The 142,404-nt window shown below is 38.2% G+C and overlaps 10 protein-coding genes and 4 pseudogenes across 16 annotated transcripts; 12 read left to right on the top strand and 2 right to left on the bottom strand.

Moving 5' to 3' along the window:
- Positions 1 to 3,940: 3,940 nt before the first annotated feature.
- LOC131331270 (protein MRG1-like) lies at positions 3,941 to 20,610 on the top strand. 6 transcript variants are annotated; one of them, XM_058365151.1, is made up of 10 exons: positions 3,944 to 4,291; positions 8,132 to 8,185; positions 8,384 to 8,397; positions 8,983 to 9,095; positions 10,050 to 10,132; positions 11,382 to 11,486; positions 14,431 to 14,510; positions 15,542 to 15,711; positions 19,254 to 19,338; positions 20,258 to 20,610. In XM_058365151.1, the coding sequence occupies exons 1-10, from the start codon at positions 4,097 to 4,099 to the stop codon at positions 20,346 to 20,348; spliced, it is 990 nt and encodes a 329-aa protein (XP_058221134.1). In that variant the 5' UTR covers positions 3,944 to 4,096; the 3' UTR covers positions 20,349 to 20,610. The 6 variants fall into 6 exon arrangements, with proteins under 6 accessions (XP_058221137.1, XP_058221136.1, XP_058221134.1 ...); XM_058365152.1 differs by having other exon boundaries at positions 3,947 to 4,291; positions 10,092 to 10,132; XM_058365156.1 differs by having other exon boundaries at positions 4,150 to 4,291; positions 8,384 to 8,432.
- A 13,287-nt stretch (positions 20,611 to 33,897) lies between these two features.
- LOC131331264 (putative receptor protein kinase ZmPK1) lies at positions 33,898 to 40,206 on the top strand (annotated as a pseudogene).
- Positions 40,207 to 51,293: 11,087 nt separating this feature from the next.
- LOC131331265 (putative receptor protein kinase ZmPK1) lies at positions 51,294 to 55,872 on the top strand. Its single transcript, XM_058365146.1, has 2 exons — positions 51,294 to 52,308; positions 54,161 to 55,872. Exons 1-2 carry the CDS (start codon positions 51,362 to 51,364, stop codon positions 55,623 to 55,625), a joined length of 2,412 nt encoding a protein of 803 aa, XP_058221129.1. The 5' UTR covers positions 51,294 to 51,361; the 3' UTR covers positions 55,626 to 55,872.
- A 7,361-nt stretch (positions 55,873 to 63,233) lies between these two features.
- Positions 63,234 to 64,181, top strand: LOC131328331 (putative receptor protein kinase ZmPK1). The gene is made up of 2 exons (XM_058361284.1): positions 63,234 to 63,725; positions 64,002 to 64,181. Exons 1-2 carry the CDS (start codon positions 63,234 to 63,236, stop codon positions 64,179 to 64,181), a joined length of 672 nt encoding a protein of 223 aa, XP_058217267.1.
- Positions 64,182 to 68,521: 4,340 nt separating this feature from the next.
- Positions 68,522 to 73,003, top strand: LOC131331269 (putative receptor protein kinase ZmPK1). The gene is made up of 2 exons (XM_058365150.1): positions 68,522 to 68,980; positions 71,354 to 73,003. The coding sequence occupies exons 1-2, from the start codon at positions 68,802 to 68,804 to the stop codon at positions 72,807 to 72,809; spliced, it is 1,635 nt and encodes a 544-aa protein (XP_058221133.1). The 5' UTR covers positions 68,522 to 68,801; the 3' UTR covers positions 72,810 to 73,003.
- Positions 73,004 to 73,879: 876 nt separating this feature from the next.
- On the top strand, positions 73,880 to 76,670 carry LOC131328330 (uncharacterized). The gene is made up of 2 exons (XM_058361282.1): positions 73,880 to 73,961; positions 76,348 to 76,670. The coding sequence occupies exons 1-2, from the start codon at positions 73,880 to 73,882 to the stop codon at positions 76,668 to 76,670; spliced, it is 405 nt and encodes a 134-aa protein (XP_058217265.1).
- A 1,446-nt stretch (positions 76,671 to 78,116) lies between these two features.
- LOC131331274 (uncharacterized) lies at positions 78,117 to 80,357 on the bottom strand. Its single transcript, XM_058365159.1, has 2 exons — positions 78,451 to 80,357; positions 78,117 to 78,369 (listed from the first exon to the last, which is right to left on the bottom strand). Exons 1-2 carry the CDS (start codon positions 78,716 to 78,718, stop codon positions 78,233 to 78,235), a joined length of 405 nt encoding a protein of 134 aa, XP_058221142.1. The 5' UTR covers positions 78,719 to 80,357; the 3' UTR covers positions 78,117 to 78,232.
- Positions 78,976 to 80,635, bottom strand: LOC131328329 (uncharacterized). The gene is made up of 5 exons (XM_058361281.1): positions 80,576 to 80,635; positions 80,406 to 80,496; positions 80,044 to 80,362; positions 79,496 to 79,948; positions 78,976 to 79,426 (listed from the first exon to the last, which is right to left on the bottom strand). Exons 1-5 carry the CDS (start codon positions 80,633 to 80,635, stop codon positions 78,976 to 78,978), a joined length of 1,374 nt encoding a protein of 457 aa, XP_058217264.1.
- A 3,360-nt stretch (positions 80,636 to 83,995) lies between these two features.
- Positions 83,996 to 85,192, top strand: LOC131328328 (protein FAR1-RELATED SEQUENCE 9-like). The gene has a single exon (XM_058361280.1). It carries the CDS (start codon positions 83,996 to 83,998, stop codon positions 85,190 to 85,192), a length of 1,197 nt encoding a protein of 398 aa, XP_058217263.1.
- A 2,409-nt stretch (positions 85,193 to 87,601) lies between these two features.
- LOC131331271 (putative receptor protein kinase ZmPK1) lies at positions 87,602 to 90,054 on the top strand (annotated as a pseudogene).
- Positions 90,055 to 90,395: 341 nt separating this feature from the next.
- Positions 90,396 to 92,010, top strand: LOC131328326 (putative receptor protein kinase ZmPK1; annotated as a pseudogene).
- Positions 92,011 to 92,142: 132 nt separating this feature from the next.
- On the top strand, positions 92,143 to 112,910 carry LOC131331266 (putative receptor protein kinase ZmPK1). 2 transcript variants are annotated; one of them, XR_009201342.1, is made up of 3 exons: positions 92,143 to 93,424; positions 95,168 to 96,677; positions 112,682 to 112,910. XR_009201342.1 is itself a non-coding variant. In XM_058365147.1 (2 exons), exons 1-2 carry the CDS (start codon positions 92,472 to 92,474, stop codon positions 96,621 to 96,623), a joined length of 2,409 nt encoding a protein of 802 aa, XP_058221130.1. In that variant the 5' UTR covers positions 92,143 to 92,471; the 3' UTR covers positions 96,624 to 96,893. The 2 variants fall into 2 exon arrangements, 1 of the variants encoding a protein (XP_058221130.1); XM_058365147.1 differs by lacking the exon at positions 112,682 to 112,910 and having other exon boundaries at positions 95,168 to 96,893.
- Positions 108,326 to 116,904, top strand: LOC131331268 (putative receptor protein kinase ZmPK1). Its single transcript, XM_058365149.1, has 3 exons — positions 108,326 to 109,338; positions 111,190 to 112,618; positions 116,561 to 116,904. Exons 1-3 carry the CDS (start codon positions 108,410 to 108,412, stop codon positions 116,585 to 116,587), a joined length of 2,385 nt encoding a protein of 794 aa, XP_058221132.1. The 5' UTR covers positions 108,326 to 108,409; the 3' UTR covers positions 116,588 to 116,904.
- Positions 116,905 to 129,127: 12,223 nt separating this feature from the next.
- On the top strand, positions 129,128 to 137,831 carry LOC131328325 (putative receptor protein kinase ZmPK1; annotated as a pseudogene).
- The last annotated feature ends 4,573 nt before the right edge of the window (positions 137,832 to 142,404 follow it).

Raw genomic sequence — 142,404 nt, 5'->3', positions numbered from 1 at the left:
GTCGTGCCTTCAGGCATGGGCAATTCCTAATATATGATATATCAGAAGGCTAATAGGATGAATTTGGCTTGTCTAGCAGTCTTGTTTTGGACTGTAGAGGTGGGGTTCAAGCAATCGCAACCGTCGGACGGTGTTTTTAATGGTTTCGATTTGTTTTCAATTTTTTACTGGTAATAAAAGACTTTTACCGGAAATAGATTCAATAAATTTGAACCATATATTGATTTTCAAAATAAACTGTTCAGATTGAACCGCACAACCTTCTCTGCAGTCAACTGCAGAGAAGCCGGGTTCTAAAAGGATCTCAGACAGAAAAGAATGGATATAGTCCATCAGTTTTCCTACGTAAAATAGAATTTCATTCTCTTTAATTTCGTCATCTATGTGAAAGCCAAATAGAATGATGAATGTTTGTTGTGGAAAATGATCACTTTGGCAATGGCATAAGAACTAATGCTCATGGAAAATTATTTTCACTCCAAGCTAGCCTGCAGTCTGCAGGGCCCCGTACACCAACAATATATGTGAATGTTTTGGTTTATATCTGAAAATAGTTTGACAATTATTAGAAACTTTTGATCCAAGGGTGTTATAGTGCACGCTTGTGTAGTGTGTGTAGGGTGGCATACAACCATCGATCTCATTAATCAACGGTCCAGATTAAAAATAATCTTTTACCGGTAAAAGATATTTATTACCGATCAAAGTTAAAAAATACATCACAACTGTTAATTGATGAGATCGACGATCTGTGTGCCGCATTACACGCACACTACACCAGGTGCACTACTGCACCTCCGGTTCCTGGAGGGAGCATTGACGTGATTATGTGGTGTTACTGCCCGAGTGTTGAGGTCCAAAAGTCTGTCCCAAAATTGCAAAATAATAATAATAATAATAATAATAACCCTAATATGTATATAAAACTCTATGAAAAAAGCACATATTTACATTTGGATGGGATTTTATTGGACCTAGTTGTTTTGTTTACTTAAGTTATAGTACCTACTTACTCACAAACCTAAGTGATTTTTCACTTACTTCGACTATGTATGAATGATTCGGGCTCCGTTCTGGAACAAAAAAAAATCTTTATTTTTTAAGAAGATAATTTCAAGCTCAAATATTATGGATTTATTGAAATCTAAAAATATGCAATATGGATCTTTTTTGGAAGACCTCGATGAGATCTTTTATACGATGCAAAAAAAATTGAAAAAATATTTTTCATTTACTTTATTTTTGAGTTTGAAAATGTGAAATAAACTGTTTATTTTTTAAGAAGATTTCTGGAACGGAACCTCAGTGCCGACAATATCAAGAACAAATACAATTATATAAAAAAAATACGAAATTTTTAGTACATTTTTTGAATCCATGTACAGCCGCCCCTATCCGTACATGTACATACATGGCTGGCAATGAAGGGAAAAATCCTTCCAAGGTAACAAGTACAAGAGTATCCGAACATTATCAGACCATAAGATTATGTCAGTACTGTTAGAAGAGACATGTAACTAAATTGATTGATTTGTGTTTGTTCTTTCAATGTTTGTATTTTCTGGCTACGACAAGTTTGAATAAAATGCGATATTAAACATAATTTATTGCTAAGAAATCAAATTTATCAAGTTGATTGTCTTATTTTTTTTCTCAATGGTGATCTGGGTTCAAGTTTCACGGAGGGTAGGTTTAGGGTTCATGGCTATGAATAGCCTCTGAACCACCTGTTGACTGACATTCTAACACCTCACTAACTCCCCGTAACCCCCGCTGATATATACCGTATGACCAAAAAAAAAAAAACAAACATAATTTATTGCTGATAAAATTAGAAACGAAAGCATAATTTATTGTTCGGTTGAGGGTTTTGAATTTTGGATTCTAATCATTATACTATTTCTCTCAAATTATTACTCTCATTTTTCTTTTTATCTCTTTCTAATCACTATCCTTATTTTCAATCATTACTATACTTTTCTCTACACTCACTACCTACAAATTCAAATCCAAAATCCCAAAATGAACGGGGTTAAGTGATTACTGATTACCATAGGATTTATTGAGAAAAAAGAAAGTGATCTTAGGCCCGTTTCAGGCTCTCAACTAGACTACAAGTTGTAGACCAATTTTTTTTTTGTTTGTTTTGTCCTTATTTTATTTTTTTTGTGTTTGTTAATTTTGCGTCAAACTTTTATATACTATTAGTTCATCTTGACGGGAGGAATCGGAAAAGTAAGAAATTATGACTTTTTCACCCAATTTTTTTTACTTTTGTCTTTATTCTTTTTTTTTTTCCCTTGTTTGATAGTCTTGTTTCAAACTTTTGTGAATTATCGGTTTGTCTAGATAGAAAAGTAAAAATTTATTACTTTTAACCAAGTATTTTTGGTCGTTTTTTGGGGCTTTATCTTGGATATTTTCAAAATATTTGGATAAAAGTAAAAAAAAATTACTTTTTCCATTCTTCTCGTCGAGACAAATTATTATTTCACAATAGTTTGGCTTAAAAATAATAAACGCGAAAACAACACCTAAAATAGTACTAGTAAGGCGATGTTCTTGTAAACTTATAACTCTAAAACTTACTGTATTTTGTATTTTGTACTTTTCATGACTTTTTTTTTGGTTTTTTCCGTAATTTTTAGGGTTAATCATAGTCTCGACGAGAAGAACTAGAAAAATATAAAAAAATAGATCGATGTTAAAAAATTCAAATTAGACGACGATACTTTAGACAAAAAAGACAATTATTTGATACATTTTTCATTTTTAGTGAACTATTTTTTTGCTTTCGGCCATAATTTTGTGCTTTTTAAACTCCTTTCATCAAGACAAATGACTAATTCAAAAAATATCACTCAAACCTAAAAAAAAATCAAAAAGACGAATAAAATACACAAAATGACCGAAGAAAACTAAGGCTCTGTTTGGAACCTAGGGAAATGAAAGGAAAAGAAAAGAAAATAAAAGAGAAGGAAAATAGGACAAAAAATTTACTACTCAATGCACTTGAAAATTTTATTTTCTTCACTATTTCTTTTCAAACCAAACAATGAAAAGTTCATTTTCTTTCCATAGGTTCCAAATAGAGCCTAAGTTAATAAAAAGAGATGCTAATAGATGTGACACCTTTGCAGAGGTGCGCAACACCCACCCCGAGTTCTTGTTGGCTAATGTGTACTTGGAAGCAAAGTTGTGAAATCTGTTCCGTACCGGCCGGTACGTACCGTACCGGTGCTGAAACGGAACACAAATATTTAAGATTCGTTCCGGTTGAAATACTGGCCTATTCCAGCCAATACCGGATGTACCGGACTATACCGATCTGTTTCGGACATTTTCCGGTGTTTCAGACGGTACAAAATTACCTTCTCTTTTTTGTTTTTGTTTTTTTTATGACACAAGTTAAAAAGCTGGCTGAACCAAAAAAGAAAAAGAAAAAAAGGATTCTCAATCAATACAAATATTTTCTAATCGTCCCCATGATATCACCCCTCACGTTTTTCTCTTCCAAAAATTTTAAAATATAAAGGAAAAAAACAACATTCTCAAATTAAAAGAAACTTATGGGCTTATATATGTTTTTCTTCGATTAAGATTACGATGGAATCCTGATCTGTTTTACAATTTTGTTTTGAGTCTTTTTGGATAATTTTTTGCTGCCATTTGTTTCACAAAAATGGTTTTGCAACCTGGTAGATATATATTAAATATATATAAAATATTAATTGCGGTAAATCCGGAACGGTACCGAGATGTCGTCCGGTACCGTTATGTACCATTCCAGTAGTGAAAACGGTACGCTGGCTCGTACGGGATCGACAACTTTGCTTGGAAGGCTTGAGCGATGGAGCAGTGAGCAGTGAATAATTTTCCCCAGACGCGACTCCAAATATTTGTCGTCACACTGACACGTGGCGAATTCGGGCAGATAATTAAATACTCCGTAAAACGACGCGCTGATTTGGATTTCGCCCCAGCCACCACCATCGCTGCTGCTTCCACCAAAGAAAACGCCGTTGGCCCACCGCAATTCTCTCTCTTCCCTATCAGAATCGCGAACCATACAGCGGCGGAGTAACGTAGCCGAGCAATGGGGAGCTCAACCGCGGGGGTTACGGTTACGGACGACTCTGCCGCCGCCATCTCCGACGAGGACGGCGCCACCACCGACACCGACGTCGACGTCAAAGGTGCCGTCGACTCTTCTCTTCCCTCCGATCCCAGCCCCTTCTCCCAAGGCGAGAAGGTCCTCGCCTTCTTTCAGAATCACGTTTACCCTGCCAAGGTACTCTCTCTCTCTCTCTCATTTTCGATGGAATTGAGTTGTTACGGAGGAAAATGTGAATTTTCCGAAGTTTAGGTTTTCGGTTTCCCGCTTACTATTTTGGTTTGAGGGCCGACTTAATAGACATGCATATATATTTGTCCAAACGTTTACTTACTGTATTTTAGAGATTTTGCTTTTTCAATACAATATATTTGTACAGTGAAATTAATCTAGCCTAATGGAGTAGAAGTACGTGAATTGTTTTGTTCTATTTCTGTAGGCTACTATAATGCTCACATGTTTATTTTTTATTTACGAAAGAAATTGAAAAATGAGAATGTAAAGTAACATGCTTTTTGTCAAATCAATACAAAATTATAAAGATAATAGAAAGTAATTACACTAACAATATCAATAATACTCAATATTAGATATCGTATTAGTCGAATTTTTTAAAATATGTATAGAGAAAGATTTCGGGCGGTGCAGGAGGGTGGCAACACTGCGTGTGTGCATTAGTTTATTTAATTTGCCGGTTTGTTATTTGAATTTGTAGAGTTTCTCATCTCACAGTTATTGTACGTTCACAATGTTGAATTTCAAGGTTTTTCTTAGTAAATATGGTCCAATAAAACTAGAAGCATTGGGATTTTAATTTATTGGCCAAAGATCAAAGCATCTATTCTGGTAATAGGTAACTGATTAAGTTGTATGTGGGGTTGATGGGCGGCTGCGTCTTGTGGGAAGACTGAAGAGTTTGTGGACAGGCATTTGGCTTGTGGGGAAGGTTCGTCAGTTCTGGTTGATAGAGGCCTATGAAGCACGGATACTCTATTTTGGCCTCCGTATCACGTATCGTATCCGTATCAGATACCTATACCCTCGGATGCTCTCCGGATACGTATCCGATACACTTTTTAAAGTATCCTGATTTTAGAATTATTTTTGGGTATCCCGATACGTTTCAGATACACGTGGATACTCTCGGATACACTCCGGATACGTATCCGATACGTTTTGGATACACGCGGATACGTGTTGGATATGTTTCGGATACGCGCGAGGGTAAATATGTTATTACTTAAAATATATGAGTTAAAATTGCAAGTAGGACTATATTTTTCTTTTTCCCCCACCAATCGACTCCAGAAACACACCGACAATATCCTCTCTCAACAACCTTGTAAGTCTCTCATCTCTCTCTCTCTCTCTCTCTCTCTCTCTCGTTGTGTGTATGTAAATATATATAACTATATAGATACAATTATATATATAACTATATGTGAATATATCTCTCGGCATGTGAAATGGTGAACTTGTGTAATGAAAAACCTTAATCATTAATGAAATTTTAGGAATTAAAAATTATATATAATATATTTTTAATTTACTTTCATATTCAACGTATCCCCTAACGTATCGTATCCTTCTTTTTGGAAAAATCACGTATTCGCGTATCCGTATCGTATCGTATCCATATCCCGTATTCGTATCCGAGCTTCTTAGAATTAGAGGCAAGTTGGGCAACCAGGTGAGGTTTCTTAAGTATTGGCAGTGTGATGATATCTTTCGTGAATCAGCCTTCCTGCTCATCTTTCAAATTTGTCTGGATCAGGAGCATAGGCTGATTATTTGATATTGTAGGATATTTTTGACACCAAACTTTGGGGGCCTTTGCAAGACTGGGAGTTAGAGCTGATTTTGGGTTGCTATTTTGCTTTACAGAATTCATCATTTAAGGAGTTTGTAGAGGTTAATTTGTCTTAAAGGGTGAGTAGGGGTGTCTTCTTTGATGTTTCTTCCTTCTTTAAAGCTCTGAATGGCTTTGCAGGAGGGTGGTTTACGCAGCGGGGAATTTGGAAAGTTGGGGCTGGGGTGCCATCTAAGGTGGCTTTTTTGTGTGAATTGTGGCTCATGGAACAATATTGACCGTTGACAACCTTAGTATGAGCGGAAGTTGTCTTGTGAATCTTTCTTTTATTTGCAAAATGGATGGAGAGTCAGTGTCTCATCACTCTCATATCCTTATTGTCCATTTGCTAGGGAGTTATGGATACTGGCTTTAGTTTGTTTGGGATTGATTGGGTGCTTGATGGTGATGTGCCAGGCATGGTAGGGAACAGGAGAGGCGCGAGAGTTGGAAAATTGAGGAGGAGAGGTTGGTTACTAACTCTTCTTTGGCTCATGTAGATGATTTGTCGGGAGGGTCAAGGAGTGGCAGAGTCAGTTCCTAGAGTTGAGGATTGCTTAGTCTCTATTTTGTGTTGTTGGGATTATTTGTCAGTGTTCAGGATAGTTTATTGTCTATTTTGTGTTGTTCTCTTTTTGGGTTATAGGGCCCGAGTCTTGACCCTTATGTTGATTTTATAGACTCCCTCTATCTCATGCAGAGTGAGCCTTTTTGTCTTCGGTTCCTTTTGATTTCGGGGGTTGTCTCCTCTTCAGAATGGGGCGGCATCCCCTTGATACCAGCTCTAGACAGGCTCACATTAGCTATCGTTACCAGTCGGGAATCTGGAGTCTGTTTTCTCAACCAACTGCTTCAGTAAGGACGAAAAAATCAGTTCTAATCATAGGTTCTTGTTCTTTGTTGCTTCTTCCTATAGGCTATCACCTTCCCTCAACTTGAAAAATAACTGAACCTATGGATTTTTATCTAACTGTGTTTGATGTGATTAATTTGAAGAGAGAGGAATAGATGATATTTCGACAGGGATGTGTTATTCAAAATTAAGAGTTTTTTCCTCTCTGCTTTGTTTAGCTGGGAGTCGAGGGAGTAAACCCTACACTCGATCAATTCCTTTGTATGATATGCATTGTTGGAGTTTAGTGTGGTGTATAGGTCTTTTTATTGATTGGCCTTTTTTTTTTGTCACTTGCTTTCTTTTGTACATGGGTGTCATCCCTTCATGCCTTTTCAGTGAATTTTACTACCCATAATAAATAGAAAAGAACTGAATGGACTTTTTCCTAGATTAGGACATTGCACGAGTTATATTTAAAGTATTAATTAAAGAATTACCAAAATTTAACATGATTAAATTGTTTAAATGGTATTATGAACTCATTCAATCTCCAAATATTATGTCAAACAAAACAAAGTATCAAAAACCGCAGTGAAAGACAACCGACACAATAACTAGAGTTGTTCTTGTTATGGATTGGAAAGGTTACAAGTCTACAAGATAAGCCTATATGCGGGAATAAACAAATTATGCACATGCAAACCCCATTAAGGAGATCAATCTGAGAATTTTGGGCTTCCTGGTTCACAAATTAAAGCACTGTTGGTGTGAGTCTCTAGCAACTAGAACATGGACTGCGGACTGCAGACATGTAAAGAAGCCAAGGTGTGATGGGATTGTAGAGAAGCCAACTACAGGGGTAATAGAACTGTGGAGGCAATTTCCTTTACTATGGGGAGCATGGCTCTTAACTGTGAAGACGGAGCAGTTATGGCACTTGGAGAGAATTGTGGAAGTATGTTTCCTGCATGTTTATCTGTGGAGTAATTCACAGATAGTGCCATTTAGAATATTAAACTGATCTCATTTGAGAAAGTTTGGAACTAAAGAAACAACTTCGTAATAAGGTAGACACCACAATGGTGCTCACCATTTCTATAGTGAGTGTAGATTTTCAGTGAGGAAGTTATGTTACTATCAATTTCTGCAATTTTTTACCTTATTTGTTCGAGTGACTTGTTAAGAAGATTTTTTTTGCTACTATGTTAGTTCTTCTGTACAAAACGAGTCTGCTTTCTGTTTTACTGGTGAAAGATGTTTTTAACATGCTTGTTTCTGTTATGTTTTGCCTCAAAGCATAAATCCAACATGGTACATGATTTTTTGTTGCAAGGTGCAAAAAGTTGATGTCCGACTGAAGGAATGGAGATTCTACGTTCATTATCTCGTAAGAATTTTTTCCCCAGATCATCTATTGGAAGTAGTGATATCCTGTCAGTCTTTTGGTGTTTGGGATATTTATGGCTTCTACCTTGTTTATGTCTTTTCAATTTGCATTACCAAAAAAAGTTTCTCATCTGGGTTTTTCTGGAAAATGCGAATTCCCTTTTTAGTACTTCAATAAAGTCCTCCCTTTGTTTTGCAGGGGTGGAAAAAAAGGTGAGTGCATCCTCTACGTTGTCACTCATGTCAAAGTAATTTTCTGACTGAAGAAGACGAGGAGTTGTATGACTTTTAAGGGTTTGTTGTATTTTTCACTTGCGATTTGTTTTTTTCTTGTCAATGCATCTTCAGATATGTGGTGGCAAAGAACATTAAAGATTCTCCAATCTTACTTAAGTACACTTTGTGGCAGCCTGTTGGTTGATTTATATAGTATATATACTCCAGCTGACCAAAGTCCTATTCCACTGCAATTTACAGCTTTTTATTGAGGCTGCTGTATATTATATAATGGTTTCACTCGTTAAGTTAAGTGTAAATACACAGATATAGATGCACGGGAGATTGTCTAGTAATGGTATTGCTTATTGTACTGTAGCGGTAATTGTGCATGAGTTGATTTTGTCGGTTTGAACTCTTATTTATTTTCCTTGAACATTGAAATACATCTGAATCATTAGAAGAGGGAGGGATGAGGTTTGCATTTTGACTTTCATTTCATCCAAGAAGGGTACTTTCCAATTTTAGGGTGCCAAGTGACCAAGTTGTTGAAGGTTGAAATCTTGATAATTTCTTCTACAGTTGGGATGAATGGGTCAGCATGGATCGTCTAATGAAATTTACTGAAGAGAATGTGCAGAAACAGGTGGTGTTTAACAAGAAAAAGAGTACAGAGAAGATCACAAAGACCGGAGGTTTGTCACATGCTAAGCCTACAGATTCTGGATTTGATTATTTCTAGTAAGGCAACCATGAAAAGTGGCTACGCGGCTTTCTCTGGTAGCCACGCAATGGGAAATAAGTTGCAGATTTTCTTCTGTTCTCCAATTTGCCTTCATTTAATTTTCTCTTTCCAACGCCTTATCAAGATGCACTTGTTTCTTGTTACAATCAATCGTGCAAGTGACTATGACACCGATTTATACTTCTTTGCATGACTGAGCAGACAAACAATAAGCTCTGTCCAGTAGAGTTAAACTGTGTCAAGTCGTTCTTTTATTTCGTCAATAATAATTCTGAAGACACTGTGTGAAAAGATAGTCTTCCGCTAGTTTTTAATCACTAGATTAACACTTTTGAGTCTTTTGACTGATCAATCAGTTATTTTGATTTGTATATGGCTTAATGCTTTATGCATAAGTTCAATGTTCAAGTAATCTCATGTTTTTACAAGAATCTGTTTCTCCCTATGTCCGTTTTTAGTATTTGAGGCATGAAAAAAAATTGTCCATATTTTCTCATTTATTATATTTAGATGATTTCAAAAACTTGGTCTGAAAGAACTAATTCAAATGCTGTAAGTATTAGGGTCAAGGATTTTTTTAACGAATATATGCTATCTGGCCTGATTAAAGGGAACACGACTTCAGAAAAGGGAAAATCATATAGGAACAGAATGTTAACTTGAATCTACTATGTAATCGAACTATAACTTCTGGGAAGCTCTATTGCTAGGCTACCCAACCTTCTTTCCAGGTCAAGTCAAAATGAAAAATTTACTCGAACTGCAGCCAAGGTAGCCCTCGTGATAGTGGCCCATGGCTCCCCATCTCCATCATATTGGGGTTACCTCCAAAAATTAAAAATTTGTTACGTTTTGTGCTAAGGCAATGTGTGTTTAACTGAACATATCTGGAAATTATTCTCAGAAGTGGTCTTTCTTGTAAGCTGTGATTTGAATACTTTTGCAGTGGCAAGAGGGAAGAAGCGGAAGATTGACTCTGTTGAAAAGGTATATTCTGGTTTACCTGTTGTTCCTGAATAGCTCAGTCTTAGAGCTTTCCACTGTTAGTTAATTGATTGTAGTTCGAATCCCAAAGTGCTACCAAAACATTCGTTTTTGGTATGTTTGTTATTCCTATGTGTTAATATCTCCATTTAAGTTCGCATCTTAGGAATGAAATAAAAATATCAATTCATGCCTTCCGGAGAGTTTAGTGGGATGATTGATGTTGATACATTTATTGATTGTCCTTCCTTGATATATTGCTTTCTAGCATACAAAGTTGTCCTCATTTGCTGTCATCTAGAATTTGGTGTATTTTTTTAGCTGCAGTGAGGCATTCTGAAGAGGTTAGGTTTGCTTTTTGAATATCAGTGTTCAGGTAGATCAGATTAGCTTTATACTATATATTCTAATTGCGAAAGTAGCAAAATAATAGGTTTTCAATTTTTAATGTGCTTACTAATGAAGGATGGCTTCCTGGGCAAGGATGTGGTCTCTTTAGATCTAATTATCCATGACAATTCTCTTAAATCCTCAGTTTAGATATGTTAATCTTGGAAGGGTTCAGTGGTTCTACACTTTTTTTAGTTGTTATTTTTGTCATAATGGCATTTTTAATGACATAGTTCTGAGTAGATCATGGACTCATAATGTAGATCATGATGTGAACCTGTCATAGTGTTTATTTGTTGCTGAATGTCTTTTTGGTTCACTCCAACAGCGTTTGAATTGTGACAGTTAATAGGTTATTTTTTCTGCTTCCTTTTTTTTGGGTGGAGTTTGATAAACTTGTTCACTAGTATGATCAATTAATGCAACTAGATTGTACCATACTTGAGCTATGAGTTTGTGATAATTTGTTAGTCTAACAGACAAAGTGTTAGTTTCTTCAACTAAATAAATCCTTAATCAAGTATTTGTCCATCTACGAACAATGATTTTTGGAGTTATCAAAACCAGTTTGATTAAACCCAACAAGTCATGCCAAGAGGCCTTTGGCCCAATGGCATCAAGGGGTGCACTTAGGTGTCGAGGGAAAGGAGGTCAGGAGTTCAACTCCTACTCCAAGGAGCTAATCTAGCTATTCTAACAATACTAACATTTGCTGAGCTAGGGGAAAAAACCCCAACAAGTCATAACCTCGCTAGAAAATTGAAATTAGCTTATCATTTCAGTTTACCTATTCAAGTTTTTCTAGAGGATTGCGTGGATATTTTGGGCCCTTTTGGACTAAGTTAAAGGTTTGTCATGCCAGGAGAAGGACAATTTGACACCAGAAAAGCTACTCAACATCCTTCTTCCATCCACATTGAAGAAGCAATTAGTTGACGACTGTGAGTTTATTACTCATTTGGGCAAGGTATTAACATCTTGATCTAAATGGCTTTGACCATGTTTGTTTTGGGATTTTGGGTAATGAGTGGAGAGAGAGAGAGAGAGAGAGAGAGAGAGAGAGAGAGAGAGAGAGAGAGAGAGAGAGAGAGAGAGAGAGAGAGAGAGAAGAAAATTTATTGGAGACCTTACGCAGAGAGAGAATCCCAAATTCAAAATCCCAAAACAAACACGGTCTTTATTGTCTCTATTAGGGAACCATATCTTTGAGTGATATATAGTACATTTGGTTTTTTGCTCTTAATAATCTTGAGAGAGAGAGAGAGAGAGAGAGAGAGAGAGAGAGAGAGAGAGAGAGAGAGAGAATATTACTATTGTTGCCTAATTATTCTTTGAGAATTAATTTTATACACCGGCGGTCTAAACATTTGTTTCCTCCAAATCAATTACATTGCGCCATGTCGTCAAAACAGTGGTTCCAATTAATAGAACATGGTGACGTGGTACAATGTAATTGATTTGGAGGAAACAAATGTTTACACCGACGGTATAAATAATTTAATCTCTTATATATTCTTTCTATTATCTGTATTCCTAATGCATTACACAAAGAGAAAAGCAAACTAAAAGAAAAAAGAAGAGGGTTTTTTAACACCTTGAAAGAAATGAAAGGAGAAGGTATTTTTTATACATCAGACAAGATGAAGAAGAAACAAAGAGATGCATGAGAGAGAGATCCAAGAGCTCTGAAGTTTAATGCACCATAGTGACCGAAGACAAAAGTGACAAGATGAAGAGTTGGAAGAAGAGAATAGAACATAAACAGAAGAAAAGAAAAGAAAAATCAAAAGAAATACAACAACAATAACATCATCCATGTAATCCCAATCGATGGGGGTATGGGCTGGTGAGAACCGGAGACAGCCCTAACCTTTGGCAATATATGCATAAAGTGCCAGCTCTTAAAGTTTTACCACTGGAATAGTGGCCCCCATAGACCTCAATTGAGGAACTTAGGGACGCCGTGGAAACATGCCTCCAAATCAAAGCTAGAAGGGATAAGAGAGAGTAGGCTTAGAGAGCCAATTATATTTTTGTGCTCATTACCTTGTTTCCTTTATTCAAAATCCAAAAAAATGGCGCAGCACCAATAAGCCATCCCAATGCCAAAAATAGTCACGATGTTCATTAGCTTCTCCAAATTGCTGTAACATTTAATGCTTGTATTTTTATTTGTTTTTCCTATTTATTAATACTGACCAGATGTAAATGCTTCTTTAGGTTGCACATATAACAATGACAAAAGCTCGCCCAAACTAATCTAGGGCTTAAGGATTGGATTGGGTAGGATTGGGCTCCTAACCATGATTCCACGATCCCACAAGATGTAGCTAATGAGTTGCAAAACTAGAAGGGTTGGATCAGATTGATTTTATGCAGATGAATTGTGAGAGATAGGGGATTCTTAACAATTGTGCAAAGGAAAACTTTTATTGGAATCCTTTTATAAGATGTAGGGATGGAATACTAGGCTGGTATATAAACAACTTTTTACCAGTATTTTCTTTACATGGATGAGGATATCTTAAGTCTAGGAGTTGATTGCCCAGTGTGAGGGAAATTGCCATACGGGTTTAATTTAACTCGCTCTCTGTGCATGGACTGCTATCTAAGGAGCAACACAAACACACTGACATGCCGATTCTTCAAAAAGGACCTGACATAAAACTCCATAATTTCATTAGGCATATAAGTTTTATATTTTTGACAGATATAGGATCAGTTAATTGATAAATAATACTCCGGCACAAATTTGTGCTTCGTGGCAGCTATCTGGCATTGGGATCTAGAAATATTTTGTGATGAACGTACAGGAAAGCCTTCTTTGGATTGGCCCAAGATCTTAGACACTGTCACTGTAAGGACATCTATTTCATAATTTCAATGTCATTCGTGTGACCTTTTTTCCCCTGTTGACAAGGAACCCCTTGTTGGAAAGCAATAAACCAGGCAAAGCCAAGACCCATGAGTTGATGAGAATCATGTGTTTCTTGTGTAGGTGGCCCAAAGGGTTGAGAGGAGTTTAAACACAAGACCTCCCCTTAGGTGTGTGTCCCTTACCAATAATTCCACCCCTTGTGTTGGTTCATATAACACATGTATCCCTTCACAACTAGTACAATAGACCACACAGTAAAAAGAATTTTATATCCATCCAGATTCCAGGTCATTCTAGATGGCATACATCGGCTTACACTACAGTCCAAAATCAGTAAGTCCATTCGGCGATGGATCAACAAGTATACATTTTTCTTAATCATTGGATTCCGAGTTGCATTTTTAACCTTTTAACGTGTTTTGTTGATGTGTTAAGTAATTTAGATGTATGTCCGCCATCGGTTGAACTGATAGATTGTAGATCAAAAAAGATGTTGTATTGTATTACAACCGATAATAATATTACAAAGATAAGAAGGTTTATATAGGCTAACCCATATATGTAAATTTCCGTTGCACCAAAAAAAAAATTTAAATATATATGCTAACCCTATTAACCTTAAGTAAACCCTAGTGCGATAAAAAGACTACTCTACCCTTATGATGAATAAGGTCTATCCATGAAAATTTACGTGTCCACATGCAAGACGGGGTTGCACGTGAGGGAGGATGTTGAATATATTGATATACATTGTTGGACACATTTCCTAACCGCTTAAGCTTTTAGTAACTTGACATGAACAACTGCCGACACATATGCGGGAGTGTCCATTTCATGTCAGTGCCATCTTTTTTGGAATCCATGCTTCTTAGGTGATGTTTATGATTTCTGGTAATGACCCAAAATTGTTTGCATGTTGTATATATTAGGTATTGTATTCTTGCGGCCATTTGTGGTGTTGAAGATGGTCCTCTTTTTGCTATCTCTAGCTTATTTTTAGGATTTAGTTGATGTGGGGATTCATTAACTGCAGCTTGTAAGACTTCCACGTAATCCAAATGTTGATGATATATTGAAGAAGTATCTTGATCACAGGTTGAAGAAGGATGGCGCGTAAGTTCACGTTCTATTGATTCTGCAATTTCTGACCTTTTGTTCTGCTGCTTCTCTCTTTTTCCCCTCTCTTTCTGGGGCAGTTGGATATGTTATTTCTTAGTAGTCTTCACTTCTCAGATTTCTGCTTCTAAGAAGATATCTCAACCATGGAACTTGTTTAACCCTGTAACTGCCCCTTTTAAGAATGTATTGAAAAGGGCAAATTATCTAATTCCCTGCCGGAGCTTGTGGGTACAAATTGCTAAATCTATCCATTCAAACGTGCAATGACCATGAGACCTTATTCTCCGAATTCCCTCATTAAATGGCATCATGATGTTAACATTAAGACACCTGAGTTAAGTCAACTGAACAATAATATTTTCCCACCCATAGAGGGGTTTAAATGCCCACTATTGGATTGAATAGGTCCTTTGGTTGATGGTTTCCAAACGTTTGATTGACCAAGAAAGAGAAGACAAACTTTTTCGTTGTTCCGAATACATGGAGCAAAAACATTGGGTTGACCTTATTTGAAGAATGTCAGATTTCAAGTTTATTGGTTGTTGATGGCCATATCCTGTTTTTTACTTGCACGTCTAGCTTTGCCTGTAAATTCAAATTCCAAAAGCAAATGGCTTTTAATCTCCTCCACAAAAAGTTGGGACACAACAGAGAGTGTGATTGGTGGAGTACAGGACTTCAACATGCACACAATACACAATTATTTTGAGTGTTGGAGGAAGTGAATCTGGCGTGGTCACTTTTGTTGGGTAATCAATCTGGCCTACTTGAGGTCTTGGCTTCTTGCTTTTTTATGTTATTAAACGTATGTGCTTTATGAGCGGCTGACTATCCTCGAGCTAGTCGTTATACATGAGTAATGAGTGTTGCACTCTTCCATCAGCAAAACTTTTGACTATACGTGTGTCGGTGTGTGCAATGTTTCAGCACCACATCGACGAAAGTAGAAAACAAAAACAATATTTACATTGTTATAATGCATATCGGTAGTACCTTAATCTTTCACTGTTTATTGGTGGATGTAGGATAGCTGATTCAATTGAAGAAATTCTAAATGGTTTACGTTGTTACTTCGACAAAGCATTGCCAGCTATGCTTCTCTACAAAAGTGAGCGCCAGCAATACCAAGACGCAACTGCAGATCATGTCTCTCCTTCAACTGTGTATGGTGCTGAACATCTATTACGACTCTTTGGTATGCTACTCTTTGACGTTCAGAAAGCTACTTTGAGTTGAAAAAGGTGTATTGCTTTCTCTGTTCACACTACAAAATACTGCTGTGTGTTTTGGACAATAGGATGTTGCCTTGTGTACTGTGTGTGTGTTTATAGTAGTTCTTATTCTAGTTGCCTCTGTATTTAACTTTGTACAAGGTTTTCTGAGTCTGGTACCCGTCTTGTGTGAAGTTATTGTTCTCAATATCATGCTAGAATCAAGGGCGGACCTAGGATTTAGTTGCAGTGGGGTCAAATATCTACAACACATGTAATTTATTTTTCGTATGTAAAAATCGGATAAGGAATTGAATTATATGAAAGCAAAAAACAAAGAGTAGAAACTATTCATATTACTCCCCCTGTCCCGATTTGTTTGTCCCCTTTTGACTTTTACATGTCCCAAATTGACTGTCCAATTTCAAAATCAATGGATCAGATTATTTAAATTTCCAAATCAATGGATTAGATTTGGTTTTCTTAATAAGTTGGAAATTGGGACGGAAGGAGTAGTATATTAGTTCATAACTCATTTACCGTTGCCAAGGAAAATTGTTACTTGTAGAAATTGATGATTCTTATGACAATTTTTTTTTTCAAATCTCTTTACAACTGTTGAAAAGAAAAAAAATGAAATGTTACACATTTCAATATTAAGATCTAAGTTTATCCTAATTACCACATCCGTCCTCTTTTGTTTGTTCTTTTCAATATCTGTGCATATTTTCAATCGCTTAGATCTTCTATTCTAATATGATTCTATGAATCTCTAAAAGTTATGCAAAATATTATAAATTGAAAGATATAAGCAATTAAAAATAGCACAAAATTCAAAAATGCACAAACAAAATAAGACAGAAGGAGTAACAAATTGGGCAACACTAAAAGATTACTTATCACAGTTCCAAATGCACCGATAGAGTTTTTAATTTTAACTTGGAGAAACTATAATTGTCTGACCTAGCTTTCATCAAGATAGACTGCTTGCTTTTGCCTATGTTTGCTTTTGTTTGTGTAGAAGCCTATACTTGCTTTTGTCTTTAGAGAGAGAGAGAGAGACTGCTTGCTTTTGCCTATGTTTGCTTTTGTTTGTGTAGAAGCCTATACTTGCTTTTGTCTTTAGAGAGAGAGAGAGAGAGAGAGAGAGAGAGAGAGAGAGTCATAGACTTTGTGGAGAGAGAAACAATATTGAGTTCTTTGCATAACGTCACAATTAAAGAAGGGTAAATTCCATGGGATCTTCAGGGCAAGAATATTATCTTTTGGGGCAAAATTACAAAATATTCCTCAAAACTATACCTACTTTAGAGGTGTTTTGGAACTTAGTGGGGTCAAGTGACCCCGCTTGCCCTATATTGGGTCCACCCATGGCTAGAATCCTAAGGCCACCAGCTGTTAACCTTAGTGAGTGGTGACAGGCCATGATTCAAAGTTCTGCAGGGGTGTCTGCTTCTTTTTGAAGTTAAGGAAAAGGCAGTTAGGTGTGAGATTTGGTAGATATCTGTTATGCTGCACTTTTAGATCCTGCAAAGCATTTGTTTTTGAATCCGTTTGTACTTTCTCCATTGGTAGAGGAAAATTCTTGTCGGACTTGTTGGCTTCATAAAAAAAAAATCCTTCCTGAATGTCTTGCAAAAATGAACTGTAATATTTTTACAGGACAATGGATTTGGCTTCAAATTCTTTCTAGTTGAACATAAATATTGTTGAATTGTTGGCTGCAGAACTCATCTAAAAAAGAGAGGGATAAATTCAGTATTCCTAACCTCATCACTTTCCCTCTCGTGTGTCTAGGCTCTCCTCCAGAACATGTTTTTGTATTTAATTCTCATTTAGGCGGTGTGGTTCCAGCACATAACCTGTTTTCTGCTTTGCCTAAGGGCATATGTGTATTTCTGTGATAGCATGTTAAAGCATCAAACTCAAAACCATTTGGCAAATGAGTTGGGTGCTTTCCCGTGTTTCAGAAGTTGACCCTTCTCTGTTTAACCCTCCACAAATTTCTTCTCTGAAAATGGGCTGCTCCTTTGCTGGCTGCCTCCCATTGAATACATATTACCACTAATCAAGGTTCACTTCTTAGGCTTCCAGTGGCTGAAGGTAGGGGTGGGCACGGGTCGGACGGGTTGGGTTCGGCCCCGAACCCGAACCCGACTAGTCGGTCAACATTTTTTGGGGACCCGAACCCGAACCGAAGGAGGGGGGGGATACCCGTCCGTGTGACCGATTTTTCTGGTCGGGTCGGGTCGGGTTTTGGTCGGGTCCGGCCAAAACCGAAAATAAACTATATGAATTCGTTGCCTTTTTTGTCGGTTTGGTCGGGTCGGGTCGGGTTTGAAAAAACAGCACCCCGAGACCCGAATCGAAAACTGATTTTTTTGGAAAATCGTACCCGACCGAACCACATGTTCGGCCCCGCCCGAAACCCTTCGGGTCGGGTCGGGTCGGGTCTCGGTTTTTTTGCACACCCCTAGCTGAAGGTCACCACTCACCCGAACCGCTCCTCGTTGCCAATAGTTGGTGGATGTTCAACCAATCTAGAATAGATGAATTGGTGGTGAACAATCTATCCTAAATATTTGTGTGTGTACTCTTTCCTAAAACTTGTCTTTGTTAATAACTTTTGACCTTTGCCAGCAAGAATTGGTAAGAGGTTTAGAACTATAATGAATGAGAGGATTACGTATTGAAAGAAATTTTAACCCAAGTGAGGGAAATCTATGCTATGAAAATTTTAGGTGTATCCTAGGGGCGGCTCCAGGATTTTAAATTTTTTGTATACAAAGCTCTATGTAAAATAAACATATTAGTTTTGGTTGAAAATTTATTTGGGCCTAGTTTATTTTGTTTTGTTGAGCTACTTAAAAAATAAGTACTTAAAAAATACAAGTTTTTGTAGGGTTTGATACCACATTCCAAAATAAGTACTTAAAAAATAAGGACTTATTTTCAAGCTTAAAAATAGTGGGTTTACGAAAATAATTTTTCAATTTTTTTTGTAGGGTTTGATAGATCTTATCATCTATCAAACAAGATTCATATTGCATATTTTTTTGATTTTAGTAAGCCTATTATTTTTTGGCTTGAAAATTACAAATAAGTACTTATTTTGTAAGGGGATAAACTAGAACACTACCTTACTCGGAATATTTTTTTTTATTCACTTTGGTGATGTATGGATTATTTAGTGACAACAATATTATAGAAAAATCAAATTACATGTAAAAAGAATACAAAAGTTTGGTACATTTTTTGAAACCCCCTGACGATAGGGTGGAGCCACCCCCAGTGTATCCCAATTGTTGGCTACGTACGTAAGTAATTCTGGACATCTACTATACATCATCATGTGTAGAGACTTTGTGCGCATATTGATCTAGTAGCTGGAAATCTATATGTTAGTAAATTGTGCTTGGCCATTCAAAGGGCTTTCTCATCGGGAACTTTAACCATTGTATTAAGTCGTCCCTGAATGCCTTGCTTCTTCTGACGCTTGAGTTTTAAAATTGGGTACTATTTGCAGTTAAGTTGCCGGAGATGCTATACTATGCCAACATTGAAGAGGAGACACTTAAGGAGTTACAACAGAAGCTACTGGACTTTCTCAAGTATAATTTCTTTCATTCCTCTGATTACAGTCTTTAACACTTGAAATCACTTTTATCATTATTTGCTATATTCCTTGCGCTAGAACTCCATGTCTGAGGAAGGAACAAGAAAACTCAAAGTTGGAAATTGAACAGATTTTTAAGGTTGTTTGAAGATCGCTGAATAATGAAGTTCACATTGGACCTTATTTTCTAATTGCCTTCTAGTTTAGATGGCAGGAGTCGGTTTCATGTATCTCTATGATGCCTATTTATGTGTTGCATTTGTTAAAGTGCGCAAACGACAAGTGAAAGTTAGCGCTCCAAGAACTGAGGTTAAATGTGGCTGTTGAACTGGAAAGTCCGTAAACCGATCATGGACAATTTTGATCCAAACATGACGCAATACATTGTGGGCGTGCTAGCCAGATCTCTCTCTCTCTCTCTCTCTCTCTCTCTCTCTCTCTCTCTCACGCGCGCGCGCGTGTACGTTGTTTGTAGATGATATTGACTTATAGATGAAATTTTAATGGATGTAAATGCTAAATTAGAAACTTGGAGAGAAGCATTGGAGTCAAAAGAATTTAAGATCGATAGGAATAGGAGTATAAAGGAGTACATGGAGTGTGCGCCTTACATGAACTCAGGTACCATTAGTAGCTCTAGTGAATTGTGTTTCTCCAAATTTAGTTGCTCTAGTGTCTCATATCTCTCCATCGTATCTTGTGCAAAATAAGTACTATTGGTAGCTGTAGTGAATGATATTTGTCCATCCTATGTTCATACAATGTGTTGCTTATGCGTAGTGGGTTGGCAAAGTTGCCTTCATTTGGTATGGCTTGTTTGTGAGTAATGAATAGAACAATTGTGGTCAGACTTTTTTTTTTGAAACGAATTGTGGTCATACTTGGGCTGAGAGATTACTTCGATTGCCATGCAGATTCCTGCAGAAAAATCAAAGTTCGTTCTTCTTATCTACTTACCAGACCCTGGAAAGTTCTGATGCATGCACTAAGAAACAAGATGATTGAGCGAGGACGGATTCTGGTAACCTGTATATAAAACCATCAAACTACTGCTTGATTTATAGGGTAGCTGTCCTTTGACCATTGCCTCTTTTTTCCCCTTGGCTTCTAACTTAGTGAAATTGTTCCATGTTTAAGGAAACCCTGTAATGTGCTAGCTTGTTTACTTGTGAGAGTAGATTAAAGGTTGTGGTATGCTTACCGTGAACACATTCTTCCCCATTTTCTTATGAACAGAAAGAGAATCCCCTAAAATAGTTTTCCTTCAGGAAGAGTACATGGTTTCCCGTATTAGTTTCTTGTGGCTGGATTTGTGCCTAAATTTCTTCCATGTCACAACACCTCGACATTAGAATGGTTATCTAGGAGGGGTAGATTAGGGCTAGATTGAATTTTTAACAAGAAAATGGACAAGATGATAGTCATGAGACTTGAGCCAATGACCTAGAGGTTAAAAACAGGGGCACTAAGGTCATTTGGTATTCTCTGTTAATGAAGTTAGGGTTGCAAGAGGAGTCAAATAGATGCTATCATATGTAAATTTATGGAATCGAAACTCCTTTCATGTTACCCTCATGTGATAAAGAAATAAAATTTACCATGGCCTCACTTGGTGATCTAGATCATTTATTTTGTAAGTCTAGATATGCATATAATTGATGTAAAAATCAGATTGATCGAAGATCAATAAATGCTTGTTTCGATTATATTGTATAAGAGAAATGAGCAGTCTTATACTTCGTTTAGATAGATACTAATGTTTGATAAATTTGATTTTTGCATGGATGATGAAACACATCGACACGAATAAAATGAGTCAATTGGGGGATGGTGTTGTGCAGTGGTGTGCTGCGCACCGTGCTGCGCACCTTCAAGCCGTTGGATCGTGCATCCGACGGCTCGGATCTTATCTCAGCAATGAACGACTCTCGATCGTTGGTTGACGAGATGAGATCCGAACCGTCGGAGGTGCGTAGCATGGCACCAACTTGAAGTCCAAAATGAGCACTCGTATTGCCTATTGAAAATAAGATAAATCATATTTGCGTCGTATGAAGATGACATTTAAATGAAACATTACATCAGGGAAATGGTTCCTCTCTAGTCCATGTTTGGACTAAAGGAGACAATTCTGATTGGTACCGTTCATTTGTTGCAATCAACGATATAGATGTATTTTTAAACTCTTACCAGTAAGAGGTAAGAGTTAATTCTTACAGGTAAGAATTGATGACAAATCCAAACCATTGATGATACCAATAGACGTTCCCGATCTTAACTATATCGTCCAATCCAAATCATTGGACTAGAGAGGATCTGGGCCCTTACATCAGAGTTGTCAAGACTCTAGTCGTCTCCGACATATGCTTTCAAGTCAACAACAACTCCAATTCTTCAATTAAAAACATCCTTTTCAATCCAGAGACCCAAACCGTCCAATTGCATCTTGTTTGGATCATATTTTGTTCACGCTATTGATAACTTATGCAGCATAATTTTTTGGTTTTGTTCTTATTCAAAAAAATTTTGCGTTTGTTAATTTTACGTGATATGGGTACGTCTCGACGAATGAAATCAGAAATGTAAAAAATTATAACTTTTACAAAAGTATTTTAGGAAATATCCAAAGAAAAGCTCTAAAAGTCAATTTTTGGGTTTTTTCCAAAATATTTGTGTAAAAGTTATAATTTTTTACTTTTTCAAAAAAAATTTGAATAAGTACAAAACTAAAAAATTATGATACATAGGTTAATCACTAGTGTGAACAGGGACCCTCCAATTTTCCTCTTTCCTTCATGCGTTTTTGGTGGGTTTTGATTGTATTTCTGTTTTATACCAAAGCTCTTGTAGTTCTTCATGAGATCTCAATGTTTCCTGTAAAAAAATAACTAAACCTTGAACAAATGTATCATCTTGTTTCATTTTTTACAATTACTCGCAGCAACTGTTTTAAAATTAGTACTTATTTTTTAAGGAGGTAATTTCAAGCTTAAAAATTATATGTTTACGCAAATAATTTTTTTAGCAATATAGATATTGTTTGATAGATCTCATTGAGATCTTTTAAATAATTCTAAAAAAATTGAAAATTTATTTTTCATTTATATTATCTTTTAATTTGAAAATATAAAATCAACTGTTTAGCTTTTAAGAAGATTTCTGAAAGGGGCTTAAGAAGAAGTTTACTCAAAGTCTCAAAGACGGCCAGACGGGATATTATTTAAGGGTTGACCCGAACAGGACATTAGAATGGTCATCACTCGTTTTGGTTCATTAGTCGCCCACGTGTCTTCTTCTTTTTTTTTTTTTTTTTGTTTCAGAAAGTCTAGGAAGCGATACTGACCCACGACCTAAAAATAGGACAGGCAAGAAAATGATCAGATGTGGTAGGAACAATTACGTGTAAGACAGTAAGATAATTACAGTGCAGACCAATATTTTCAAGGATTTTTAAATTAATTACAGTACCTTATATAGATTTTACTAGAACTTCTAGATATTCACAGTTAGAACCCCTTTGAATTCCTTTGAGATTCTGCTTTTTATTATTCATATTTCCGTCTTTTATTTACACAGTACCCCAGGTAAAAATTGGTATCAAAGCCTACAGTACTATTTGTTAATTCAAGTAGCCAGATTATAGATCCTTGTTATCTTTAGTTTGTTAATTATTATTATTGTTTAGTTACTGTTATGGTTTAGCTTTTATTTGTTTATTTGTTTAGTTGGTTATGATTAATGAATTAATTAAAGCAATTAGTCCTAGTTTAAGTGAGATTAGATCCCAACAGTCAAAACAAAATATTCAGATTAAAACAGGTTTCCAGTTAATAGAGCTACTTAGCAATAACCTAGATAAAAAATTTAGCTTAGAAGTTAAAGGTAATATAGTAACCAGAAATCAGTTTGAAGAATTTTCAACAAAATCTCTTGAGCAAATCACCCAGATATTGGAAAGAATTAGCAGATCCAGATCTTGTAAGCAGTTAGAAAATCTAGATTACTTTAAAGATTTACATTCAGAAATATTAAGGAGAATCAGTAAGTTAGAAGAAAAACAGCTCATAATATCAGAGAAATTGTCCTGCAAACAAGATATAATAGATCTGATCAGTAAGTTAGATGTTACTAAACCCAAGGATATAGAAACAGAAACCAAAAAATTAGTGGAAAGTCTTAGATTTGAGGTTGACAGAATAAAACAGAACTCAGTTCAAGTTAAAGCAGAAGTGGATAGTAAACTCCAGAAAATAAAGATTCTTTTAGAAGAAGTTAAGAAATTAGCCAATGGAGAATGAATAGTTGCGATAGTCTATTTTATAAAGTAGCATTAGAAAATTCGGGAAAAGTTCAACCAGATCCTATCGGATTATCCAATTTCAAGCTAACAGGTAAAACAGACGAGACTATTATTAAGCAAAATAATACAATTATTGAATTTTTGATCAGCCTTAGCCATAGATTGGTAGAGACATCAGAAAAGTTAGACCAGTTGTCTATTAGAGTAGATAAACTCCAGGAAGGAAAAGCTTTAGAAGCTTTAACCTCCAAAATAAACCAGATTAGTATTTTAGCCTCAATCGGACATCTAGAACCTAAAAGATCCAATAGATCTTTGCAGAACCATACCTTTTATTACAATATATTTGGCACTCCAGATCCAAACAAAGGAAAGAGACCAGAAATTCCTTAATCTTCAGGAACCCAGTAATGGCATCCAACAGTAAAACTAAAGTTAGTGGGATTCCTTTGCTAAATAGAGTATTTGGAAAACAGCCAGTTGAAGAAAATAGAATAGAAGGAATCATAGATCCAGAAGTTCAGTTAGACAGATTCAGAAATCATAGTTTAGAATTATTAGACCCAACGGTATTATATAGATCACAGAATTTCTTCAACAGAGGAGTCAGAACTTATAATAGTTACCATGAAAAACCAGTCAGTGTTATAACTGCAGACCAGCTAGAAATTTTAGAAATGATCACTCCGAAGAGCTTCAATGAGCTTAAACAGTTAATGTTAGGACTTATACACCTAGGTTAATTTACTATAGGAATAAAAGGTTTAGCTAGACAAGACTTAGGAACCAAAGTATTGGTTATGATTTTTGATAATAGGTTTACAAATCAAGAACAAGCTTTGATAGGAAGCATGGAATTAGACATGAACAGTAATTGCCAGATTGTTTATTGCATACCAGATTTTCAGATGAGACTTGATGAATTTTACCAGCATATAAAAATAGGAATTAAGGCAAGGGGATATCACATGATCCCTGATGTCCATAACCTTTTAGTATGTGTAAATTTTATAGGAAACTGAGTAATCACAGTAGCACTAGATACAAGCTTAGAATAGATCAAGCTTTAAAAGCTTTAGGTACCAGAGGGATCCAGATCATAGAAGCCAAAAAACGAGATTCAGAGATGTTATCGAAACTTGAATGGAAAGTCACGAATTTAGTGCCTAAACAACAACTCAGACCTAGTAATAACAGTTTTTATACCAACAATCTAGGAGAAGTTAATCTTAGATTCAGCAATTATATCTCAGCGGGTAGACATTCAGATGTAAGTAGTTCTATTCATACAGAGTTTGCCAGAAATTCAGATGTAGAAACAGAACATATTTATATGGCATACGAACAGCCTCAGTTCACTCTAGATCAATTAGTTAAATTCAGTGAATCTGACATAGTCAGATTAAAAGAACTTTTAGAACCAGTCTATAAGCCAGACTTAGATTATTATGATTACCAAATTTTAGAAGGATACTATACCCAAAAGCTTGAGTACAAGCATCCAGAATTAGATGATAGTTCGAAGGTCCAAAGACAATATTTATTACAAAATAATATATTTGTCTTAGAAGAAAATTTTCTAAAATATGATTCCAGTAGAAAGAACAATCTTTCAGTAGAAGATATGTTTTGTCACTCAGACCGTAGATCCAAATATTATCAACCACCAGTTAAGAATATTGAAAGCCATATAGTAAAAGTCAAAATGGAAACATATGATAATACTCCACCAGTACTCCCAAATCAAGTATATGAGATGGGAAATATTCCAATCAGTAGGTCTAGACTTGAGCCATCAGCCCAAGAACTAGAATACAGAACCTATGGGAAAAAGTTACCAGTAGATAGAGATATAACTCTTATGGCACAAGCAGGAACATGATTAATGCTAGACATTGCGGCATTTGATCCTTAGTTTCACAAAGCAGTAATAGATAGATGGGAACAAGCTTTAGTTAGAAAACTTTTAGAAATGACCAATTGGCACTCTTCAGCAGAGATGTGGTCATATTGCAAATCATTTTTAGGAGACACAGCAAAAGAAATTGTAGAAGCCTACAAGAGAGACTTTGAAACCCAGTATGCGGCTTTAATAGCCCAAGGACCAAATGTTTATAATTTCACCAATTTAGTCAAAACCTTGATCATAGAAGCAGATCCTAATAGAGGAAACACGACATATTAGAATGTAGCTATAAGACAGTTAGAACAGCTTAAGTTACATAAATGGAAATATATAGTCAGTTTTTGTAACGATTTTATAGCCCTTGCATCTCAGATAGGAAGAGCACTCGATCCAGAAATTAGTAATAAATTCTTTAGGAAACTTCCAGGACCTTTAGGAGAAGAAATATGGGAAAAATGGAAGGTTACTAATGGAGATGAAAACCAGCATTTAGGAATAGGCCCTAGAATTCAGTTTGTTTTTGCAGTCCTAAGAGACAAGTGCACTACACTTGAAATCCAGAAAGGCATAAAGAAAAACAAGTTAAACTTTTGTAGCCAAGTCATATATACTCCACAACAGTATGAATACCGCAAAGAAAAGAAAAAGAAAAAGAAAAACAAATTCTATAAATATCAGAAGAAAGCCAGTAAATACCATAAGAAGATAGCACAGACAGGAACGTATAATTATGGATATCAAAAACATGGCTATTATCCTAGGAAAAAATATAGGAAAAGTCAATCTTACAAGCAAGCACCCAGCAAACAACAGTTTAGACCAAGACCTAAGAAACATTTTAGGAAAAGAGTTCAACCAACTCAGAACCGTAAATGTAAGTGCTTTATATGTGATTCAGAAGATCATCTAGCAAACAGATACCCTAATAAAGGGAAAAATTAGAAAAACACAGAGAAAGCAAATTTTATAGCAGAATTAGAAGATTTTGATAATATTGAGTTTATAGAAATAAAATTAGAGGAAAGTGATACTGAATCAATATACAGTTTGATCAGTACAGAACCAAAAGAAATACATTTCTTAAAAGCTAATGATAGCAGTAGCAGTAGTAGTTCAGAGGATGAACTTCCCAGCTACCTACCAGAATATACTTTTATGATTAAAAGTTCTAGTATAGAATGTATACACCAATGGCAACATAATATAGGCCAAGATAGTGAACCTTGCTCAGAATGCAATGGTTATCCTTTTAGGTTATTTAGAAGTATATGTGAACATTGTAAGAAAAATGTTTGCAAATTTTGTCTCAAAAAGAACCATCAGATAGATAGGGATTTGATAGATTTAAGTGGTAGTATACAGCAACCAGTATTGAACCAGAATTCAAAATTAGCACTCCAAGAAGCCAAGTTAGAAGCAGCCACAGTTAGGTTAGATTTGGATATAACCAAATTTCAGTTTGAAAAACAAGTAAGTGAGTTAGAAAAGAAAATAGAAATTTTATCCATAGAAATAGAGACATATAGAATAGAAAATAGTAGATTAAGAAGCCAGTTACATGAGAAAAACCAGCCTTTAAAACCAGTTGAAATGTTTGAAACTATAGAAGATCACTGCAATATTGTTGAGTCGGTCAATAGAATAGGGGAAAACAGTCTTATAGAAATAAATTGCGAAATTTTATTACCAGCTAGAGGAAAGAATCCAGGAAAGATCATAGAAACCAAAGCTATGGTAGACACAGGAGCCAACAAAAGTCACATTAGTCGTGATCTTATACCAATTGAATATTTTACGAAACCAGGTTACATAGCCAGAGCAGATCTCATGAACAATACCAGTATTATTTATGATACATGTCTCATGAATAGTAGCATCAGATTTACCAACAGAATCCAACAGAAGCATACCTACCCGTTACCTATGGTATGGATAGGAGAAATCAATCACAGCTATAAGTTTATCTTAGGATTAAACTTTATCGACAGTATGAATGGCAGTATTACATTCAGTAGACATTTTGTCACTTTTCACAAGCGTAGTTTACAGGTTGAAACCTTACATGCCCAGCATTTAGAATCAGAGTTGTCAGCTAAGCGTGGTGGATCTGACGACGAAAACAGAGAACTAGTAGAAGAAAATAGGATAGTAAAAGATAAAATACATGAAATGTTAAAAGATATTCCAGAAAAACATTTAGATTCATATGAAGAAACATCAGATGATAATATTGAAACAGAATGGTTAATGGAAGAAGAAGAACAGTTAATCCAGATGGATTATGATCCAGTAGATTTTGATCAAATAGAATATTCTTTGTCAGTTTTTGATCGCAAAAAGAGGAAGACAGATAAAGAACGTTTAGAAGAATTAATTAAGTTGGCAGAAGAAACCCAGATTCTAGGAGAAAATCCAATCAAACATTGGAATAAAAACAAGACCTTAGCACATTTAGAAATTATTAATCCAGATTTTAAGATTAGTACCCAGAAAATTATATACAGCCCATTAGATGTAGAAGAATTTAAGAAACAAATCCAAGAATTACTAGATCTTAGAGTTATAAAAGAAAGTACCAGCCCACACAGAAGTGCAGCATTTATGGTAAGGAATCATGCAGAAATCAAAAGAGGAAAAGCGCGAATGGTCATAAACTATAATCGTCTCAATGATAATATTCAGTTAGATAGTTATGACATACCCAGTAAAGAACAGCTTATTAATAGTATTCAGGATACAATAATTTTTAGTAAATTTGATTGCAAATCAGGATTTTGGCAGATCATGTTAGACCAGTCCAGTAGACCATGGACATCATTCACATGTCCACAAGGATGTTATGAATGGATTGTCATGCCATTTGGTTTAAAAACAGCACCCAGTATTTTCCAGAAAAAATGGATAATATATTCAAAGAATACCATTCATTTATTCTTGTTTATATTGATGATATTCTTGTATTTAGTAGAACACAGGAAGAACATTACAGACATCTCAGGATAACATTTCAGTTATTTATAGATAATGGTTTAATTATTAGTAAAAAGAAGATGGAATTATGCAAAGAATATATAGAATATTTAGGAGCAAGAATAGGAAAGGGAAAAATCCAGTTACAGCCACACATTGCACAGAAGATATTAAAGTTTTCCGACAAAATAGAAGATAAAAAGAAACTTCAGTCATTTTTAGGAACTTTGAATTATGCTAGACCATATATAAAAGATCTTAGTAAAATCATAGGACCTTTGCATGGAAAAATGACCCCAACAGGTCAAAAATATTTCAACCAACAAGATATAGATCTTGTCAGAAAAATCAAGAAAATTTGTAGAAATTTACCAGAACTAGAATTACCATTAGAACCTGATTACATAGTAATATAAGTAGATGCCAGTGAAAAAGGATGGGGAGCAATACTCCTTAGCAAACCTACAAAGTACTCAGCAAAATCCACAGAAAAGATTTGTAGATATTCTAGTGAAAATATAGAGAAAAAGAAAATTTAGCCAGCATAGATTGTAAAAAACTCGGAGTTATTAACGCCATTAATAGCTTCAAGTTATGGTTGTTTAAACCCTTTACAGTTAGAACAGATTGCGAATCAATTGTTAAGTTTCATAAGCTTCTTAATAAGAAAAAGATCAGTAATCGTAGATGGCTTAATTTTATAGATACAATAACAGGAAATGGTTATACAGTAGAATTTGAACATATTAAAGGAAAAGAAAACACTTTAGCAGATTATTTATCTAGAGAAATAAATACTAACATTTTAAATTTTTCAGATGGCATCTTCCAGCAATATAACCAGTTCAACCAGAACAGATCAGAAGTTTTTAACCTTTGGAAGTGTAACTCTCAGAGTTTTTTTTGAACAATCCAGATCCAAATTCAGGTACCTCATCCACAATATCAATGAGGAACAGAAATGTCTTTTAGATAATTTTTGGGATTCTCATAAAGATGTTCCTAGATTCTTAGCTTGTTTAAATGCTTTAAATATTTTCTTTAATCAACAAAATGGGTCAAACCCAACAAATTTTTTTTCATTTTATTGCGTAGCCATAGGTCGTGTCCCAAGGATTTATTCCTATTGGCCAGAAGTTTTAAAACAGGTAGATGGAATCCCTTCCTCAACATGGAAATGTTTTCATACCTTTGCAGAAGCAAATCAATGGGCAAATCGCGCCATTGGAAACAATTTTTATATTTCTGAGTCTTCTAGAAGATTAAATACTCAGGCAGCCCTTGAGATTGCAGGTTTTGAAAATAACCAGGTTTTCAACCAACCATCTTCTAACCAGCCATTTTCTCAGCAAATAAGATTTTGTGGTCATTGCGAAACAATGACTAGAAATTTCAGACTTTTAAATAGAAGAAACCAAGATTTTGAACAGACAAACCAACAACTGATCAATAATCAACAAAAGCTTGAAGAAGAAATAACAACTCTCAAAAAGAAGTTGTTAGAATCAAAGAAAGAGCTCAAAAAAATTAGAAGCCCTTTTACCCCACTGGTAAAAGTGAGAAAGCAGTCTTCCCCACTGGAAGATGAAGAAAAGAATGAGTGGAGTAAGGAATATGATCCAATAGAGCTTTTGCAACCAAAAGCAACCACTTTTCTTTCAAAATTCCCCCTAGATGTTGTCAATCATATTCAGCACTTAGCTAGACAAGATAGAGTTCATTTCCAAGAATTTTTATTCTCAGAACTGATCAAAATCAATCAGAATGAAGGCTGTATTCCAGGACTCACTATTTCCTGGAAAACCCTTTATTTACAAGAAAAAGATGTTGTTCCATGTCCAAAGATTAAACCAACTTGTATCCAAACGCCTTTGGAGCGGATGGCTTGTACATGTCAACTTGTATACAGCATCCCTATGGCCAACATAGACATGAAGCACTTCAAACCCTTTTTTCTTAATTTCAAAGATAAAGAGGTGGAAATTACAGAAGCAACTCTTTTGGACTTTGGATATATTCAACAAATTATATTCCATGACCCAGAAGACACTAACAGATTTGGAAGAAAAATTGCAGCATGTGTTCTCAACTCCATGGCAGATCAAGGTACAACAGTTGAAGTTGTGGTGGAATCAAAACTTTCAGAATGGACGTCTACGGGACAACTCATCCCTGCCTACCACAATATTCACATCAACACCAATCCAGCAAATACAATCCTCAGAAGAATTTATTACTGTGATAATGATGATCCATGGATTTGCGATGCAAATTCTATAAGAAAACAGATCAGGCATGCCATTGCCTTCACCATAGCTGAAGGTTTTCATTATGATAGTCTATATGATTATGGGAAAGCACCATTAGTGTGTGAAGACCTATTTCAAAAAATTAGGTCCAATGATCACATTCCAGAATTAAAATTTCATTTTGAAACATGATATGATAATTTAGTCAGGTATTATTTGGAGCAAAAAGACCAGCAAAGAGCCATGCTAACAAGAGAAGATTTATCCAATCCATATGATCACGAAGAAGATGAAGATTATGATTTCGATGATGAAGCCATCCATAATCTCAACAATGCCATGGAGGGATAAAAGGAAATGTCAAAGTATCCCACCATGATGGACAACAACTCTGTCATCACATGGGTCGATACTTTAGGAGATTTGGAAGCATTCACCAAAAGCAGAGAAATAATCAACCACTTTTACTGTTTCAACCACTCTTTACTAGCAAATCAACTACTTTTACTGTTTCAACCACTCTTCACCAGTCAGAGAAATAATGAGTTCAGCTACTTTGGGACATCTTTCTTTGCAACAATAATAGAAGGTCTTCTTTTTCAAAAGAAAAGTTGAAAGATGTGACGATGCGGGCCAGTGATCACGCGGCATCCACTATTCTCTTTGAAAAACCAGATCTCTTTTCCTAATAGGTTGCCAGTCATTTTAATTTTGAGTCAGTCTATAAATAGAATAAAGTCTTTCAGTTGTACTTACGACTCTCCTAGCATTTGAACACTTGCTATCTGTAAGCAGTTGTTGCAATTGTATTTGGTCGAATCAATCTTTAGCAGTGGAGCCTTTGATCTTTGTAATTAGCAGTTTGCAGTAATAATATTGTAAGTTTCTCTTCAGTTCTCTATTGTTCTTTAGGGACTCCCGAAAGGGAAAACCCCCATGATCATAAATAAGTTGAATATTGTATAAATTATATGTCTGTATTACCCAAAGATTTTAATCCAGTTTTGATTATCATCAGTATTTAAAATCTAAAATTTTAAAAAAAGGTAATGACTTCAGGCCTTTAAACCATAAAGCCTTCTTGAGTCTTAAACCCGTTTTGCCAGAGAATGGCATTGAGAGAACATAGTATTCGGAGGTAGGTTAAGAAGGAAAATAAGGAATTCCTTTGAAAAGATTTTGGCACATAAAGTAAAGTGATAATAAAAAGAAAAGATTAATTAATGGGTAATCAGATATATCATTCCATTTACAATATCCAGTTTATTTTAAACAGTTTGTCTGGATCATGTGGTGGTAAGTACCGAGTAGGATTTACAAATAATTGACTACAAGCTCATATCTTTGCATGCATGAACAAAGAAGAACATATCTTGATTTACATTCGTAGATTAGAAGAAGAAATATTTACTCAGAACTTTTTAATAAATAGACTTCTAAATACAGCTTTATATACAAACAGACCGAGATCTAGTACCACTCTTACTAGATTCATAGGGAAAGAACAGGATAAGCTCAGAAATTTAGAGCAACAGTTAGCCGAAGCACAAAGTCAGTATCATAGAGTAAAACCATTCCAGAATTAGGATTAAACTGTAATTATAAGAAGTAGCAGGGAAAAAGGGTAATTAGTACATACAGATGCACCACGTGTAACTAAGTTACACCATACAGGATAATAACTTGAACCAATCATAATGATCATGGGCAGGAGCATGGGCTGATGTCCTGGTCTGTAGCATCACTCCTTTTTCTTTTTGGAAATTTAGCCGCCCAGAAGTCAAGAAGTCAATTTTCCTACAGAAGTAGTACTGGGGAAAGGTTATAATCCATTATAGTGGAATACCTTTTTCTTTTTTTCTCAGGAAGGAAAGAAGATAATTCTTGGCAAGTAATTTTGTTAATTTTCGAAGTGCGAAAATCAATACTCCATATTAGATAGTCAAATTTTGGAGAGTGTGAAAATCAATAGTACTAGACGATTAACTTGACTACCTCACAAAATGATCAGTTATGATCAAAATCAAACCACACGTGGGTCCCACCAATCCCTTTTCCGGGCCTAAGAGCATGTCCAATCCATCTCCAAACCTTCAAAATTGATAATGAATGTGATATACTGAAGGAAGGTTTGGTAATTTATTTTCTTTTTCTTCACCTTTTGTTTTTTTTGGAAAAATGTTGGTTGGACCCATTGTCCTTTAAAATGAAAGTGTGGTTTCCAAATATTGAGACCCAAAAAGTAAAAACATCCACATCACACTAGCTCATTTCCCCCTAAAGCTATAGCAACGAGCAAATGCAATGAATTGGCCTCACGTCAGCCTCTTCATTGGTGGGGACCACTTGCCAAAATCTAAATTTTCCAACACTCCCCTCTCCATCTTAGACGAGTCACTATTCATCCGATATCGAATTAAACTAATTTTCTTAAGAACCTATAAAAATGTATTTCAAGAATGACTAGCGATTTAAATCATCTTTGTATGATACATAATGGGATCCACAAAAAATATCAATTTCTTGTCCATTTATTGTGCCCCAAACAGGACTCTTGACAGAAAATATTCAATTGATAAGAGAGTGAGAGTAAACAATATTTTTAATGGATAGTTTTAATATAGAGAGCCTCATGCAGTAGACATTTTAAAAATGGATAGTTAAAGTAATAAAATGAGTTTTTAAGGTGTAATTTGGTCCAAAATTTAAAGAGTCTAATGCGGATGCTCTAACTGGTTGACGTTCACACTTCATAGATCTTCTTACACTCGTGTGTAGTGCTTTTTTTGGGTGCCAAGTGGGCATCATGTGGTGCCTGAGCAATGCATCTGAGTCATCTATTTCGGTTTTTGACGGCTCGGATTTGGAGGGAGAAAAAAATAGAGAAAGATGAGAGAGAGTAGTGGAGTGAGAGGAGACTCAAGAGAGAAAGAGTTTCAATCTGAACTGTCCAACATATTTTTGGATGGTTTGAATAGACTGCTCGTGCACCACGTGGGCACAGTCATGAACCACGTCGTACCCACCCGGCACCAAAAAATTTCTCCTAGCGCTTGATCTCTATATTTGTATTAATGTATTCACAACCCCAAATCTCCCCCTATATAAACTACAAACCAACATACGACAGTCCGACCACAAATGATAAATTACACTTAGCAATGGATACCCCAATTCTAATCCTTCTCATTTTTCTACTCTTATCGTCTCTACCACCTCTGTTTTCAATCTCATCACCACATGATACGTTACCCACATCTTCATCTCTCTTTGTTTCCGACGTCCTAATTTCAGCAAACGGAATCTTCTCTGCTGACTTCCACAACGTTGGCGAAAATGCCTATTGCTTTTCCATATGGTTCACTGAACCCACATCCGATGGCAATCTCATCGTCGTTTGGATGGCCAATCGCGACCAACCCGTCAACGGAAAGCGCTCGAAACTCTCTCTCTTCAAATCCGGCAACCTCATTCTAACTGACGCAGCCCAATTCACAGTCTGGTTCACAAACACCAAATCACTGTCCCCACTTCATTTACAGCTTCTAAGTACCGGTAACCTCGTTCTTCGAAATCAAAATGGTTCAGTTTGGGAAAGCTTTGATTCACCGACGGATACCCTTCTTCCAAACCAATCCATGACCCAAAATTCAAAACTCGTTTCCTCTAGAAGCCGTAACAATTTCTCATCTGGGTTCTACTCCCTGTTTTTCCAGGATGATAACGTCATCCGTTTAAAATTTCACGGGCCGTATATTTCCGCCGTTTACTGGCCCGATCCATGGTTGAACAGCTGGCAGGTGGGTCGGACCCTTTACAATGATAGTCAAATTGCGGCGTTTGATTCATCTGGGTATTTCAGATCCAGTGATGGTTTGGAGTTTAAAGCTTCGGATTTCGGGATTGGGGTCTGGAGAATATTGAAAATGGATGCGGATGGGAATGTGAGATTGTATAGTTTGGATGAGGGGAGGAGGATATGGAGAGTTTCTTGGCAAGCCATAAGTCAGCCGTGCAAGATCCATGGAGTTTGCGGGCCCAATGCGATGTGTAATTATGATTATCCCGGGGAGAATGCTGGTCGGAGATGCTCTTGTTTACCCGGGTAATGTTTCCAGAGTTTTGAAATTTTAAATTAGGGGCCGGCGAAAAATCCAATCAACCAAAAATCATGAGCGCGCGGATTGTGTTATGTATGTGAGAAAATACAAAATTTAAGCAGGTTGGTTTGGCTGCCGGCAAAATTTCTCTAACCGCCTTTAACCCAACCAAATTCACTATACCTACAAATTTTAAGCAAGATGATTTGGTTGCCGATAAAATTTCCCTAACCGCCTTTAACCCGACCAAATTCACTACACCTACATGCGTAAGTAGATATTAGCAGAGTCGGCCTTGGGCTAATTCCCGAGGTGCAGCAGCTTTAGGCCTTCGAAAGTTAACCCAAAGAGAAAATCTTATTTTCGGCTGTGCTGTAAACAATTATTTACAGCACTTAATCGTGACCATTCAAAAGTGATTTGGACGGTCAAGATGTTAATGAAACCTTTTCGAAGAAGAGTTAATTGTGACCGGTCATAATTAAAATGAATCTCAGTCATTAATTGCCTGAATAAACGACTGCGATTGATTGGTGCTGTATACACGCTCTTTACAGCACAACTGAAAATAAGACACTCTCTAACCCAAAACTAGGCCTCATTTTCCAGACGAGAACTTTTTTTATATATATAAGTTGTTCGTGTTCTTGCAATTGAGGAGTCGTAGCACTTACGGTCAGATATTGGTTATTAAAGCTGCACTTCCTCGGTTTGACTCTCAGGACTCAGGAGGGTCTTCTTTTGGCAAACTAATTCTTTCTTATTTTCTCTTAGGGATGGCAATTTGAACCGAACCGATGGGTACCCGAACCGATAACTGAAATTATTCCCGAACCATAACCGAAATTTTTCCCGTGGGTACGGGTATGGTTGGCACACAAGATAACCGAACGGGTTTCGGTTCGGTTATGGTTTAGCCGATACCCGAACTGAACCGAACTAGTAAATTACAAAATTACCCCTGCCTATATATATACACACATACGTGAGTTAAGGTTTTCCAGTCCTATTTCATTTTCTCACTTCTCACTTCCAGGCGGCGATTTTAGATCTAAGGTCTCTCTCTCTCTCTCTCCCTCTCTCTGCAAAAAAATCTCTCTCTCTCTCTCTCTTTCTCCACGAAGCACCTCCACTCCCTTCTCCCCCAAACTCTCTCACTTCATTCATCGCTGGCCGCGGAGCCCGCTCATCCTCCTCCGTCATCGTACATCTTTAGTAGGCCCCAATTGCCATCGTTGTTGATTTTTTTCTTCCGGCCATTATGGGTTTCTGCAACTCCCACCTAAGGTAGAGAACCTCCTCAAATGGAGAAATTGATCCCACAACAAATTCAAAGGTCTGGAAGTTAATCAAAATTCCAAATTCCTCAAATCAAATCATTTCTCCAGTCTCCTCCAAGTCTGCTGCTTTAAAAAATATATATATGTAAAGGCCGAGAACAAAAATTAGATCTTCTGCTTCTCTCTCCCTACAGATCTCTGTAACTGTTGGTAGCTATTTTGTACTCTTTTTATGGTTTCAAAATCCACAGGTGCCTATATGAGTTGCTGATTTTGTGGTTTTTTTTTTGGTTTCTGATTTTGTACCAAATTCGGGTACCCAATCAGTTTCGGGGACCCGTTTGGTTCGGTTATGGTTCTTCCTTTCTCTCCCCGTTCGGGTATCTGGACGAATATGGGTAGGCTTTCGGTTTCGGGGATCGGGTACGGAAATCCCCATATCCACCCCGATTGCCATCCCTTCTCTAGTTAGATCTAGGTAGATAATGACAATTCTCGCATCATTTGTATTCTACTCCTATATTAGTTATGCTCAAGTGAGTGATTGTAGATATTACTCAAAGCACATGAAAAATGTTTTGATAAGTTTTTTTTTGCCTTCATTTATTTCAATTTTATTTCCAACTTCTAATATCAAATTCACAAATAAAATACTTTTGACTATAAATAAATCAAAATAATTAATTTTCACTCAACAAACTCTGATAAAAAAAAGATTTAAAGTAAACAATTCTCTCATTGCTAAAAATAGCATTCTTATGGTTAAAGTTAATTACATGATTAGTTAAAAAAAATGCAGTATATGAGTGGTATTTCGTTATGTTTGATTTTTTTTCTAATGGTATAAAATATTTTAAAATTTTATTTTAGTTAAGTTACGAAACTAAAATACCATATTCAATATTCATACCTTATATTAACCACCTATATTGATATTTTTTTTTAATAGAAAACCTAAGGCCTCAATTTTAAAAATCGCTTTAATCCTCCAAAATTTCAGGACTGGCCCTGGATACTAACATACCAATGCTAAAGTGTACCTTAATATACTTGTTTATGAGGGAAAAATAAAGAAAAATCCAAACTTACCCTCGTTAACTTACGTTCCCCACCTCATTTTATTTTGGATGAGCTAATATTAAAAAAGTTGTAAGAAACATATTATAGATCCTTAAAAGACTCAAAGAGTGAAGTTTTCTCCAACCTGCCTAAATTGTTGAGTTAACTCGCCAAAAAAGTCAACCAAATCGTTAGTTTTAAAGGTCGTTAGATTGGCGGTGACAGTGAGTTAGAAAATTGTCAACCTGCCAAGTACGAGTTGGTAGAAAAATATACCTTCAACCTACCCAAATCGACTTATGCTCGCCCTAATTAAGTCATATTGTTGTCATGTATTTTAATTAGCTTTAGAATGACAATGACACTCTGTAAAATTTGTTATTTGTGTTTTAACACGACAATAATTTAATCTTTAGAATCTGCACAAATAAAAATGAGTACTGTTGGGGTTTCGAACATCCAAACTCACAATCGAACATACACAATCGAAGAACAAATCAAGAACAGAAAACAAGTACAAGTAAGAAAAGAACAAGCTGACACAGAGATTTACGTTGTTCTGATTTAAGCTGATTGCTCAATCGTACTCCATGGGAAGCCAGGGTATTTCACTATAATGAAACTATGAAAGTGTTATAATGGAGGCAGCCCTAGGTGTACCTTTAATAGTTGCAAGGAACCCTAGTAGATACAAAAAAAAAAAAAAAAAGCCCTAAAACTGCTCAAAACGAGCAACTTCGCTTGCCCAACCACCCGGGCGGGATTGAAGGCCGCGCGGGCGGGATTTTCAGTGACCTTGGTTCCTATTTATTCTTCACTGGCCGTCCGACCCGTCCGGACGAATTTGTGCAACTGCATACGAATCACAATCAGACTTCACACTCAACAAGTACCACTTTCAGAAAACGACTTGTTGACTTCTCTCTCTCAATCTTACCCGCTAACTTTCTTTTCTTTATTTTACTTGAGGAAAACTTTTTCACGAAACTTTCCATAAATAGTTATTTACGAAGGTGAATTTCGAGCGTTCAAAATATTTTGGACGGTCCGAATTCTACCTACGAAAAAGTTTCATTTAAATTCGGACCATCCAAAGTCAAAATGGACGGCTGAGATTGCGTGACTCCATAAACAGTCTGTTTACAACGGTTCCGTGAATAAATCTCTTTATTATTAGTGTATTGGTAGGACTTCCATCTTGATATATGCAGTTCCATTAGTGCTCTTTGAATCATTGATTCACATGAAATTTTGTGTTGCAATTATGTTTTACAAACTTGTTTTGCTATTGTTGGCCAACTCTCCATCAGGTACAAGGCAAAAAACCCTACAGATTGGTCGCTCGGGTGTGAACCGGAGTTCAACCTCTCTTGCAACGCTGCCGAATCCGGTTTCATCAAACTTCCTAACGTAGAATTCTACGGCTACGATATCAGTTCCAACGATAATTACACATTGGAAAGATGTAAGGAAGTATGCTTAAAAAACTGTAATTGCTCCGGCTTCATTTTCCCGTATCGCCACGAATCTGGTTTTTACAGTTGTTATCCGAAGTCACGGTTGCTTAACGGATCTAGATCCCCGGCATTTGGGGCTCCTTTCTATGTAAGACTGCCCAAAGCCTCTCTCACTTCATATGTAAATCAAAAACAAGAAATCGGGTTACATTGCCCGTGGATTGCACAAAACTTGCTACTTGATAGAGCATACAAGAAACCCAAAGAAAACGGGACGTTGCAGTTTATGGTTTGCTTCGCCTTTGCATTTGGCGGAGTTGAAGTCATTTGTATATGTTTCGCATGGTGGTGGTTGTACAAAACCCAACAAAGTTCAAGTGAAAACGCACAAGGTTGCCTTCAAGTTGTGAGCACGTTTAGGAAATTCACCTATGACGAGTTGAAGAAAGCGACTGGAAAATTTAGGGAAGAAATCGGAAGAGGAGGTGGTGGGGTTGTGTACAAAGGCATATTATCCGATCGTAGAGTTGCAGCAATCAAGAGACTCAACGAGTCTAATCAAGGGGAAGCAGAACTCTTAGCGGAGGTGAGCACCATTGGAATGGTTAACCACATGAACTTGATAGAGATTTGGGGATACTGCGTTGAAGGAAATCACAGGCTATGGTTTACGAGTATATAGAGCGCGGATCGTTAGCAGAGAATCTTTTTTCTGGCACCCTTGATTGGGAGAAGAGGTTTGACATTGCTGTTGGCTCTGCGAAAGGCCTTGCTTACCTACACGAAGAGTGTTTGGAGTGGGTTCTCCATTGCGATGTGAAGCCTCAAAACATTCTTTTGGACTCTAATTTCCAACCCAAGGTTGCGGATTTCGGTCTCTCCAAGCTAGTAAACAGAGGGGGTGGTGGAAAGAGTTCGAGCTTTTCCAGAGTGAGGGGGACGAGAGGTTACATGGCGCCCGAGTGGATTTTCAACCTCCCGATCACATCCAAAGTTGATGTTTATAGCTACGGAGTGGTGGTGCTGGAAATGGTCACGGGAAAGAGCCCGATGACAACGGGTGGTCAGGGGTCTGGAAATACAGGGGAGATGGAACAGAGAGGGCTGGTTAAGTGGGTGAGGGAGAAGATGAATGGGAATGGAGAGAATGAACTGTGGCTTGAAGAGATCATCGATCCACTAATGAAGGGGAAATGTGATTTAAGGAAGATGGGAATACTGGTTCAAGTGGCATTGGAATGTGTAGAAGAAGATAAAAATGCAAGACCCACCATGAGTCAGGTTACAGAGAGACTTCTACTCCATGAAAAGGATGACTATGAAGAGGCAAAGATGGATATATGATTGACTTGAAATCAAGGGATCTCAGCGTATGGTTTCAGACTTTCACTTTATGCCTGCTTGCTTTCAATATAGTCTAGCCTTTAGAATATTTATTCATCATTCTATATGCTCTAGCTATTAGATAATGAGTGTCTGAACATTTTGTTTTCATGTCATGGTATATTGTCGATAGAATGCCGAATTGTGTTTTTTTTTTTTGGCTATGCAATGCAGAATTGTGTTTCTGAACATTTTGGTCTTGTTCATTTTGGAGTCTGAAAGCTCCTAAGCATGGTCTTCAATAAAATTTTTCTATCACTCTTCGCTCATTACTCACAATTTTTTTCAAGAAGCCTTCTTGAAATGGAACTTCAATTTTCTGTAACTACTGATGAACATAGTGTTGCCAATTCAAGGGGATTGTCAAACGCCCAAAATAAAATTTTGGAAAAGTTATTGACGCAATATTCGAAACAGTAATCTGCACAGCTTGTTGTAGATGAGGCACTGCCTAATTGGTTGTTGTCAAATAGCTTCTTTTTCAATTGTCAATTACATTGTCACATTAGCATGATGTATATATTGTTGCACAAAATGTTCCAATAATAGCATTACTCTAAAATCAAATCTCATCCCCTAGACAAAATGACCAATCGTCAACGTCTTCAAAAAAATACTGTTTACTGAAAAACTGATGTACAACAAAATGCTTGTAGATGTCAAAAATATAAAACATATCTCATTTATATAGCATCGCTATATGTGCTTTTGGCACATAAGTTGACGAATCACTTGCAACTCTTCGACCGTCCGCAGCCTAGCCCAAAGGCACCTTAAATATGTGATAACAATACAAAATCACCAGGGGGGAAAAATAATAAGTTACTGAGCATCAACTTGCGTAAAACTTCTAAATATTTAGCATTTTCCTTCTCACAATCTATCTACACTTTTGTACTACTTTATAAATTCACATGGCACTCAAAAATATAAATTGGCAACATATGGATTATTCAGTGCCGACAACACTAAAAAAATAAAAAAACAAATCTTATGTAAAAAGAATTTGGTACGTTTTTTGAAAAAACCCGCCACCCCCAGTTTTTCCCAAATTTTGGCTACATGCATACGTAAGCATCAGGTAGATTGTGTTAACTTCAATTGGATTTCACGTACTTGGACATCTACTATCCTATATCGTGCGTTGAGAATTTGTGCCCATATAGACGTAGTTGCTTGATATCTAACATGTTCTTTGCCGTAAGCCTGTAAATATTTACCATTTACACAGTAAATCGTGCTTGGCCATTTCTATTCGGAATTGTATCCATTTGTATCAAGTCCTCCCTGAATGCGTTGCAGAATATGTGAAATAATATTTGGGAGATTTAGTGATAGGTCCACTATAGACATTTCATAAATTCATAAGTCCACCATAAGTCCACCTAGTATCTTATGAAATTGCTTAAAACCTTATACCCTATGAAAGTGCCTAAATCACTAAAACTCTATAATAGAAAAGTGGACCCTAAAATCCTATAAAAGTGCCTAAACTCTAAGGTACCCCATCCTATAATAAAAAAGTGCATCCTAAAATCTTATGAAAGTTCTTAAACTCTATGGTACCCTACCCTACTCTAGGGTACTCTAAAATGGACTTGTGACCTTATAAAATTAATAGATGGACTTGTGAGCTTATGAAGTTCACATAATGAACCTAACACTAATTTTCTAATAATATATATATATATATATATATATCTCTCTCTCTCTCTCTCTCTCTCTCTCTCTCTCTCTCTCTCTCTCTCTCTCTCTCTCTCTCTTCCTAAACCCTAGCCGCCGCTTCACTACTCTCCCCCTCCCCTCCCTCCCTCTAAATCGCGGGGGGGGGGGGGGGGGGGGGTGACTTCCCCTCTCTCTCTCTACTTCAGATCTATCCTCTTGATTTCTGTGAGTTCTAATGTCGACAGAGCCGGTCCTGGCCAGAGCAGTCTGCCTGTGTGCTCTTTTGTTCGATCTTCCTCACCGTGTGCTTCTTTTCGATCGTCCTGTAGTTCCATTGACGTTATCAGGCCGGCCCCGTTCTTGTCATTATGGGCATCGCATAGGCTTCGAGCCTTGACAGGGGCGTAGTTTCTTGAGACGGAGATAGCAGTTGGTGGTGCTGTACGGTGGGGTGTAGCTTCTATGGTGATTGTGGTACCGTTCTGTCGGCGTTTATGGGCACTGGATTTAGGTGTGATGATTTGCTGTAGGTTTTTTGTTTTGTTGATGTTTTTTTGGTTCTTTTTGTTTTCTCCCCCGTTGAGGGAGCTTTCCTAACCCCTATGTGGGTTTTTTGTTGGTTGCTTGGCTATTGTTGCGCTTATCAGAGATGTTCATCATCTGTTTTGCACATTAGGTTGTGTGAAGTCCTGAATGTTTTACGTAGTGTTTAGGCCTGCATTGTCATTGCTATATTTCCTCTTTTGGGATGACTGCCTTTTCGTTATTATTCCTTTGTTATCAATGAATATCATCGTATCGATTCACAATGCTATATTATGCCAACATTGAAGAGGAGACACCTAAGGAGTTATACAACATAAGCTACTGGACTTTCTCAAGCATATACAATTTCTTTCATTCCTCTGATTACAGTTTTTAGCACTTGGAAATCACACTTTTATCATTATGGCTCCGTTTATTTCGGTGTAAAATGTTTTACAATGTAAAATAATTTTCATGTAAAACGTTTTTTCAGAAAACAAACTTTTACATATTTTCCATGTAAAATGTGTTTTTAGAAAACAAACTTTAAATTTTTATTTTTCGGTGTTTGGTTAGCTCTTAAAAATATTTTCAAAAATCAACAAAATAATGTAGAGAGAAAGAAGGAGGCTTAAACAGTGGAGAGATCTAAGAATATTGGAATTGAACGTAGCCCAGGATTGACGATCGAGGAAACTGAGCAGTGAGAATTGTAGTAGAAGACAACGAGTTCATTTCGGAAAAAAACTTACGGAAGATTTAAGAATAAGTCATTTTCATCTAACTAATGGAAAATGTTTTACATGTAAAATGTTTTTCTCATTTTTTACACAACCAAACACCGAAAAATAGGTAAAACATTTTATGCCCAAACAAACGGAGCCATATATGTGCAATATTCTCTTCCCACCAGCCAAGGGTACATGGAGTTAACATGGTTTAGTCTTGGCTTTCAATCCAAAATGTCCTCTTCAATCCAGAGACCCAAACTATCTCGTTGCACCTTGTTTGGATCAGATTTTAGCGGTTTGAATTTTCTTCCATCTGCAAGGACACTTTCCTATACTAAACCTACGTAGTATGTACCCTTGACTGGTGGGGCGGAAAAATATGATTTCCCTGGTGAGCCGGATGGAATTTAATATCTATCTATGTGCAATATTCTCTTCCCACCAGCCAAGGGTGCATGGAGTTAACATGGTTTAGTCCTGGCCTTCAATCCAAAACGTCCTCTCTTCAATCCAGAGACCCAAACTGTCCCGTTGCACCTTGTTTGGATAAGATTTTTGCGGTCTGAATTTTCTTCCATTTGCAAGGACACTTTCCTATACTAAACCTACGTAGTATGTACCCTTGACTGGTGGGGCGGAAAAATATGATTTCCCTGGTGAGCCGGATGGAATTTAATATTTATCTATGTGCAATATTCTCTTCCCACCAGCCAAGGGTGCATGGAGTTAACATGGTTTAGTCCTGGCCTTCAATCCAAAACGTCCTCTTCAATCCAGAGACCCAAACTGTCTCGTTGCATCTTGTTTGGATCAGATTTTTGCTGTCTGAATTTTCTTCTCTTCTACAAGGACATTTTCCTATACAAAACCTACGTACCCTCCAATTTTCCTCTTCCTTTATGGGCTTTTAGCGGGTTTTGATTGGATTTCTTTTTTGTCCATACCAAAGCTCTTGTAGTTCTTCATGAGATCCATATATGTTTCCTGTAAAACAACAAATGTATTACTACTAGTATCTTAGTTTCCATTTTCTACAATTACACGCACCGACTGTTTATCCAAACAATGGTAGAAGCTAAATATTAGAACAACTTACTCGAAGACGGGATATTTAAGGGTTGATCCAAACAGGGTATTAGAATAGTCATTAGATATATATTCTTCCAGAAGTACCAAGAACTTTTCCTCCATATTTTAAGCCATGGCTCAAAACCTCACTTGAATAGACAGACTCAACGTACAAGAAACTCAAGCAGAAAAACCCATACTATCAACAGCCGCATATCATCACACGCTTGTATTGCAATATATTTCATAGTTATACTAGATGGTCAAAATTTTCTGGACCAAAAACTTCGACCATACTATTGGCGATGTCCGATCAATTTAGATGATTAACTTGATGACCTCACAAAATGATCGATTACGATTACGATCAAAATCAAACCACGCGTGGGTCCCCCCAATCCCCTTTCCTGGGCCTAACTGGTTGATGTAAAAAATGATAGGATACATGAAACCTGGTCTATGAAAGTGTCCATGAAAGGATATGAATGGTCCAGATTAATTCACAAGCAACGGGTCTCTTGAGAAGGTTATGGAACTACACGGTGCAGGTGACCCATTTTGGAGCCCATAATGAGTGTAATTTGATGATCGAAATTCTTCATTTTGTAGAACTTGTTGAGAACATCTGCGCCAAAAATCATGTTGTTATAGGCTTTATCCAAATTTGAATGGTTTTATACTGCCAACTTTGGAAAATTACGGTTTTCAATAAGTTTTTTCTTCAATTGTTGCTCTCTCTATCTAGCTATCTGTCTCCACTAACTACCCTTTTTTTTTTTTTTTTTTGTAGGAACCTAAGTTTCAGTTCATATACCCTAGTTTTTCCTAGTGACAAAACTAATATGTGATAAAAAGTTGGAAGAGCTAAGTTTTGTTCACTATTTACTTAAGAGGGTGTATATTACCATCTTTCCTATTGGTTGAAATGATGTGGATCCCACCACAAAGTGATGTCAAAATGAAAAACATAACATCACTTTGTGGTGGAATCCACACTATTTCATCAATTAATAGGAAGGATGGTAACATTCACCCTCCGGATGGTGAACAAAATTACACTCTGGAAGAGCACGCACTGTGAATCTGGACCATTCAATTCTTTTATTTACATTTATAGACTGGGTTACATGTATTGTACCAATCCTCGATTGATGTTCACTCTACTTCTTAAACTCATGTGTAGTGCTTGATCTCTATTAGGGGTGTGGAAAAAACCCGCGGACCCGCGGACCCGACCCGACCCGAAGGGTCTCGGGCGGGGTCGAATATGTGGTTCGAATGGGTGCGGGTTTACTTTCTGTTAAAAATCAAATTTCTATTCGGGGTTCGGGTTGGTGCATTCCTTACCCGTCGTATCGAACCCCACCTGACCAATCCATAAAGCCCAATTCAGTTTTTGGTGCAACCCGACCCGAAGTAAAAAATCGGGCTCACAGACGGTTCTTACCACCTGTGTAGTTCGGTTGTGGGCCTAAATATTATTACCCGACATGGTCAATTCGGGTTCGGGTCAAAACCGCCCCGCCCTGTGCACATCCCAAATCTCTATATATTCACAAACCCCTCAATCTCACTATAAACTAGTGGAGTACAAACCAACATACTACACTCCTTTAAATCCTACAAATGATAAATTACACTTAACAGTTAATGGATACTCTCCCTACTCCTCCAATCATCTATACCACCTCTGTTTTCAATCTCATCACCACATGATACGTTACCCGCATCCTCATCTCACTTTGTTTCCAACTTTCTAATTTCAGCAAACTGAATCTTCTCCACCGACTTCCACTCTATCGGCGAAAATGCCTATTGCTTTTTGTAGCAGCCAGCGGCTCGCACCTCATCAAGCGATGTGCCAAACCATGCTAGGGCGGTTTATCTGAGTCCGAGCCTTTACTTGGTTCCAGCTCGGCAAACCGTCATGTTCTCAGAAGAAGTTTCGTCGGAATTAACTAAAGCAGTCAGCTCGACACACTGACCCTTTGACGGTTGGGCTCTACGTTCGGCCTTGAGCGAATGTGGGGGCAATGCTGCAAGCTCACCCACGTAGGAACAACAACCATAGCCACGATGACGACCATGAAATTAGTCGAACGGTTACAAGCTTGGGTAAGGACGAGGGCATGTGAAGCTGTCAGCTCATCCTATAAACGGTTACGAAACCCTAGCGTGACGGAAGGGTGACGTCAACCGACGCGTGACAAGCACATGTGCAATTTTGGAGGCCAAGATAAGGAGTTCCCTATAAAAACCCCATTATTCCAACCCTAGAGAGGTTCAAGCTCTCGCACTGAAAAACCCTAGTTCTTGGCTTTCATCTATGAGCAACTGTACTTATCCTTGCACTAGAGGGCCATTCCGGAGATCCTCCTATGTGGTCTTTTAGTCGTGTTTCCTTGTGCTGACTAGGTGAAAGTCAGGTGCCATCCTCGAACCATGGTCAAGAAAGAGAGAACTAGATTCATCAGAGCCCCACAATTTGGTGAACCGTGAATCCTTATTTTTAGATCCACGGTGGCTCCTCCATTGTTCTTTGAATCATTTGTTTTTACAACTTCCCTCTCTCAGAACTCCACCTGACAAAATGGGCAGACCACCACCTCCCTTTCAACCCCTAAATCCCTTCTTACAAATTCTCTCCGAAATTGGTGTCAACACCACTTCTCCCTCTCACCCTCCTGGATTCACTCCACCTGGCCCCAGCGTCTTCGTTCAATGACCGTTGGCCGGGCTTACGTTCAAATGCTGGAGCAACAACAGGAACAAACCAACGCTGATGTCGCTATCCTCAAGATGGAAATTGCTAGAATGAAGGCAAAAGATTGTCCAGCGACCTCCCATTCCGATTCTCAGGGAAGGTGCCGACGGGGAAATGGGCCATTGCCACCCTTGGCTGGAAATGGAGATCCACGCCGTATCTCCGTCCACGATCGCTAGACCCACCACTGACGGGCAACCAGGTCGGGGACAGCACTAGCTTTAGGCAGCAACATTCTCAGGTCCATTAGAGTTTCGGAGGTGGTGCGGGCGGAGGAGGAAGACGCGAAGGTAGCCCACATACTGTCTATTCGGCCTCGTCGGCTAGAGACGAGTACTCGCAGGGCTCGCAAAGTTACGACACTGTCTAGCTACACGATAACCACCAGACTATAATCCCTTACGAGACCGGAGGACGTAAGAGCTGACCGTCCTGATGGCACGGCAAAGATCCCGAAGGATACCCTCCTGGGCCAGAGGACATCCCTCGCGAAAACGTCAACCCCGGAACATAATTGACTCAAGAAACGTGCGCAAGATCTCTAGGAAAAGAAGCGTGAGCGTAGTCGTTCGACATGATAATCAGCCGAGCCACTGTAGAGTCTATCATACGGAGAACCTTCTCGAAGAGGCTCGGCAGAAAGTTCCTATTGAAAAAAGGGAAAGGATGAACCAGTGTCGGCACGAGGAGATGACCTACAAGGAGAAGGAATATCGAGCCTCAAAAAGGTCTCGAGGCGATCGAGATGTACGTCCCCCCAGACTGACCAATGAATACCAACTCAAGAGGCTTACCGAGTCCCCAATCTGGGCCAAAATCCAAGCCACCCTACCGAAGCCCGGCGTACACCTCTTGAAGTTCCAAAAGTTAGATCCTAGCACAACAGAGGCCTACACTCACCTCATCAGTTACCGGAGCACCATCTCTTGTGTAACTGATGATGATGCTATTATATGTAAGGCGTTCCCTTCTAGCCTTAGGCACCTCGGTTTGCTATGGTTTAACTAGTTGGAAGTGGGATCGATTCATGGTTTTAAAGAACTCGAAAGAGTCTTTAACTACTGTTTCATTACAAGCAACAAGCAAGCGAAAGAAGAAGACACTCTAGCCCAGATGAAGAAGAAGCCCAGCGAGATGCTTCAGAAGTATGCCGAGCGTTATTGGCAGCTATTTAATGAGATACCTGGCGTCGGCCAATATAGGGCGGTGAGAAATTTTAAGAATGGATTAGAGACAGGTAGCAAGATTCTTGACGAACAAGCAATTTGGGCTCCTCATGGGATGAATGAGCTCATGAGGATGGTCGAGCAATTTTGTTCCTATGAAGAGCTCCTCGCCGAGCGAGAACTCCAAGCAGGACAATCTTTTGCCATCCCTCAAAGCCTTCATGTCCCTACTCCTCAACTCGCAGCTCCGAAGCCAGCAATACCAGCCCAGCCGAAGGAGCAGGTGAATACCGTTAAGACGGGAAACAAGAAAGTGCCAAAGGCTCATGATTACGTCGCTGAGACAATGGTCTTTAAGGAGCCGATATATTTCCTCCTCAAAACCTTGGAGCGAGAACCATTTTTCGTTTAGCCGAACCCGCCAAAGCTCAACACGGAGGCTGGGAATGACAACAGTAGAAAACGATGCTCATACCACAACGAGCTCAGCCACTACACTATGGCGTGTGCTCCTTACAAGGCACTTGTGGATAACTTGGCCGTTCAAGGACTTCTAGACAATCACATTGACTGGACAAAGACTTCTAGGTGGCAGCAGAACGTCGGAGGTCCCAATCCAGTTCCTTGTTCGGTCGGAGTCATTAACTTCATCCACAGACTAGTAAACAAGGATGCAGCCCAGAGGCTTAGGTTCGAACTTGACCAAGCCAAAAATTTTGCCCAAATTTTTTCGATTAGAAATGCGTCAAAGCGCCCGAAGACAGCCAAACATCCGCGGTCCATTACGTTTATCAAAAGAGATCTCGAGCGGGTGCAGACGCCGCACAACGATGCACTTGTCGTGACAGTACAAATATCCACGCATACTGTGAACCGTGAATAAGTTTCTTTCCACCTATATATATATATATATATATATATATATATATATATATATATATATATATATATATATTCACAACCCTTCAATCCTACTATAAACTAGTAGTACAAACCAAAATACTACACCCATTTAAATCCTACAAAGTACAAACGATAAATTACACTTAACAAATGGATACCCCAATTCTATCCTCATTTCCCTACTCCTCCAATCATCTCTACCACCTCTGTTTTCAATCTCATCACCACATGATACGTTACCCACATCCTCGTCTCTCTCTGTTTTTGTACACACATCCTCATCTCTCTTTGTTTTCATACTTATTTGCAATTTTTGAGCTTAAAAATAATAAGATTATTGAAATCAAAAAATATGTTATATGGATTTTGTTTTCGTAAATCTATTATTTTGTAAAAAATTATTTTCATAAATCCATAATTTTTAAGCTTGAAAATAGGTTCTTATTTTTGAAATACTTATTATTTTGGAATGTGGAACAGGGTCAAGTTGAAGACGACTTCAATTCTTCCCACCAGCCAAAACTTAAGTCAAGTCGTCTCCAAAACGTCATCTTCAATCCAAAGACCCAAACCAACCAGCCAAGACTTAAGTCAAGTCGTCTCCAAAATGTCATCTTCAATCCAGAGACCCAAACCATCCAATTGCCCCTTATTTGGATCAGATTTTTGTTGTCTGAATTTTCTTTTGTAAGGACATTTTCCTATACTAAATTTGCCCTCCAATTTCCCTATTTTCCTTTATGGGCTTTTAGCGGGTTTCGATTCGATTTCTTTTTCATACCAAAGCTCTTGTACTTCTTCATGAGATGTCAATGTTTCCTGTAAAACCAAATTAACCTTGAACAAATGTACTATTATTGATTCCATTTTCTAATATTACACGCAGCAACTGTTAATCCAAACAAGGGTAGAAGCTTAGTTATTAGAAGAAGTTACTCAAAAGACGTGATTTTTAAGGGTTGATCCAAACAGGGCATTAGAATGGTCATCACTCATTAGATATTCTTCTAGAAGTGCTAAGATCTTTTCCTCCATATTTTAAGCCATGGCTAAAAACCTCACTTGAATAGACAGACTCAGCGTACAAGAAACTCAAGAAGAAAAATCCACACTATCAACAGCCACATATCATCACACGCTTGTATTGCAATATACTTCATCGTTATACTAGATGGTCAATTTTTTCTAGACCAACAACTTCGACCATACTATTGTTGATGTCCGATCAATTTAGACAATTAACTTGACGACCTCACAAAATGATCGATTACGATTACAATCAAAATCAAACCACGCGTGGGTCCCCCAAATCCCCTTTCCCGGGCCTAATTGGTTGATGTAAAAAATGAAACGATACATGAAATTAACCTAGTCTATGAAAGTGTCCATGAAAGGATATGAATGGTCCAGATTCATAAGCAACGGGTCTCTTGAGAAGGTTATGGAATTGCACGGTGCTGGTGACCCATTTGGGGCCCATAACGAGTCTAATTTGATGATCGAAATTATTCGTTTTGTAAAACTTGTTGAGAACATCTGTGCCAAAAATCATGTTGTTATAGGCTTCATCCAAAATTGAATGGTTTTATAGTGCCACTTGGGAAAATTACGGTTTTCAATAGTTTTTTTTTCCAATTGTTACTCTCTCTATTTGGCTATCTATTTCCACTTACTACCCAGTTGTTTTGCAAGAACCTAAGTTTCAGTTCATATACCCCAGCTTTTCCTAGTGACAAAACTAATATGTGACAAGAAGTTGGAAGAGTTGAGTTTTGTTAAAGAGTGAATATTACCATCTTTTCTATTGTTTGAAATGACGTAGATCCCACCACAAAGTGATGTCTTGCTTACCATTGACATCACTTTGTGGTGAGATCCACACTATTTCAACTAATAGAAATGAAGGTAACGTTCACCCTCCTATTTTAAAGAGGGTGAACAAAATTACACTTTGGAAGAGCACACATTGTGAATCTGGACTATTCAATTCTTTTCTTTACATTTATAGACTGGATTACATGTATTGTACCAATCCTCGATTGATGTTCACTCTACTTCTTACACTCATGTGTAGTGCTTGATCTCTATTAGGGGTGTGCAAAAAATTCGCAGATCGGTGAACTCGGGCGGGGTCAAACATGTAATTTGGACGGGTGCGGATTTACTTTATGTTAAAAATCAGATTTCGGTTTGGGGTTCAAGTTGGTGCGTTCCCTACCCATCATGTCGGACTCGACCCGAGCAATCCATAAAGCCCAATTCAGTTTTTTGGTGCAACCTGACGCGACGCTACCCACTTGTGCGGTTCAGTTGCAGGCCTAAATATTCTTATCCGACATGGTCGGGTTCGGGTCAAAACCGCCCCGCCCTGTGTACACCCCTAATCTCTATATATTCACAAACCCCTCAATCCCACTATAAACTAGTGGAGTACAAACCAACATACTACACCCCTTTGAATCCTACAAATGATAAATTACACTTAACAGTTAATGGATACCCCAATTCTAATCCTCCTCATCTCCCTACTCCTCCTATCATCTCCACCACCTCTGTTTTCAATCTCATCACCCCAAGATACGTTACCCGCATCCTCATCTCTCTCTGTTTCCGATTTTCTAATTTCAGAAAACGGAATCTTTTCCACCGGCTTCCACTCCGTCGGCGAAAATGCCTATTGCTTTTCCATATGGTTCATTAAACCCACATCTGACAACAATTTCACGGTCGTTTGGATGGCCAATCGCGACCAACCTGTCGGAAGACGCTCGAAACTCTCTCTCCTCAAATCCGGCAACCTCATCCTTTCCGACACAGCCCAATTCACAGTCTGGTCCGCAAACACGAAATCACTATCCCCACTTCAATTACAGCTTCTAAATACCGGTAACCTCGTTCTTCGAAATCAACAAAATGTTTCAATTTGGGAAAGCTTTGATTCACCAACGGATACCCTTCTTCCAAACCAACCCATGACCCGACATTCAAAACTTGTTTCCTCTCGAAGCCGTAACAATTTCTCGTCTGGGTTTTACTCCCTGTTTTTCGACTACGATAACGTCCTCCGTTTACTATTTGACGACGCGGAGGCTTCCAGCATATATTGGCCCGACCCGTGGTTGAACAGCTGGGAGGCGGATCGGACCACCTATAATAACAGTCCACATGCGGCGTTCAGTTCATCTGGGTATTTCCGATCAAGTGACCAATTTAAGTTTAAAGCTTCGGATTATGGCATTGGGCCTTGGAGAATATTGAAAATGGATGTGGATGGGAACGTGAGATTGTATAGTTTGGATGAGGAGAGAAGGATATGGAGAGTTTCTTGGCAAGCCATAAGTCAGCCGTGCAAGATCCATGGAGTTTGTGGGCCCAATGCGATGTGTAATTATGATCATCCGGGGGAGAATGCTGGTCGGAAATGCTCTTGTTTACCCGGGTAAGATTCCCATAGTTCCGTAATTACTCTATTCTTGTAAACTTTTCAAAACGGAAACAAGTTCTTATTTTTTAAGAAGGTAATTTTAAGCACAAAAATAATAGAATCTCGATAAGATCTTTTATACTATGCAAAAAAATCAAAAAAATATTTTTTTTTACATAATATTTGAGTTTGTAAATATGAAATAAGTACTTATTTTTTAAGAAGATGTTCTAGAACTAACCCTTATTTTTCTTCTTTGTTTTGTGTGTTTTGTTGGTTCTTTTTGAATTTTTGTTAGATGTGCGTTATATTTTTTAGATTAATCATCTGTCTCGACGAGAGGAGTCTAAAAAGTATAAAAATTACCAGAGAAAGCAAAACAAAAGTTCACTGAAGACGAAAAAAATATCAAACAACCGTTTTATTTGTATTTTTTTCAACATCGGTCCGTATATATTTTTATACTTTTTCGATTATTCTTGTCGAGACGAACGATTAACTCCAAAAATTATGACGAAAAACTAAACAAAAAGTTATGAAAAATAAATAATATTATAATAAATTTCAAACTTTTGAGTTTACAAGAACACAACCTAAAGGTGACATAATGATGTTTATAGTCATGTGCTTTTAAAAAGGCGACATAAGTTGTATAACTACAAGATTAACTAAATCAAAAAATATTTACCAAAAAACGAAAATTAATTAAAGAGTCAAGAAACACAACTTCAAACCATAACTCCTCACACAACGAGCAATTTAATGTATGTGATGTGGGCACATGTGCTCACTCCCAATTAGGATATGTGATCGCGCTCTCAATTCTCGTTTTAGCAAATTTTAGTAGTTTATGAATTTTTGTTAAAAACACTTTTACAGTCATTGCTCTTGCTCACCCACTATTGAGCATGAACTCAACGAAATACCAAAAAAAAGTTTATCTATCATACAACATAACGGACTACTCCCCGCACAAAGTTTCCACACCGCTCTCAGAGTTCCCTTAAGTGCTCCAATTTTCAATCCGTTTGAATCGGTGTGAAGATCTTATTTTTCTAATCATTTTATCATAAAAGTCATAATTAATTTTTGTCTCTAAGGCTCTCATAATCAAGTTTCTGCTCTGTAGGATCTGAAATAAGGAGCAAATACTTAATTATGAGAGTCTTGAAGACAAAAATTAATTATGATTCTTTAGGATAAAATGATCAAAAAAATAAGATTTTCAAACTGGTTGAATTTTTTTAATCCTCTTTCCTTCTCTCGTGTATAGATATACTATCTTCTGAGGATTTCAAATTTTTTGTTCGGAGCAATACATATTTCTCAGCCTTGTCATTTTCCCTTGGTTTGCTTGCCTTGGGTTTTTTGCTACATGAACCACAAACGGCACAGTTTCCTAGCCCCGAGAAAATTTTTGGTGCCGGTTGGGTATATCCCACGTGGTATCCGTTCGGCACATCCAGGCTGTTCAATACACTTTTGAATGGCTCGGATTAAAACCCTCTCTCTCCTCTCACCCCAACATTTTCTCTCTCATTTTTCTCTCTCCAAATCTGAGCCGTCCCAAAACGCAATAAACAACTCGGATGCGCCGAACGGGTACCACGTGGTACCCACCCGGCAATGAAAAAATTTCCCCAAGCCCCACACTATTGCACTACCCGATCCGCCAATCCCACTTTCTTGCGTGCACACTCATATAAGCAGAAAATAACTTGATTCATGAAGTTCCATCTTAGTAGTACTTCCATCTTGATACGTGAGTTCCATTAATGCTCATTGAGTCCTTGATTCCCATGAAAAACTTCTGTTGCAATAATCTCTTACAGACTTTTTATGCTATTGTTGGTCAACTCTCCATCAGGTACAAGGCAAAAAACCTTACAGATTGGTCTCTCGGGTGTGAACCGGAGTTCAACCTCTCTTGCAACGCTGCCGAATCCGGTTTCATCAAACTTCCTCACGTTGAATTCTACGGCTATGATATCAAATTCTACGGAAATTGCACCTATGAAAAGTGTGAGGAAGAATGCTTAAAAAGCTGCAGATGCTACGGCTTCAATTTCCGATATGACAGCGACAAAGGTCATTACAATTGTTATCGAAAGTCACTGTTGCTTAACGGATACAGATCCCCTTCATTTGTGGATCCTTTTTATCTAAGGCTGCCCAAAGGCTCCGTCACTTTTTATGCAAATCGAAAACAAGAAATCAGGTTGCATTGCCCCCTGACCACACAAAACTTGCTAATTGATAGAGGTTACAAGAAACCCAAACAAAACGGGACGTTGCAGTTTATGGTTTGGTTCGCCTCTGCATTTGGCGGCTTTGAAATCATTTGTATTTGTTTGGTATGGTTATTGTTGTACAAAACCCAACAAAGATCAAGTGAAAACACACAAAGTTACCTTCAAGTTGTGAGCGGGTTTAGGAAATTCACTTATGCCGAGTTGAAGAAAGCAACGAGAAATTTTAGGGAAGAAATCGGAAGGGGAGGCAGTGGGACTGTGTACAAAGGAGTTTTATCTGATCGTAGAGTTGCAGCAATCAAGAGACTCAACGAGGCTAATCAAGGGGAAGCAGAATTCTTAGCGGAAGTAAGCATCATTGGAAGAGTTAACCACATGAACTTGATAGAGATTTGGGGATACTGCGTTGAAGGAAATCATAGGCTATTGGTTTACGAGTATATGGAGTGTGGATCATTAGGAGAGAATCTTATTTCTGGCACCCTTGATTGGGAGAAGAGGTTTGATATTGCAATTGGCTTTGCGAGGGGCCTAGCTTATCTGCACGAAGAGTGTTTGGAGTGGGTTCTCCATTGTGATGTGAAGCCTCAAAACATTCTCTTGGACTCTAATTTCCAATCCAAGGTTGCAGATTTCGGCCTCTCCAAGCTAGTAAACAGAGGGGGTGGTGGAAAAAATTCAAGCTTTTCCAGAGTGAGGGGGACAAGAGGTTACATGGCGCCCGAGTGGATTTCTAACCTCCCGATCACATCCAAAGTTGATGTTTATAGCTACGGAGTGGTGGTGTTGGAAATGGTCACGGGAAAGAGCCCGATGACAACAGGTGGTCAGGGGTCTGGAAATACATGGGAGATGGAACAGAGAGGGCTGGCGAAGTGGGTGAGGGAGAAGATGAATGGGAATGGAGACAATGAACTGTGGCTTGAAGAGATCATTGATCCAGTGATGAAAGGGAAATGTGATTTAAGGAAGATGGGAATACTGGTTCAAGTGGCATTGGAATGTGTAAAGGATGATAAAGATGCAAGACCTACCATGAGTCAGGTTATAGAGAGGCTTCTACCCCATCAAAACAGATGACTATTAAGAGGCAAAGATGGATTAAAGATTGACCGGAAATCAAGGGTTCCCATCATCTGGTTTCAGAATTTCACTTATGCATGCATCCTTTCAAAATAGTCTAGTCTTTTGTATAATTATGCATCATTCTAATATGCTCTAGCTATTAGATAGTAATGTGCACAGCTTCTTGTTGATGAGGCACTGTCTAATTGGTTGTTGCGAAAATATAGCTTCTTATTCAATTGTCAATAAAATTGTCATATTAGCATGATGTATACATTGTTGTGCTATGTGTTCCGTTAATATCATTTCTCTAAATCACATCTCATTTACCAGACAAAAGTGACCAATCGTCAACCTCTTACAAAAACACTGTTTATTGAAATACTGATATACAATGAAATGCTTGCAGATGTCAAAAATATAAAGCATCTCTCGAATATATAACATCTCTATATGTGCTTTCGGCACATAAGTTGCGTAATCTTCTTTAATTTTCAACTGTGAAGTAAAAATTCACATGGTACTAAAAAATATAAATTGGCGATGTATGGATTATTCATTGCAGACAACAGTAAAAAAAAAAAATCAAATTTTACGTAAATTGAATACAAAAGTTCAGTACGTTTTTTAAAGCCCCTGAGCATAGGGTGGAGCCGCCCCTGTTTTTTTCTTTTTCTTTTTTTCCAAGTTTTGGCTACATACGTAAGCATGAGGTCTGTGTTAACTTCAATCGGGTTTCACGAGGAAGACAAGACAGGAGGAATTCTGGACATCTTCTATACGGACGCGGGGGGCTGCTGTCCCCAACGCTGCTGTCTTAATTTTGGAGCCCATTCCGGTTTCACTCCGATGATCTGAATCGTTCACTTTGTAGAACTCGTCGAGTAGAACAACAATGCAAAAAAATCAGCTTAATTGGATATCATTAAGTACCTGATCGGAGCCCATATAACTCTCATTCCATGGGTTAGAGTGGATTTGATCCAGTGTTTCGGATCCATTCTTTTTAAGATAAAAAAGTTCCGATCAGGTACTTAATGATATCCAATTAATCTGATTTTTTGCATAGTTGTTCTACTCGACGAGCTCTACAAAGTGAACGATTCAGATCATCGAAGCGAGACTGGGATGGGCCCCAAAATGGGGTGCAGCAGCATGCTGCTGTCCCCTTGGGGACAGCAGCCCCCCTCCCTCCCTTCTATACTGTATCATGTGTTGAGAATTTGTGGGCATATAGATTTATGCCTTATCTCTTTACAATTCAAAAAGAATTTTTCAAAAAATTTCTCTTATATTTTCTCTACTTTTAACATTTTTCTCTCTATTTCTATCAACTTATTACCCCTATTTTTTTTCAAAAAAAATTTCAAACACCAATCCAAACATAGCATAAGATCTACCATGTTCTTTGCTGTAAGCCTGTAAATATTTACCAATTACACGGTAAATCGTGCTAGCCATTCATATCAGGAACTATATCCATTATATTGAGTCCTCCCTGAATGCGTTGCTTCTTCGAATTGTGAAGAGTAATTCCCACATCGCTTGGTACCAAATTAATGTGAAGATAAACGATTCCTCGGTATATTGTGAAAGAAAAAAAGCCCATTTAGTGATGAAAAAAAGCGCTTTTAGTACCTTTAGCCAAAATGGGAAACTACCCCTTATTCTCTAACTTTTTAAAATAAACAAACATTTAGAGACAAAGGAAAGTCCGAAATTGGACAAACAAAATAGGACGAAAGAAGTATTGTTTATGCGTAAAGTGGGTTGGCAAAGTTGCTTTCATTTGACATGGCTTGTTTGTGACTTGTGAGTAATAAATGGAACCATTGTGTTCATACCTGAACTGAGAGATTACTTTGGTCGGCATGCAGATTCCCGCAAAAAAATCAAACTTCGCTCTTCCTATCTACTTACCGTGCACTAAGAAACAAGAACCAAATTTCAACTCATTCGCCCCAAATTTCATGATGTATTGAATGAATAGTGTGCAAAATTTACATCGACGGTTGTGTATAGTCAATGAAGCGCGAACCAAATCAAAAGCTGGTTCTTTCACATTAGTATTTGGTAAAATTCCTATTCACTGCCCCTTGCGTGGGGGCTAAATTTTCAGAAGTAGAAGATGCAGTGTTTTTTCTTGGTACTATATCTTTAATGACTCGTTGTTTCTTTGAAAATCAGTTTCGGATACTGTCAGATGGAGAAGTTAATTATTTTTCTTGAAAACAAATCTAGAAAGAGAATCTGTAAAATAAAGTTGCAACCATAGAAAAAAAATTGTAAAATAGATGCTATCATATGTAAATTTATGGAATTCAAATCCTTTCATGTTACCCTGATGGGACAAGGAATAAAATTTACCACGGTCTCACTCGGCGATCTAAGTCGTACGTTCATTTTGTGAGTCTAGATATGCTTAGAATTGATGTAAAAAAATCATATTGTGCGGACTTTTTTTGGTCAACATGGTAAGAAATTTTTATTGATAAAAAAAAGAGCACAGTAGTATATCAAAGAAGATGATTATTATTCCACAAAGGATCCAATAACCAAAATAAGGAGGTCTAACTTTTCAAGTATAAATATTGAAACTTCGCTAACCCGAAATTGTCAAAGGAAGTCATTGTAGCCTTTGGACTTTTACCTTCAGATTTTGTGAAGGGAATTGATTGCACATTAAAAAAATACTACGTATATATATTCTAGCCTTTAGAGTATTTATGCATCATTCCAATATGCTCTAGCTATTAGATAATGAGTGTCTTAACATTTTGTTTTCATGAAGCCTTCTTGGAATGGAACTTCAATTTTCTGTAACTACTGATGAAAAGAGATGAAAAGAGTGTTGCCAATTCAATGGGATTGTCAGGTGCCCAAAATAAAATCTTGGAAAAGTTATTAACGCAATGTTCGAAACAGTAATCTGCACCACGGCTTCTTGTTGATGAGGCACTCTAATTAGTTGTTACGAAATACTGTAGCTTCTTATTCAGTTGTCAATTACATTGTTATATTAGCATGATGTATACAATGTTGCACAAAATGTTCCAATAATAGCATTACTCTAAAATCAAACCTCATCCCCTAGACAAAACAAACAATTATCAACCTCTTTAAAAAAAATATTGTTAATTTACTGAAAAACTGATGTACAACAAAATGTTTGTAGATGTCAAAAATATAAAAGATATCTCAGATATATAACATCGCTATATGTGCTTTCGGCACATAAGTTGACGAATCACTTGCAACTCTTCGACCGTCCGCAGCTAGCCCAGCCCGAAGGCACCTTAAATCTGGGATAACAATACAAAATCACCGGGGGGAAAAAGAATAAGTTACTAATTAAGCATTAACTTGTGTAAAACTTCTAAATATTAATTAGCATTTTCCTTCTCAAAATCTATCTACACTTTTGTACTACTTTATAAATTCACATGGCACTCAAAAATATAAATTGGCAACATATGGATTATTTAGTGCCGACAACACTAAAAAAATAAAATCTTATGTAAAATGAATTTGGTACGTTGTTTTGAAAAAACCCACCACCCCTAGTTTTTCCCAATTTTTGGCTACGTACGTATGTAAACATCCAGTAGATTATGTTAACTTCAATTGGATTTCTCGTACTTGGAATACAAGATAGTGAATAATTCTGGACATCTACTATCCTATATCACGCATTGAGAATTCATGCGCATATAGACGTAGTTGCTTGATATCTACCATGTTCTTTGCCGTAAGCCTGTAAATATGTACCGATTACACAGTAAATCGTGCTTGGCCATTCCTATCCGGAACTGCATCCATTTGTATCAAGTTCTCCCCGAATGCGTTGCTTCTGCAGATGCTTGAGTTTTTGCAGTTAAGCTGCGGATCGAGATGCTATATTAGGCCAACATTGAAGAGGAGACACACAGCTAAGGAGTTATGCAACATAATTAGCTACTGGACTTTCTCAAGCATATATAATTTCTTTCATTCCTCTTATTACAGTTTTTAGCACTTGGAAAACACTTTTATCATTATTTGCAAGAGATTAAATTCTAACTGGCTCACCGGAAAAATCATACTTTTCCGCCGCACCATTCAGTTATTGACAACTCAACAATTAACTTCTCTTCAAAAAAAAAAAAAAAAACAATTAACTTAAAGCCTTTTGAAAAGAATGCGGGTACATTTCACTGACACCGCCTGAATTCTAATAAAATCACACTGACACTCCCATTACTCTCCGAATTTGTAGTATACTCCCTTACTTTATAACCCTTTTGTAACCAAGCAAAAGTTCATGACATCGGCTTACATGAACTTGTTAATAAATTTTGGAGTGAATTTATGAATTAGTGAAGAGAAAAAAAAATTATTTTTATTTTCTAATTACTCCTTTTTCCAAAGCTGGCAGAGCTTTTTCTCCTCCATTCAGCGCGTTTGTCCAGCGCGTGCACCACACGCACGAGAGTAGATCTCACTCGCCTCGCACGCGCCACCTTTGACTGGCGCGTGAGGCTTATTTCGGCAATTTCCAACGACGGTTCGACCACCCTCGTGATCGTCTTGCCAAGACGCTCCTGACCCTGTTGTTGAATATTAAATTCGAGCAACCATGATCACGGGCTTTGCAAAACCGCACCTCCGCTGACATGCGCCGCCTTTGACCGGTGATTGTGGCTTACTCCGATGTCTTCTGGCATCAAGCTACACATATCCGTGCTCGTCTCGACGAGACGAACACAACCATGTGCTCAAAACCTCCGGTTGATGACACCTTTTCCGAGCTCCAACGAACAGATCCGCCGCTTCCGCCCGCCACATTCGAATCGCCCGTGCAACCTCCTCAGGTGACAAAACATGAGGTTCTCTGATACCAATTGTTGGGAGTTTGTTCAATGCATCGACCCGCCACTGCGTACTCAAGGCCCAATTTGTATGGGAGTAACGGCAAAGAGTCCATTACATTACTTGGGCCCAATATACACTGAATGACCCATATCAACTTACAAGGCTTAGCCTTTTAAGTGGATATGGGTCATTCGATGTATATTGGGTCCATGTAATGTGATGTGGACTCCGTGGATACTCCCCAACAGATTGGACTTGTGCGCACACGAGAAGACCTCAGGCGGATCAGACTCCCAACAAGTGGTATCAGAGCCGATGGCTGGCGATCTATGGGAAAACTCTCAGTGCACCATTGAAGGGGCTTGCATAGAAGACACTCGTGGAGCGGTATACAATCCAAAGGTGACTCCCGATGAAGCAAGGTGGCTCGATGTTGGAGTGCTGTATTGGATGGCTCATTATCGATGGAGTTGACTCGTCAGAGAGCATGGTGCTATTGAATTAATGAGCACATTGGCTCTCAATGGAGTTCTCGTCGGAGAGCCGATGACTAGGCACGTTGGCTATCAATTGAGATGACTCTGAATCGATTGAGTGGGTGCAGAATAAGCCTAGTACGGGAGATAGGGTTGAGAGTATTAGATCAGAATCCAGGGAGAGCTTGGATGCAGAAAGAGGTTAAGGCCCAATGTTCAGTTCACACATGAGGGGGAGATTTGTTAGAACATGTGTGAATGTTAAGTCCCACATCGGATAAATAGAAAAAGAGTTGGACCTTAATATACAATTGGATGGCTCACCACTTACAAGGCTTAGCCTTTTAAGTGTATATGGGTCATTCAGTGTATATTGGGTCCAAATTATGTGGTGGACTCTTTGCCGTTACTCCCATACAAATTGCGCCATGAGCACGCAGTGGCGGGTCGATGCATCGGATGAACTCCCAACAGAACCGAACCCTCGCGGTCACCGTCCCAAACCCTCCGTTTTGCAAAATCGAGAATCTGAACCTTGCAAAATCGAGACCCATTTCTAAACCCGCCTTGGTTACTGAAAGAAGAGAATTGGAAGGTGAAGGTGAAGGAATTGGTGGTGGATTTTGGGTACGAACGAGGAGGAGTCTGGTTTTCGATTCTGTTGAGAGAAAAAGAGTAAAGTTGAATGGTTGTAATCTCAGCCAACGTTAGCTGTTTTGATCCGACCATTGCTTTTTTTTTTTTTTATGAAGATCCGACCGTTGGCTGACCCAATGGATGAATAGCAAAGGTCATTTTTTTTTTATACCTATAAATGTGTATGTTTTCAATAGGAATTTACAAAACAGAAATTTTTTCCATTCTCCACAAACACCCTCCAAAAAAAATAGTGTATCAATTATGGCAGAGAGAAGTTGTAGTGCGAGAGGAAAATTGTTTAACTCCGATCAACATGAAGCAATTTGTAATGCTTACTTGTGCGTTAATCAAGACCCGATTGTCGGTACCAACCAACCACGATCTATTTTTTTTTTCAGAATAATTTTTTTTTTAAGTCCTCAATTACCGGATACCAAAATTATTTTTCAACTAAAGTAGTACTTGAATTATCCATCCCTTTTTTACATCTCACCGTTGGAGAGTGGTGGGTTTTATTTTACATCCAATTAACTTTTAACCACTTTTTTCATCGAAAATAATTATCCATCCGGTTTCAAAGTACATCCACATTGGGGATGCTCTTAGTATTTGGTAAAAGTCCGATTCAAACTGCTCCTTGCGTGGGGGTTAAATTTTCCAAAGTAGAAGTGTTTTCAATTTTTCTTCATGTTTGACTGAACAGATTTTCAATAACATGAAATATTTTTCTTCGTATATGGAGTACTATTTTTCTTGGTGTTGAATGGCCAATTATGCCCTTATTTATTAAATCATTTTTCTTTTTCTTTTTGGTCTGAGATTTCTTTTTCTTATTTATTATGAGAAAACTCTCTCTTTCTTCACTCTCTCTCTCTCTCTTCAAATTGGAAATGGGATTGAAATCACTAGTTTTCATGATAATTTGCAGAAATATTTCATGAAAATACAAGGAATAAATACGATCATATCACCATCACTATCTGATCATCTTGATTTTTCACATCAACGATCAACATGACTAATTCAATAACATGACCGATTACTCAAATAACAATGCTAGGTATTCTGAAAATGTCCCCGAAAAAAAAGTTAGTAGTTTAGATTTACTTGGATGTTTAGACCCCACATATCAAAGTGAATCTCAATTATTAATTTCACTTTCGGGTTAATTTTCGGAATTACTTCTCAAGATATTTACAATAATTGTTACTCAAAAGAAACCCTGCATGGGTCCCACCAATCCCCTCCCCAAAGCCTATTGATTGAGAGTGACTATTTCTTTAATTTTAATTTACTTTTAATATATGTGTACGAAGTACAAAATATAAACCACGAGACACTATATCTACTGTATGAGAGTCCACGAGGTAACTAAGTCTAACAATATAAATAAGCCCATTAAAGGGACCGCAATTATTATAAATCTAACTCAACTACAAACCTCATTAAGTGAAGAGATAATTCCAACAAATACAAAAAAAATAACAATCACATGCAGATAGGTAAGAAGACTCGAACTCCTAATCTCCTAGCCAACTGAGACAACGTCCCCAACGGTTTATATCTCTATATATTTTCGGGACCACCATCCCAAGAAAACGTACAAATCCACAAACAGCACCCAAAATTCCTACAACTACTATAGTACACTTTAACAATGGATACCCAAATTCCAATCGTCCTCATTTCCCTTCTCCTATCATCACTACCTCTGTTTTCAATTTCTTCACCCCATACCTTGCTCACATCCTCATCCCTCTCGGTATCCGATGTCCTATTTTCCCCAAACAGGGTCTTCTCTGCTGGCTTCCACTTCGTCGGTGAAAATGCCTACTGCTTTTCTATTTGGTTCACTCAACCCACATCCGATAGCAATCTCACCGTCGTTTGGACAGCCAATCACGACAAACCCATCAACGGAAAACGCTCAAAACTCTCTCTCCTCAACTCCGGCGACCTCATATTGACCGACGCAGCCCAATTCACAGTCTGGTCGACAAACACCAAATCAATTCCCCCGCTTCAATTACAGCTTCTAAATACCGGTAACCTCGTTCTTCGAAATCCAAGTGGTTCAACGAATGTTTGGGAAAGTTTTGATTCACCAACGGATACCCTCCTTCCAAACCAACCCATAACCCGTGTTGGGGTACACCCAAGTGGTGTGGGTGTGAGTGTAGGGGATCACTCCCCTTGTATAAAAGTGCAAGTGTGCACTGTGTGTGTGGGTGCCAGACGTGAGGGAGAGAGTAAAGAGTGAGCCGGTTTGTTGCTCCCCCGTCCGGGGGAGCGGTGCTCCTCGGAGATGCTCGGATACTCCGTCGGAGAGCCACAGGAGTGAGGGAGAGAGAGAGAGGAGTGGGGAAGCCGGATTGTGGCTATCCCGGTGAGGTTTTTCATACTTGTATATGTGATTTATACACAGTGGAGTTTTCCTCGGATATCTCTCGTTTTGTGCTTGGTTTATTTTCGTGCTTGTGCTTGGAGGTGTGAATCGGGGTCGGGGTCTCGACCCAACAGTGGTATCAGAGCCGGAGTTGCTGGTTCGGGGTCACCGGAGAAGCACGGACAGCCCGTTGGAAGGAAAGCACGGAGCATGGCCTAAGCTGGGTTCTCGGTTGAGCCGTCTGAAAACTCAATCGGACCAGTAAGGGTTGTGTACCTCACTGAGACGAGTCTACAGGAGGTGACGGGGTCGAGTTTCGTTACCGGATGAAGGCTCGGGAGCCATTCGATCGCAGTGGGCGGAGTCGGCGACGGGCAGAGAGGCTGAAGGATACTGGAGGATATCAGTCAAAGATTTGGGAGGCTCCTTGTCTGCTGAGCAAATGCAGGCATGGGTTGGAGCCACAAAAGTCAACAATCTCCACCTTGGCGACAATCATTGAATCAACACTGCCCTCTGCGCCCTTAGGCGCGCACTGCTCGAGAGATGTTGATCAAGTCCAAGCAATGTTGGAACTTGATCCCTGCAACCACTTTGGTGAGCATATCCGCAGGGTTATCTGCAGTCGGAATCTTCTGAAGAAGAACATCCCCTTCCTCTACAATCTCCCTGATGAAATGAAACCGAACATCGATATGCTTGGTGCGGGAATGGTGAACCTGGTTTTTCGCCAAACAGATGGCACTCTGACTGTCACAAAAAACCTCCACGTTTTCTTGAACAATTCCCAAGTCCTCAATCAAACCATGTACCCAAATAGCTTCCTTGAAAGCCTCTGTCACTGCCATATACTCTGCCTCTGTAGTAGACAAAGCCACCGTTGACTGTAACGTTGACCTCCAACTGATTGGCCCTCCAGCAAGTGTAAACACATACCCTGTAGTCGACCGTCGCTTATCTAGGTCACCAGCATAATCGGAATCCGCGTAACCAACCAAATGCTGACCAAGTTTTCTGTTTCTCTCGTACTTCAATCCAACATCCACAGTACCCTGAAGATACCGTAGAATCCATTTCACAGCCTGCCAGTGCTCTTTCCCTGGATTGTGCATGTATCGACTGACCATGCTAACTGCGTGTGAAATGTCCGGCCTCGTACAAACCATAGCATACATCAAAGCTCCCACAGCATTGGCATAAGGAACTTGAGCCATTTGCTTCCGTTCGTCTTCCTTCTGCGGCGACATCGATGCACTAAGTTTAAAATGAGCGGCCAAAGGTGTACTGACAGGTTTGGCTTTCCTGTCAATCCCAAATCTCTGCAACACTCGCTTCAGATACTGCGTCTGAGTCAAACAAACTGTGCCTTTCGCCTTGTCCCGCTGAATTTCCATGCCGAGTATTTTCTTTGCCTCCCCGAGATCCTTCATGTCAAACTCCTTACTGAGTTGAGCCTTCAGTCTGTCAATCTCCACCTTGCTCTTACATGCAATCAACATGTCATCTACATATAAGAGCAAATAGACAAATGATCCATCTGGGAGTTTGCAGAAGTAAACACAATGGTCAAAGTGACTTCTTGTGTACCCCTGCTCCATCATAAACCGATCAAAGCGCTTGTACCACTGTCTTGGCGACTGTTTCAACCCGTATAGCGACTTCTTCAGTTTACAAGCCCAATTCTCCTTTCCTGCAATTCTGTAACCATCTGGCTGAGCCATATAGATCTCCTCATCCAGATCTCCATGTAGAAAAGCGGTCTTGACATCGAGTTGGGCTAACTCAAGGTCAAATTGTGCTACCAATGCAAGCAAGATCCTGATCGACGAATGTTTGACGACAGGGGAGAACACCTCGTTGTAGTCGATCCCCTCCGTCTGTGCGTAACCCTTGGCTACTAATCTTGCTTTGAACCTGACTTTCTCAGATCCTGTACCTTCCTTCTTTGCATAAACCCACTTGCAGCCAATAGATTTCTTGCCCTTGGGAAGTTGAACCAAATCCCAAGTCTGATTCTTGGAGAGTGAACCCATCTCCTCATCCATTGCCTCTTTCCACTTGTTACTATCTGTACACTGCACTGCCTCCCGGTAAGTGGAGGGGACATCATCGTCTGTCACTGGAAGTGCATAAGCTACTGTATCAGCATATCGAGCAGGTTTCCGGATTTCCCGCCTCGGTCTGCTGGTTGCAATGGATTCTGGCTGCTGTGGTATTTCCTGTAATGAAGCCTCCTCTTCAATAATGACATCCTGATCAACGGGTTGATCCTCAGGACGGCTGACTGTCTGAACAGTCTTGGCTGGAACAAGGGGAGTCTCAACCTCCGCCTGTTCTGAATGCTCCACCTGCTGCTGGGCATTCGGCTCCACATTCTCCTTGGAAGGAACCTGCTGTAACATAGCAGATTCGTCGAAAGTAACATCCCTACTTAGAATCACCTTCCTGGACTCGGGACACCAGAGCCTGTATCCCTTAACACCTGAAGTGAAACCCAAGAAAACAGCTTTCTTGGCTCGTGGATCTAACTTGGACTCAGTTACATGATAGTAAGCAGAACAACCCCAAACATGTAACGAATCATAATCTGTAACTGGTTTCCCAAACCATACCTCCATCGGAGTTTTCCCTCCGATTGCTGCTGACGGTAAACGATTGACAAGATGGGAGGCATATTTGAGAGCCTCGCCCCAGAACGCCTTGCTAAGCCCGGCATTTGACAACATGCACCGAACTTTCTCCACCAAAGTACGATTCATGCGCTCTGCTACTCCATTCTGCTGCGGCGTCCCCGCAACTGTGAAGTGTCTAACTATCCCCTCCTCCCGACAGACTTGGAGAAAAGGATCTGACTTGTACTCGCCACCGTTATCTGACCTCCGCTTCTTGATTTTCCTTCCTGTCTGCGTCTCCATCATTTTCTTCCACTGAAGGAAGATTGGAAGGACCTCATACTTGTGCCTCATGGTATAAACCCAGACACGTCTGGAGAAATCATCAATAAATGTCACGAACCATCGTTTGCCTCCCAAAGTTACATTTTTGGTCGGCCCCCAAACATCTGAATGAACATAGTCAAGAATCCCCTCTGTGCGGTGAACTCCAGTGCCAAACTTGACTCGAGTTTGTTTGCCCAATATACAATGCTCACAGAAGCCAACTTTTCCTGTCTTGGCCCCTTTCAACAAGCCTTGCCTTACTAAACCCTGTAAGGCCTTCTCGCCAGCATGCCCTAAACGCATGTGCCATAGCTTGGATGCATCGTCTTCGTCTGAGCTAGTAGAAAAGGCCACTCTCCCTGTGACTGCGCAACCGTCTAGGAAATACAAGTTTCCTTTTCGGCTACCTTTCAAGACAATGAGCGCCCCTCGAACTATCTTTAGCACTCCACCCATCATCGTAATCTTGTATCCTTTCACATCAAAGGCTCCAAGCGAAATGAGATTCTTCTTCAAGTCCGGAACATACCGAACGTCTGTTAGCACCCTGATCGTCCCATCATGCAACTTCAAACGGATTGAACCTATCCCTTGGACTTTGCAAGCGGTGTTATCGCCTAGCAAAACAACTCCTCCATCGAGATCTTGAAAACTCGAGAACCAGTCCCTGTTGGGACACATGTGGTAGGAACATCCCGAATCTAGTATCCACTCATCTGAATGGTCAGGTGATGATGAAACTAATAGTGCTGACTCTAGATCATCCTCTGTCTCCTCTGCAACATTTGCAGCTGGTTGTTTGTTCGGACAATCTTTCTTCCAGTGCCCCTTTTGACGACAAAGGGCACACTCGTCTTTCCCCAATCTTCTCTCTACAGACTTCCCCCTTGATTTTGAGCGAGACCTCCTTCGCCCTCCACCACCAGTCCTCCTAGTGTCGGTTCTGCCTCTTGTTGTCAAAGCTGATGCGGACGGGTCACGGTGAGCTTGCTGATCCCTCTTCCGTACCTCGTTATTCATCAAAGCATTTGAAACGTCATTAAACTTGATTTCTTCTTTACCGTACAATAAAGTAGTAGTCAAATGATCATAAGTATCAGGCAATGAATTTAACAACAGTAAAGCTTTATCCTCATCTTCTATGGAAACGTCTAGATTTTGCAAATCAGCCAAAATCTTATTGAAATTGTTCAAGTGTTGGTTCATAGTCGTACCTTGCACGTACTGGAACCCGTAGAGCTTCTTCTTGAGATACAACCGATTCTCAACCGATTCCCAAATCTTTGACTGATATCCTCCAGTATCCTTCAGCCTCCTTTGTGGAAAATGAAGGGAGACTACCGTGGCAAATGAACAGGGTCTCATCTGGCTATAAATGGAGACCTTTGGTTCAGAGTGTTGTATCAGAAATCAGAGAGAAGAGAGTGATACACGAGTAGATTGTGAGGCAATACTGTGTGAGTCTGAGTGATTGTTGTAATCCTCCTCCAGTAAATATAGTGAATCCGCTGCCCCTCCGTGGATGTACCCGATTATTGGAGAACCACGTAAATCCTTGTGTTTCTCTGTGTTGTGTGTTTGTGTTTGCTTGGTTTGACTCTGGTTTAGCACTACAACCCGAAACTCAAGACTCGTTTCTTCTCGAAGCCATAACAATTTCTCGTCCGGGTTTTACTCCCTGTTTTTCGGCGATGATAACATCCTCCGTTTAGCATTTGACGGCCCGGAGATTTCCAGCGTTTACTGGCCGGACCCGGGGTTGGTCAGCTGGGACGCGGGGCGGACAAGTTATGACAGTAGTCGAATTGCGGCGTTCAATTCATCTGGGTATTTCCGATCAAGTGATGATTTTGAGTTTAAAGCTTTGGATTACGGTATTGGGGCTTGGAGAATATTGAAAATGGATGTGGATGGGAACGTGAGATTGTATAGCTTGGATGAGGGGAAGAGGATTTGGAGTGTATCTTGGCAAGCCATTAGTCAGCCGTGCAAGATCCATGGAGTTTGTGGGCCTAACGCCATGTGTAATTATGATCATCCCGGGGAGAAAGATGGTCGGAGATGCTCTTGTTTACCCGGGTAAAGTTCCCAGAGTTTAATTTAAATTAGGGGCCGGCAAAAAAATCAGTCAACCCGCGCCGAATCGTAGGTTGAATTGGAGGGATAAAATAGAAATTTTAAGCAAGTCGGTTTAGGTGCGGGTAAAATTTCTTTCATTCGCCTTTAATCCGACCAAATCTGCTATACATACATGCAGTGGCGAATCCAGATATTTGACATAGTGGGGGCACCAATTTTCTTTGTGACTATAATATACGAGTTACAGTTAAGCACATTTACTTCAAAATAATTTTAGCATTCATAATAAATTAACAATTTTAAAGTATATATGTATTTTAATAACCAGCTACTTGGACAAATTTGCGCACCTTGACTATATGCGTTAAAATAATATTATCACATGTTCATCATCTATTTTCCTATTATTAACTCTACGAGTACAAGTTTTGGGAACCTAAAGTGTACAAACGCAATGTACGGATTCATATTGTGTACTACACAAATGATCGGGGGAAACTTTGGTTAGGATAGGTTGGAGCCGTGGTGTGGCTTGTTTCAAAGATTTCTGTTTTTTCTTTTCCCCCAAGGTACGCACTACTATTTTCTACTGCCATGATTTTGGGGAAAAAAGATTTTGGGGGAAAAAACAAGGTATGCACTACTGCTAGGATTTTGGAGAAAAAAAAAAAAAAAAACCACATACAGGAGACTCAAATCCACACTCTTGTTCTCAAAGCTAGCACCTTACCACTGCACCAATAGATGGCTACTTGCATGAATTTGACATATATAATACATATACAAAATCAAAAAAAAAAAAATTAAAGGGCATGGGGGCATGTGACCCCATGTGCACCAAGGTGGGTCCGTCCTTGCATACATGTGTATTAGGTTCCATTCTAGTTTCTGAAAAAATGAACTTTTAAAAAATGAAGGTAATTTAAAGCTCAAAAATCATATGTTTACACAAATAATTTTCCTATTAATATAGATTTTATTTGATAGATTTCATTGAGATTTTTTAACGGTGCAAAATAAAATTAAAAATTTATTTTTTATTTTCTTTATATTTGAGCTTAAAATTACCTTCTTTTTGAAAAAAAAAGGTATAAAAAGAAAGCGGAATGACACCTTATTACTACAACACCAATGCTAAAGGTACACCATATTACACTTTTTTTTTTCTTCTAACTCGGCTACAACACTTAATTAACCACACCTATATATTTTTAAAAAAAAATTCAAACTTACCCTAACAAGTCAAATGAATAGAAAAACATGCAACTTCATGGTATACATATCGATTGGCAAGTGTTGATACTCTTGTTCTCTTTCACTTTAAGTCTTATTATTGTCACGTATTTAAGCGACTTTAGAATGACGTTCTGTAAAATTTGTGTATCAATACGGTACTAATTCGATCTTTTGAACCCGCACCAATAAAGATGAGTGCACTTTAAGAGAATGACTTGTCGGGTCTCTCATAGATGTTACCAGCTACTCCATTCGTCCCTAAATAAGTGTCCGGTACGTAAAATTAGGCTTTACAAAACATGCATAATTTTTATTAAAAAATTTAATTTTTTTTCACAATTTAATAGAACTCATTGCTATCTATTGATTTATGAAAAAAAATTAATTTTTTTAACGAAACAAATGCATCTTTTTGAAGGTCTAATTTTGCGCACCGAACATTTATTTAGGGACGAAGGGAGTACTTTCTTTTCTATATTCAGAAATGGTTCGTGCACAGCAGCTGTGCACAGCAGCCTTTTTCTCCCGCCCCAGGTCGCACAAAGATGATCGGAGCCGCTCATTTTGTTCAAAATATGTCGTTTAAGGTCTCTGTAAAAAATGAGCTTCGTTCGATATCGTTAAAGGCGTTAACAAAACACCCAAAATCACTTCAGAAGAAAATGAGCGGCTCCGATCATCTTTGTGCGACCCGGGGCGGGAGAAAAAGGCTGCTGTGCGCAGCTGCTGTGCACAGCAGTCTGTGCACGTAGCACAGGTCTTCTATATTTGATGTTGGTGGTAGAACTTCCATCTTGATATATGCAGTTCCGTTATTGCTCTTAGAATCCTTGATTCCATGATACTTTTGTTACTCCCTCCGTCCCTATTTAATTATCTATTACGGTTTTGCGAGTATTTCTAACAGTTTATATCTCTTGAGGTATATTATGTTTTATGTTTTTGAAATCATTGTCTTATAGAAAAAATTGAGGTCTATCAAACATGATCCATATTGAATATTTTTAGCAATATTCGTCAAGAGATATAAGCTATTAAAAATGCACACAAAACTGTAGTGGACAATTAAATAGGGACATAGGGAGTACAATATAGTTATACAGACTGTATTACAATTTTTGGCCAACTCTCCATCAGGTACAAGGCAAAAAACCTTACAGATTGGTCTCTCGGGTGTGAACCGGAGTTCAACCTCTCTTGCAACGCTACCGAATCCGGTTTCATCAAACTTCCTAACGTCGAATTTTACGGCCACGATATCAAATTCTATGAAAATTACACCTATAAAAGATGTGAGGAAGTATGCTTACGAAGCTGTAATTGCTACGGCTTCAATCTCAAATTTCGCTACGAAGATGGTTATTACAATTGTTATCCAAAGTTACGGCTGCTTAACGGACATAGATGCGCTGCATTTGGGAATCCTATGTATATAAGACTGCCCAAAGCCTCTCTCATTTCTTATGCAAATGAAGAACAAGAAATCGGGTTACATTGCCCCCCGAGCACACAAAACTTGCTACTTGATAGACGTTACAAAACATCAAAACAAAACAGGACGTTGCAGTTTATGGTTTGGTTCGCCTCTGCATTAGGCGGAGTAGAAATAATTTGTATTTGTTTCGTATGGTTGTTGTTGTACAAAACCCAACACAGTTCAAGTGAAAACACACAAGGTTACCTTCAAGTTGCGAGCGGGTTTAGGAAATTCACTTATGACGAATTGAAGAAAGCGACCGGAACTTTTAGGGAAGAAATCGGAAGAGGAGGCAGTGGGGTTGTGTACAAAGGCGTTTTATCCAATCGTAGAGTTGCAGCAATCAAGAGACTTAACGAGACTAATAATGGGGAAGCAGAATTCTTAGCGGAGGTAAGCACCATTCGAAGGGTTAACCACATGAACTTGATTGAGATTTGGGGATACTGCCTTGAAGGAAATCATAGGCTATTGGTTTACGAGTATATGGAGCGCGGATCGTTAGCAGAGAATCTTATTTCTGGCACCCTTAATTGGGAGAAGAGGTTTGATATCGCGGTTGGGTCTGCGAAAGGGCTATCTTATCTGCACGAAGAGTGTTTGGAGTGGGTTCTCCATTGCGATGTGAAGCCTCAAAACATTCTGTTGGACGCTAATTTCCAATCCAAGGTTGCGGATTTCGGCCTCTCCAAGTTAGTAAACAGAGGGGGCGGTGGAAAGAATTCGAGTTTTTCCAGAGTAAGGGGGACGAGAGGTTACATGGCGCCCGAATGGATTGCCTACCTCCCTATCTCATCCAAAGTCGATGTTTATAGCTACGGAGTGGTGGTGATGGAAATGGTCACAGGAAAGAGCCCGATGACAATGGGTGGTCAGGGGTCTGGAAATACAGGGGAGATGGAACAGAGAGGGCTGGTGAAGTGGGTAAGGGAGAAGATGAATGGGACTGGAGAGAATGAACTGTGGCTTGAAGAGATCATTGATCCAGTGATGAAGGGGAAATGTGATTTAAGGAAGATGGAGAAATTGGTTCAAGTGGCATTAGAATGTTTAAAGGAAGACAAAGATGCAAGACCAACCATGAGACAAGTTATAGAGAGGCTTCTACCCCATTAAAATGATGGATAGAACATTGGCTTGAAAACAAGGAAAAGTTTTGACTTTAGGTTTCAGACTTTCAGTTTATGCATCATTCTAAGTCTAGCCTTTACCATATGTATGCATCATTCTAGTATGCTCTAGCCATTAAATAATGAGTTGAAACTTTTGCTTTCATTCCTATGTGTCAATAGAATAAGAAAACTCGAAGTTGGAAATTGAACAGATTTATATAGGTTGCTGGTAGACTTATATATAAAACCATCAAACTGCTTGATTTATAGGGTAGTTGTCCTTTGACCATTGCCTTTTTTTTTCCCTTGGCTTCTAACTTACAGAGTACATTAAAGGTTGTGGTATGCTTACCGTGAACACATTCGCCCCCATTTTCTTATGAACACAAAGAGAATCATCTAAAATAGTTTTCCTGCGGGAAGAATACATGGTTTCCGTATAAGTATCTTGTGGCTGGAATTGTGCCTAAAATATCTTCCATGTCACAGCACCTCGACATTAAAATGGTTGTCTGGTAGGGGTAGATTAGGTCTAGACTTAATTTTTAACATGAAATGGACAAGATGATAGTCGTGAGACTCGAGCCAATGACCTAGAGGTTAATATGCATCTTCAATTAATGAAAAAGATGGAGGCATAAAATTCGAATGAAAAAAAAAAATCAGAGGCAGTAAGGTCATTTGGTATTCTCTGTTAACGAAGTTAGGGTTGCACGAAGAGCCAAATAGATGCTATCATATGTAAATTTATGGAATCTAAACTCCTTTCATATTACCCTCATGCGATAAGAAATAAAATTTAGCACGGCCTCACTCGGAGATCTAGGTCATTTATTTTGTAAGTCTAGAGATGCATATAATTGATGTAAAAAATCAGATTGATCGAAGATCGATAAATGCTTGTTTTGATTATATTGAATAAGAGAAATGAGCAATCTTATACTTCGCTCAGATAGATACTAATGTTTGATCAATTTGATTTTTGCATGGATGATGAAACACATTGACATGAATAAAATGAGCACTAATATCGCCAATTGAAAATAAGATAAATCCTATTTACGTCGTATGAATATGACATTTAAACGAACCATTACATCAGGGAAATGGTTCTTCTCTAGTTCACGTTTCGGACTGAAGGAGACAGTTCTAGTCGGTACCATTCATTTGTTGCAATTAATGGTTTAGATGTATTTTTAAAATCTTTTCGGTATGAGGTAAGAGTTAATTCTTACCGATAAGAATTGATGAACAAACCTGAACCATCCATGATACCAATGGATAGTCCCGATCTGGACTATCTTGTCTAGTCTAAATCATTGAACTCGAGAGGATCTGGACTCTTAAATTAGAGTTGTCAAGATTCAACTTGTCTCCCACTTGTGCTTTTGTGGGCACGCCACCCCGGAAATTTTGCCTGCGAAATTGGGTGCGGCCCTTTTTGTGTTTGGAAAAAGCGCGGCGAAACGCCTCGATTCAGAGTCGCCACTCGGGTTTTAGCGGTGAAAACACCCAAGGAACCGAACTCGAGAACGTTTGCCACGTTTGTTTGATTTTGAAAAAGGCTTGTAGACTGGTCCATCGTCACCTTCGATATCTGAAGTTCGGGAGCCAGATTACGAGAGGGGAAGGGTTTTATGGCACCCCTCTCGCCCAATCCGGAGATCGGTCTCTACTCGGGCATTTTATAAAACGTTTGCATTTTTCTCTCATTTGATCATTTTTTAGCCAGTTAGGGCGGGGGAACAGTTAACGGGGGTTAAAACTATAACAAGTTGTGATTTATGTGGCAAAATGTTTATGGATGACTTGATTGCAATGCTAAATATAGATTGAGAACAAGCATTGAGCAAACTGGACAAATTGTAGTACGCTGCCCCGCAGGGGCATGAGCAAGTTCTATCAGCATGCACTGGTCGAGCCACTGCATGTTGGTTAGACTTGCGCACGCCACAGCAAGACTGGCGTACTCCACTTATCTGGTTTCACAGTATTTGTTTGCAACCCTCTGGGCTCTGGAAAAGGACCAGCGCACACCCAGGACAAACCATGCAGTTTAATAGAACAAAACATATACATTTACAGACAAGAGAGATGGCTTCAAGCCAAGAAAAGTAGCATGTTACCCCAAAAACAGTGTGGGGATATAAAAGGGGCCAAGATTAAACTAAGATGCAAGGGCCAGTCACTGGATCCTAGTTTTAACTGCCGTACGCCAGTCATGGACTGTCGTACGCACGTTTGACCCTAATCCAGTGCAATAACTACCACATCTAAGCAGTTCTAAATATACAGAAAGCAATAAACTGGTTATTTAGCATGCTAAGGTGATCGACTGAAATGAGAGATAACAGAAATGAGGATCCATGATTCCCACACCAGTAGTGCTCGTACTGCCATGACTGGCGTACGGCATATATATACTGGCGTGCGCCAGGGTCCATCTCATACGTTTGTCGCATCTTACCAGTTTGAGGCCAGGACTAGTATTACTTACTAGCCTGGGCCTTACTGGTTCCCCTCAGGGGCCAAAAACAGAAAGGGACACGAAGGTGGTATACCTTCTTGTTTGAGGATTGAAGGTGGTATTGAACTTAAAACTTGGAGATGGAAGCTTAGATGGTGACTGGATATCAGTAGGGTGTGTGGAAGTGGGTTGCTTTCCTTTCTCTTTCAATGGAAGAAGAGAGATAGAGAGCAAGGAGAGGGGGATGAAGAGAGCTTTTCTTCTTAATGAGGGTAACCCCTTGCAAATGAATGCAAGGGGGGGGGGGGGAGGGGGATTTATAGGGGAGAGAGACTGAGATCAGTCTGGGACCAAGGCCTTGTTTGGCTGGTTGGGGCAAGGTTAGAGCCTTCCCATGCATTAAATGCATGGGACTAGTTGATGGGGGGTGTAGGAGAGAGGGGGAGCGGGCCTGGCCGATATAATCATCAGGGGCTACTGTGGCCGACGTCAGGGTGGCACAAAAGTCTCGTCCATGTAGCTGAATAAAGTTGATTTGACTGGGTTTGACTGGCGTGCGCCACACTTGGACCGGCGTGCGCCAGTGATAGCTGAGTCAACGGTCGATGACTGACACGTGGCAGCTAACTGGCGTACGCGTCCAATACACTGGCGTATGCCAGTTGGGTTTTGCTGGGGCTGTTTCGCTCTGGTTTGAAAGGTTTGCAGCGGGTTTGAGAAAGGTTAAGGGCGCTCAAGGCTCAAACACACCTTTGTCCTCAAACTGTTTTCAACTTAAATCATCATTGGGGCAATAAAGGATCGGCAAATAACGTTATCTGGACAGTCCGGAATGGGGTGTCTACAGCTTTCCAGTCGACGACGAAATTAATTCCCATCCACGTGTTGTTCACTTTATCTCTCCGTGCTATTTGGCGCTCCAGAAATCGTCGCGTTTTTTATAACTCCAGTCCTGACTTTTCGGTTGAAGTTAGAAATGTGATTAATCTTGCTCTTGAATGGACCCTTGCTTGTGACTGTGACCAGAGTCACTGCGGCAATCAAACTGTGTAAGTTGGTTGGGTTCCTCCCCCAGTTGGTCTTTTTAAACTTAACACTGATGGCTCTTTTGATGCAAATTTGAGTATGGGTTTGGCAGGCGGGCTCATATGTGAAAGTTCAGGTAATTGGGTCTTGGGTTTCCAAAGGAAAGATGTTGTAGCTTCCTCTAGCACTGCAATTGAATGTTGGGCTCTCAAGGACGGTTTGCAACTTGCATTGGAGCGAAATTTGATTGGAATTCTTGTGGAAACCGATTCTTTGACGTTGGTGCATGTTCTCAATCAGATAGTGTTGAAAACCATGAGTTATGTAATATTATGTCTGACTGCATGGTGTTGCTGGACCAGCTTAAAGTAGAAGTCTGCCATGTTGATCTATCGGGAAGAGAACTGAAATGCGGATGCTATTGCAAAAGCTAACCTCAGTAGTAGTGATAATAATCTCTTTGTTATTCAGTCAATTCTGAACTGTTTGATTCAAATCATCCTTGATGAAGCTAGGGGCAGGACTATGTATTGTTGTTTTTAATAACGACTCCAAATCTTCAATTCAAGACATCCTCTTCAATCCAAAGACCTAAACCGTCCAATTGCACACCTTGTTTGGATAAGATTTTGTTGTCTGAATTTTCTACTGTAAGGACATTTTCCTATACTAATGTAGTAACGTACCCTCCGATTTTGATCTCGAAGAATGTAGTTACCAAAGCTCTTGTAGTTCTTCATGAGATGTCAATGTTTCCTGTAAAACAAAATAAACCTTGAACAACTGTATTACTAGTATCTTGTTTCCATTTTTTACAATTACCCGCAGCAATTGTTTTAGGAAGGCCCTAATGCCACAACACAATTGTTTAGTGCCACGAGACAGTTGTGCCATTTGCCCATTTTACCCTTAAACCAGAGTTTTCCTCTTAGAAAGAAGAAGAAAACCTTGTTCATCTCTCTTCATATATTGTCTCAGCTATGGCCTCGATCCTATCCCAGCCCCAGCCAGGGAATAAAACACGTTTTCTCCAAATTGAAGTGGAATTCAAGAACCAACACACGTTCTCTCCGATTGTCTGCATCCTAAGCCTAAATGTAGTCAAACATATCAAATACAAAGAACTGAGCACCAACGCCCTCGATTAATCCTAGGGACTAATCCCACCGCCCACTTGCGGGGTCCAATTAAAACAGGAGAAATTCTCTATATGGCTGCTCCAAGAGAATTTATAGCACCTAAGAGATTTTAAACTTGAAATATTCGGAGGGAACAAATCGTTAAGTCCCAATCTTTATACACTAGGCCAACCCCTTGGGGTTCGCATTTTTTGTTAAGTACCCCCCAATCAGCTTCGATGAGTATTCGATCAATCAAAAGGGCTGTTGTGGTTGAATTCTAATAGTGATAGAGAGAGAAACGATGAGATGCGGATTGAGGGAGAGAGAGAAAGCACGCAGGTTCCCCAATTCCTTGCGAGGGTGAAAACGCCATGTTAGGCTATGTTGCTCGGACTCGGGTACGGGAATCGGGTGTGGGTGTGAATTTAGGTGTCGGACACCTCAAGTTGAAAAATATAGAATACATGGATATGGATCCAGATTTGGACACGGGTACGGGGATACGATATATTATTAGTTTATATAATATATATATATTTCATAAGTTTGTAACAGCTCAATAAATAGAAACTGACAATTCTTAGAGAAATGCACTTGTGTCTTAAATAACCCAAATAACATCCAAATATCCAATTCATAGTTCAAAAACTTCCAAACATAACAGTCTTACTTTATTTGATCGGCAACATAATACTCTTATTTTAACTAGTCCCAACTCCAAAAACAAAGATGTATTCCTTGGTCCAACATACTAATACGACCTACTACTCAGTACTTGCAACTGGCAACAAAACAAATCATAAAATCCATCTTCTAAAACTCATCTCCATTCAGCTGCTCTTCACCCGCCTCAACATCCTGAAAAGTCAACTTCTCCAACTCTGGTTCATCAAGGGAAAGTTGTGCAAGCTCTGCCACCTCTTGTCCTTCTATATCAAACTGATCTCCACCTGAAAACCCATACAGAAACAAATTTTAAAATGCAGTAAACATGAAATGCTTGTTAAATATTAGGAGAAAAGTGTACATACTTATGTCCCAATATTTCGAAGGTCCTACTGTGTATTCCTCGCTCTTCCTTGAGAGAAGGTGGAGATTGCAATGCACAAAGACTAGGTCTTCAGCTCGACTTGTTGCTAGCCGGTTTCTCTTCACACTTTGAATCACAGAATATGTGCTCCAATTCCTCTCACAGCAAGAGGAAAATGCGGGATGCGAAAGCAATTTGAAGGCCAAAGCTTGTAGCAATGGGGTTGAAGCCCCATGATTGGCCCACCATGAAATAGGTTCCTCAAACATTCGGGCATCGATAACATGAGCTTGGCTAAAATAATCAGACCCACTAGAAAATGCTCCATATTATGAATAAGCCTTTGCAAGTCAGATTCATTAGGAAAAAGCCTTTTGAAACATTTGCTTCTATTTAGGGAGACCTTGTGATCCTCATGTGGAGAGATCCGTGCAACACCAATACCTCCACTATTCAGCCAAGCATCACAATAATACTTTGGGACCAATGAATGAGCCATACAATGTAGAGGGGTATTACTTTTGTTCTACCTACTCTCTAAAATTTGGTGCACAACATTGAAAAAGTCAGATTTACCAAACTCCATGTCTTCTCCTTCATGTTCAAATATCCCCTTTTTCACATTCTCAATCATTGTATCCCACATATCATATATGAGATGCAAAACGGGAGAGTCTGTGTCAGCTATCCTCAACATGTCAATGATTGGTTCGGTGAAACTTAAAAGATAATCTAACTGATCCCAAAATGTGTCATCAACAATGCATTTTTTCACCTCACGAGCTTTAGTTTCAACTAAAGTGTTTCCATCTGCCCTATAGGTTTTCCAGCTTGCATCCATCACCATTTTTTCGAGAGATGTCTTAACTTCCCTTAAGCGTTTAGCCATGATAAAACTAGAGGCAAATCTAGTTTCTGCTACACTTAGCAATTTCAAATTAGAGTAGTGATTGAAGATGTAATTTGCCTTGCCATGGCTGAGAACAAAATTACGAATATCATGCACTTACTTTATCAAATCTGAAATCCACTTACATTGGGCATACTAAGGTGTTTTTTCTCTTGGCTCACAGATGCTCTTCAAGGCCAAGTTGAGACTATGCACAACGCATGGAGTCCAAAATACATGTGGGTATTTGGCTTCAATAGTTAACCCAGCAGCCTTGTAGTTTGAGGCATTGTCTGTCACAATTTGAACCACATTTGCTTCTCCTAAATCCTTGATCACCTGTAAGAACAAGTTTGCAACATACTCTGCATCCTTGGTATTTCCACTCGCATCAATGGCTTTTATAAACATAGCTCCCCCAGTAGATGCTGCCATTATGTTAATCAAAGACCTGCGCTGCCTATCAGACCACCCATCGGAGACCAATGAAACACCTCTCTTCTTCCATGTATCTTTCACTGGCTGTAACAACCTGTTGATATGCTTTTTTTCCTGGGAAAGCAAAGTGGTACGCAACCTATTGTATGAAGGAGGAATGTATCCGGCTAACCTGTTAATTGAAAGGATTAATGAGTACTTTCAAAAACAGGAAGAACTTGTAAAAAAAAAAGAAGGCAAAATGAAGGAGTAAGATAGCCACAAAACCTGCTATTTGCAAGGGTCAGTGAGTACTTCCGAAAATAGGGGGATCTTGCAAGATTAAATGCCAAACCACTAGCGTAGAACATTCGTGCACAATCTTTGTCAGCAACATCTCTCTGCGCAACATTGAATGCATCAATTAAAGCACCTCCGGTGGCCATTCCCTTGCATTTTTTCTGCTGGAGAAGGTCAAAACCTTCTGGGATGGTGATGTACTTTGCTTTTTTCCTTGCATTTAGGGCTAGTTGAGCCTTTTTAGCTTCAGCTGCTTCATGCTCCTTCCTTATGGCTTCAAGCACCTGATCACTTATGGATAAGCAACCTTCAACATTATGGTGAAGAAGCCTCAACAGGTGGCCTTTCACCTTTGTGTAAGATCCAACGATTCTCTTGTTGCAGTAATTGCAAATCCAGGTTCGATCGATTTCCCCCTCCTCCGTCAGCCACGTTCACAACCTGGACATGATTCCACAGAGGCTTATCATCAAATCTAGCTCCTTGAGTTGTTGATGGACGCAAAGATTAGGATGAAGACATTTGTAGATATTTGAGGAACAACAGAAGAATTGTGGATTGGATTTGGATGGTTGATCATTATAGCAAGTCTCGATTTATAGGCTATTTGGCCAAAATTGGTTTGTCAATTGAGTTCCTTCGACCCTTTGAAAATTGGGGCTTTCAGCTTTGGAATACAGTGAAGGAATAATGAAGGGGTGGGTGGGTGTTGTGGTTTATTGTGAGAGCATTAGTAGAATATACGAGGCAATCAAAAAAGAGTTTGACTGATGTGTTTTTTTTTCTTTTTTTTTTCTTTTTGCTAAGTGACATGTATTTGTTTTCATATGGCAGGACATTATATATTTATATATTATATATACTGGATGGTTCTGGAAAAACCCCAAAGTTCCCAATCAAATTAAAAAAACACCCCAAAGTTTTCGATCGTGAACTTTGGAGTGTTTTTTTTAGATTTTTTTTACGTGTCCCTGGAACCGTTCCGATATATATATATATATATATATATATATATACATATATATAATAATTAAAATGACTTTGGGTAATACTGACACGTTGGATTCTTTGCTTTTTCAATTTTTTTTTTTATCAAATTAGATAGCAATTGATGTAATTCAATTATCTATTTGTAAGATTGAGAAACAAATAGTTCATTAGTAGCCACATGATCAATGTAACCCTAACGAAGATTAGTGAATCGTGATTAGTTAGTTGTACTATGTTTCGTTAGAGTGTGACAAAGGATGATCGTTATTTGTGATCGTGATTAGTATAGACATTATATCTTGAACTTAGCTTGGTTAGAGTATGAAAAATGAAGATTATTGTTGCATGTGATCGTGAATAGTTAGTTGTACTATGTTTCATTAGAATGTGAGAAAGGATGATCATTATCTGTGATCGTGATTAGTATAGACATTATATCTTGAACTTAGCTTGGTTAGAGTGTGAAAAACGAAGATTGAACTTAGCTTGGTTAGAGTGTGTGTGAAAAATGAAGATTGAACTTAGCTTGGTTAGAGTGTGAAAAATGAAGATTGAGAAACAAATAGTTCATTAGCAGTCCCATGATCAATGTAACCCTGACTAGTTAGTTGTATTGTGTTTCATTATAGTGTGATAAATAATGATCATTATCTGTGATTTTGATTAGTAATTCCCATACGCTAATGTTTGTTTACCGTATTTTGAGTATAGGTCACTCAAAATCATATTACTAGACTCTTAAGTACTTTGATTTTGAATATAATACCAAGGTTTTAATTTTGAACATAATATGGCACATAGAATGAGATTCGATGTAAAGATGACTAGTTAAGGGTGTTTTGGCAAAAAATATATAAGCCAAATTATTATTTTTGTCCTTACTTAAAATAATAATAGAAATTATTGATTCGTCTCGTTGAGAGGAATTATTATTGTTGTCTTTATTCACAAATTTTTAAATTTAGTTGTAGTTTTTACTCCTACTTTTTAAATAAGGACAAAAAAAAATTTAGATTAACTATTTAGCCAAAAGACCCCTACTGCGTAATTTTACTTTTTCCATAAATTAGAACCTCCCCCAATATTGAAATTGAAAATAATAAATGATAATTTGCAAGTATACCAAGTGTATACAAATTAAGAAAAATGCTGAGAATAACTTAACCTAAAAAAATTTAAATAGATTATATTTTGTTGAACTGAAATAGATAGTTGGTACATGTAAAATTAAATCTTGATTAATAAAAGACATACAATATTCGGTGAATCAACATCACAAATTTTTTTTATTTAGGTACTTTATTTTCCACAATTCAATTGGGAGGAGAAGTTAACATAGATAATTATGGCCTCCCAACTACCACCAAAATATATTCATTTTGTTTTTTTCCTTTGTCTCTCTCTCTCTTATTCATTTTAAGAAAATGGAAAAATATTCTCAAAACCACCCAAAGAAATAAAAAACACAATTGGGCTTTTCAACATTGAGGTCCCGTTCCACAATAATTTCTTAAAAAATAAGTACTTATTTATATTTTCAAACTCAAAAAATTTCTATTGCCGAAATGAATTTTCGATTTTTTTTTTGCACCGTATTAAAAGTTTCAATGGGATCTATAAAGATCCTTATTACTATAAAAATTATTTGCTTAAACACATTATTTTTGAGTTGAATGTTTTTAAATAAGTATATTGTGAAAGTTGAAACAGTCATTGAGTGCTACATAGATCCATACATTGGGAGAAGATAAACACTCTAATTATTTCTTCAGTTGAGAAAATGAAAAGCCTTTACTCTTTTTATTTTTCTTTTTTTAAATTTTGAACAGAGCAACAAGCCTTTACTCTTATTACTAGTTATTAACTGTGAACTGAACACATACACTAGCGTTGTAGCAGATAAAAGCCTTAACAAATCAATACACAGATCGTCGGCACCGGATCCCCTGTCCAAATTTGTATGTCCCACTCCCTGTCCCAGTCCTATGCTTGTGCCACGTATCCATTCCTTTCTCCCCTCTAACAGCGTTAGTTTCCCAGTTAAAATCCAACTACTCTGTTTCCTATACCCTTTTACTCTTCTGGCGGGCGAAAAATTGGGAGACAAAAAGTCTCTTTTTGTTTCTTTTAGGGTTTATTATTAACCCACCTATGACACTTCCGTATTGAGCGAAGAAATAAAAAGAAGAGAGAGAAACAGAGAGCAGGGAGAAAACAGAGCAAACACAGCATGGAGATTGAAATCAGTGGCTCTTCTTCCCCAATCTCATGTGAGGTAAGTCATATTGTCAGAATTCTATCAGATTTCTTTTAGTTTGAGTCAAAGAAATCCACCATATTATTTCCGTAGCCTTGTGTTACTGACCGAAGCAGAGGGCCATTAACCTTCGCATGTATGTTGCAAATGATTCGTTGGGTTCATAAATTTGTGTATACCTTGGGCCTCAGGCATGGTACTTGCATGAGGAAGCAAGAAGACAGATTGGGAAGGACATAGACTCGGCACATTTCGTAGCTATCATAATTCAGGTGTTGGATTCTGTGAGTGAGGAAGCAGAGGAAGAATCGAACTAAGAAGATTCAAAGGAATGAAAATTGAACTAAAAAGCAACTTACCAATCCAGCTGACATTTTTCCGAAAAAAAAAGAAAAGAAAAGAAATCCACCACATGTTTGATAGTTTCAAGCATCTTTCTTTCAAACATCCACCATGTGTTTGAATTTTGTTCTTACGTGATTGTAGGTTTTGGGCATTGAAGATAATTATGCAAGAGATGATTGCGAATCTCGTCGTAAGTTGGAGTTTAAAGATGATGATGACTTCTTTAACACGAATGTTCCTATCAAAGAGGAAGGTGAGCAAGATGTTTTGCACAACTCATTAGATGCAACAAGTGATATAAATTTGCTTCACTCCCAAATTCCCCATGAGGCAATTCCAAAACTTGACATGAAATTTAAGACAGAAGAGGCAGCTTATGAATTTAGTGGTGCATTTGCAAGATTCAAAGATTTTTCAAAAGATTTTAGTGAGTGCATATACAATTATGAAGATGAGGATGAATTTATTAGTGCTTGGAATGCGATGCTTGAAAGGTATAATCTCCAAGATAATGATTGGTTGAAGCGAATGTTTAACCAAAAGGAGAAATGGGCATTGGTTTATGGGAGACAGACTTTTTGCGCTGATATGACTACCACCCAACGCAGTGAAAGCATGAACAGTGTGCTTAAAAGATATGCCAGCTACAAACATGATTTGTTGCAGTTTTTCCACCATTTTCAAAGGTTAGTTGATGATCGCCACTACGAAGAACTAAAAGCTGATTTTAGAGCAACTCAAAGTACTCCATCTTTGTCCTTTCCGGTAGAAATGTTGAAGCATGCAGCAAGTATGTACACCCCAGATGTGTTTGTATTGTTTCAGAGGGAGCTAAGCAAGGCTCATGATTGTAACTTGAAAAAATTTGGTGAGAGTGGAACAGTAACTGAATATGATGTCAGTCCTTATGGCAAGGATGATCAACACCATCTTGTTACATTCGACTCATCAGCAGATATGGTGTTGTGTAGCTGTAAAAAATTTGAGTTTGTAGGATTATTATGTTCACATGCACTTAAAGTTCTTTGCAATAACAATGTTATGAGAATTCCGGAGAAATGCATATTGAAAAGGTGGACAAAGAATGCAAAATCAGGGAGTACAGGTACTTGTGCACGGACAAGCTTGATCGAAGATCCAAAGGCAATGATGGGAAGACGATACAAAGAGTTGTGCCGCTTGTGTACCCAATTGGCAACAAGAGCTACTGAAACAGAGGAAGCTTATAATATTGCTATGGATTGTCTTAAAAAAATTGCGGAAGAAGTGGATGCAAGTTTGACTGGAGAAGGTTTTGATGGGACCTCTAATGCCAATAATAGTGCATTTCTAGAGAATAAAGCTACCCTTGGTGAAGAATTTGAGAAAAGAGTTAAAGGGTTGAAAGTTAAAGAGAGAGCTACTGGAAGGTCTAGCAAAAGGCCAAGAAATGCTCTTGAAAGGGCCATTAAGTCTAAAAAAAATCCAGTAAATAATTTGAACTCCATGGATTATCTCATTCAACAAAGTGAATTACATACACCTTCGCGTTTCAGCCAGGTATAAGTTTAGTAATCGTGTCCACTATTTTAATTTGCTATGTGTACTAACATTTAAAAACTTGCATTAGGATGGTGTCACTTTTGGTGCACATGAAGACTTCCCCTATAAGAGGACTTCATTGAGTTCAATTTCACAAGTGTCACAGGTATACCGTTCTTGAATTGGGCTATTTGTTATCATTCTAATTTGTGAAACTCAATTATAATACGCACTTTTGGTAGTCTAACTTCATTTTATTCTATACTTCGAAAAATTTAGCAATACGAGTCTTACAACTCCTCAACTAGCATGGGTGTTCCGGCTAATCACCGGATGTTTAACCAACCTTTCCAGTTAACCCAATCATCTCAAGCCATGCCTACCAGCATGACTGAATTACTGCAGGTATTTGGGTAGCACTAACATGCTTCAAGTTTTTGTAATTCTAAATCTCGATCAGCTGTAATTGTAGTTCCCCACCATTTGTAGGCTCCATTATCACAACCACTGGATGAGGACATTTGGTTCAATAGCTAGTATGAAGGTCAACCAGAGAAGTAATCAAGTTGAAGTTGAAGATGGTGATATTTACTTCAAGTAAGGGCTGTCAAAAAAAATTTTGTGATCAGTAGGGATGTCAAGATTAGAAGTGAATGTTGTAGTTATGATCTTATTATGCTAATTACCAAAAGTGAGCAAACCTCATATGTCCTTTTGTGCTGTACCAATCTAACGTAGGCGTACTTATTGGAGTAGTCCTTGATTTTGTTCTACGTTTTTGTCTGTTTCCATCAGTTTTGTTTTTGCAGTCTTTGATTTAGATTTCACGCCATCCTGAGGCGGCGGCTAGATGGATAGATTGTTGGCTTTTCATGAGTAATTTCTCTGTGATGGGTTGGTGTTGTTTTTTCTTGCTACTATTTTCGGATGGAATCGTTGTAAGTGCCGTTTGGCATATTAATGGAATATACTTCGATTAGAAAAAATCGACAGATTGTTGGCTTTTCATGTGTAATTTCTCTGTGATGGGTTGGTGTTGTTTTTCCTTACCACTATTTTCGGATGGAATTGCCGTAAATGCAGTTTGGCATATTAATGGAATATACTTCGATAAAAAAAATGGACAAATTGTTGTTTTTCATGTGTTATTTCTCTGTGATGGGTTGGTGTCGTTTTTCTTTGTCACTATTTTTGGATGAAATCGTTGTAAGTGCCGTTCCGCATTTTAATGGAATATACTTCGATTAAAAAAAATCTAACTTATCACGTTGATTTTTCAAATTCTATGTTTTTTGATCTTAATGTGTTTATACTATGTTTATAGTATGAGTAGTGCACACCAGAGAAAAAACATCGTGCAAAATAGAGTAGGACAGGAGAATAGTATTTTGGACTGAAGAAGTGGGGGAACCTAAAAAGGAATAGGAAAGAATTTACGGCTTGTTTGGATGCCGGAGTTGGAGGCCGGATTTGGAGCCGCCCGGATATGATCTCCTGGTCCCACTCAAATCCGATGTTTGGGAGTGAAAATGGGAAGGGGGATTTGAGTCTCTCCCGGATTCTTCTCCACCTCTTCCCAGATTTGGTAACGACAGGGTGCCCCCTGTCGTTGGTGAAGCGGGGGCGATATAGACTGTTTTGCCCTTGCCTTTTATCTTGTATCACGACTCCATCTGTTCAAACCAGACCGGACAGAGAGAGAGAGAGAGAGAGAGAGAGAGAGAGAGGAGAAGACAAAGAAGATTACTGCTCGTCGCCAGAGCTGCTGATCTTCGGTCGAAATCTGTGGGTCACTGGCTTGTGGTCGTGGTTTTAGATCTGGAATTGGGAATGAATATTGGGTTTTAATCCTATACAATCGTTATCTTTCTTTTTCTTATCAATGGGCTTTGATCCATTGGCTGGGATGCCACCCCGTAGTAGTTTTCTTTTTCTTCAAATCACATGCTTACAATCAGTTAAAAAATCATAACTGAGGTTTAAACATTTTTAAGATTTAATAAATTTATTTTTATCCCCCAATTAATAATAAATATGTATTTATTTTAATTATAATAAAATTAACATTTTTGTCCATTAAATAACTAAAGGGGCAATTGAGTCATTCTACACTTTATCCCATCATATCCACCCCCAAATCTCCCTTCTCAAAAAATCATCCAAACACCTCATTATAAATCCACCCTTTTTAAGAGGTGGGCTCACTCTTCTTAACATATCACCATTCATTACATATCCACTTTCAAATCCTCCCTCATTACAAATCCACCCAAAACAAATCCTCCATCCAAACGGGCCGTTAGAATAACTGGGCAAGTAGCTCCGTTAGTTGGACAAGGGAAGTGGACACGTGGCGCGTTTAGAGGATTGGGACAGGGGAGTGGTACAGACAATTTAGGACAGGAGATCCGGCTCCCAGATCGTTCTCTCTCTCTCTCTCTCTTAATCGTCGATTTGCCTGCCTTCAATTTACAAACCCAACCCTAAATAGGTTATAGCCCAACTTCAGGCAGCCATGGCTGCTTCGTCTTCCACGATGCTGCTTCGTCTTCCACGAGAAAGCCCAGGTAATCTTCAGTTCAAAGTCTGGCGACCATCTCCGATCTGCCTCGCCCTTCTTCTCAAAGCCCAGGTAATCTTCCATTCTCTCCTCCTTCTCTCTTCATCCTCTTCTTCTTTCTTCCTGCAAATCTTCTTCCTGCAAATCAAGCGTACTGAGATTTAGACCGCCGTATCCGAATTTAGACCGCCGTACGGGGTACGAATTCCGCACCCGTACCCGTACCGTGTCGCGTCGACACTGGTACTCCGCCATTTTTGGCGAGTCCGCGTAACGCAGATGTTAGGTATGGAGGCACTAGCATTATGTGTCGTGGCTTTATCATCTGCCATTGTTTTATCCAAACAAGGGTAGAAAAGCTAATTATTAGAAGAAGTTACTCAAAGACGGGATAGTATTATTTAAGGGTTCACCCAAACAGGACATTAGAATGGTCATCACTCATTAGACTCGCATGAGATTTTTATTTTTATTTTTTGAAATTTGGCCACCTAAAAGTCCTTTTTTTTTTTTTTTCGAAATTTAGCCGTCCACAAGTCAACAAGTCGATTTTCCTACAGAAGTAGTACCGGAGAAAAGGTCTTGGGGAATTGTATATCAAGAATTATTTCTCCGGAAGGAAAGAAGATAATTCTAAGGGATTTTCGTAAATAACTCTTTTTCAAAAAAGCTTGTTTAAAATTTGGACCGTTCAAAATACTTTTGGACGGTCGGAAAACACCCTACTATAAACAGCTTATTCGTAAGTCTCTCTCGATCTCTATATATGTATTCACAACCTCAATCCCCCTATAGTGTTTTGAACGGTTCGAAAACACCCTCGATGTAAATAGTTTATTCACCCCGCTACGAATAAGTCTCTCTCGATCTCTAGGAGTAGTACAAAAACAACATGCTATACCCATAAATCCTACAAATGATAAACACTCAACAATGGTAGATATCCTAATTCTAAGAGCAAGTTTATCAGGTGAGTTAAAAAGAAGAAAAAACTATTTTGACTAGCGAAGGGACAAAAGTTTTCTTGCAGCAGATGAGGTAAACCCGTTGCTATTGCCTCCTGCTACAGTTCTTCGGCATAACAAGAGGAGAATTGTTCAAAAGTCACTCAATTTTTTATTGTTTCCTCTCTCTCTCTCTCTCTCTCTCTCTCTCTCCCCAAAAAAGAAAAAAGGAAATAAAAGTAATAATATTTTAATAAAGAATATGTTAAATAGATAGTATTGGTGCAGTGTTGAAAGAGATATGAGTAGATAAAATAAAAAAAATGCACTGTTTACTCACTGTTTACTTGCAATTTTACCTCACAGTTGGTAAACTTGCTCTTTTCCTCCTCATTTCCCTACTCCTATCATCACTACCTCTGTTTTCGATTTTATCATCACATGATACGTTACTCACATCCTCATCCCTCTCTGTTTCCGACGTTCTAATTTCACCAAACGGAATCTTCTCCGTCGGCTTCCACTCGGTGGGCGAAAATGCCTATTGCTTTTGCATATGGTTCACTGTACCCCCACATCCGACGGCAATCTCACCGCCATTTGGATGGCCAATCGCGACCAACCCGTCAATGGAAAACGCTCCAAACTCTCTCTCTCCTCAAATCCAGCAACCTCGTAACCGACGCAGTCCAATTCACAGTCTGGTCCGTATACACCAAATCACTGTCCCCACTTCAATTACAGCTTCTAGGTACCGGTAACGTCGTTCTTCGAAATCAAAATGGTTCAATTTCGGAAAGCTTTGATTCGCCAACGGATACCCTTCTTCCAAACCAACCCATGCCCTTCTTCCAAACCAACCCATGACCCGAAATGCAAAACTCATTTCCTCTCGAAGCCGTAACAATTTCTCATCTGGGTTTTACTCCCTGTTTTTCCAGGAGGATAACCTCATCCGTTTACTTTTTCACGGGCCGTATATTTCCGCCGTTTACTGGCCCGATCCATGGTTGAACAGCTGGAAGGTGGGTCGGATCCTTTACAATGATAGTCGAATTGCGGCGTTTGATTCATCTGGGTATTTCAGATCCAGTGATGGTTTGGAGTTTAAAGCTTCCGATTTTGGGATTGGGGTTTGGAGAAGATTGAGAATGGATGCGGATGGGAATGTGAGATTGTATAGTTTGGATGAGGGGAAGAGGATATGGAGAGTTTCTTGGCAAGCCATAAGTCAGCCGTGCAAGATCCATGGAGTTTGCGGGCCCAATGCGATGTGTAATTATGATTATTCTGGCGAGAATGCTGGTAGGTGATCCTCTTGTTTACCCGGGTAATGTTTTCAGAGTTTCGAAATTTAAATTAGGTGCCTGCGGAAAATCCAATCAACCCGTTCAAACTGAACCGACATGTGCCGAAAATCATGACTGCACGGAGTGTTAATGGAAAAATACAAATTTTAAGCGGGTTGGTTTGGCTGCCTATAAAATTTCTCTAACCACCTTTAACCCAACCAAATTCACTATACCTACAAATTTTAAGCAGATTGGTTTAGCCGCCAATAAAATTTCTCTAACTGCCTCTAACCCAACCAAATTCACTATACCTACATGTGTAAAATGATACTAGTAAAAGGATACTAACATACCAATGACTTACTTATTCCAATGTTTGGTTTACCATTCACTATACCTACACGTATAAAATTTCTCTAACTGCCTTTAAAATGGGTATGTTTGGTTGGATGAAATCAATGTTAAAATGAAATAATCATTCCAATGGCTTACTTATTTCAATGTTAGGTTCACCATTGAATAATGGAATGATGATTCCAAATAGAATTACCATTCACTTTTGTAAAAGAATTGTCATTCCATCCAAAAAACTAAGGAATCGTTATTCCATTTCTTCGTCACACCAAAATTAATAGTGTCACTTCAACATTCACTATTGCCACACCAAAAATTACTATTGCCACTCCAAAAATTACTATTGCAACTGTAACGCCTCGATTTTTGGAAATAAAATCGGAAGCATTAAATATTAATTTCTAAAAATTTATTAAATTAAATTCAAATTTCAAAACAGATAATTAAACATAAAGATTTATTTATTACAACCCATTGTGGAAATACTAAAAATAGTTTTTGTGGTAATAAACTAGAAAAAATAACAGAGCTGTCTTCTAAATTTGATACGAATCCCAAGCATACTCTGGCTTAGCCAGCCTCTGGATTTTCCTCTGCATAGTACTGATTGCCTTCAAGGTTATGTGCCTCTTCTGGATTTTCTGCAAAATCTGGCACGGATGCCAGGCAATCCGTACCTGAGTGATAGAGTTCACCCCGTAGTATAATCCAACCCAACTACCCCCCCTTACTTTACAGTTAGCAAGCAACAGGATAAAAATGATACGAAGAAGTAAAACATAGATTTTCCACATAAATTGATTTATTACTATCTATTATCCTATCATGTGATCTAAGATCTCATCCACGAGATCTTTCCTCCCCAACCTTATTTCTAGCACCCTTGATTGGGAGAAGAGGTTTGATATCGCGGTTGGCTCTGCGAAAGGCCTAGCTCACGAAAATTGTTTGGAGTGGGTTCTCCATTGCAATGTGAAGCCTCAAAACATTCTCTTGGACTCTAATTTCCAACCCAAGGTTGTGGATTTCGGCCTCTCCAAGCTAGTAAACAGAGGGGGTAGTGGAAAGAGTTCGAGCTTTTCCGGAGTGAGGGGGACGAGAGGTTACATGGTGCCCGAGTGGATTTTCAACCTCCCGATCACATCCAAAGTCGATGTTTATAGCTACGGAGTGGTGGTGCTGGAAATCGTCACGGGAAAGAGCCCGATGACAACGGGTGATAAGGGGTCTAGCAATATAAGGGAGATGGAACAGAAATGGCTAGTGAAGTGGGTGAGGGAGAAGATGAATGGGAATGGAGAGAATGAACTGTGACTTGAAGAGATCATCAATCCAATAATGAAGGGGAACTATGATTTACGGAAGATGGGAATACTGGTTCAAGTGGCATTGGAATGTGTAGTGGAAGATAAAAATGCAAGACCCACCATGAGTCAGGTTATAGAGAGGCTTCTACACCATGAAAAAGGATGACTATTAAGATCCAAAGATGGATAAATGATTGACTTGAAATCAAGGGATCTGAGCGTATGGTTTCAGACTTTCACTTTATGCGTGCTAATATGCTCACGCTATTAGATAATGAGTGTCTGAACATTTTGTTTTCATGTCTATGGTATATTGTCGATAGAACGCGGAATTGCATGTGTTTTAGTATTTTTGCTAAGCAATGCGGAATTGTGTTTCTGAACATTTTGGATTTCTTTTTTTTCACACCAAAGCTCTTGTATTACTACTACTAGTATCTTGTTTCCATTTTCTGCAATTACAAGCACCGACTGTTTTGGAACATAAGACTTGGATTGGTTTGATTTGGTTTACATGCACCGACTGTTTATCCAAACAAAGGGTAGAAGTTAATTATTAGAACAAGTTACTCGAAGACGGGATATTTAAGGGTTGATCCAAACAGGGTATTACTAAGTCGCCCACAAGTAAGAACAAGTCAATTTTGTTGTTCTCTTACTCCACAGTGACATCCACCCATCCCACACGGGGGTCCCACCAAATCCTTTCCCGGGCAGCGGGTTGTGGTTGATGTTCACCCTACTGCATGTGTGGTGCTTGATGCTTATCCAAAAATAAATAAATAAATAAATGAACATACTACACCCCTTTAAATTCTACAAACGTTAAATTACACTTAACAATTAATGGATACCCCAATTTTAATCCTCCTCATCTCCCTACTCCTCCTATCATCTCTACCACCTCTGTTTTCAGTCTCGTCACCACATGATACGTTAACCGCATCCTCATCCCTCTTTGTTTCCGACGTCCTAATTTCAAAAAACGGAATTTTCTCCGCCGGCTTCTACTCTGTGGGCGAAAATGCCTATTGCTTTTCTATATGGTTCACTGAACGCACATTCGACGGCGATCTCACCGTGGTTTGGATGGCCAATCGCGACCGACCCGTCAACGGAGAACGATCGAAACTCTCTCTCCTTAAATCCGGCAACCTCATACTAACCGATGCCCCCCAATTCACAGTTTGGTCCACAAACACCAAATCAATTTCCCCACTTTATTTACAACTTCTAAATACTGGTAACCTCGTTCTTCGAAATCGAAGTGGTTCAATGAAGGTCTGGGAAAGTTTTGATTCACCGACGGACACCCTTCTTCCAAACCAACCCATAACCCGAAATTCAAAACTCGTCTCCTCTCGAAGCCATAAAAATTTCTCATCTGGGTTTTACTCCCTGTTTTTCGACTACGATAACGTTCTCCATTTACTATTTGACGGCGAGGGGGCTTCCAGCATGTACTGGCCCGACCCGTGGTTGATCAGCTGGGCGGCGGGTCGGAACACCTGGAATAACAGTGCAACTGCGGCGTTCAATTCATCTGGGTATTTCCGATCAAGTGATGCTTTTAAGTTTAAAGCTTCGGATTATGGGATTGGGGTTTGGAGAAGATTGAGAATGGATGTGGATGGGAATGTGAGATTGTATAGTTTGGATGAGGGGAAGAGAATTTGGAATGTTTCTTGGCAAGCCATAAGTCAGCCGTGCAGGATCCATGGAGTTTGTGGGCCGAATGCGATGTGTAATTATGATCATCCGGGGGAGAATGCTGGTCGGAGATGCTCTTGTTTACCCGGGTAATGTTCCCATAGTTCCGAAATTACTCTATTCTTGTAAACTTTCTAGAACGGAAAATAAGTCATTATTTTTTAAGAAATGAATTTTAAACTAAAAAATAATGGGATCTCAATAAGAGCTTTTATGCTGTGCAAGAAAATTAAAAAAATATTTTTTATTTATATTATTTTTGAGTTTGTAATTAAATGGGAAATAAGTAATTATTTTTTAAGAAGATCTTCTGGAACTAACTCTTATTTTTCTTCTTTGTTTTGTGAGTTTTGTTGGTTTTCTTTTGAATTTTTGTTAGATTTGCGTCATATTTTTTGGATTGATCATCCGTTTTCACGAGAGAAGTCAAAAAAGTATAAAAATTACGACGGAAAGCCAAACAAACGTTCACTGAAGGCAGAAAAAAGTATCAAACAGTCGTCTTATTTGTATTATTTTAATAAATAATATTAAAATAAATTTACAACTTAAGAGTTTACAACAACATAGCCTAAAGGTTACCTAATGATGTTTATAGTCATGTGCTTTTAAAAAGACGACATAAGTTGTATAACTACAAGATTAACTTAATCAAAAAATATTTACCAAAAAAAGAAAATTAATTAAAGAGTCAAGAAACACAACTTCAAACCATAACTCCTCACACAACGGGCAGTTTAATGTATGTGATGTGGGCACATGTGCTCGCTCCCAATTAGGATCTGTGATCACGCTTTCAACAAATTTTAGTAGTTTATGAATTTTTGTTAAAAACGCTTTTACGGTCAGTGCTCTTGCTCACACTCACTATTCAGTATGAACTCAACGAAATACCAAGAAAAAGTATATTTTTCATACACCATAACGGACTACTCCCCGCACAAAGTTCCCACACAGCTCTTAGAGTTCCCTTAAGTGCTCTAATTTTCAATCCGTTTGAACCGGTGCGAAGATCTTATTTTTCTAATATTTTATTCTAAAAAGTCATAATTAATTTTTGTCTGTAGGGCTCTCATAATCAAGTTTCTGCTCTATAAGATCTGAAATAAGGAGCAAATACTTAATTATGAGAGCTTTAGAGACAAAAATTAATTATGATTCTTAAGGATAAAATGATCAGAAAAATAAGATTTTCAAACTGGTTCAATTTTTTTAATCCTCTTTCCTTCTCTTGGGTATATATATACTATTTTCTGAGGATTTCAAATTCTTTGTTCGGAGCATTACATATTTCTCAGCCTTGTCATTTTCCCTTGGTTTGCTTGCCTTGGGTTTTTTGTTACATGAACCACAAACGGCACAGTTTCCTTGCCCCAAGAATTTTTCGGTGCCGGTCGGGTATATCCCACGTGGCACCCGTTCGGCACATCCGGGCCGTTTAATACACTTTTGAACGCCTTGGATTGAAACATTCTCTCTTCTCTCACCCCAACACTTTCTCTCTCTTTTTTCTCTATCCAAATCCGAGCCATTCAAAAACGCAATAAACGGCTCAGATGCGCCGAGCGGGCACCACGTGGTACGCACCCGGCAATGAAAAATTTTTCCCGAGCCCCACACTATTGTACTACAGGATCCGCAAATCCCACTTTCATGCGTGCACACTCATATAAGCACAAAATAACTTGATTCTTGAAGTTCCATCTTAGTAGTACTTCCATCTTGATACATGAGTTCCATTATTGCTCATTGAGTCCTTGATTCCCATGAAAAACTTCTGTTGCAATAATCTTTTAGACTTTTTATACTATTGTTGGCCAACTCTCCATCAGGTACAAGGCAAAAAACCTTACAGATTGGTCTCTCGGGTGTGAACCGGAGTTCAACCTCTCTTGCAACGCTGCCGAATCCGGTTTCATCAAACTTCCTCACGTTGAATTCTACGGCTATGATATCAAATTCTACGGAAATTACACCTATGAAAGGTGTGAGAAAGTATGCTTACAAAGCTGCAAATGCTACGGCTTCAATTTCAAATTTAACCGCGACTCTGGTTATTACAATTGTTATCCAAAGTCACTGTTGCTTAACGGATACAGATCCCCTGCATTTGGGGATCCTTTATATCTAAGGCTGCCCAAAGCCTCCGTCACTTTTTTTGCACATCGAAAACAAGAAATCGGGTTGCATTGCCCCTCGACCACACAAAACTTGCTACTTGATAGAGGTTACAAGAAACCCAAACAAAACAGGATGTTGCAGTTTATGGTTTGGTTCGCCTCTGCATTTGGCGGCTTTGAAATCATTTTTATTTGTATCGTATGGTTATTGTTGTACAAAACCCAACAAAGATCAAGTGAAAACACACAAAGTTACCTTCAAAATGTGAGCGGGTTTAGGAAATTCACTTATGCCGAGTTGAAGAAAGCAACGAGAAATTTTAGGGAAGAAATCCGAAGGGGAGGCAGTGGGATTGTGTACAAAGGAGTTTTATCTGATCGTAGAGTTGCAGCAATCAAGAGACTCAACGAGGCTAATCAAGGGGAAGCAGAATTCTTAGCGGAAGTAAGCATCATTGGAAGAGTTAACCACATGAACTTGATAGAGATTTGGGGATACTGCGTTGAAGGAAATCATAGGCTATTGGTTTACGAGTATATGGAGTGTGGATCGTTAGGAGAGAATCTTATTTCTGGCACCCTTGATTGGGAGAAGAGGTTTGATATTGTAGTTGGCTCTGCGAGGGGCCTAGCTTATTTGCACGAAGAGTGTTTGGAGTGGGTTCTCCATTGCGATGTGAATCCTCAAAACATTCTCTTGGACTCTAATTTCCAATCCAAGGTTGCAGATTTCGGCCTCTTCAAGCTAGTAAATAGAGGGGGTGGTGGAAAAAATTCAAGCTTTACTAGCGTGAGGGGGACAAGAGGTTGCATGGCGCCCGAGTGGATTTCCAATCTCCCAATCACATCCAAAGTCGATGTTTATAGCTACGGAGTGGTGGTGCTGGAAATGGTCACGGGAAAGAGCCCAATGACAACGGGTGGTCAGGGGTCTGGAAATACAGGGGAGATGGAACAGAGAGGGCTGGTGAAGTGGGTGAGGGAGAAGATGAATGGGAATGGAGATAATGAGCTGTGGCTTGAAGAGATCATTGATCCAGTGATGAAAGGGAAATGTGATTTAAGGAAGATGGGAATACTGGTTCAAGTGGCATTGGAATGTGTAAAGGACGATGAAGATGCAAGACCTACAATGAGTCAGGTTATAGAGAGGCTTCTACCCCATTAAAACAGATGACTATTAAGACGCAAAGATGGATTAAAGATTGACTTGAAATCAAGGGTTCCCATCATCTGGTTTCAAAATTTCACTTTATGCATGCATCCTTTCAAAATAGTCTAGTCTAGTCTTTTGTCTAATTATGCATTATTCTAATATGCTCTAGCTAGTAGATAGTAATCTGCACAGCTTCTTGTTGACGAGGCACTGTCTAATTGGTTGTTGCGAAAATATAGCTTCTTGTTCAGTTGTCAATAAAATTGTCATATTAGCATGATATATACATTGTTGCGCAACATGTTCTGTTAATATCATTACTCTAAATCACATTTCATCTACCAGACAAAAATGACCAATCATCAACCTTTTACAAAAACAATGTTTACTGAAATACTGATGTACAACGAAATGCTTGCAGATGAGAAAAATATAAAGCATCTCCCAAATATATAACATCTTTATATGTACTTTCGGCACATAAAAAACATATAAGGGCAAATTACTCATATGGTCCTTGTAGTTTGGTTTGTGTGTCACTTTGGTCCCTCTAGTTTTAATTGGCTCGATTTTAACCCTACAGTTACGATTTTTTTGCAATCAAGTATAATTGATAACTTCCGTTTGCACCTACTAATTGAACTAATTGCAGAAATACACTTTGACCTCTTATCATTTAAAAACTAACACATGACCCAATATGATTTGTGTACTAAAAGTGCACATTTTATTTGTAATCATTTTCAAAAAAAAAATTAATACTATATGTAAAAGACGATATTATCCTTCTTAACTTTTTTTTTTTTTGTCTTTCCTCCCCCATCTACACATGTAAGAACATATCTATAATGGATTATATATGTGTATAGAAGACTATGCTAATTGAATATCTTATCAACCTAATTAAATCTCAAATTATCGACATTCATTTTTTGTTATGATTATTTTTCTTAGTCCAATTTTTTTAGGTTATTAATCGTCTCAACAAGAGGAATGAAAAAAAGTAAAAAATTATGTCAAAAACCCTAGAAAAAGTTTACTAACAGAAAAAATAATGCAATACAAACATATATATGTATGAATGTATGTATAAAATATAGTACATAGTATATAGCTTTGTGTTAGCACCACTTCATGATTTTGTGCGCTTTTGATATAGTAGTTTCGGAGGAAGTTGACAACAAGATGTAGAATTGATTTCTGAAAGTGGGATCGAGACACGACAAACTTTCCGAATAAATGTTGGTATGTACCTCTTGTCAAGACAAATAAATAATTCGAGAAACATTTGACTCAAAACTAACAAAATACGGAAAAATAACTAATGAATAAGACCGAAAGTTAGACTAGCCTTTAGCTCAACATATTTGTGAAGCTTACACAACACCATCAATTAGATCAAAAACTTAGATATACAAAGTGCACTTTAATATACAAAGTGCAAACCACAGGGGTCAAGTGTAGTTTTCACAATTGGTTCCTTTAGTAGGACGAGTAAATGGAAGTTATTGATTGGACTTAATTGCCACAAAATCAAAACTGCAGGATTAAAATCGAGCCAATTAAAACTAGAGGGATCAAAGTGATACAAAAATCAAACTACAGGGACCATTTAAGTAATTTGCCCAAAATATAAATTGGCAACGTATGAATTATTCACTGCAAACAACAGTAAAATTTTTTTTTTTTATACGTAAATAGAATACAAAAGTTCGGTACGTTTTTTAAAGCCCCCAGAGCATAGGGTGGAGCCGCCCCTCTTTTTTTTTTTTTTGTTCGACTTCAATCGAGTTTCACGAGGAAGACAAGACAGTGAGTAATTTCGTACACCTTATGGCTTATATATAGGCTTAATTGCAAGAACACCCCATAAACTATCGCGTTTTGGCAAGTTCACCCCCTTAAGTTTAAATTCGAGCAACTTCACCCCCCTAACTACCAAATTCGAGCAACTTCACCCCCTCTCCCATTTTCCGTCCACTTCTGTTATAAATTTGGATGGAAAGTTTCAAAATTGGATGGAAAACGAATTCAATGTACAAAAATGCCCTTTTTCACCCTTTTTAAACAACTCACACACACCAGATAACTCTCTCTCTCTCTCTCTCTGGATACACGATCTCTCTCTCTCTCTCTCCCCTTTCTCTCCTTTCCTCTCCTCCGTAGCTCTTCTCTTCTGTAACAGCAAAAAACCCTAAACCCTAAAACCCTCCTCCTACCAGAATTTCCCCCTCTCACACCACCAGCATGACCTCCAGTCACTACTTGGAGGAGATCTCAACAACCTCATCCTCCTCCTCCCTCCGTGGTCGTGGTGAGATTGTAGAGAGAAAGGAGAGGGATTTGAAATTACCTTGTTCAAAGAGAGGAATTTTTTTTTGGCCTGAACTTAAGTAACCCAGTGGAGATTTGTAATTGAATCACGGAAAGGAAGCTTGAATCTCGAAATTCCTGGCTGAATTGTGGTGGGTTTGGGTTTATGGAGGATTGGAGAGAGAGAGAGAGAGAGAGAGAGATGTTTGGGAAATTTTAGGGCTCTAATCGTGGTCGTAGGATGAGAAGGAAGAGTGGGGACTTGTTTTTTTTTATAGTGGGGCGGGAGAGAGAATATCGAACCTGGAAAAAATTTAATTTTTTCCACATTTGGTACTGGTACCGAATTTTAGGTGGTACTAGTACCCAATTTTCTGTCCAAATTAATCTTCTTTGGTACCAGTACCAAGTTTTTGGTGGTACAGGTACCATCTGAGGCACAAACTAAGTTTCAAACTTATTTTTTTTTCAAAAGGGTACAAATGTAATTTTGTTCGTCTCCGTCATTTTTTTTAATAGAAAATGGAGGAGGGGGTGAAGTTGCTCGAATTTGGTAGTTAGGGGGGTGAAGTTGCTCGAATTTAAACTTAAAGGGGTGAACTTGCCAAAACGCGATAGTTTAGGGGGTGTTCTTGCAATTAAGCCTTCTTATATTACTGTATCATGTGTCGAGAATTTGTGCGCATATAGATTTAGTTGCTGGAGATCTACCATGTTCTTTGTTGTAAGCGTGTAAATATTTACCGATTACACAGTAAATCCTACTTAGTCATTCATATCGGGAACTGTATCCATTATATCGAGTCCTTCCTAAATGCGTTGCTTCTTCGAATTGTGAATAGAAATTCCCACATCGCTTGCTACCAATTTAATGTGAAGATAAACGTTTCCTTAGTATTTTGTGAAAGAAAAAAAGCCCATTTAGTGATGAAAGAAAGCGCTTTTAGTACCTTTAGCCAAAATGGGAACTACCCCTTATTCTCTAACCTTTTTAAAATAAACAAATATTTAGGGAAAAAAGAAAGTCCGAAATTGGATAAACAATATAAGACGGAGGAAGTATTGTTTATGCCTAAAGTGGGTTGGCAAAGTTGCCTTCATTTGATATGGCTTGTTTGTGACTTGTGAGTAATAAATGGAACCATTGTGTTCATACCTGAACTGAGAGATTACTTTGGTCGTCATGCATATTCCCGCAAAAAATCAAACTTCGTTCTTCCTATCTACTTACCGTGCACTAAGAAACAAGAACCAAATTTCAACTCATTCGCACCAAATTTCATGATGTATTGAATGAATAGTGTGCAAAATTTATATCGACGGTTGCTTATAGTCAATGAAGCGCGAACCAAATCAAATAGGGGTTCAAAAGCTGGTTCTTTCACATTAGAATTTGGTAAAAATCCTATTCACTACCCCTTGCGTGGGGGCTAAATTTTCAAAAGTAGAAGATGCAGTGTTTTTTCTTGGTACTATATCTTAAATGACTCGTTGTTTCTCTGAAAATCAGTTTCGAATACTGTCAGATGGAGAAGTTAATTATTTTTCTTGAAAACAAATCTATAAAGCAGAATCTGTAAAATAAAGTTGCAACCATAGAAAAAAAATTGTAAAATAGATGCTATCATATGTAAATACTAGTGCTTGCCCGTACTTACGGCACTACGCATCGCGATTGGAATTAGTGTATTGTATTTGTTCCACTTCTTAGTGGTGCGAAAGAGAACTACTTGAAAGATATAACTCAACATATCGATCGTAACTATAACTAAACCAACCCCTCTACCAATTTAGACCCTGACTAATACAATTCAACTACCTACGGATAAATTGAAATCGTATGCCTTGTTGTAAAAAAAAAGAAATTACATGACTAAATAAAATATTACACCATTTTAAGAAAGAACAAATGTTAATTTCACATTAAAGACACTGGCATAATTGCATGTTTTTACACATCAGTTACACAAAGAAGCCAACCTAAATTCATAACATGCGGCTCAACCAATGGTAAATTTAGCTGTGGAACTCAAGAAATGGAAGGTTCATATCCTTGGGCCTTGGCAAACGCAGATAGAAATCACCTTAAGGAGGGAATCATTGTAGAGCTACGGTTTCCAAACACGCATTACCATGGAGGTCAAAACCTGAAAACAAAAGACCAAAAAATTATACTCCCTCCGTCCCTAAATGTTTGGCACTTTCATGCTTTTTATTGTCCCATATTATTTGTCCATTTTGAAAAGTCAAAAGCAAAATATGGTAAATTTCCTATGTTACCCTTTTCTTTTGGGCACCAAATTTCAAATTCAAATTTTCAAGTACTATTTAAAGTACACTAGAAGGATAAGATTGGACAATTGATTTTTGCACAATACAATAATATTTGTTCCTTAAAAGTTAGAACTACCAAAAGTGCCAAACATTTAGGGACGGAGGGAGTAAGAAAAAAAAACCCACCAAACCACCACATAAGGAACCCACCGAAATAAATAGAATTCACCAATCTTACCAACTCAGGCCAAGAAAACTGTAATAGCGTTAAAACCATCAAGGAAGAAGGATTCTTGCTAATAATTTTTGTGTTTCAAAGCAAACTTAGTCCCCATGCAACACCATTAAAAAAAGTGCACGAAAGCCATATTTGTAGTCCCCCCTACAAATTAATTTTAGACCATATTGGAGTGTTATTGGAGAATTGAAAGAGCTCTGATCAAAAGCAGAGAAATAAAGAAAGCTCAAAAAAGTGTAGCACTCACTAAGCAAGCTTCCAATCTTGATGATGATGAAAGTATTAGAGGGCGATTATACTCTTGCCCCTATCCCATACAATTACCTGGAAAGAGAAAAAATGAATTAACATCAAGAACGATTGCATAGCAGTAATGCGAAACCAAAGTGATTTTGAAAGGTTAAACCCGAGAAGCCACTATTTCCGAGCACAACGCTTCTAATCTTAGAGCCCCAACAAAAGATGAGGAAAAAACTAATTTTCTACCGTGATCGAGTGTTTGTCCATGAGTCTTAAAAATGAGTCTAAAAACTAATTTTCTACCCTCAGTGCCAACGTTGGGAAAGATGGTCATGAAAAAGTCGGGTACAAAAAGGTCACCCAAAGGTTATAATGATGGGTAACTTCAACTTTGGAAATGGTTTTCCAAGAGCCAAAAAATAAAAAGGACACGGTTCTTCTATTCAAAGCAAAAAAACAATGAATGTTGCACATGCATTGCCCAGTTGAAATGAGAAGTCCCTGTATGCCGCCTCTTTATTCAACTTCAACAAAGCAATAATTTCTAATTATTCAACAAAGCAACAAAACAACAATTTCGTCCAGCACAATCCTAAATCGAACACAGGCATTTCATCAAACATTTCTCACAGGCATTTCATCAAACATTTCGTACACACACAAACTTAGAGCATGTGGTGGGAGTGTCGGAGATGCAGTCCCTTGTACTTTTAGCCCAATCCCTTACCTAATCTGGCCAATCCAACAGCCTTTACTGATTTTCGTATCAAAAATTGCTTCTGAAATCGGTGAATTTGTCTGGACAACAGAATCAGGGTTTTGTTGTTGCTGACTTCTTACACATGCAAATTGGTGTACGTATGATGCATGGAAGGGGTGAACGGTGAACCCCTCCATTGTACAACTTGTGGAGGAAAAGAAACAGTAGAAATTTTCTCCGTAAAAGGAAGACTAACTTGAAGTGATTTACATGGATTTACATGTTTATCTTGCAAGGGGATTTGCATGGATTTACATATCTTTGAGAGAGAGAGAGAGAGAGAGAGAGAGAGAGAGAGAGAGAGATACCTCGTGGTGGTGCGCTGGTGGTGGGAGTGGCTAGGGTCGGTGTGGGAGTAATAAGAGGGACGATTGAGAGAGTGAGGGAGGGGAGAGGAGGAGAAGAAGAGAGGAGGCAATGGATTTTCGTCGGATGTAGGAAGGGGAGAAACCGAGAAACCGTAGGGAAAGGCATTTGTCTGAGAGAGAGGGGGTTTTTTTTTTTTTTTAATCTGGAACGTAAAAGAAATGTGAAAAGGGAGATACAACTTGTGTAATTTAGACTAAAATCATGGGCACTTAATTAGGAATAGGAGGATGCATCATAGTCCTTGGATCAAATGACCCCCAGCCGTTGGATGTGTTTGTGTTTGTGTGGAGGCCCACACCATTGTGTTTTATTTGTGTTTTATTAGATAGATATGGAATCCAAATCCTTTCATGTTACCCTGATGGGATAAGGAATAAAATTTACCACAGTCTCACTCGGCGATCTAAGTTGTTCATTTTGTGAGTCTAGATATGCTTAGAATTGATGTAAAAAAATCATATTGTGCGGACTTTTTTTGATCAACATGGTAAGAAATATTTATTGATAAAAATGGAGAACAGTAGTATATCAAAGAAGACGATTATTATTCCACAAAGGATTCAATAATCAAAATAAGGAGGTTTAGCTTTTCAAGTACAAATATCAAAACTTCGCTAACCCAAAATTGTCAAAGGAAATCATTGTAGCCTTTGGGCTTTTACCTTCGGGTATTGTTATATTAGCATGATGTATACAATGTTGCACAAAATGTATCTATTGCTAATCTTTTTGGACCTTTGTAGACCTTTGGGTGATCCGGGCTCTGCCCTTGTGGTGTTTTGTCCAACTCTTTGTTGGATCTCCTTCCATTTTTCCCTGTTTTAATAAATTTTAATTTTGCTGATAAAAAAAATTAGCATTACTCTAAAAGCAAATCTCATCCCCTAGACAAAATGACCAATCATCAACCTCTATAAAATATATTATTTATTGAAAAACTGATGTAGAACAAAATGCTTGTAGATGTCAAAAATATAAAACATATCTCAGATATATAACTTCGCTATATGTGCTTTCGGCACATAAGTTGACAAATCACTTGAAACTCTTCGACCGTCCGCAGCTAGCCTAGCCCGAAGGCACCTTAAATCTGTGATACCAATACAAAATCACCAGGGGGAAAAAGAATAAGTTACTGAGCATCAACTTGTGTAAAATTTCTAAATATTTAGCATTTTCCTTCTCACAATTTATCTACACTTTTGTACTACTTTATAAATTCACATGGCACTCAAAAATATAAATTGGCAACATATGGATTATTCAGTGCCGACAACACTAAAAAAAAATATATATCTTATGTAAAAAGAATTTGGTACATTTTTTTGAAAAAACCCGCCACCCCTGATTGTTCCCAATTCTTGGCTACGTACGTACGTAAGCATCAGGTAGATTGTGTTAACGTCAATTGGATTTCACGTACTTGGAAGACAAGATAGTGAATAATTCTGGACATCTACTATCCTATATCATGGTTTGAGAATTCCTTCGCATATAGACGTAGTTGCTTGATATCTACCACGTTCTTTGCCGTAAGACTAAAAATCTGTACCGATTACACAGTAAATCGTGCTTGGCCATTCCTATCCGGAACTGCATCCATTTGTATCAAGTCCTCCCTGAATGCGTTGCTTCTGCAGATGCTTGAGTTTTTGCAGTTAAGCTACGGATGGAGATGCTATATTATGCCAACATTGAAGAGGAGACACAAACCTAAGGAGTTATACAACATAATTAGCTACTGGACTTTCTCAAGCATATATAATTTCTTTCATTCCTATGATTTGATTCGCGTCATATATTTTGGATTTTTTAACCATTTCGAAGAGAAAAGTCTAAAAAGTACAAAATTATGACCAAAAGCAAAAAAAAATATTAAAAAGGAAAAAAAGCTCATTAAAGACGAAAAACCCCCCAAAAAAAGTACAAAATTGTATTTTCTGATTCTTAGGAGAATGGTTGGAGTATAAGTTTGGGCTAGATATCTAGGGAAAAAATGATAGCTATTTGGTATTTTTTCATCTTTAATAAACTTTTTTTTGCTTTTGCTTTTTTTTTTTATACTTTTTAGACTTGTTTTGTCAAGATGGACAATTAATCTGAAACATGTGACCCAAATCAAACGAAAATTCAAAAACAATGAACAAAATACACAAAACGACATGATAAAAAGTTAAAGAGAATGGAGCCTTAGATTCTTAGAGATATTTTTCAAACTTCACATCTTGATTTTTTGAATTTGTTTCAATAAGTGTAATTAGAAAATAAAAAAGAAAATTAATTTTTGCTTTTCACTTGCTTACAATGGGGAATGATAATGCTACTTCCTTTTTTGACCAATGCCACTCCCCTTTTTGTCTTGTAGTGTATGAATTTACACAATAGTCCATACATTTTGTGCAATTTTATTGCATTCAGGGGTAAATTAGTAAATTCACCTAACTAAAAAACAAAAATAGAGTGGCATTGATAAAAAAAAGAAAAAGGAAGTTGCATTATTATTGGCCCAAATTTACTCTAAAAATTATTAACAAGTTCGAGTAAGCTGATGTCATGAACTTTGGTTTGGTTACAAAGAGTTACTACTATAATGTAAGGTAGTATACTGTAATTTTGGAGAGCATTAAGCTGATTTTAGAATTTTTTGTATTAAAATTCAGGTGGTGCCAGTGAAATGTACTCATTAACATTGATTGGTGGGGCGGAAAAATATGATTTCCCTGGTGAACGCGCCGGATGGAATTTAATATCTATTTATGTGCAATATTTTTTCCCCACCTGCCAAAGGTACATGGACTTAACATGGTTTTTAGTCCTGGCGCCTTCAATTCAAAACGTCCTCTTCAATCCAGAGACACACAAGCAGTCCCCTTGCACCTTGTTTGAATCAAATTTTTGCTGTCTGAATTTTCTTCCATCTGCAAGGGTTGATCCAAACAGGGTATTAGAATGGTCATCACTCACTCCCCATAAGTTTTTTTTTTTTTCCTTTTCTGTTTTGAAAGTCGCCCACAAGTCAATAAAGTTGTTCACTTACTTTATTAACTCCACACCGACATCCACCAATCCCACGCGGGGGTCCCACCAATTCCTTTTCCCGGGCAACTTCTTGTGGTTGATGTTCACCCAACTGCATGTGTGTGGTGCTTGACGCTTAGCCAAAAAAAAAAAAAAAACAGATACTATAGTACTACATACACTACCTCATTTCATTATATCATCCATTATATTCTTTGGGAGTTCATTCATGGCCCCAAAAAATATAAAAAATATTCATAAATTTTAAAATAATATTTTATGGTGTCCTGTAAAAAATCAACTCTAATAGATATCGATAAATATTATTTATGAATATATAGGGGCGAAACTACGCATTTGAACAGTTTCGCCGCTACGGATTTAGAAAAAATAGTTATCAATATCTATTGAAGCTGATTTTTTTCAGATCCCCATGAAAATATTATTTCAAATTTTATGAATATTATTTCCTAACATCTCTACCTCTGTTTTCAATCTCATCACCGCATGATACGTTACCCACATCCTCATATCACTCTATTTCCGTACTTATTTGCAATTTTTGAGTTTAAAAATAATAAGCTCATTGAAATAAAAAAATATGCTATATGGATTTCGTTTTCGTAAATCTATTATTTCGTAAACCCTATAAAAAATTAAAAAATTATTTTCGTAAATCCATCATTCTTAAGCTTGAAAATAAGTCATTATTTTTTGAAGTACTTATTTTCGTAAATAAAAACTTCATTTTTAAGATTACAATTTCAAATTCAAAAATCATGTGCTTACGCAAATAATTTTTTTATCAATATGGATCTTGTTTGATAGATCTCATTGAGATCTTTTATACAGTGCAAAAAAAATTGAAAAATTATTTTTCATTTACATTACTTTTGAATTTAAAAATGAAAAATAAGTACTTAATATTTTTTAAGAAGGTGTTCTGAAACGGGACCTTATTTCGGAATGTGGAAAGGGATCAAGTCGAAGATGACTTCAATTCTTCCCACCAGCCAAGACTCAAGTCAAGTCGTCTCCAAAACGTCCTCTTCAATCCAGAGACCAAACCATCCAATTGCGCCATGTTTGGATCAGATTTTTGCTATATGAATTTCCTTTTGTAAGGACATTTTCCTATACTAAATTTGCCCTCCAATTTTCCTATTTTCCTTTATGGGCTTTTAGCGGGTTTCGATTCGATTTCTTTTTTCATACCAAAGCTCTTGTACTTCCTAAGATGTCAATGTTTCCTGTAAAACAAAATAAACCTTGAACAAATGTATTATTATTGTTTCCATTTTCTACAATTACACGCAGCAACCGTTTAACCAAACAAGGGTAGAAGGTAATTAGAAGAAGTTACTCAAAAGACGGGATATTTAAGTGTTGATCCAAACATGGCATTAAAATGGTCATCACTCATTAGATATTCTTTCATGAAACCTGGTATATGAAAGTGTCCATGAAATGATATAAATGGTCCAGATTCACAGGTAATTAACGGGTCTCTTGAAAAGGTTATAGAACGGCACGGTACAGGTGACTCATTTTGGGGTCCATAACGAGTCTAATTTGATGATCAAAATTCTTCATTCTGTGCCAAAAATCATGTTGTTATAAGCTTCATCCAAAATTGAATAGTTTTATACTGCCAACTTGAGAAAATTACGGTTTTCATTTGATTTTTTCTCCAATTGTTGCTCTCTCTATCTAGCTATCTATCACCACTTACTACCCATTTGTTATGCAGGAACCTAAGTTTCAGTTCATATACCCCAGCTTTTCCTAGTGACAAAACTAATATGTGACAAAAAGTTGGAAGAGCTAAGTTTCGTTCACCCTCTACTTCAAAAAGGTAAACGTTGTCATCTTTTCTATTGGTTGAAATGACATACATTTCACTACAAAGTGATGTCATACTTACCATGCAATACACTTTTTGTCAAGCATGACATCACTTTGTGGTGGGATCCACACCATTTCAACTAATAGGAAGGAGGGTAACGTTCACCCTCCTCTTTTAAGGAGGATGAACAAATTGCATTCTGGAAGAGAACGCACTGTGAATTTGGACCATTCAATTCTTTTATTTACATTTATAAACCTGATTACATGTATTGTACCAATCCTCGGTTGATGTTCACTCTACTTCTTATACTCATGTGTAGTGCTTGATCTCTATTAGGGGTGTGCAAAAAATTCGCAGATCCGTGAACTTGGGTGGGGTCGAACATGTAATTTGGACGGGTGCGGATTTACTTTATGTTAAAAATCAGATTTCGGTTCGGGGTTCGAGTTGGTGCGTTCCCTACCCGTCAGGTCGGACCCGACCCGACCAATCCATAAAGCCCAATTCAGTTTTTTGGTGCAACCTGACGCGACGCTACCCACTTGTGCGGTTCAGTTGCGGGCCTAAATATTCTTATTCGACATGGTCGGATTCGGGTCAAAACCGCCCCGCCCTGTGTACACTCCTAATCTCTATATATTCACAAACCCCTCAATCCCACTATAAACTAGTGGAGTACAAACCAACATACTACACCCCTTTAAATCCTACAAATGATAAATTACACTTAACAGTTAATGGATACCCCAATTCTAATCCTCCTCATCTCCCTACTCCTCCTATCATCTCTACCACCTTTGTTTTCAATCTCATCACCACAAGATACGTTACCCGCATCCTCATCTCTCTCTGTTTCCAACTTTCTAATTTCAAAAAACGGAATCTTCTCCGCCGGCTTCCACTCCGTCGGCAAAAATGCCTATTGCTTTTCCATATGGTTCACTAAACCCACATCCGACAACAATTTCACGGTCGTTTGGATGGCCAATCGCGACCAACCTGTCGGAAGACGCTCGAAACTCTCTCTCCTCCCCGGCAACCTCATCCTTTCCGACACAGCCCAATTCACAGTCTGGTCCGCATCCCCACTTCAATTACAGCTTCTAAATACCGGTAACCTCGTTCTTCGAAATCAAAAAAATGTTTCAATTTGGGAAAGCTTTGATTCACCAACGGATACCCTTCTTCCAAACCAACCGATGACCCGACATTCAAAACTCGTTTCCTCTCGAAGCCGTAACAATTTCTCATCCGGGTTTTACTCCCTGTTTTTCAACTACGATAACGTCCTGCGTTTACTATTTGACAACGCGGAGGCTTCCAGCATATACTGGCCCGATCCGTGGTTGAACAGCTGGCAGGCGGGTCGGAGCACCTATAATAACAGTCCACATGCGGCGTTCAGTTCATCTGGGTATTTCCGATCAAGTGACCAATTTAAGTTTAAAGCTTCGGATTACGGCATTGGGCCTTGGAGAATATTGAAAATGGATGTGGATGGGAACGTGAGATTGTATAGTTTGGATGAGGAGAGAAGGATATGGAGAGTTTCTTGGCAAGCCATAAGTCAGCCGTGCAAGATCCATGGAGTTTGTGGGCCCAATGCGATGTGTAATTATGATCATCCGGTGAAGAATGCTGGTTGGAGATGCTCTTGTTTACCCGGGTAAGATTCCCATAGTTCCGAAATTACTCTATTCTTGTAAACTTTTCAAAACGGGAAGCAAGTTCTTATATTTTAAGAAGGTAATTTTAAGCATAAAAATAATAAAATCTCGATAAGGTCTTTTATACTATGAAAAAAATAAGAAAAATATTTTTTATTTACATTATATTTGAGTTTGTAAATATGAAATATGTACTTATTTTTTAAGAAAATGTTCTAGAACTAACCCTTATTTTTCTTCTTTGTTTTGTGTGTTTTGTTGGTTTTATTTGAATTTTTGTTAGATGTGCGTTATATTTTTTAGATTAATCATCCGTCTCGACGAGAGGAGTTTAAAAAGTATATAAATTACCACAGAAAGCAAAACAAAAGTTCACTGAAGACGAAAAAAATATCAAACAGCTGTTTTATTTATATTTTTTTCAACATCGGTCCGTATATATTTTTATACTTTTTCGATTATTCTTGTCGAGACGAACGATTAACTCTAAAAATTACGACGAAAAGCTAAACAAAAAGTTATGAAAAATAAATAATATTATAATAAATTTCAAACTTTTGAGTTTAAGAACACAACCTAAAGGTGACATAATGATGTTTATAGTCATGTGCTTTTAAAAAGGCGACATAAGTTGTATAACTACAAGATTAACTTAATCAAAAAATATTTACCAGAAAAAGAAAATTAATTAAAGAGTCAAGAAACACAACTTCAAATCATAACTCCTCACACAAGGAGCAGTTTAATGTATGTGATGTGGGCACATGTGCTCACTCCCAATTAGGATATGTGATCGCGCTCTCAATTCTCGTTTTAGCAAATTTTAGTAGTTTATGAATTTTTGTTAAAAACGCTTTTACAGTCATTGCTCTTGCTCACCCACTATTGAGTATGAACTCAACGAAATACCAAAAAAAGGTTTATCTATCATACAACATAACGGACTACTCCCCGCACAAAGTTTCCACACCACTCTCATAGTTCCCTTAAGTGCTCCAATTTTCAGTTCGTTTGAACCGGTGCGGAGATCTTATTTTTCTAATCATTTTATCATAAAAGTCATAATTAATTTTTGTCTCTAAGGCTTTCATAATCAAGTTTCTGCTCTGTAAGATCCGAAATAAGGAGCAAATACTTAATTATGAGAGTCTTGAAGACAAAAATTAATCGTGACTCTTTAGGATAAAATGATTAGAAAAATAAGATTTTCAAACTAGTTGAATTTTTTTAATCCTCTTTCCTTCTCGTGTATAGATATACTATTTTCTGAGGATTTCAAAATTTTTGTTCGGAGCAATACATATTTCTCAGCCTCGTCATTTTCCCTTGGTTTGCTTGCCTTGGGTTTTTTGCTACATGAACCACAAACGGCACAGTTTCCTAGCCCCGAGAAATTTTTTGGTGCTGGTTGGGTATATCCCACGTGGTATCCGTTCGGCACATCCAGGCCGTTCAATACACTTTTGAACGGCTCGGATTGAAACCCTCTCTCTCCACTCACCCCAACATTTTCTCTCTCCTTTTTCTCTCACCAAATTTGAGCCGTCCCAAAACGCAATAAACAACTCGGATGCGCCGAGCGGGTACCACGTGGTACCCACCCGGCAATGAAAAAATTTCCACGTGGTACCCACACTATTGCACTACACGATCCGCCAATCCCACTTTCTTGCGTGCACACTCATATAAGCAGAAAATAACTTGATTCTTGAAGTTCCATCTTAGTAGTACTTCCATCTTGATACATGAGTTCCATTAATGCTCATTGAGTCCTTGATTCCCATGAAAAACTTCTGTTGCAATAATCTCTTACAGACTTTTTATGCTATTGTTGGCCAACTCTCCATCAGGTACGAGGCAAAAAACCTTACAGATTGGTCTCTCGGGTGTGAACCGGCGTTCAACCTCTCTTGCAACGCTGCCGAATCCAGTTTCATCAAACTTCCTCACGTTGAATTCTACGGCTATGATATCAAATTCTATGGAAATTGCACCTATGAAAAGTGTGAGGAAGAATGCTTAAAAAGCTGCAGATGCTATGGCTTCAATTTCCGATATGACAGCGACAAAGGTTATTACAATTGTTATCGAAAGTCACTGTTGCTTAACGGATACAGATCCCCTTCATTTGTGGATCCTTTTTATCTAAGGCTGCCCAAAGCCTCCGTCACTTTTTATGCAAATCGAAAACAAGAAATCGGGTTGCATTGCCCCTCGACCACACAAAACTTGCTACTTGATAGAGGTTACAAGAAACCCAAACAAAACAGGATGTTGCAGTTTATGGTTTGGTTCGCCTCTGCATTTGGCGGCTTTGAAATCATTTGTATTTGTTTCGTATGGTTATTGTTGTACAAAACCCAACAAAGATCAAGTGAAAACACACAAAGTTACGTTCAAGTTGTGAGTGGGTTTAGGAAATTCACTTATGCCGAGTTGAAGAAAGCAACGAGAAATTTTAGGGAAGAAATCGGAAGAGGAGGCAGTGGGATTGTGTACAAAGGAGTTTTATCTGATCGTAGAGTTGCAGCAATCAAGAGACTCAACGAGGCTAATCAAGGGGAAGCAGAATTCTTAGCGGAAGTAAGCATCATTGGAAGAGTTAACCACATGAACTTGATAGAGATTTGGGGATACTGCGTTGAAGGAAATCATAGGCTATTGGTTTACGAGTATATGGAGTGTGGATCGTTAGGAGAGAATCTTATTTCTGGCACCCTTGATTGGGAGATGAGGTTTGATATTGCAATTGGCTCTGCAAGGGGCCTAGCTTATCTGCACGAAGAGTGTTTGGAGTGGGTTCTCCATTGCGATGTGAAGCCTCAAAACATTCTCTTGGACTCTAATTTCCAATCCAAGGTTGCAGATTTCGGCCTCTCCAAGCTAGTAAACAGATGGGATGGTGGAAAAAATTCAAGCTTTTCCAGAGTGAGGGGGACAAGAGGTTACATGGCACCAGAGTGGATTTCCAACCTTCCGATCACATCCAAAGTTGATGTTTATAGCTATGGAGTGGTGGTGCTGGAAATGGTCACGGGAAAGAGCCCGATGACAACGGGTGGTCAGGAGTCTAGAAATACAGGGGAGATGGAACAAAGAGGGCTGGTGAAGTGGGTCAGGGAGAAGATGAATAGGAATGGAGAGAATGAACTATGGCTTCAAGAGATCATTGATCCAGTGATAAAAGGGAAATGTGATTTAAGGAAGATGGGAATACTGGTTCAAGTGGCATTGGAATGTGTTAAGGAAGATAAAGATGCAAGACCTACCATGAGTCAAGTTATAGAGAGGCTTCTACCCCATTAAAACAGATGACTATTAAGAGGCAAAGATGGATTAAAGATTCCCATCATCTGGTTTCAGAATTTCACTTTATGCATGCATCCTTTCAAAATAGTCTAGTCTTTTGTATAATTATGCATCATTCTAATATGCTCTAGCTATTAGATAGTAATCTGCACAGCTTCTTGTTGATAAGGCACTGTCTAATTGGTTGTTACGAAAATATAACTTCTTATTCAGTTGTCAATAAAATTGTCATATTAGCATGATATATACATTGTTGCGCAACATGTTCTATTAATATCATTACTCTAAATCACATTTCATCTACTAGACAAAAATGACCAATCATCAACTTTTTACAAAAACACTGTTTACTGAAATACTGATGTACAACGAAATGCTTGCAGATGTCAAAAATATAAAGCATCTCCCAAATATATAACATCTTTATATGTGCTTTCGGCACATAAAAAACATATACGGGAAAATTACTCATATGGTCCTTGTAGTTTGGTTTGTGTGTCACTTTGGTCCCTCTAGTTTTAATTGGCTCGATTTTAACCCTACAGTTACGATTTTGTTGCAATCAAGTATAATTGATAACTTCCGTTTGCACCTACTAATTGAACTAATTGCAGAAATACACTTTGACATCTTATCATTGAAAAACTAACACATGACCCAATATGATTTGTGTACTAAAAGTGCACGTTTTATTTGTAATCATTTTCAAAAAAAAAGTTAATACTAAATGTAAAAGATGATATTATCCTTCTTAACTTTTTTTTTTTTGGTCTTTCCTCCCCCATCTACACATGTAAGACCATATCTATAATGGATTATACATGTGTATAGAAGACTATGCTAATTGAATATCTTATCAACCTAATTAAATCTCAAATTATCGACATTCATTTTTTGTTATGATTATTTTTCTTAGTCCAATTTTTTAAGGTTATTAATCGTCTCAACAAGAGGAATGAAAAAAAGTAAAAAAATATGTCAAAAACTCTAGAAAAAGTTCACTAACAGAAAAAATAATGCAATACAGACATATATATGTATGAATGTATGTATAAAATATAGTACATAGTATATAGCTTTGTGTTAGCACCACTCCATGATTTTGTGTGCTTTTGATATGGTAGTTTCGGAGGAAGTTGACAACAAGATGCAGAATTGATTTCTGAAAGTGGGATTGAGACACGACAAACTTTCCGAATAAATGTTGGTATGTACCTCTTGTCAAGACAAATAAATAATTCGAGAAACATTTGACTCAAAACTAACAAAATACGGAAAAATAACTAATGAATAAGACCGAAAATTAGACTAGCCTTTAGCTCAACATATTTGTGAAGCTTACACAACACCATCAATTAGATCAAAAACTTAGATGATAGGTTGAGAAACTAAATGAATATAAAAAATCAACATATTTGCCATTAACGTATGTAACAGTGCACTTTAATATACAAAGTGCAAACCATAGGGGTCAATTGTAATTTTCACAATTGGTTCCTTTAGTAGGACGAGTAAATGGAAGTTATTGATTGGACTTAATTGCCACAAAATCAAAACTGCAGGATTAAAATCGGGCCAATTAAAACTAGAGAGACCAAAGTGATACAAAGATCAAACTACAGGGACCATTTAAGTAATTTGCCCAAAATATAAATTGGCAACGTATGAATTAAAGCCCCCAGAGCATAGGGTACGTTAGAATACAAAAGTTCGGTACGTTTTTTAAAGCCCCCAGAGCAAAGGGTGGAGCCGCCCCTCTTTTTTTTTTTTTTTGTGTGTGACTTCAATCGAGTTTCACGAGGAAGACAAGACAGTGTGTAGTGGGCCGAACTCGACTGCGACTCCGACAGGGACCAGCTCCACTCCTCTACCACCGCCAGTTGTGGTAGAGGTCGGCAAACCAACTCCATCAGGGCTTGGCCTGAGCCGAAGCGACCAGTCGTCGGTTCTGCGTTTGCATTGCGTCCGACGACGTAGAGGATTCATGTCGAGATCGGCCACCATTTGGGGGCTACCCCGCAGACGATATTCGCCCAGCCCAAATTCGCTTCGGGCTCGGCCTCCCATCAAGCTCGGCAACCGACAAATTCTTATGGGTTCGGCCATTTGCATGGCCACGTGCCCATCCACGTGCAGAGACGGTTATGCCAAGAGATAATCGAGAGTGCACATGGGAGTGCCAGCTCACCCCCAGAGGCGGTTACCAGATCTGTTCGGTGACCTCACAGGTGACGTCGCCTGGCCCGAGCAAGGCACGTGCCTGTACTTGGAGAGCAAGCTAAGGGGACTCTATAAATACTGAAGAAGAACGCCTCTGAAAGGTACGCATAGATACACGCGAATACCCACTAAAAACCCTAGTCTCTTCCCATTCTTCCTGCACATACTTATCCTCTCGCCGGAGGGCCTTGCCGGGCAACCCCCGGCCAGGTCTTAGTCGTGCGCTCACTATGCAGGCTGCGTAGAGAAAGATAGGAAGCCACTGATCCAGCGGAGGAGGGACTCGAACCAGATGTCACAGGCCACACAATTGGTGAACCCGACGTGAAACGCTTCTGATTGAAACGACTCTTACATCCTCCAAACCCCTTCACTCCTTCGTAAAACAACGAACGAACCACTCACCATGGGTGGAGATCTGGCGAATGCAGCCATTTCGGGGGCCAAAGACGCTAGTGGAAATGTCATCTCCCCAACACCTCATGAAAGGCATATGTTCATCTCCCTCGCTCCTGGATCCGGACTCTCACCAGTTTCAGACGACGTGACGGCGGCCTACATCCGTCTACTACAGCGTCGCGACGATGAACGTGACAACGAGCTGGCGGCGTTAAGGGCAGAGGTGGCCCAAATGAAGCAACACATGCAGCAAGATGCTACCCCTGCCGCATCAAGATCTGGAAGGGGTAGGAGAAGACAAACACCACCTCCACCACCACCACAAGGGCGTCAGAACAAGGGAGGCCAACGCGGATCCGTAAAAGATCGCCTAGGCTTCACCCCGGCACCGGGCGACGCTAGAGAAATAATCCTCTACAAGCAACCCACCGCATCTAGAACACACCGTTCTGAAAGCCATCACGAGCGGACCAGGACGAGGGATACCGAGTCATTTACAAGTACGTACTCAACTGGTCGTGCGGAGTTCTCTCGCACAACGGTCTCGCACCATAGCCGAGATTCCGCACGGACCAGACCCCATGTCTTTGAACGTTTAGGGAATATTCTGCCTGAAAATCTAGACGAAGAACACCATGCACGGCGAAACGGGAAGGCCGTACGCACCGAGGGTGCGAACGAAGACAATAGAACCCGCCGTAACAAGGACAAAACCGTCGACGGCCCACGCCGAACAACGACGGACCTTCGAGACAAGCTTCAGCGCAGGGATGCCGAGAAGGCGTCAGCAAAGGAGAACCAGGAAAGGGTTTCAAAGAGAACAAAGACGGACGAGCACGGCAAACCGCCACACGGGTCTCATAGAACCGTGCATTTTCTATGAGAACTATATATTTTTTTATGAGAACTATATATTTAAGTATGTAGTAAGACTATATGAACTGTATATTTTTCAGTTCACATAGTCCAGTTCTCATAACCAATTCACATAGCTCAGTTCACATAGCCAGTTCTTTATGAGAATTGAGCAGTTCTCATAGAACTGATTATGAGACTTAGCAGTTAAAAATTCAATTCTAAATCAATTTATTTTCTATGTGAACTTGAGTACTTTTTTACTTTAATTACTTTTTTAAGACATGGCGGTGAGAACATTTATAACTATATTTGATTTTGATTATCTTTTTGTTTTTGTTCATTTTTTGTTCCTGTGTGTATTTTTTGTGAGAACTGTTTGTTGTTTATGAGAATTGTCTATGAGAACTGTGTATTTTTTGTTCTGCCATGAGTCAGGTTATAGAGAGGCTTCTACCCCATTAAAACAGATGACTATTAAGAGGCAAAGATGGATTAAAGATTGACTTGAAATCAAGGGTTCCCATCATCTGGTTTCAGAAGTTCACTTTATGCATGCATCCTTTCAAAAAAGTCTAGTCTTTTGTATAATTATGCATCATTCTAATATGCTCTAGCTATTAGATAGTAATCTGGACAGCTTCTTGTTGATGAGGCACTGTCTAATTGGTTGTTGCGAAAACATAGCTTCTTATTCAATTGTCAATAAAATTGTCATATTAGCATGATGTATACATTGTTGCGCTATGTGTTCCGTTAATATCATTACTCTAAATCACATCTCATCCACTAGACAAAAATGACCAATCATCAGCCTCCTTCAAAAACACTGTTTACTGAAAACTGATATACAACGAAATGCTTGCAGATATAGGGTTTTGTTAATATGTGCCCTAGGGGCATATGTTAGGATTGCATTAACTCTTTTATTATACCCTACTTTTTTATGGGAAATGAAAAGTTATGGTAGAGTAATAAATTCTTTGGTGGGAGAAGAGTAAATTTTTTGGTATGGACACAAATACCCCACCACTTCCCTGTGTCGTTCCCCCTTCCCCAACCCACGCAAGGATCCAAACCATTGAAAAATTGCACTCAGAAACACTTTTTTTGCACCATTTTTTTGTTCAGTCCGTACTACAATTGCATACCAATCATTTTTGCTTGACAAAGGAAATATTTTATTAATCCTTGTGATATTATTATTATTTATTATTTTTATTATTATTATTACACCAAAGGTAGTTAATTAGATACTTATTGGTGGCTGAAGAACTTGATTTCCACTCAAATGATAAAAAAAATAGCAACAAAAAATAAATAAATGGCTCGAATCATAAAAATAATATTTTAATAATTTTCATTTAAAGACTACAAATAGTTGAATCAAGCCTTTATTCATTTTGACAAAAAAATAAAGTCTCTATGCTGAACTTTTCTTTTCGTGTTGTTACCGAGTACATATAACGTATACTGGTGAATTCTAATTGCATAGTGCCGCCCCCTTACCAAATTCATGGCTCCGCCACTGGTCATTGGGGAGCCTTTTTTAACCGAGCATAAATATGAATGGGGGCAATATCTAACTAATAGGAATGGGAACCGTTCAGGGTTTTTCAAATTTGAAACCAAAATCATAACTGAGAACTTGCCAATTAGTGTAAGGATTTTCTTCAATTTTTTTAAATTTTTATATGAATTTTGAAAAATGGCATAGTGTGGGAATGAATCAAAGAAAAATCAAGAGGGAATGAGGAGTAATGTTTGATACGACATGTGTGTTGGTGAGTTTCTTAAATTCTAGACACAAAATATTAAAGCAGGGGTATTTTTGTCTACCATGTAAAAGTTAATCTTGTAACAACTCCGATTTTAATGTATAAAAATCTCGTTGTTTATTTAAAATTCTTAATTTCTCTTGGATGGCTTTATGATTTTCTTGTTAACTTCTAATAATCCGTCATAATTAGATTTAAGTCCTTGAAATTATATTTCTTGGCTAGAAGACCCACTTGGCCAATATAGTTAGCTTCTAACCAATTAGTTGGAGAAACCTAACTACCAATCCATTTAGTTACCTTTTAACCATTACCCATTGGACGATAAATGTTAGGAAAAATTTTATCTATTGAACAATAGAAAACTTAGATTTTCTACCAAAGGTACTTACTAGATTTTGTTAAAGCACCCATATATAGTTATATATACACATGCCTAAAGGACATATGATATTATTCTCATCCTTTTATCCATTGGTCAATAATCGCTAGGGAAATTATTACCCATTGGATAATAGAGTTAATCTTACCAACAAGTACTATTGTTATTTAATAAATCATTTTCTAGATTTTTCATGTGATAATATACTTATATATATATATATATATATGTGTGTGTGTGTGTGTGTGTGTGTGTGTGTGTGTACCTTATAGATATAAATACCCTAGGATTCTCTAAGTACAAAATCTAGTATTTTACTAAGAACATGTGCCAATTTGGACTATTTTAATAAGGAATTTTGATCTTATAATTTTTATTGGATACTTGGAAATCTTACTAGATTTCATAGTACTATTATATATATACTTGGACATATGTGTATGTGTGTGTGTGTGTGTGTGTGTGTTTATATATATATATATATATATATATATATATATATATATATATATATATATATATATATATATATATATATATATATAGAATAGTATAATAAGAACATGTATTTAATAGAATTGTTTATTAGGAAAATCTTGGCCTAGGAAATCTTAAAAATTATATAGTACCTTAACTACATCCTTATATATATATATACTACTTGGATATGGAAGTACATATATATATATGTAAGAGAGAGATAGAGAGAGAAAGAGAGAGAGAGAGAGAGAGAGAGAGAGAGAGAGAGAGAGAGAGAGAGAGAGAGAGAGAGAGAGAGAGAGAGAGATTGGATTGTGCCTTGATCTTCCATTGTACTTTGACTTGATTTCAATCCATGGTTATTTACTTCTTCAAGCAAAATCTATCTCTCATTGTCCTTATTTGTACAAATACCAATATAAAACCTTGTACAATCGTCCTTTCCTCCACCAATCTTTCCATAATCCAATCCAAAGAACCAAATCTAGCCTTGCATGCCTAAGAACTAGGTAGGAGTTGTACAAGCAAACCATGACCTAACCTATCAAGCTTTCAATCAAGTTTGAAAGGTGAAAAAAAATCAAAGAGAGGAGAGAGAGAGAGAGAGAGAGAGAGAGAGAGAGAGAGAGAGAGAGAGAGAGAGAGAGGGAGGGAGGAGCCTTGGCCTATAAATAACAAGCCATTCCAAGCTTAAACTCACACCTTCACTTCTTGCTCCAACTTCTCTCTAGAATTTCTAAGCTTTCCAAGTTCCAAATTTCAAGTTTCTTAAGTTTTCTTGAAGTTCTTGAGAGCTACCACCAAACTACCTCCACAACCACCTCTAGATCTTTAAAGCAGCCTAGCATAGTTAGCAAAGTTGTTTCTAGGAAGAGAAAATCTATCTCTCTTCCTTTCGAAGCATTTTGGAGCCGTTACGCCGCCGATTTGCAAAACCGACTAACCGCCAATAAGAACGGTAGGATTCTTTGTTCACCAACTCTACGTATAGAACCGTATGTTAGAAAGTAGAATGTCTTTACTCTTTGGTTCAAAGTCTAACTTGGAATATGTCTAAGTAGATAAGGTTATCTAACTTTGTGTTTGGATTGCATGATAGGCAATGACTTATTTTCGCTAAAGAAAGTATGAACATGATGAATAATCGATTGTTACTCCATGAAACATATGTTGTTTAGAACTTTCCACAAAGGAAGAAAGTACAGATTTTTTTTTAAAAGATTGAAATATTATCGCTTGACCAGAAGTATTCGAATTTTGATCTTTAAAAGGGTTATGAGCATGTTACAAGAATTGCTTGTATTACTTGTGGTATAATATAGATTTGGATGACCTTGTTAGTTTAGTTTCAAGATTTCAATGAATGAGTTATGATTACATGTGAAGTCCTACCGCGGAGTCTATGCATGAGAATGAGACACGGAAACCGAGAAAGTTAGAAACATGATACTTAGGGGTGTGGTTAACAAAAGGAGTGTTTTGACATGGATAAAATATTTTTGAAACTACATTGTGGCCGGTTGTGGTTACCCAATGTGAGTGGTGTGTGTTGTGTGCCAATGGGAACCCGAGACGGCGGAACCATTGTGAGGATACTCGGGAGACCGGAACGGCGGAATCGAGGTTAGGTGTGTGGCTTGGTTATCCGCGGAGAAAAGCCAATGCAAAGTGTGCCAATGGGAATCCGGTGCGGCGGAACCATTGTGAGGATACTCGGGAGATCGGAACGGCGGAACCGAGGTTGGGTGTGTTAAAAAATGATTTTGAAAACGTTGATATGGTTATGAAATGTGGAAAATGGTGACACGGTCTATGATAAGTTGTGTAGGAGAACCTCAGAGAATCTTGGACACCAACGCTAGTTGAATATTGATTTTGAATGTGTTATTGTTAACCGTTTGGTTAAGTATGATCTATGTGAAAATCGTCAATTTTATGATCTTCTATTCGTAAGATAAGGGTTAGTGGATAAGGATTTTCCTATTGAGCATTGTAACTCACGGTGTTGCCTTTTGGTGACCCTGACATATTATATTGGTGGCAAAGCCGATATAATGTGTCAGACTTCATAGATGAACAGCGTGAGCTATATACATTGGAGGCCTTCGGAGCCGAAAAACTTGCCAGGATGGAGGAAGAAGCGAAGCAGTAGATAGGAACCCTAGTACCCTCTCTTATTTGAATAAGAGTACTTTTGTAAGGTTTATGATGTAATATTGAGCCGGACTCTTGTTAAATTTCAATGAAATTGATAATTTAACGTTCCCAAAATTCGGGGCTTACAAATCTCGTCAAATGTCATAATTAATGACATTACTTCTAGTCTTACATTCCCCGTAAAAATCAAGCCAAATGAGAGAGTTATTATGTACTTAAAATATGCCTTGGGGGCATACATTAAAAAAACCCGTAAATATATACCGATTAGACAGTAAATCGTGCTTAGCCATTCATATCAGGAACTGTATCCATTATATCGAGTCCTCCCTGAATTCGTTGCTTCTTCGAATTGTGAAGCGAAATCCACGTCGCTTGGTACCAAATTAATGTGAAGATAAACGTTTCCTTAGTATTTTGTGGGGAAAAAAAAAGCGCCCATTTAGTGATGAAAGAAAGCGCTTTCAGTACCTTTAGCCAAAACGGGAAACTACCCCTTATTTTCTAACTTCTTAAAATAAACAAACATTTAGGGACAAAAGGAAGTCCGAAATTGGATAAACAATATGGGACAGAGGAAGCATTCTTTATACGTATGGTGATTTGGGAAAGTTGCCTTGAATTGATACGGCTTGTTTGTGAGTAATATTAAATGGAACCATTGTGTTCATACCTGGGCTGAGAGATTACTTTGGTCGTCATGCAGATACCCGCAGAAAAATCAAACTTCGTTCTTCCTATCTACTTACCAGACAGTAAGGCTTCGATGTGTGCACTAAGAAACAAGGTGATTGAGCGGGGACGGATGCACGTAACATGTATACAAAACCATTGAACTGCTTGATGCATGTATCGGTAGTTGTCCTTTGATCATTGCCTTTTTGTTCTTGGCTTCTAACTTACTGAACTTGCGTTCGATTTTTATGGAAACCCTGAAAATGTGCTAGCCTATGTACTTGGAAGTGTTGATTAAAGGTTGTGGTATGCAGTATGCTTTACCTTGTACGCATTCTTCCCCATTTTCTTGTGAACAGAAAGTGAATCCTCTCGTAGTTTTCCTTCGGGAAGAATACATGGTTTCCCGTATAGTAGTCTATGGTGGCACCGTGGCACGAACTATATAGCTCCTCGACATTAAAATTGTTGTCTGGGATGGATAGATTAGGTATAGACTGAATTTTTTTTGCAAGAAATGGACAAGATAATTGTTGTGAGACTCGAGGTGCAATGAGTACAAAATCACGGGGAGTCAAATTGGTCATTCCAAAAGTTAGGAAGGTGATGTGCTAATAAATTACAAACCATAGGGAGGTATTTTAAATTTTGCTCATCCTAATTTGTTTAAATACTTAACTTTCCATCCTTAAATTGAATTAAATCCTAAACTACCCTTTCTTTCTCCTAATTTTTCAAATCTTTCTATTTTTTTTATCTTTTCTAATTATCTCAATTCTCTCTCCTCTTTCAAACATTTCTCTCACCAAATCTTTTAAATTTTTTTTCTCACATAATCTTCTCTCTAATATTTTTGTTCCCCTAAAATCTAAAAAGAAAACACGACTCTTACAAAAATGAATGTGTAAGCCGAAAAACATGATCAATTCACAAAATTTGATAAAATTTGATCGAGGTAGATGAACAAAACAAGGATCAATTAAAAAATATGACAAAATCGGAAAACATGGCAAGTTTCGAGAAGTGTAGGTTTCGATCGAGGTAGATGAACAAAATATGATCAAATAAAAAATATGACCAAAATCAGAAAACATGACAAGTTTTGAGAAGTGTAAGTTTCAATCGAGGTAGATGAACAAAAGATCATCAATTCACAAACATGACAAAAATCGAAAAACATAATACCTAAAACTGATATTCCGGCAACAGAATCTGGTAACGACAGCAATTAAGAGGACGGAAGCGATGTGATAACTCTTATTTGCATAACACTAATGAACATGATGAATTTGCAAACACAACTCTTATTTGTGTAACACTAATGAACATGATGAATTTGCAAACACTAGTGATAAACGTGAGAACATTAGAGATCCATATTGATTACCCATATTCATCATGAAAATCATGACATTTTTTTTGCAAATTGGAGTACCATTAATCATGTGCAGAGAAAATCAAAACCCACAAGGTTCGTTTGATCAAAACTCACAAATCTATGATAAGACCCCCAAATCTCTGTAAACGAAGAAACCAAAGAAAAAATGTTAGATGTGAACTCTTTGACATATGTAAAAGTGAATGACAAAAATACTGGTATTACATATGGCGGTAGTGGCGGCTAGGGGTGGAGGAGTGAGAAAGAACGATAGGCGGAGGAGGAAAAGAGGTCGGTTGCGAGAATGGAAGCTTTGACAACAGTGTGGTCGGCAATAGTGGTATTGGGTTGGTTGGCTTCTTGGATTCAAAAACTACCTGTTTTCGACGTTATCCTTCAAAATCATCGTCCGTCGGAATCGTGTTGTCAGACTTCAAATCGCCTCTTTTCTTCTCCTTCATCTTATTGTCGTGTATTTGGGATTACAGTTGTTTGGAAATTTCTCAAATGGTGTTTCCGTCCTTTTTGTCAGTAATTTTCTCACGTCACAACTGAAAGGAAGAAGGGGCCGGGAGATTTGGAATGAAATTATGCCTAATCCCTCAATTCGTGGGAGATGGTAACCTCATATATATCTACATACATACATGTGTGTGTGTGTGCGCGTGTGTGCCTATATATATATATATATATATATATATATATATATATCGATATTAATATATAACTAGGGGTATAATGGGACAAGAATATATTTTGAGGATGGAGATTTAAGTATTCAAACCCACATGGATGGACATCTAAATAAGTCTTTCATATAGGATGCTTATTGATGGGCCCATTCGGTAGTTGTTGAAGTTTACCAAACGACCGTCAAATTCAATTATTTATTAACCGGACTACAACTAAAGATTTGCATAGTATAGCGAGGAAGTCCAAGTCGATCCACAGGGAGCTCGAATATAACTTGTTCGGATTGTAGATATAAAGGTTTGTGGCGTTTAGGCGGCCAACTTTTAGTTTTCCTTTGAAATGTGAGAAATACCCTTATAAAAAGATTAGAAAATGAGTTTGGACTAAGAATTAAAGGCGGCAAGGCAATGGAGTTACTAACGCCCGCAACTTAAGCCATCTAACAATTCTCAACGAAAACATGATTGAATCGCACGGCATAGGCTATCAGCCGGAAGATTTAGCTATGAAAATGGTTAGACTTGATATAGAGTTTGAATAACAAGCTAAACACAAGGAGTGACATCGCTCCCGAAACCATGTGTGCAAGCACATGATCACCGAAGATTAACAACGCCAAGACTTGAATTCAAACTAAATATCAACGTCATGAACTAGAAGCATAGTTTGGAAAGCGAGCAAGTTCTTTGGTTTATTTGGCAAACACGAATCGAGACATAGCTCTCGAAACTATGTGAGTAAGCACATGATTACCGGAAATTAACATCGGTAAGTTTTGTTTCATAAAAAGGCAAACTACTCACATTTAGAAACCAAACCTCAAGTCTTAAGTTGAGAAGAGCAAAATTAACATAAATCACAAGGGGGTTATTCCCCCATGGCCAAGCCTTATCGACTACTCATACATAGCTAAAAGACTAGACATGGTAAAAAAATGGAGCAAAAGATTTAACCGAAGAAAACGAAAATAAACTTGATTTATGCAAAGATCCAAAGCATAGCTACAATATTAATAAACGAGAAATTAATATAAGACAAATACTTACTTGAGTTCTAAAGGAAATAACTTGAAAAATTCAAAAGACTAACAATGGAAAAACCTAGAGAGAAAACTAGAAACTTAAGCCTAAAATTACATATGTGAGAGAGAAAGACTTCCAACCTATTTATACAAACAAATCCCTCTCTACAAAATATCCTAAAATATATGAAAGACTAACAATGGAAAAACCTAGAGAGAAAACTAAAAACTTAAGCCTAAAATTACATATGTGAGAGAGAAAGACTTTCAACCTATTTACACAAACAAATCCCTCTCTACAAAATATCCTAAAAACATACCAAAAGTAGTAACTATTCCATAAATGAAAGGTTGAAAAAGCAACAAATATCTGGCCGAAAGCCCTTTGTATCGATACTAATTATGGAAAGTATCGATACCACATAGCTAAGTTGAAATTGCCATTTTCCCTGTAGTGCTCCCGTATCGATACGGCCTTAATCACTATCGATACATCATTCTCTGCCTTCCCACGAAACTAATGCGTATCGATACAGATTAAGGCTGTATCGATACAAGGAGGTTATCTCCAGTTCTGCCTTCAGCTTTAGCAGACAGCTCCCAGCAACTTCATAGCTCCTCAGCATCTTATTTTCATTCTCTAAACTTAAGTAAAAACTACATTTTAAACTTTTATTTTATCTTTTCTTTTTACTTTAATTTATTTAATGAAAATAAGTAAGTATCCCCCATTTGAAAACAATGGCATTACCAGAATTTCAATATTTCAATTAAATCAAAATGTCAACCCCTCACTTTTAGTGTAAAATGGAAAACTGCACATTTTTCACAATAGAAAATGGCTCAAAACATGATCTTATTTTTCAAATAAAACCTTGCAACTTTATAGTTACTCTTAGAAAATTTCAAAGATCAATTACCACCATTTTTAATCTCTAAAATCGATACTTTTTCGGAAAGTCATTTTTCCATACTTAGACAGATTTTAAAGGGCCGACAGGGTCTTCGGGTATTTGGAAGTACTTGAGCCATCCATGGCGTCAAAACATGCCTTATTTGCATGGTTTACCTGAAAACACTAAAAATACACCTTACGTGCAATATTGAATAAAAACTAGATAAATGAAAGTTAAAACAACATAAAACGGAACTAGTTACACCAAATATCTACAATATTAGGTTCTCGTCACACCTCCCAACTTGAATTTTTCTAGTCCCTAGCAAACTAAAAAAAATGCATTTAACTAAACTATGCTACCTTCCCGAGATTCAAGATACAAAGATTATGCTCAACTACTACAACTAGGCAAGAGTCCAAAACACCCCTTCAAATCCGATCATATGCAATCCACGCACAAACATGCCATGAACTTGGATGAACAACCTATGTCATATTAGAGTAGTCAAGCATACATACACCACAACAAGTTTTGACTCCCAAAACTCACAAGGATACGCTCTTATTCGACTTTTCACATAGAGAGATACAAGATACATCCCATAACAAACGTTAGAGAGTAAATGCAGTAACTAAAGACAAAAAGCTACGCAGGCTATCAAAAGAGCGCTAAGAAATAAAAGAAAGCTAAATATTCACAATTATGCATGAAAAGGATCAAATCATACTCAAAAAGTAATAGATATCAATCATGCATCAAACGGAATTAATTAGCGTACAAAAGATTAACGGATGACTTTATTAGCTTATAACGACCTTGGATACAAAGAGAAAGGAACTACAAAAATGTAGTGGCCATAGACTTGCATGATTCATCTATCCTTGGCCACTACCGACGTTAAACTACCCAAGGGATGGCCACATATCGGCCAAACACCAAACAAAGATTACGAAAAAGAAATAAAGAACAACTACTAGAGATAAGTCATACAAAAACTATTACCACCGACTCCAACACACATAGTCGTCATCCTCATCCGGCTCCTCATGGTATTGAGCATCGAGCTCCCCCTCCTCATTGGACTCTTTCTCATTCGGAATGTAAGCTAGCCCGAATGTCACACCAAGTCTCTCATCATAGTATTCAACCCTTTTTCGAATATGATTTTGCTCTTTCATAGCATTTTTTTGATCTTTCTTTGAGGAATAGGGTCATTTGAGGTGAGATTTGTAGTAAGAGAGATTGATGGGCTAATTTGAGAGCTTTGGAGAGGGAGGTGAAAATTTGGTGCTTTAGCTTTTGTAGTGGGAGAGGAGAGATAAGGAATCATGTACCAATTTTTCGCCTTTTTGCATCCCAATCACTTCTATCACATTCACACCACCCCTAAATCTCCTTGAAACATTGAAAACTGTAGACACGCAACCCTTCGAACATCCGGTTACCTAGGTTTGCATAACGGAAGAGACTCGAACTATGGTTCAAAATAAGGACGAGGTGACTCTTATGTGGTTTAATCACACAAAAATGCCTTGAATCATTTCCTAAGTACGCTAACAACTCCGGCCAATAAGATGCACAAGAGATATATACACTACTTAAGTATGAACAAAAAATATTATTTACGCAAATGTGGAAAATGAGAACAAAAAGCATGGGATGCTTAAAAAACGAATCTTTACTCTAGCGATACACAACACTTGACTTGACTTTTAGGCTAAACTTGTTCATCAATGTTCATGTATATGCATGTGACATGAATTCAAACATATAACCAAATTCGACGGGATACACGACTCTTGCCATATTGACACAATTGAACATAATTAAAGTATCTAGCATGCGAAATCACTACTAACAAGGGAGGATTGCACAAAAAAGTTGAAAATTTTCCAAAAGCAGAAAAATGAGACAAGTCTCATGAACATATATATAACATATATATCCATCCCCCCAACTTAAATGATGCTATGTCGTCAGAGCATGAAGAACAACAGTATTGAGAGAAAAGAACAAAAGATTGTACCTTTGGGGGAATGTCAACCCACCTATACCTCGACCAAGTTGGAGGCTTTTGTGTCACCGTCTTCTTTCGTCATTCGAACGGCTTCCAAGGTTGACTCCTTCGGCTCCTCCAACGGAACCATAGCTAGTCACACAGGGTTATGGTCAAAGTTTTATTGGACTAACAACCGCGACACGTAGCCGCACCCTTGCTTAGGTCTCCTAAATGCCTCACTCACTTTGATTTTAGACCCAATCCACCAAAGCTGGTATGGAGCACGTACACCCTGCAAAAGACTTAAGCTCGAACTACCTATTAATAGATAAATGACATTAGAACCGCCCGGCTCGTGTTATTCGGGCCCAAAAACTAACAAGTAAAATTAAATCCACCAAATCGTCACGTGATTACACGGTACTACTTTTCTCCCCATTTTCCAAGCGAGAAACACGTGGCTATACCAGACCATCAAATTAAAGAGAAAAAGAAAAGAGAAAGAGAAAGAAAGAGTTTATGTACGATCAGCCAAATTAACTCGGGCTTCTATCATTTATTATGCCAACGAGAGCAAATAAAATGAACATAGTACTCCACTCCACACTCTGCTTCAAAAATTGAATCCGACCATGTCACAAAAAGAGATACTTTGAGTAGCGCATTTGCCGAATTCGTTTTAAATATTTAAGTTCCACCAAGTGTATAGCCCAAACAAAATCAATTTTCAAATTGTTGAGAAATTCTACTATAAGAGGATTGTAAACCAAGTCAACATCCTTAACACCAAGAAAATCAATTAGTTCTATGATTGGTAACTTCTCAAGATGGGGCCCCACATGAATCTTGTTTTTCTAACAAAGAGTGGAAGGAATATACCTCGCCATCCATTTCCTTAGCGGTGAGAAGATCAAGGAACAGAGAATTCGAAGGGACAATTGTAGCTTCCATGGGCTCCAACTCATCAAAGATTGGTTCATAAGCATCCTGTTTAGCCAACAACGAATACAAGTAACCCACTTCGGCATCCATTTCCTTAGCGGTGAGAGGTTTTGCCAACGGATCTTCATAGTAGACGCCCGTTGCATCAAGCATGTTCATCTCATGAGCAAGGAGTAATTCCTCCAGGGAAGGATCAAGATATGAGAGATTAGAAGAGACAACTTTAGCGGTGAGACATTTCTCCCCCAGATCATCACAAAGAGGGGGATCCATAATAGGAGAACTCTGGACCTCAGTTTCATCAATATATAGGCTCATCATTTCATTCAGACTCTGAGAAGCTGTCACAATCTAAACTAACATTTTCAACAAAGCTATGTGGCTCAATTTCCTCTTCCATGACATTTGAGTTGGACTCTTGACAATGTTGAGCATAAACCCGAGATTGTAAAATTGTGGTCAAACGATCAAAGAAATCTAAGGCTTGAGCGGGTTCTTTTTCAAAAAGTTTTCCATTGCACATCATGTCTAAAAATCGTTGACTCTTTCGAGAAAGTCCATCATAAAAATAGTTAGCAATTTGAAATTTTTTATAGCCGTGATGCGGGACCGCATTGAGCAAGTTTTTGTATCTTCCCCAACATGCATAAAACGACTCATTCACTCTTTCGGCAAAAGTTTCAATTTGATTCTTGAGATCAAACCAATTGGTAATGGTCATACGACTTTTAAAAATATTGGTGTCATGAGTGGCTATGTAAGAGGATGTGAAAATTTGATTGGGACAAAGGTAATCCCGCAAAGTCTTGTGGGGTGTGATAATTTGATTGGGACAAAGGTACTCTCGCAAAGTCTTGTGGGGTGTTTCCCAATTTGTTGCCGCCATTCTATTAGATAGATAAGACATAAAGTAAACAGGCTAGAAGGGCTATGCCGCCACCTCTCTTCTTAAAACAGTTCCGTAGGGTTATGCCACCACCACGTTATATAGATAAAATGCAGTAAAAACGCAATTGATGCTCAATCTAGCTTTGTTACAACTCAAGTCGAATTGGTGGCTCGGTTAGAGGTATCCGCTAAATCGAGTTCAAATTACACAAAGGAAAAATAAACGTAGTACTTACAGTGGTTTGTCGAACCTCCAAATAAGCTATATTAAGAATTCCTCGGTAACAACGCCAAATTTTGATGGGCCCATTCGGTAGTCGTTGAAGTTTACCAAACGGCCGTGAAATTCAATTATTTATTAACCGGACTACAACTAAAGATTTGCATAGTATAGCAAGGAAGTCCGAGTCGATCCACAGGGAGCTCGAATATAGCTTGTTCGGATTGTAGATATAAAGGTTTGTTGCGCTTAGGCGGCCAACTTTTAGTTTTCCTTTGAAAGGTGAGAAATACCCTTATGAAAAAGACTAGAAAATGAGTTTGGACTAAGAATTAAAGGCGGCAAGGCAATGGAGTTATTAACGCCCATAACTTAAGTCATTTAACGATTCTCAACGAAAACACGGTTGAATCGCACGGCATAAGCTATCAACTGGAAGATTTAGCTATGAAAATGGTTAGACTTGATATAGAGTTTGAATAACAAGCTAAACACAAGGCGTGACATCGCTCTGGAAGCCATGTGTGCAAGCACATGATCACCGGAGATTAACAGCGCCGAGACTTAAATTCAAACTAAATATCAAGGTCATGAACTAAAAGCATAGTTTGAAAAGCGAGCAAGTTCTTTGGTTCTTTTGGCAAACACGAATCGAGACATAGCTCTCGAAACCATGTGAGGAAGCTCATGATCACCGAAGATTAATATCGGTAAATTTTGTTACATAAAAGGGCAAACTACGCACATTTACAAACCAAACCTCAAGTCTTAAGTTGAGAAGAGCAAAATTAACCTAAATCACAAGGTGTTATTCCCCCATGGCCAAGCCATATCGACTACTCACACATAGCTAAAAGACTAGACATGGTAAGAAAGTGGAGCAAAAGATTTAATCGAAAAAAATGAAAATAAACTTGATTTATGCAAAGATTCAAAGCATAGCTACAACATTAATAAACGAGAAATTAACATAAGACAAATATTTACTTGAGTTCTAAAGGAAATAATTTGAAAAACTTGAAAGACTAACAATGGAAAAATTTAGAGAGAAAATTAGAAACTTAAGCCTAAAATTACATATGTGAGAGAGAAAGACTTCCAATCTATTTATACAAACAAATCTCTCTCTACAAAATATCCTAAAAACATACCAAAAGTAGCAACTATTTCATAAATGGAAGGTTGAAAAAGTAACAAATATCTAGTCGAAAGCCCGTAGTATCGATACTAATTATGGAAAGTATCGATACCACACAGCTAAGTTGAAATGGCTATTTTTTCCCATAGTGCTCCCGTATGACACGGCCTTAATCCGTATCGATACATCATTCTCTGTCTTCCCACGAAGCTAATGCGTATCGATACAGATTAAGGTTGTATCGATACAGGGAGGTTATCTCTAGTTATGCCTTCAGCTTTATCAGACAGCTCCCAGCAACTTCATAGCTCCTCAGCATCTTATTTTTATTAAATACATTAAAATAAAGAAAAGGTATTTTCATTCTCTAAACTTAAGTAAAGACTACATTTTATCATTCTCTAAATTTAAGTAAAGACTATATTTTAAACATTTATTTTACCTTTTCTTTACTTTAATTTATTTAATGAAAATAAGAAAGTACCCCTATTTGAAAATAATGGCATTACCAGAATTTCAAGATTCCAAATAAATCAAAATGTCAGCCCCTCACTTTTAGTGTAAAATGGAAAATTGCACATTTTTCGCAAGAGAAAATGACTCAAAACATGACCTTACTCTTCAAATAAAACCTTGCAACTTTATAGTTACCCTTAGAAAAATTCAAGGATCAATTATTGCCATTTTTAATCTTGAAAATCGATACTTTTTCACAAAGTCATTTTTTCATACTAAGACAAATTTTAAGGGGCCGAGTACAGGGTCTTCGGATACTTGGAAGCACTTGAGCCATCCATGGCGTCAAAACATGCCTTATTTGCACGGTTTACTTGAAAACACTAAAAATATACCTTGCGTGCAATATCGAATAAAAGCTAGATAAATGAAAGTTAAAAACAACATAAAACGGGACTAGTCGCACCAAATATCTATAATATTGGGTGCTCATCACCTATTTAATTTCTTCTCGGATAAATCAAACGTCAATATATAGATGAGATTAAATTCTGTCGGAATGAGCCGGACAGATGAGGGTTTCCACCAGCACCTCCGTGGGCCCCTTCATGCATTTATTGGGTAATTCAAACCGTGCATTTTATAGGGCTTGTAAAATAATTTATCTATTCAAAAAATCAGCTTGTCAGGATATTTATAGGTAGGAAAAAATTCAAAATACCCCACAAGCTTTACTCTAAATTTCAATTAGACTCTCAAACTTTCAAAAAAATCAATTTTACTCCCAACATTATCTTTCGTTAATCAAAACGTCCCCTTCCGTCCAAATGACTAACGGTTAAAGGCTTCGTTAAATAGCGTCCCAATTGAATTTCGTTGATTCAAACTGCTCAATATGATCAGAACATGATTTTTATGGTACACGCAATAAATCAGCAAAAAAATGACTGAGAATGGCTTCATCGAAGCAATTTTTTATTGAACAGTTCAATAAAAAACTGTTCGTATGAAGCCCTTTCCGGTTATTTTTTTTGCTGATTTCTCATGAGTATCCTTAAAATCACATTTTGAACACATCGAACGGCTTGGATCATTGAAATTCGATCGGAAAATGGGAGGTGCGGACCGATCTGGATTTTGTTTAAGTTAGGTGTCCGGATTTTGCTTCGTTCCGCACCTCCCCTTTTCCGATCGAATTTCAATGATCCAAGCCATTCAATGCGTTCAAAACATGATTTTAAGGGTATCAACTTGAAATTAGCAAAAAAAATGACCGGAAAGGGTTTCATCCGAATAATTTTTTATTGAACTATTCAATGAAAAATGCTCAACTCAAGCCCTTCCTGGTCTTTTTTTTTTTTTTGATTTTTTGATAGTACTCTTAAAATCACGTTTTGAACATATTGAGCGGCTCGGATCATCGAAATTCAATCGGGATGCTATTTAACGGAGCCTTTAACGAATCCATTAGTCATTTGGACGAAAGAGGTCATTTTGATTAACGAAGATAACGTTGGGAGTAAAATTATTTTTTTTGAAAGTTTGGGAGTCAAATTGAAATTTAGAGTAAAGGTTGGAGGGTATTTTGAAATTTTCCCTGATAAGTATGTCAAAAGTTAATTTCTAGACAAAAAAATAAATAGCCTGGATCTGTCAACTGTTTTTTAAGTTAAACTGTCTACAGCCGTTTATTTTTTCATCTAAAAACTCAACTTTTGACATACTTATCGATGTCCGGACAAGTTGATTTTTTTGCATAAATACATTATTTTACATGCCCTACAAGATGTACGGTTTAGATTACCCAAAAAAATACACAAAGAGGGCCGGTGAGGGTGACGAAAAACCCTCATTTTCCGGCTCATCGGGCCTCTATTTTGGAAAGAAAAAAAATTCAATGAGCCCTTAGCGGTCAGCTTCTCATCAACCCCTCGGGGGGCACTTGTTCTTATTAACGATAAAGGTCAACAACGAACAAGCACACAATGCACGAAAAACATTCAAGAAAAGTACTAATTGATGACTCAAGACACACAAAGTTTACATTGTTTCAATTCCTTACTGTGTTGAATGAGTACATTGCAGTTTGCGCCAAATTTCATTATCTATTGAATGAATTGTGTACAAAAGTTACATTGATGTTTGCGTATAGTCAATGAAGCCCGAATCAAATCAAATCGGGGGTTCACAAGCGGAATAGAACAGTGGTTCTCTCACATTAGTGTTTGGTAAAATTCCTATTCATACTGCCCCTTGCGTGGGGGCTAAATTTTCAAAGGTAGAAGATGCAGCGTTTTCTCTTGGAATATCTTTAATGACTCCTTTTTTCTCTGAAAATCACTTCCGAATACTGTCAAATGGAAAAGTTAATTATTTTTCTTGAAAACAAATCTAGAAAGCAGAATCTGTAAAATAAAGTTGCAACCATATAAAAAATAAAAAAAATTGTGAAATAGGGGTTCGGCTCTAGTCCAGTATGTTAATGTCCATTTTGGTCCATTGAATGGCTGGGATCAACTCTATTGCATCCAAAGGTCCACAGCATGCCATGTCATACTTTCACATCTGGCTCTCCAAAGAAACGGAGAATGGGTAAACGGAAAGTTTGCAAAATCCAAACCAAACCCCACTCCACATGTTGCCTCACATTTTACTTGGCACTTACCCCCCACCTTTTTTTTTAATTTATTTATTAAACGAGAGGCACTTACCCTCGTTAATGCAAAAGTGGGTTCATATTTTCAACGCTTTTGCGATTATTCGGCACATATTCTTACAACAGGACGGTTTTAGGGACACCTATAAAAAAATCTAAAAAAAAATCTTATAGTTTTCTATCAAATTTTAATGATCCGAGCCGCTCAATGTGATTAGAACGTGATTTTAAAGATACTCGCGAGAAATCAACAAAAAAAAAAAAAAAAGACCAGAAAGAGCTTCATCTGAGCAGTTTCTTATTGAACGGTTTAATTAAAAACTGCTCAAATCAAGTCCTTCCTGGTCTTTTTTTTTGGCTGATTTCTTGCGGGTACCCTTAAAATCATATTCTGAACAGTCTAAAATCATATTCTCTACTGTTTTTTGTGAGTACCCTTAAAATCATATTCTCTAACATAAAATGGTCAGAAAATAAAATTTTCGCACCGGGTCAATCTAATTGAAAATTGGAGCACTTAATTTTTTAACTATATATTTTTAATAATGTAAACAGTCTAAAAAAATTAAGTACTCAAATTTTCAATTCGTTTGAACCGGTGTAGAGATTTTATTTTTTTGATTATTTTATCCTAAAATGTCAAAATTAATTTTTATTTGTAGGGCTTATTAAATTAAGTATTTGCTACACAGGGTCCCAAAACATGAGCAAATTCTTAATTATAAGAGCCCAAGAGATAAAATTTAATTATAACTTTTTAGAATAAAATAATCAGATAAATAAAATCTTCACACCGATTCAAACGGATTAAAAATTGGAGCACTTAATTTTTTTTGCCATATTTTTAATATATGAACAATCTAAAAAATTAAAATTAAGTGCTTAGCTGGACGTATGGAAAAAGAGAAAAAAGAGTTCTTGAACTGGACAAACTTTTCTCTTTGACAATTGAAGTTTTATGGTAACAAAAAGATTGATTTTTTAATTAGTTTAGCTGGAGTGGGTGTTCTTTTCAATCTGAACTGGAGTGAAGTTTGGTTTGGTTTTGCAGAGTTCCGTTAATTTTGGTAGGACTTTCCGCTAACCATTCTCCGTTTCTTTTGAGAGGTAAATGTGGGAACACGACATGGCATGCTGTGGACCTTTGGATGCAATAGAGTTGATCTCAGCCATTCAATGGACCAAAATGGACATTAACATACTGCACTGGAGCCGAACCCGTAAAATAGATGCCATCATATATATGTAAATTTATGGAATCCAAATCCTTTCATATTACCCTCATGGGATAAGGAATAAAATTTACCATGGTCTCACTTGGCGAACTGAGTCGTTCATTTTATAAGTCTTGAAAAAATTGATGTAAAAAATCATATTGTTTGGATTTTTATTTTTTTTTGGTTAACATGGTAAGAAATTTTATTGATAAAAAAAGGAGCATAGTAGTATATCAAAGAAGACAATTATTGTTACACAAAGTATCCAATACCCAAAATAAGGAGGTCTAGTTTTCTAAGTACGAATACCAAAACCTCGCTAACATGAAATTGTCTAAGTGTATGCAATTACATTCGCCGATCTATGAATAAAATGAATCACAAATCCTAATCGATCAACTTCGCAGCAAATATATTCGATGACCACTTTCACTTCCGTAGGGCAAGACCACGCACTAATAGTACGTCAATCCAACTGATCTAATGGAATCATCATTAGTGCCTCTGCCTTGCTTCATCAAAGGACCACCATCATTACGTTTATCGAAACTCGAGAAAGGGGGAAAAAAGAAAAAAAAAACACAAAGAAACTCTCACACCTTTCATGGGAGCTCGAATATTCCTTTTTTCTATTACACTAATACCGATCATAACTCAAATCATAACTCAAAATTAGTATCTAGTGGTTGGAATCATGCCCGAATTTCTACCATGTCACAGCTCCTCAGACCTTAGAATGGTTGTCTGGGAGGGGTAGATTAGGTATAGACTGAATTTTTATACAAGAATTGGATAAGATGATTGTCGCTGAGACTCTAGCCAATGACCTTGAGTCCAAAATCACGAGGAGTAAATTGGTCATTTCCAAAAGTCAGGAAGCTGATGTACTAAAAGCCCAAACTACTGGGAGGTAAATTACATTTTGCTCTGCTACGCATTTCTCAAATACCATTGGATAAAGCTAACGTCAATATAAATGCCTAAGTCGGGCCTCTATTTTAAAAAAAAAAATTTCAATAAGCCCTAAGTAGTCGCCTACTCATCAATGCTTCAAAGGGCACTAGTTACGGTTGAGGATAAAGGTAAAAAAAAACAAATACACAACGCATGAAAAACATTTAAGAAAAGTAATACTTCCTCCGTTTCAAAATGAGGGACCTTTTTGGAAAAGAGTATCATTTTCAATTGTTTATATCTTTTAATATGAGTGTTAAAAAATATGCTATATGGATATTGTTTGATAGATTTTAATTAGTTTTATTAAACAAAGTTGTCAAAATAACATAAAACTTCATAAATCGAAAGATATAAGCATTTTAAAATGACACAAAGTCCCAAAAAAATTACTCATTTTGAAACAGAAGGAGTAGATAACTAAAGACACAAACTTTACGTTGTTTTGTTGAATGAGTACATCCGCAACTCACACACTTTTTGTTATCCATTGTATGAATAGTGTACAAAAATTAGATCGGCTATTGCGTAAAGTCAATGAAACGCGAACCAAATCGAATCGAGGTTCACAAGCCGAAAAGTGATTCTTTCACATTAGTATTTGGTAAAAGTCTGATTCAAACTGCTCCTTGCGTGGGGGTTAAATTTTCCAAAGTAGAAGTGTTTTCAATTTTTGTATTTGTTTATGGTTTGGTTACAAAACACCAAAACAAAACAGGACGTAGTTGCAGTTAATGGTTTGGTTCGCCTCTGCATTTGGCGGAGTAGAAATAATTTGTATTTGTTTCGTATGGTTGTTGTTGTACAAAACTCAACAAAGTTCAAGTGATAACACACAAGGTTACCTTCAAGTTGCGAGCGGGTTTAGGAAATTCACTTATGACGAATTGAAGAAAGCGACCGGAACTTTTAGGGAAGAAATCGGAAGAGGAGGCAGTGGGGTTGTGTACAAAGGCGTTTTATCCAATCATAGAGTTGCAGCAATCAAGAGACTCAACGAGACTAATCATGGGGAAGCAGAATTATTAGCGGAGGTAAGCACAATTCGAAGGGTTAGCCACATGAACTTGATTGAGATTTGGGGATACTACCTTGAAGGAAATCATAGGCAAGGTTTACGAGTATATGGAGCGCAGATCGTTAGCAGAGAATCTTATTTCTGGCACACTTAATTGGGAGAAGAGGTTTGATATTGCGGTTGGCTCTGCGAAAGGACTATCTTATCTGCACGAAGAGTGTTCGAAATGGGTTCTCCATTGCGATGTGAAGCCTCAAAACATTCTCTTGGACTCTAATTTCCAACCCAAGGTAGCGGATTTCGGCCTCTCCAAGTTGGTAAACAGAGGGGGCGGTGGAAAGAATTCGAGTGTGAGGGGGACGAGAGGTTACATGGCGCCCGAGTGGATTTCCAACCTCCCGATTTCATCCAAAGTCGATGTTTATAGCTATGGAGTAGTGTTGATGGAAATGGTCATGGGAAAGAGCCCGATTACAACGGGTGGTCAGGGGTTTGGAAATACAAGGGAGATGGAACAGAGAGGGCTGGTGAAGTGGGTGAGGGAGAAAATGAATGGAAATGGAGAGAATGAACTGTGGCGTGAAGAGATCATTGATCCAGTGATGAAGGGGAAATGTGATTTAAGGAAGATGGAGATATTGGTTCAAGTGGCATTAGAATGTTTAGAGGAAGACAAAGATGCAAGACCAACCATGAGACAAGTTATAGAGAGGCTTCTTCCCCATTACATTGGCTTGAAAACTAAGGAAAAGTTTTGACTTTAGGTTTTAGACTTTCAGTTTATGCATCATTCTAAGTCTAGCCTTTACCATATGTATGCATCATTCTAATATGCTCTAGCCATTAAATAATGAATTGAAACTTTTGCTTTCATTCCTATGTGTCAATAGAATAAGAAAACTCAAAGTTGGAAATTGAACATATTTATATAGGTTGTTGTTAACCTATTGTTTACACCCGTTTTTGGCACCCAGTCTTGGGCAAGCGTTGAAAGGCTATTTAATTATCTTTTAATTAAATTGGGCCAAAAAATAGAGATGAATTGGGTTAAAATTATTGTGCCAAACCCACGTTGTCTGGGCCCAATTAATTTTAATTTGGTTCGGGCTCGAGTTTGGAGGTTTTGGGCCAATTTGTAAAAGAATTCGGCTGGCCTAAATGTTGATATGTGCTAAATATGTTAGTAGGCCATTTAATTTAATTAAATGGCCCATTACCCAAGTGGCCCATGAAAAGTGGAAAGAAAGAAAGAAGTTGTTGCCTGGTGAATAGGCCCATTATCCCATTAATTGCCCATGATCAAATAAACACATGGGTAATTGTTATTTACCTCCAATAACTACCCATGATCCCACTAAATATGTTAATGGGTAGTTACTTGGCACACGTGGCAACATCTGAGGCCTACGCGGGACACATGTCAGCTCGTGGCGAAGGCGGGAAACTCGGCCCAGATCTGGACTAGTGCACTATTTGCCTATGATTTTTTGTAACTTCCAATAACTACCCATTACCCCATGATCTCATGAAGGGGAAGTTGCAAAAGACACATGGCGCCATGAGAAGAGGACAACAAGCCCTTTACATGCAGAAAATCGAAGACCCTTGGCCTATAAATACTAGAAGACAAGAAGAAAAAAGGGTTCACACACCAATCAAGTCCAGCGCTTAAAAAACCAAAGTCTTCCCAGTGAAGCAACTATCTCATTTCTCTCTCATTTCTATCTCTCTTGTACCCCAACTTTATTATTACTACATAATAAAGTTATTCATCTCTCTCTTGTATCCCCAACTTTATTATTACGATATAATAAAGTTATTCTATGATGTTCTCTACTTTTTCTCACACAGTTGGGAAATTATAAGTCCACTATCGTTGTGGGAAAACCACGAACCTCTTTGTGGCCTCACCCTTTGGGTCACACGCAGTCGCATTACATACGAAGTCAGATCGAGGCGCACTCACGCCTTCTATACGTTGGACGACGACAAGTCTTGGCACGCCCGCACTCACACTGTATACGCCATTGGATTTTCCGCTCACGCCTACCCGGCGGAAAAGTGGGAAACATCTTTTGGCACGCCCAGTGGGACCCTAATCGTCTAAGGGTTTTATCATGGTCAGGAAGCCGCAGCAACAACCGGATCCACCCATCCTGGAACCGGATCCACCCATCCCGGATCCACCACAGAGTCCTGAGGGAGTGGCAGTCGACGTGCCATTACTCAAGGAAGCTGGTCCTCAGATCAGCGCCCAAGATCTTAGCGACGCTACCGACAGCGTCAAAAATTATATGTTCATGGCAGGACGTGAGATCTTAAACAACGTTACGCAGTCGATCTCGCAATCGTTCACTCAGTCCTTGGAACCTCTGACCATAGCAGTCAACAAGATGGTTGCTACGCTTACAGAGAGGCTACCGCTCGCTCCTCAGCAGCAGGGCTTTCCACAGTTTGGTGTCTTTGGCAACGGTCATGACCAAGCTGGCTTATTGGGGGTTCCTCCCCCTCCTCAGACATTTTACCATGCCACTTCGTCTAATAGCCCTGTACCCGAGGGGCAAAAAGAGAAGGGAGTTGTGATTGGAGGAGCTTCGACGCCTCCGAATAACGATCAAAGGTTTATTTTGGTCGAGGACCAGAACAAGCTTGACAAGTCTGACAAAACGGACAGAAGGCCTTTGCAAGGAGGCCAGGGCTCTGGAAAGGACAAAAGAGTTACACAAACTCCTCAAAGCTCTGATACTCGGGGGCAAGTCCAGCCCAGAACCAGCAGGCACAAGAGGCGCACCCACAGCCGCCTCCTGAGCCAGACATAGTCATGGGAAGGGATCAAGTCTTGAACCTGCTCCAAGAGCAGTTAGGACCTGGTTTCAGACCTTTGGGAAGGCCAATGTATAGGAAGCCTCATACCGAGGAGGTGGACAATACACCTTTCCCAAAGGGTTATAGAGTCCAAGAATTTCAGACCTTCAATGGTGAGAGCATGCAGTCAACGGTGGGGCACATTGCCAGGTTTCAAGTTCAATGTGGAGAGGCTGGAACCATTGATGCACTGAAGTTGAGGCTTTTTCCCAATTCTCTTACTGGGACAACCTTTACTTGGTACATCAACTTGCCACCTAACTCGGTTCAGACCTGGGCACAGTTGGATGAGATGTTCCACCAGCAGTTCTACAGGGTAGAACCAGAAGTGACGTTGGCAGACCTGTCACGCTATCGTCAAACCCATCTAGAGTCTGTGGAGTCCTACCTCTTACGTTTCAAAACTGCTCAATTCAAATGCAAGATAGTCCTTCCTGAGGCCGAATACGTGCGTATAGCATTAAACGGCATGGGCTTTGAAATGAAGAAGAAGTTTTATGGAACGAAGTTTAGAGACCTGTTCGAATTATCTTCTAGGGCTTCTCATTATGAAAAGTTCTTGACAGAAGAGCAGGACAAGAAGACGGCATCCAAAGGGACGTATTACTGCGACCCTAATTACAAGGTTGCTGTAGTGGAAGCAGAGGCAGACCCAGACGTGGCAGTGGCTGAAATCATCAAGTAGCCCATGGGGAGAGTTCAAATCATCAACTCCGGAAGAACTGAAGAGCAAAGAGTATTATAAGTATCACAATTCTTGGAGTCATACTACTAATAACTGCATAGTATTTAGAAATGATATCCAGGACAAAATTGAGCGGGGAGAGTTCAAATTCCCTGAGAAAGACAAGCAGCCCATGGGGGTGGATGGCAATCCCTTTCCTTCAGGGCTGAGTACAAATATGGTCTCCGTCAACATGAGGGACATGCCTAGGACTGTTCCTAGGCAGAAGATAAGTTTGGGAGCCCCTTCCAGAGCAGTCTATAAGTCCAGCCCAGGCAGGTATTGGGATCTTTATTATGATGAGGGTGACGTCAGGACTGAGCGGGTTAGAAGGTTCGAAAAGCTGAACTCTTGGTGGTCCAGACCGTCAGGAGTGAAGAAACCAGAGAAACCAATTTGTTCCATGATGGTGTGTACAGAGTGTGGACATCATGCCAGTCCTAGCAAGCCAGTCCTGAAAAGCATTATTGTGGGAAGGGCTGAGCCAAGTCTTAAGGAGCCGCGCAGGTCTAAAGGAAGAAAGGTTGTACCGGAATCTGTGTTCAACCGAATTCAGCCAGGGTTGGTTGAAATTGGAGATGAGCTGGGCAATCTAAGGATTTCTGCTCCTTCCAAAGACAAGCCAAGAGTTGTGAGACCTCCAGTCACTCCTCCAGATGAGTGGCATAGGGTTGAACATCCAAAATTTCCATCTAAACCTCCATCGTTGTCCAGATCTCAAAAGAGGCGCCGTCAACGATTCAGGCAGGCAGCTAGAAGGGCTGAGGAAGAGACAGGTCCATTGGACGACCCAATGATTGAAGACGACCCCAAAAAGGAAACGAAGGTAGAAGAGCCTGGGGTTGAAAAACCTAAGGCCAAAAGAGTATACAAGCCCTTGGAAAGGACTGTGGAAGAGGCTATCATCGAGCCTCCTCCAAAGACTTTACCTAATAAGCAAGCACCTTCGGGAAAGACATACAAAGAGGCTGTTACCCAGCTGCCTACGAAGCAAGCCGTTGTATCCAAGAAACAACCTCTCTTGGAAAAAACTCTTAAGGAGACTAGGATTCAGCCTCCACCAAGACAAATCTCTTTGCTCCAAAAGACAGCCCTTGAAATGGAGGCCAGACTCGGGGGGCAAGTTAAAATTGAATCCACAGGCTAAGGTGTTTGTGCTTGGACAGGGTCATAACATGCAATGCAACATGGTCGTGTTCTTACCAGCAGATCTGGAAGCCAAGGACAACACTCCAACAGCCATGGAGGGAGATGTTGTAGAGATGGGGCAGACAGCGGAGATTTTAAATGAGTCATTCTCTGTAGGACTGAATGGGCCTTCAGTGATCGTGCTGAAAGACGAGACTGAAGAGAAGAACGAAGATCGTGTGGCTAGCGTGATCTTTGAGAGGCCGAGTCCCACGATGAACATACACATCAAGCCCTTGTACATTGCTGGTTGCCTTGATGGGATGCCAGTGAACCGTATCCTGGTAGACAATGGTTCAGCAGCCAATCTCATTCCTAAGGCCATGATGCAGAGGCTCGGGAAGACTGATCAAGACCTGGTTTCATGCAACGCCACCTTGACTGACTTCACTGGGAAGGAGACAGCATGCCAAGGTATTTTGATCATGAACTTAACGATAGGGTCCAAGACCTTAACAACACCTTTCTTTGTTGTCAATTCACACTCTTCCTTCAATGTTCTACTGGGGAGAGATTGGATTCATTCCTGTCTAGCGGTCCCCTCAACCCTTCAC

Source organism: Rhododendron vialii, chromosome 6a, assembly GCF_030253575.1.
Source record: "Rhododendron vialii isolate Sample 1 chromosome 6a, ASM3025357v1".
Classification (NCBI taxonomy): domain Eukaryota; kingdom Viridiplantae; phylum Streptophyta; class Magnoliopsida; order Ericales; family Ericaceae; genus Rhododendron; species Rhododendron vialii.
Note: the sequence above shows the minus strand (reverse complement) of the source record. Positions and strands in the feature narration are given on the sequence as shown.

What these genes read in the sequence shown, in the direction of transcription:
- LOC131331270 (XM_058365151.1), top strand. Translation starts at nt 4,097, where the DNA reads ATGGGGAGCTCAACCGCGGGGGTTACGGTTACGGACGACTCTGCCGCC. An exon ending in AGGTTGAAGAAGGATGGCGC is followed by an intron (nt 14,511 to 15,541) that starts GTAAGTTCACGT and finishes TGGTGGATGTAG; the next exon opens with GATAGCTGATTCAATTGAAG. An exon ending in AAGCTACTGGACTTTCTCAA is followed by an intron (nt 19,339 to 20,257) that starts GTATAATTTCTT and finishes ATTGCCATGCAG; the next exon opens with ATTCCTGCAGAAAAATCAAA.
- LOC131331265 (XM_058365146.1), top strand. Translation starts at nt 51,362, where the DNA reads ATGGATACCCCAATTCTAATCCTCCTCATCTCCCTACTCCTCCTATCA. An exon ending in AAATGCTCTTGTTTACCCGG is followed by an intron (nt 52,309 to 54,160) that starts GTAAGATTCCCA and finishes ACTCTCCATCAG; the next exon opens with GTACAAGGCAAAAAACCTTA.
- LOC131328331 (XM_058361284.1), top strand. Translation starts at nt 63,234, where the DNA reads ATGGATACCCAAATTCCAATCGTCCTCATTTCCCTTCTCCTATCATCA. An exon ending in AACCCATAACCCGTGTTGGG is followed by an intron (nt 63,726 to 64,001) that starts GTACACCCAAGT and finishes ATTTATACACAG; the next exon opens with TGGAGTTTTCCTCGGATATC.
- LOC131331269 (XM_058365150.1), top strand. Translation starts at nt 68,802, where the DNA reads ATGGATGTGGATGGGAACGTGAGATTGTATAGCTTGGATGAGGGGAAG. An exon ending in AGATGCTCTTGTTTACCCGG is followed by an intron (nt 68,981 to 71,353) that starts GTAAAGTTCCCA and finishes ACTCTCCATCAG; the next exon opens with GTACAAGGCAAAAAACCTTA.
- LOC131328330 (XM_058361282.1), top strand. Translation starts at nt 73,880, where the DNA reads ATGACATTTAAACGAACCATTACATCAGGGAAATGGTTCTTCTCTAGT. An exon ending in GAAGGAGACAGTTCTAGTCG is followed by an intron (nt 73,962 to 76,347) that starts GTACCATTCATT and finishes TTCCTCCCCCAG; the next exon opens with TTGGTCTTTTTAAACTTAAC.
- LOC131331274 (XM_058365159.1), bottom strand. Translation starts at nt 78,718, where the DNA reads ATGTTTGAGGAACCTATTTCATGGTGGGCCAATCATGGGGCTTCAACC. An exon ending in TTCGAAATATTGGGACATAA is followed by an intron (nt 78,370 to 78,450) that starts GTATGTACACTT and finishes ATGGGTTTTCAG; the next exon opens with GTGGAGATCAGTTTGATATA.
- LOC131328329 (XM_058361281.1), bottom strand. Translation starts at nt 80,635, where the DNA reads ATGATCAACCATCCAAATCCAATCCACAATTCTTCTGTTGTTCCTCAA. An exon ending in TCGTTGGATCTTACACAAAG is followed by an intron (nt 80,363 to 80,405) that starts GTGAAAGGCCAC and finishes ATAATGTTGAAG; the next exon opens with GTTGCTTATCCATAAGTGAT. An exon ending in CCAAGAGAAAAAACACCTTA is followed by an intron (nt 79,427 to 79,495) that starts GTATGCCCAATG and finishes TTTTGTTCTCAG; the next exon opens with CCATGGCAAGGCAAATTACA.
- LOC131328328 (XM_058361280.1), top strand. Translation starts at nt 83,996, where the DNA reads ATGAAATTTAAGACAGAAGAGGCAGCTTATGAATTTAGTGGTGCATTT.
- LOC131331266 (XM_058365147.1), top strand. Translation starts at nt 92,472, where the DNA reads ATGGATACCCCAATTTTAATCCTCCTCATCTCCCTACTCCTCCTATCA. An exon ending in AGATGCTCTTGTTTACCCGG is followed by an intron (nt 93,425 to 95,167) that starts GTAATGTTCCCA and finishes ACTCTCCATCAG; the next exon opens with GTACAAGGCAAAAAACCTTA.
- LOC131331268 (XM_058365149.1), top strand. Translation starts at nt 108,410, where the DNA reads ATGGATACCCCAATTCTAATCCTCCTCATCTCCCTACTCCTCCTATCA. An exon ending in AGATGCTCTTGTTTACCCGG is followed by an intron (nt 109,339 to 111,189) that starts GTAAGATTCCCA and finishes ACTCTCCATCAG; the next exon opens with GTACGAGGCAAAAAACCTTA. An exon ending in CAAGACCTACCATGAGTCAA is followed by an intron (nt 112,619 to 116,560) that starts GTTATAGAGAGG and finishes GCCATGAGTCAG; the next exon opens with GTTATAGAGAGGCTTCTACC.